The sequence below is a fragment of the Elgaria multicarinata genome, chromosome 16, assembly GCF_023053635.1.
Source record: "Elgaria multicarinata webbii isolate HBS135686 ecotype San Diego chromosome 16, rElgMul1.1.pri, whole genome shotgun sequence".
In the NCBI taxonomy this organism is placed as follows: domain Eukaryota; kingdom Metazoa; phylum Chordata; class Lepidosauria; order Squamata; family Anguidae; genus Elgaria; species Elgaria multicarinata.
Genome location: NC_086186.1, coordinates 17,766,574 through 17,910,216, shown reverse-complemented (window position 1 = coordinate 17,910,216; position 143,643 = coordinate 17,766,574). Strand labels below are relative to the sequence as shown.

At 45.1% G+C, this 143,643-nt stretch overlaps 4 protein-coding genes across 4 annotated transcripts; 2 read left to right on the top strand and 2 right to left on the bottom strand.

Annotated features, from left to right (window-relative positions):
* Nucleotides 1–5,785: 5,785 nt before the first annotated feature.
* On the top strand, nucleotides 5,786–16,359 carry CFAP161 (cilia and flagella associated protein 161). Its single transcript, XM_063142336.1, has 7 exons — nucleotides 5,786–5,883; nucleotides 6,313–6,402; nucleotides 7,273–7,511; nucleotides 8,542–8,626; nucleotides 11,235–11,393; nucleotides 13,751–13,824; nucleotides 16,102–16,359. The coding sequence occupies exons 1-7, from the start codon at nucleotides 5,794–5,796 to the stop codon at nucleotides 16,292–16,294; spliced, it is 930 nt and encodes a 309-aa protein (XP_062998406.1). The 5' UTR covers nucleotides 5,786–5,793; the 3' UTR covers nucleotides 16,295–16,359.
* A 27,213-nt stretch (nucleotides 16,360–43,572) lies between these two features.
* On the top strand, nucleotides 43,573–89,700 carry IL16 (interleukin 16). The gene is made up of 20 exons (XM_063142574.1): nucleotides 43,573–43,881; nucleotides 48,753–48,889; nucleotides 49,960–50,092; nucleotides 52,940–53,048; nucleotides 56,433–56,578; nucleotides 57,500–57,610; nucleotides 59,035–59,149; nucleotides 60,773–60,846; nucleotides 60,942–61,155; nucleotides 62,490–62,607; nucleotides 65,253–65,385; nucleotides 69,317–69,404; nucleotides 71,322–71,809; nucleotides 75,399–75,537; nucleotides 76,942–78,040; nucleotides 80,761–80,944; nucleotides 82,807–82,908; nucleotides 84,371–84,620; nucleotides 87,216–87,341; nucleotides 88,696–89,700. The coding sequence occupies exons 1-20, from the start codon at nucleotides 43,573–43,575 to the stop codon at nucleotides 88,890–88,892; spliced, it is 4,272 nt and encodes a 1,423-aa protein (XP_062998644.1). The 3' UTR covers nucleotides 88,893–89,700.
* Nucleotides 89,701–89,832: 132 nt separating this feature from the next.
* Nucleotides 89,833–103,812, bottom strand: STARD5 (StAR related lipid transfer domain containing 5). Its single transcript, XM_063142568.1, has 6 exons — nucleotides 103,683–103,812; nucleotides 100,593–100,642; nucleotides 99,569–99,701; nucleotides 95,945–96,062; nucleotides 92,917–93,010; nucleotides 89,833–91,760 (listed from the first exon to the last, which is right to left on the bottom strand). Exons 1-6 carry the CDS (start codon nucleotides 103,770–103,772, stop codon nucleotides 91,613–91,615), a joined length of 633 nt encoding a protein of 210 aa, XP_062998638.1. The 5' UTR covers nucleotides 103,773–103,812; the 3' UTR covers nucleotides 89,833–91,612.
* A 5,117-nt stretch (nucleotides 103,813–108,929) lies between these two features.
* On the bottom strand, nucleotides 108,930–139,250 carry TMC3 (transmembrane channel like 3). Its single transcript, XM_063142551.1, has 22 exons — nucleotides 139,168–139,250; nucleotides 136,700–136,843; nucleotides 134,019–134,094; nucleotides 130,650–130,731; nucleotides 129,615–129,721; nucleotides 128,269–128,367; nucleotides 127,536–127,678; nucleotides 125,788–125,935; nucleotides 123,465–123,508; nucleotides 122,905–123,052; nucleotides 121,732–121,841; nucleotides 120,823–120,901; nucleotides 120,234–120,458; nucleotides 119,721–119,849; nucleotides 116,951–117,018; nucleotides 115,631–115,759; nucleotides 114,529–114,639; nucleotides 112,864–112,989; nucleotides 111,532–111,610; nucleotides 111,279–111,321; nucleotides 110,440–110,749; nucleotides 108,930–109,788 (listed from the first exon to the last, which is right to left on the bottom strand). The coding sequence occupies exons 1-22, from the start codon at nucleotides 139,248–139,250 to the stop codon at nucleotides 108,930–108,932; spliced, it is 3,342 nt and encodes a 1,113-aa protein (XP_062998621.1).
* Between the last annotated feature and the right edge of the window lie 4,393 nt (nucleotides 139,251–143,643).

Genomic DNA, 143,643 nt, shown 5'->3' with positions numbered 1-143,643 from the left:
CATATTCCCCAGCAATTGGTGTACGCAGACATGATGATGATGATGATTTATTGCATTTAATCAATAATGCTATTGTTGATTTATTTCATTTAAATTGGGGCAGCCAGGGGTCCTACCCTAAAGAAGACAGTCCTCTATTTGAAGGCTTGTGAGAGGATGGTCCTCTGTTTGAAGGCATGCCCTTCCCAAGTCCATTTAAAGAACCAAAAAAAAAAGGGAAATGGGGCTTTGACGTTGTCCATTTACAGTTAGCACGTGCAGCACAAACTGAGCAGGCACACAGGGCACCTGGCTGCAGTCTTCCCCACTATGGTGAGATGGGTTGTATTTCCAGTTAAATTATAGTCATTATTACTAACTTTGCATCTATACCAGGTTGGGAGAGGCTGGCGCAAACTCTGTTGCACTACAAAGATGGGCAGAGCTGTACGGATTGTCCACGTGGGCCATAGAATCCAGTGGGGATTGGTGGCTCTGATGGCAGTCAGAACTCTAAAGGAGCTCTCCAAGGTGCTGGGCCCTAGAGCTCCTTTAGAGTTCTGACTGAAACCTGGAGTGGATTCACCTCCCCACTGATATTGGAGCCACCAGCCTCCACTGGTGAAATGTACCTATCCTGGCAGGACACTGGCTGGTCGATCACATTCTAGCAACACTTTAATTTGTGGGGTGACCTTTTCCAGGAGAAGAATGTCTCCTGCCCTGGATTTATTTATTTATTTTGGAAGGTTTTTGCTTTTGTTTATTTTTTGGTTTCCGCAGATCTTCTGGTTTCATTTTTTGCCTGCAAGCAATAGTCTGTCCTTCTGTTCTCCTCCCTCTGATCTGATCTATTTCTAGACAAATGTGACCTTGTGGGCTAAATGTGACAAGGAAATAGGCAATTGGGTAGCAGCCTCGGCTACAATTCGCTTCCTTTAACTCGGCTACAAGTTAAAGGTGTTCAAGTGCTAGTGTGCAGACATCTTCATTTCAGTTGGATTACACACACACACACACACACACACACACACACACAGAGGCATGGCTGGAGGAGTGAAAGACAACTGTGACATTACTGCCAAACAACAATTATTAATAAAGGTCTTACCTTAAACCCATGTCAACATGCAAAGCAAAATGGGTTCAAGAGAGCTTTTAAAGGGCAAAATTAAGATGGAGCTACTGCCAATCAGCCAGTGACATTGAGTGAGGGAAGCACAGAGGCAGGGTGGCCACATGTCCTGCTTTACAGAGGATATTTCTCTATTTGAAAGCATCCTCTATTTGAAGGTCTGGTTTAAAGATAAAGGACCATTAGAAGCAATAGCTGGGCCATGAAGCTGTCCATCATCAGTTAACACCTGGATGGCAGGCAGATCACCTGGTCGCTGTCATCCCACGTTCACTTGGGAGTAAATCCCATTGAAATCAATGGGACCTGCACATAGGATTGGCCTGTTAACTGGAAGCAATTTGCCTTTCAAGTACTTCAGTTACCAGCACACAGCAAACACTCTGTGATAAAACAGCTCTCCTAATTAAAATCTCAGGCTTAAGCTGCTGCTGTTGTTATCACCACCATCATCATAATCAACAATAAAAGCAACAACAACGATATTAATAGCAGAAAACAAGTTCAGATTCAAAGCACAACTTCTTTATGATACTGGTAGGTTTCATTAGATTATTCTAAATTGTCTAAACTCTATGTCACTTGTGTTGCCTCCAAAACCAAAATGTGACAGTTCCAATAGACTTAAGCAAAACTGAATGATTATTCATCCTTGTTATATAAGACAGAGCGCGGAGGTGTTTGTGACCCAGCTTAAAAGGAACATGGCACCATAAGCAAGAAGATGAATTGACCCAAGTATTCCACAAGATGGCGCTGCCGTATCAAAGTTCTGAGCCAAATGAACGAACCATTTTATGGGTCTTGAGTCTATGGCTTGGCAACGGATTGTCAAAACACGATTCCCTGTGAACTGTGGTACATACTTTCACTTAGATGGTATGGGTGTACCCCACTCTCTAAATGTTAGATGATTTAAAGTTTGCATAGAATCATAGAATAGCAGAGTTGGAAGGGGCCTACAAGGCCAACGAGTCCAACCCCCTGCTCAATGCAGGAATCCACCCTAAAGCATCCCTGACAGAGGGTTGTCCAGCTGCCTCTTGAATACCTCTAGTGTGGGAGAGCCCACAACCTCCCTAGGTAACTGATTCCATTGTCGTAGTGCTCTAACAGTCAGGAAGGTTTTCCTGCTGTCCAGCTGGAATCTGGCTTCCTTTAACTTGAGCCTGTTATTCTGTGTCCTGCACTCTGGGAGGATCGAGAAGAGATCCTGGCCCTCCTCTGTGTGACAACCTTTCAAGGACTTGAAGACTGCTATCATGTCTCCCCTGAATCTTCTCTTCTCCAGGCTAAACATGCCCAGTTCTTTCAGTCTCTCTTCATAGGGCTTTGTTTCTAGACCTCTGATCATTCTGGTTGCCCTCTTCTGAACACGCTCCAGCTTGTCTGCGTCCTTCTTGAATTGTGGAGCCCAGAACTGGACGCAATACTCTAGATGAGGCCTAACCAGGGCCGAATAGAGAGGAACCAGTACCTCACGTGATTTGGAAGCTATACTTCTATTAATGCAGCCCAAAATAACATTTGCCTTTCTTGCAGCCATATCACACTGTTGGCTCATATTCAGCTTGCGATCTATAACAATTCCAAGATCCTTCTCGTTTGTAGTATTGCTGAGCCAAGTATCCCCCATCTTGTAACTGTGCATTTGATTTCTGTTTCCTAAGTGTAGAACTTGGCATTTATCCCTATTAAATTTCATTCTGTTGTTTTCAGCCCAGCACTCCAGCCTATCAAGATCACTTTGAAGTTTGTTTCTGTCTTCCAGGGTATTAGCTATCCCACCCAATTTTGTGTCATCTGCAAATTTGATAAGCGTTCCCTGCACCTCCTCGTCCAAATCATTAATAAAAATGTTGAAGAGCACTGGGCCCAGGACTGAGCCCTGCGGCACCCCACTTGTTGCCTGTCCCCAGTTTGAGAACGTTCCATTGATAAGTACTCTTTGAGTCCGATTCTGTAGCCAACTGTGAATCCACCTAATAATTGTTGTGAAATCACAGCTTACCCACATGCCGGACTATCTCCCCTATGATCACCACATATACATGCAACTTGTACATGGCCACCCACCACAAACTGCTCCATGGTAGGAAAGATCGTGATGAGTTGTTATGTTGTGATATTGATTACTGTTATTTTATTTATGTATTTTGATGTATTTAATGTATTTTGATGTATTTTAAGCCTTCAGGATGGGATGTCAAAGAAATCCACAAGGGAATCAAATGAATTTGGATTTTTATCCATCTGGCCTGTGGATTCTGCAGCAGATAATTTTCTTTCCAAATCACACAGATTTTGTGGGCTTGCAGATTTCTTTTACTTTCTGGAATTTTGTGCAAATGTAGTCATAGGGAAAAAAATGGCCAAAAATGTGTATTCCCCCCTTGCTAAAGCTAAAGCATAAAAATGTGTATTTTAGGGTGGGTGGGTGCATTTGGGGGGGGGAATTCTGCATTTGTACAAAATTTCTGCAAATGTGAATTTACACAAATTTGGAAAAAATGGGAAAAATCCGATTCCACCAATGAGTGGATGACACAACAAAAGACTCCTGACAATCTGCAAAACACAAAATCCATATATTTTTATGAAATCCATACATCACTACCTCAGGCATAAATCTGTTGGTTATTGTATTGTTGTTTTTACAAATATTTTCTTGGGATGGATGAATCAGTCAAGATTGATTTTGCTTTGATTCTAATTTTTCCAAGGTTAAAGCTTTTCCTTTCCTGATTCCATATCAGATTGCATTTGGGGGGGGTGTACAAAAATTGTACGTCTCTCTCTCTCTCTCTCTCTCTCTCTCTGTGTACCCCTAGATGTACAAATTCCTCCATTGAATGAAGCATTTTTGTGTGCATTTTTTTTTTAAAAAAAGATACGTTGCATGTATACATTATTTTTAAAAAAATGTAAGCATTTTTGTCTGCAGTGTGTGTGTGTGTATGTGTACTGCATTGCAAAGTCTGGATATATACAGATTAGAGCAGCAAACTGTATTCTGGCTCGTGTTCAGATTCGAGAAGTGTAAATTTGGTAGGTTTGCATTGAAATTCAAGCCAAATTTCTCACTCATCCCTATTATATCCCAACTGGAATATTCAAATTCATTATGAATGGGTATGAGTAGTGTGAGTCCCAAAACTTGAGCTGTAGGGCCTGTTTTCAACAATCCCCTCCTTTTCTAGTTTTATTCCATTTACCATTTCAATTTCCCTGGCCCTTTTCTTCTGTGTGATGTCTCACCTTACATTGTAAGCCTGTGGAGGCTTGTCAGTTATTGCAATAGCGATGATGTCTGGTTCAAGAACGTTAGAAACAAGAGAAAACTTATATAGACATCTTCACACTGCATGGCCTCAACCTGGAGAGGTAATACCTGACATCACTCGTCTAGAGCAAATGCCATGGGTTTGAAAATTCCTTCCTCACCAGAATGCCAGATTGGCTTCAGAGATTGAAGAGGAGCTGAAGAGGACACAAGTGGAAACATCTTTCTTTATGATTATAAGGCTGCAGTCCTTTGCACACTTCCCTGAGAGAAAGCCCCATTGAACATTATGGGACTTACGTCTAAGAAAACATGCCTATAGTTGATCTATAGAGCTGTAATGGCATGGACCTAGGAGTGAATCCTATTTAACTTAATGGGTTTACTTATTTCTGAATATGCATGACTCCCATTACATGGGAATATTTCTGTTATGTTGATTAATGTAATAATTTTAAGTCAGACTTCCCAAGCTGATACCCTGCAGATATGTTGGACTACAAGTCCCATCATGCTAGCTGGGGCATTGAGGTGTTGTCGTCCAACACTTCTGCAGGACACCCAGGTTGGGAAAGCCTGGTTTAAATGATTAAGGGATCCAGAACAAACTTGTCTGAAGTTATGTTTGATGCTTTCAAAATAATTATCCCTCCCTCTCTCTCTCTCCCTCTCTCTCTCTAACGCATACAATATGTATTTATATCCAGTTTTCATCTCTCTCTCTCTCTCTCTCTCTCTCTCTCTCTCTCTCACACACACACACACACACACACACACACACACACCAAACTTGTCTGAAGTTATGTTTGATGCTGTCAAAATAATTATCCCTCCCTCTCTCTCTCTCCCTCTCTCTCTCTAACTCATACAATATGTATTTATATTCAGTTTTCATCTCTCTCTCTCTCTCTCTCTCTCTCTCTCTCTCTCTCTCACACACACACACACACACACACACACACACACACACACCAAACTTGTCTGAAGTTATGTTTGATGCTTTCAAAATAATTACCCCTCCCTCCCTCCCTCCCTCCCTCCCTCTCTCTCTCTCTCTCTCACACACACACACACACACACACTCTATGTATTTAAATCCAGTCTCTCTCTCTCTCTCTCTCTCTCTCTCTCTCTCTGTCTCTCTGACCTCCTCTCTGCCATATAGGTTAAAGAGATGCAAAAGAGCTCCCATCTCCTTTCTCATCCATTCCATTTCGTTCTGATTGGCTCATAGCCCTCCTCCTGCAGAGCCAATCCCAGGCATTCATGGTCCCCATAGCAACCTGTAAACCCAACACAGATCAGCTGCCTCGCTTGGAGCAGTTTGCTCTGCCTCTGCCAGGCTGATCCACTTTTGCCACTTCCTCTTCCAAGCCCAAATTCTGCACCAGCCAACATGTTCAACAAGAGGACAAGCACAAGCGGCAGGGATTACAGCCCCGGGGTGCTTATTGGCAACTGGAACGAAGACGTGTCTCTTGAAGAGGTAATTAAAAACCCTTCTTCCTCTAGCCCTTGTTTTATTTTATTTATTTTCTCTCTTGGATTTACTTAAACTGGGGTGTGTCTGTTTGTACATCTGTTGACAGTTTCCCCGATGAGAGAGCACCATAAAGGGTCAGAAATGCAATGGATCAATCAATCAGTTCTGGTTTCCCCCATTTTTCTTTTACTCTTGGCGGGGTGTGCCTATGGGGATTTCAAAAGATGTAAAGTGAACATATGTGTGTGTGCGTGTGATGGATCATAGCCACAGGACTCGCTTCTGGTCTATGGTGTTCAATATGCCATCTGCAGGGCTGGCCGTCGCATCCAGAATTCAAGCAGCAATAATATACAGGATGCCTATTAAATGCCTATTATTATTATTATTATTATTATTATTATTATTATTATTATTATTATTTTAAAATAGGATTGCCTGAAAGATTTTTTATACAGAAGAGAAAGAGGAGAGCTTCTAATCCAGAGGTCAAAAAAACTAAAAGAGACCCTTTACAAGAAGGTATCCAATTCTTATTCGTTATTTTATATGCTATGATGGCGCTTAAGGTGGGGTGCACAGGGTGCCCAGGCTGACCCCTAACCAAACACTGAACAGACCATGGCCTAATCTACACCAAGCAGGATATTACACTATGAAAGCAGTATAAAAGTGGTATATAAAGGGCAGAAACTATGCTACTGCTTTATTTATAGCAGTATTGATGTGCTCTGACACTGTTGGGGCCCGTTGACGCATACCATATACCGCTTTCATACCACTTTCATAGTGCTATATCCTGCTTGATGTAGCTCCTGCCTTTTATATACCACTTTCATACTGCTTTCATAGTGTAATATCCTGCTTGGTGTAGATTAGGCCCTAGTTGTACTTAGCTTTAAAAAGATGGCTGTATTATGTTTCTTCAGACTATGTCTCCTTACGGGCCTCATTGTAAATTATGAATGTTTTCATTACTGACTAGGGATGTCTGAGAATTCTGTTTCAGTTTGCAAATCTTGCCCTGCTTGCAACCATGAGCTGGAGCACATGGAAAACATGTGCTCGTCGCTGAGCTATGACCCTTCTCCAACTTGATGCAGCTTTTGCTAGCCCTGACAGGGGTTATATCTTGTAAGCTGTACTCATCTTATGTATGAAAATTCTGGCATCTCCCTTGTTGTTAACAGTTTGGCTTGATGGCCGAAATTATGTATTAGAAAGGAATCAATGGAATGGAACATTCAAAATGTGCTGTAATTCTTGCATTCCCAACCTGGTGGCATCCAGATATTGTTGGACTCCAAATCCCAGCAGCCCCAGCCAACAATATTTGGGAGGGCACCTGGGTGGGAAAGGATTCTTATCATCTTTCCTGTCTCTAAAAACCAGGAGCAGCTCTCCATTTCAAAAGATGGGTTTATCCACTTCGGAGACACCGTTCTGTTGGTGAGCCCAGACAACAACAAATCACCCATGGAGAATTTACCTGCTGTGTCCGGGAATCTGTCCCTGGCTGTTAATCCCGATGAAGCGTCTGTGCATACATCTGCTAAGCTGCCTGTCCCCTGTGGATTGAGCGCATTCAGAAGCGTGACCCCAATTGGTCGGAATGCATTTCGGATTTTAAGGTTGGAGACACTGGTTAAATCATTTAATACAGTAGGTCCCATGAAGTGTGCCTTTCCTTCTCTGTACTAATTTTTTAAAGAGGAAAAATAAAGTATTGTTTCCAATAAGACAGGCCAGGACAGCCTAATTTTAAAAGCCCTTTTATCTTTTCACACTTCAGGCAAGAGTGAACAGTCCGCTAGGGTGAGGAGGAAGAGGGGGGTGAGAGAGAGAGAGAGAGAGAGAGAGAGAGAGAGAGAGAGATCGACTGAGAAAAGGGTGTCAGAATGAGAGAGAGAGTGTGACAGTGAAAGGGGTGTAATATTTATTTATTTATTTATTTATTTATTTATTTATTTATTTATTTAGAATATTTATATACCACTCCCCATTGAAAAAATTTCGGAGCGGTGTATAAGATAAAATGAAAATAAAAACAGAATAAAAGAGTTAAAACAAAATTTAAAAGAAGCAAAAACAGAGATCAACTGAGAAAGAGGTATTAGAGAGAGAGAGAGAGGTGTTAGAAAGAGAGAGATCGACTGAGAAAGGGGTGTCAGAAAGAGAGAGAGAGAGAGAGTGAAAGGGGTGTGTGAGAGAGAGGTGTAAGAAAGAGAGAGATAGAGAGATCGACTGAGAAAGGGGTGTCAGAAAGAGAGGGAGAGAGACAGTGAAAGGGGTGTGTGTGTGAGAGAGGTGTCAGAAAGAGAGAGAGAGATCAACTGAGAAAGGGTTGTCAGAAAGAGAGTGTGTGTGTGTGACAGTGAAAGGGGTGTAAGAGAGGGAGAGAGAGGTGTCAGAAAGAGAGAGATTGACTGAGAAAGGGGTGGGGGTCTTGCCTTGGTGAACAGTAGGTCAATAGGTCTATGTGGAACCACCAGGAGCATGCTTTCAGATGACCTCAGTGACTGGGCAGGTTGATAGGGGATAAGGTGCTCTCTCATTTTTCAGATTGTAAGCTCCTTGGGGCAGTGTACACTGATGGTGCTATAAAAAGAAGGAATGGCTTGCCTTTTTAGTAACATGCTGACTTTTGTCTGTTTATTAAAGCACTGAAGGAGAAGCTATGGGAGAGCCCGTGAGGTTTGGGCAGAACTTTGGCCTTGGAACGACAGGAGGGTTTCCAGAACGAATGGTAAGTAAATATGCGTAACGGAGTAGCCCATATCATGTCGATTATTGCAATTCTAGGCTACTATAAACATACCTAGCATGGCAGTTAAGGATGGTGGGGAAATGGTACTGCATTTATTTATTTATTTATTTATTTATTTATTTATTTATTTATTTATTTATTTTGCAATGCAGTTCTTGGCTTCGAAATTGCCAAGATTTCGTTGCATACAAAAATGTGCACATTAGAGAATATGGCATGTAACTTACATAGATTGGGGACAAAGTGCTTACCAAATGTATATGTTAGGGGAAATTGCAATTGAAATCCACTCCTGAAGAAGCCCACCCTGGACCCGATGGTATTAGGCAACTACCGCCCAGTTGCTAACACTCCTTTTTTAGGGAAGGTACTTGAGAGAGTTGTGGCGGAGCAACTGCAGGCACTCTTGGAGGATACTGATTATTTAGATCCATTCCAGTCTGGGTTCCGATCTGGTTACGGGACTGAATCAGCCTTGGTCGCCCTGATGGATGACCTTTATCGAGAGAGGGACAGGAGGAATGCAACCCTGTTAATCCTGCTCGATCTCTCGGCGGCTTTTGATACCATCGACCATGGTATCCTCCTGGGTCGACTCTGTGGGATGGGCATCGGAGGCACTGTTTTACAGTGGTTCTGGTCCTACCTACGGGGTCATTTTCAGAGAGTAGCATTGGGTGACCAGTCCTCAGCCTCCTGGCAATTGAGCTATGGAGTGCCGCAGGGCACCATCTTGCCCCCAATGTTATTTAACATCTATATGAAGCTGTTGGGAGCGGTCATTAGGGGATTTGGAGCTAAATGCCATAAATACGCTGATGACACGCAGCTCTATCTCCCTGTGACAACTGAATCAGGTGAGGCTGTGCAAGTCCTGGACCAGTGCCTAGACTCAGTAATGGGCTGGATGAGGGCCAATAAACTGAGACTAAATCCTGGCAAGACGGAAGCCCTGTGGGTGAGTGGTTCCCGAGTCCGGGAGACAGGCTCATTGCCTGTTCTGGATGGGGTTGCTCTGCCTCTGAAAGAACAGGTTCGTAGTTTGGGGGTACTCTTAGACCCATTTCTATCGTTGGAGGCTCAAGTAGCCGCCATGGCTTGGAGTGCCTTTTACCATCTTCGGTTGGTTCGCCAACTACGGCCTCTCCTGGACAGCGATAGCTCGGCCATGGTGGTACAGGCATTGGTAACCTCAAGATTGGAATACTGCAACGCGCTCTATGTGGGGCTGCCCTTGAAGCTGCTCCGGAAGCTGGAGCTAGTGCAGAATGCTGCAGCTCGGCTGTTGTCTGGAGCTGCTCCTTTCCAGCATGGAACTCCTCTGCTGAGGGAACTGCACTGGCTGCCTATTTGCTACCGGGCCAGGTTGAAGGTTCTTGTACTTGTGTACAAAGCCCTAAACAACTTGGGACCAGGATACCTGAGAGAGCGCCTTCTCCCTTACCAACCTGCCCGGTCACTGAGGTCATCCAAGGGCCTGCTCCTGGTGGTTCCACCTAGATCCATCCTCCGATTGGAATCCACCAGAGGAAGAGCCTTCAGCGTGGTGGCACCCCTCCTGTGGAATTCCCTGCCTCTGGAGGTCAGACAGGCTCCAACCTTGTACTCCTTTCGGCGCCTCCTGAAAACATCTTTATTCCAAGAAGCCTTTCTTTAACATGCAGCCTTGGATTTCTGTGTTGTTGTTTTTTGCTTCTTTTTAAATTTTGTTTTAACTGTTTTATTCTGTTTTTATTTTCATTTTACCTTGTACACCGCTCCGAATTTTTTCCCCCCAATGAGGAGCGGTATATAAATATTCTAAATAAATAATAAATAAATAAATCGAATGTGAATTTTTGTGTGGGATTTAAAAACAAGAAAGAAAAAGTATTACAGACTGCTGCAGAAATGGGATGGGATGGATTTAATTGAATGAATGTGGAACAGACATGGGCTAGATATAGACTGATAGATCCATCATCCTTAATCACTAGAGTTATTGTTAATGGGCCACTCTTTATTTATTATATATTTATTATATTTATATCCTGCCTTTCTTGTGTCATGGAACTTAAGGCACCATACATTTTTTTTTCATTGTAAAACCGGTTGCACAAGTCTAATGGACATCCGCTTGCACAACAGAAAGATTCAGCTGAGCTCTACTAGCACTATTTGTCACCATTGGGTACTGTCCATGGTCACCTATCACCCCCACACACATGCCTTGTAAGACCATTAAATCCAGTATCTAAGCTTACTTAGCTGCACCACTGGCTACATATTACAATTTCATTTTGGCCTCAGAGTCTAACCCTTTGAACAATGTCAATTTGGAGAAGATCCAAAGGGGTTGGATTCCTAGGTCCGTTACTACATCTTCTCGAATTTCCCAAGAGATTACACAGAGTCCTTCATACCCAACAGTTCACTCCAGATCAGCAAACCGAAGGACACAACCGGTGATCATCTGGATCACAGTGTGTCGTAGATATCATGCCAGAACCCGGTCTTTCCCACTCATGTTGGTTGGGCTTTTGTCTTTCATCTCTGTCAATCTACAGTGTTCCAGACAAATCATTCCTTTATGCTTCTTTTCCCCCAGCTCTTTCTAGCGAGCGACCACAAAACGTTTGTGAATAAGGCGAAGAAATCCTCCCTCCAGTCTGTCTTCATGACAGATGAACTTTCCTACTTGGCTTCTTGGCAAGCTACCTTTCTGGACCCACAGTACCGCATGGAATACGAAGGTTTCCCAGTGCCTGTAAGACAATTCTATAGGGCATTATATGTGTATCCTTCCATTCTGACTATATTCTCTTATCTCCCCTGTATCACTCTTCTCTTTGCTGTATCTTCTCTTTACAAGTTCCTATTCTGTACATAGGAGTGGGGGAGAAATGCACTGAGTTCACACTTTAATTATTTAATTCAAACTTGCAAACCAAAACTCCTTTGAAATTGGGATTACTATGGTGTCCCCCCTTAAAAAAGTGTACCAAAGAATGTGCATATTAGAGGAAAGTGCACACAAAAATGTATATATGATGGAAAGTAATGTTACAAGGCATTTTATTAGGGAAATCGCTTGCAAAAATGTGTATGGATTTTCGCGTGGGTTTAAAAACAAAAGACGAATCTCATATGAACCGAGCATAAGTTTGGGAAAGTAAGAAACAGAGAAAATGAAATTCACTGACTCATTCATCCTGTTTCATCTGTGAAGACTTCTCTGTTTCAAGTAGGGATGTGCTCCGCTCCGATTAGGAGCGTAGAAGCAGTAGCGGATTGGCCTGCTCCGCCTTACCCAGAGGCGGAGTAGGAGCGGACCGCGGACCCCCTAGAAGCAAGGCGAAGAGAAGCGCCCATTTTTCGGAGCTCCGAGTTCAGGCGGAGCGCTCCGGTCGCCATCTTGAAAACATTTCGCCATAGGATTGCATTGCGGCAAATAATCGCGCATAACTACGTTGTTTTTGAAGCTATCATTCTGAAAATTCTTGTGCACAGAGAGTCGTGGATGGGGGTAATTTTGAGACCACTCTCACCTCTCTGCGTTGTCTGGGTCGCGTGCTATATTTTTGTGAAAATCGGGTCAACCGCGCGGCTCAAACGGCGTTTTCGGCTTTTCGCCCATAGGATTGCATTGAGGGAAAGAATCGGGGATAACTGGGGGGGGGTTTAAGCTATCATTCTGAAAATTCTTGTGCACAGAGAGTCGTGGATGGGGGTCATTTTGAGACCACTCTCACCTCTCTGCGTTGTCTGGGTCGCGTGCTATATTTTTGTGAAAATCGGGTCAACCGCGTGGCTCAAACGGCGTTTTCGGCTTTTCGCCCATAGGATTGCATTGAGGGAAAGAATCTGGGATAACTGGGGGGGGGGTTTAAGCTATCATTCTGAAAATTCTTGTGCACAGAGAGTCATGGATGGGGGTCATTTTGAGACCACTCTCAACTTTCTGCATCGTACGGGTCGCGGGCTAGACGTTTTTAAAAAATCGGCGGGAAAAATACCTTTTTCAAAGGGCTGAGGGGCAGAGTCAGCTCCCGGTCATGATGATCCCAAAGTTGGAGGAGGGCATAGGCAAAACAGGTAACTTGGGATTCTGGGAAACTTCTCTTTCTTAATCTGAACGGGCTTTTCCCCGTGTTTTTTAACACAGTAGCCCCACCAAATGCACAAACACAACCTGAAATCATATACTAAGCCAAGAATAAGAGATAGAAACACAGCACTGCTCCCCACCCTAACCTTGGTGAACAACTGAATAGATGTGGTGCAAGGGGATGAGCTCCCCTAGGGCATCTCATCGTGGACGTGCCCCCACTCTCTCCTGCACTGGAAGGCCATTAGAGCCTTCCAAAGAGAGTAAAATGGTGGAGCAATGCCTATCATGAGTTGAAGTGAATGGTCACTTTTCAGTGGTGGAGCAATGCCTGTTCTGAGTCGAAGTGAGCGTTTTACTTCTTCTCAGAGCTGTTGGTGGCTGTCAGTGTCTTGAACTGGCAGCTACTTCCCCCTCCCCCGGGCACGTCCCCCTATTGCTGGTAAAAGACAGATATAGCCTTTTTAAAAAAATTCTTCTTGCTGTTTATTGAGCAACACTGCTGCTTTTAATTCCACCCCTCCTTTGTTTATTGATTGATTTATTCCATTTTATATGCATTACTGGCTTATCCTTGGCTCACTTCCTTATGCCCCCAGAAATGCCAGCTGCATGCCTGCCTGCCTTCCCTCCCTCCTCCCCTGCCCACCTCGCAGGGATGTTGTGTGTGGGGTGCCCGATTTTCAAAAATTTGCCAAAAATCAGGGGATGATGGGATTGCTTTGAAACTTGGCGTGCGTGTGTATATCTCCATGAGGTGTCATGGTGCCAAACATGAGGTTTCTAACTTGAACAGAAAAAAAGTTGTATAATTTTTTAGCTTTCAATGCAAGCCTATGGGGGGGGGAACGGAGCTCCGGATCCGGATCCGGAGCTCCGGGCGGAGCGGAGCGGAAGTGGGCGGAGCGGGGGCGGGGCGGAGCGGCCCGATCCGGAAAATGGCGGATCTGCAAGTGAAGCGGAGCGGGGGGTCCGTGCACACCCCTAGTTTCAAGCATTCATTCTTTTTTTTCCAGTCAAACTCAAAGATCCTGATCATTCACAGTCATACAAATCAGGGGTTGGCCGTTCCCCGGAACTTTTGGATATGGTAAGTTAGAGCACTATGAGAATGGAACCCATGACCTAGGGAGGTTGTGGTCTCTCCCCCACTAGAGGCCTTAAAGAGGCAGCTGGACAACCATCTGTCAGGTATGCTTTAAGGTGGATTCCTGCGCTGAGCAGGGTGTTGGACTCAATGGCTTTATAGGCCCCTTCCAACTCTACTATTATGTGATTCTATGATTCTTAGTGACTACTGTAATGGTGGCATCTCTGCACCATGAACCTATATTGGCCTTAGACCAGTTTGAAGCATATGAAAGCCTTACACAAAGGACCCTGGGAAGTGTCATTTGATGAGACATTGGGAACTCCCAGTTAGAGATCTCTGCCCCATCCTTTCGCAGTCAATGGCAGTTCCCAGGTTTTCCAACAGAAAGGAAATGAGTTTTCAACCACTGTGGTGCTGAAAAGTAGGGGTGTGCACGGACCCCCCGCTCCACCCTGCCCATACTCCTCTCCTCTTCGCTGCGGAGCTCCGGCTCCGAATCGGAGCTCCGCAGTGGAAGGGAGTGGCACCAGGTAAGGCCAGGAGAGGAGGGCGGGGAGGTTACCGGGCCCTTCCACCGTGCGGCGACGGCGGCAGAGCCCAGTAAGGGACCAAGGGGGAGGGGGGCCTTACCTGCCTCTGTCCGCGGCCCGTCGGCTTCTTCAATTGAGCCCGCGGTTCAACCAGGAAGTCTGGGCCGCATCCAGACTTCCTGGTTGAACCGCGGGCTCAATTGAAGAAGCCGACGGACCGCGGATGGACACAGGTAAGGGAGAGGAGGGGGGGGTTACCGGGCCCTGCCGCTGTCGCCGCATGGGCGACAGCGACAGCGGCAGGGCCCGGTAAACCCCACTTACCTTTCCAGCGGAGCTCCGGATCGAGGCGAAGGATCCGCCTTCACCTTGATCCTCTTCGCCACGCTCCGCCGGCCCCCCAATCCTCTTCGCCTCCGCCTTAAGGGCAGGCGAAGCCCCCCGCTCTGCTCCTGCTTCTCCGGTCCGATTAGAAGCGGAGCACATCTCTACTGAAAAGTCCTCCCACATTTCTTTTGATTATTCTCATTTAACTGGATAGAAATCATTTGCCTTTGAAAAAATGTGCAAAGGAGAAGAACTAGAATTTTGGAGAAATTCTCACGGGTGGGGTTCGAGGATCTCACCCTACTTATGAGGCAGCCAACAAGTATGTGAGTGTCTTGTCATTCATTGCGCAATCATCTCTCTGGCAGCCAGCAGCCTCCCAAGTCCCTCTGCCAACTCCTTTCCATTTTCTACTGAGGCTCCCAAATCAGGGCTCATCTGCACCAAGTAGGATATTCCACTATGAAAACGGTATATAAATGGCAGGAGCCACACTATCTTATAGCAGTATTGAAGTGCACTGACAACTGTTGTGGCCCATGACACATCTTCACCAAGCAGTATATAACACTATGAAAGTAGTATATGGTATATGTCTTGGGCCCCAATTGCAGCCTCGTGTGGTGCAGAGAGGTAAAGCAGCAGTTTCTGCAGCTGAAACTCTCCCCATGGCCTGAGTTCGATCCCAGCAGAAGCTGGTTTCAGGCAGCCGGCTCAGGTCAACTCAGCCTTCCATCCTCCCGAGGTCTGTAAATGAGTACCCAGCTAGCTGGGGGAAAGGTAATAATGGCCGGGGAAGGCAACGGCAAACCACCCCGCTATAAGGCCTGCCAAGAAAAACGTCAGTGAAAGCTGGCGTCCCTCCAAGAGTCAGTAATGACTCAGTGCTTGCACAAGAGGTTCCTTCCCTTCCTTCCCTTGGGCCCCAAGAGTTGTCAGTGCACTTCAATACCACTATAAAGCAGTAGCGTGGCTCCTGCCTTTCATATACTGCTTTCATAGTGGAATATCCTGCTTGGTGTAGATGAGCCCTCAGTCTGCAGTGAATCAGGCTAGTTCTCAGATTTTATGCACTTTCCCCACAGGTTCTGAAGTTTCTGTTTAATTTGATCAAATTTGTACAGATCCAGCCATTTCCCCAAATTGCTCAGAAGTTTATGCAACTCACTCAGAAATTTGCACAAATTGCAGAACCTGCAAACGCGAATGCACAAAAAAGTTCCAGGAGTCTGGAGAAAAGCCTGCAGCTTGGCTGGCAGATGCAAAGGTAGTTGTACATGCCACGGATCTCTGCTGAGTCACAAAAGAACTGGGTTTCCCAGCGACAGAGATCCCTAAACACATGTAGTGATTCTCAGGCTGAGACTAAAGAAACGTACAATCGTCATTGAAGATTTTCTGGTGTTTTCTTTTAAAGGACATACTTTGGAAAGGAATACGAAGTCAACTGTCATACCTATCTCGATTCCCATAAAGCTGAAGAAGACAAGAATTATTGGGTAGTAGTCACTGGGAACCCAAGTGATGAGTTGACCACCATGTTTGATCGGCCTCCGCCTCCATCGGAGGAGACAAGGGTGCAAAACAGTGAACTCCACACAGAGACATAATTGCCCATGCTTTGAAAAGGAAACATGTTAAAAGTTCGCTTCCATTAGTGATCTTGTAGAAAAGAGAGAGAAAAAGACAGAACTGAATAGGTGAATGATAGTCCAAACACAGATTCTTCATTCAAGCTAAAGAAGAACGCAAGCATATTTCAAAAAGCGATGAAAATATAACGTTATTCTATTCTACTCTTTTAAAAAGAAGGAAAACGGAATACCGAATGCAATGTCAGTAAAACAAATCCGGATTCCTTTTTCTTTTTTTTAAGCACCTTGACCATCTCCATACTATTTTTTAGTCTGACCACTAGATGGCGGCAACTTTTTAAAATAAAGGTATGCATCAAGGTGAATGATATATTTCAGTTTAATGATCTTCAGGGCGGAACTACGTGTTAGACCAGTGAAGAGAAGTTTCCTTAACATGTGCCCGCCAGATAGCATGAATAAGTGGTGGTATTTATAGGGAAGAGTGGGAAGTAGAGAGTGTTTTTTTTACTCTTCCTGCATCTCTCCAGTTTTTCCTCATAGCCAGAAGGGGAGGGGAACTGTAAAATAAATAGATAAGTGGGGCATTAGCAGGGAACAACCAGTGGATTTTGAAGAACATTGTGCTCATATCCTGCTTGTGGGTTTCCCTTGGGTAGCATGTTGGCCACTTTGTGCACAGAATGGTGGACTAGATGGTCCCTTGGTCTGATCCAGCAGGGCTCTTCTGATGTTCTTAAGTTTATCTAGTCTGCAGCGGCATCCATTTCTCTGAACACTGCAAGCCCAACTCTTGCCTCTCCAGGCTGCTATCACATGGCTCCTATTCCGAGGGAGAGTGGCCTGCAGCAGAAAGCCCACTGTTACCTCTGATAGGAGATAACAGCAGGGAGAAGAAGCCTTCAGGGGGTGATGCTTGAGGAAGCGGTCTCAACCGAGGCCTTGTGGGCTGGCTGGATTATCCTGGCAGGCTAAATTTGGCCTGTGGGCTGGAGATTCCCCGTCTCTGGTTCAAAGTATGGTTAGTGAGAACAAGTCTGGATCAAACTGTGGTTTCAGATCCTAGGTTGTGCTGAAACTGCCTGTATTAGTTGTATTGTCTTTGCTTTTATTACGTATGTGGCCCTTAGAGCTTTGGTTATAGGGTGATTCATAAATTGATTGATTGATGAATGAACGAACGAACAAACTACAGCTTAAATAAGCCACAGTTTCCGAATTCCAGACATCACAGGGAAGTGTGGTTTGTTTAAAATAGGAAGCAAAAGCTTTCGATCTCTTGTTGTCCACAAATGATGAGATGGCAGAGCATGTGAGCTTGTCACGGATCATACATTCCATCCAAAAACCATGATCCCCCATTATGTTTGAACCGAGTCTTTATCTCCTCAGAATCTCAAATAGCCTTGTTTGACTGTGGAATGGAAACATCCTGTGTAACTCAAAAACATATGATTTGCACTTAAGAGGTTTGAAGATCGTGCAGTTTCAAAATCTGTAGCCACGTTTCGTGTGCTAGGGAGCACATTCCAATCGAGATCATGACTTTTCTCTCCATCAGCTTCCATCTCTGAGACCATCTAAGCCATTTGATCAATTCAAGGCTTTTACAATAAGTAATGCAGTGACAGGCAGGAACCTGGAAAGCATTCGCTTTCTAGCAACGCCGTTGAAAGATAATTTGTTTGCAGAAATTCCTGCCCTTCGTTTGCATATGTATTGATGGGGTTTGCCTTCTGACTTATGTCAAGCCATGCCAGCCCCACACAGGATACCAGACCATCCATATGTAGTGGATCCGGTCCTCAGCAATGCTGGCTGTCCAGTGAGTTCTGAACGAGAGGCAGAAGCCTGCTTCTCCTCTAATGAAACAGCACATTTTTGTGAACAAATATTACACTTGGCCACAACTGCTTAGAAAGCAATGTCTGAGGCACCAAGAAATATATTTTATTGTAATACAGCATGGGTGGGCAGCTCATTGGGGCCACCCCTTCCTCCATTTCTAGTAGTGTTGCCCAGCCTGGGTCCCTCCATCATTCCCAGTCCAACACATCCAGAGGCTGCCCAGTTGAAGAATACAACTTTATAGTACTACTAGCATGTTTCTGGTCAACTGGTAAAACTATGTTCTATCAGGTCATCAGTTCCAAGTTTGAGGATGCCCTTGGCACATCTCCTCCTGATTTTTGGCAGGTGTTAGGTGGTGTGGTCCCATCCCCCCTCTCATTTTTATTCTTGCCAGCCACAGTGGCAGGCCATGCCACGGAAGGGGACACGGAACAGCAACTGGGATGGCAGCAAACCTCTGACAAGGGCCAAGCCTTCTCCGTTGAAATTTTATTTACAAAATTTATCTATTAGGCTTGTGCTCCACTTTACTTCGGTTCGTAGAAGCAATAGCAGAGCAGCCTGATTCGCCTCTGCCAAAGGCGGAGACGGATCAGGTTGGGGGAGCTGCGGATTGAGATGAAGCGGATCTAGAACAAGCAAATCCTTCACCTTGATCCGGAGCTCCGGAAAAAAGGTAAGTGTGGAGGGAGGGGGGCTTACCTGGCACCGCCACCATCCATGCAGTGACAGCGGCAGAGCCAGGTAAGGGGGCAGGGGGCAGGGCATCTTACCTGCATCTGTTGCGGTCCAGCGGTGACGTCACCTGGGGCTGAGGCTCAAACAAGAAGAGCAGGCCGCAAGCGTGGCTTGCCCTTCCACTTTGAGCCTTGGCCTCAGGTGAAGCTGCCGCCGGAACACAATGGATGCAAGTAAGTGGTGTGGGGGAGGGGGGCCTTTCCTGGCCCCGCTGCCACCGCCACAGTCTGTGCAGTGACAGCGGCAGAGCCAGGTAAGGGGCAGGGGGGAGGGCGGCGTACCTGGCTCTGTCGCAGTCCGGCAGCAGCTTCAACTGAGGCTGGGGATTCAAACTGAGGCCTGGTCTTCCTGTTTGAGTCCTCAGCCTCAGTTGAAGCCACTGCTGGACCATGATGGAGGCAGGTAAGTTTTGAGGGGGTAGGGGGGCCTTACCTGCCACTGCTGCAGAGCTCTGATTCAGATCCAGAGCTCTGCAGCAGAGCGGAGCGGACCATAGGTGGATTGACGCAAGGCATAGTGGACCCGATCCAGAAGTTGAGGATCAGGATCCAGAGCGGATTGGGGGGGTGTCCGTACACAGCCCTATTATCTACCACTCCAGATCTGAAATCGGTTCTGCAGCACTGAACATAAGATGTAAAACAATAAAAGATACAAAGATTAAAACACCATTAAAATTATACTTTAAAAAATAGAATGCCAGTAAAAACTGTGGCTGTCAGTCAAGGAATGCTTCCTGCAGTAGAACTGTTTTCCAGAAGCGCTGGAAGCAGCACAGTGTTGACACCTGCCTGGCCTCCAGGAGCAGGGAGTTTGAAAGAAAGGAGGCCACCACACTGAAGGCTCTTCTCCTTGTGGTTTCCAATCAGGATATAGAACTATGTGGAGCCACCAGGAGCATATCTTCCAATGACCTAAGTGACCGGGCAGGTTGGTAAGGGAGAAGGTGCTCTCTCTCAGGTATCCTGGTGCTCCACAATGCTACAGAGTGACATTGGATTATGGACAATTGCAATAGTGGCCTCTCAGCAGTCATCAAAGGAGTGCTAGAGAAGTGGGCCCAGCAGGTAACAAGTATGGGAGCCGGAAAAGCCAGGCCAGTCAATCCAAGATTCTGTGTGGCTTCCCATGGATAGCTACTCTGAAGCACTGACTGGTTCTGACTGAAACCCCGAGCGGGTTCACTGCTTCAGTGACATCGGAGCCACCAGCCTCTACTGAGCGTATGGTTCATGGGGGTGCAGTAGGGTGACCATATGTCCGGTTTTGCCTGGACATGAACAGAAATGGGGGCCCCAAACCTGATCGGGGGGAAATCTCCATTTTCCTGGTTTTGTCCAGGCAAAACGGGCTGATGCATGCATTCTCCGACTTCTGGGAACACATGCAGCAGGCCTCCCAGAGCCGCACTAGGCTTCGGCTGGGCCGGTGCAATTGCTGGGGCCAGGGGCCAGTGCACTCATTCTTGGACTTCCGGGAATGCGTGCAGCAGCCCCCACCTCCACCCAGCACAGGAAAAGGGTGAAATCGGCCGGGGGTGGGGCAGAGGACATGTTCCATCCTCCAGCAACACCCCCCCAATCTAGCCCCCTTCTCCTGGGCTGGTGCAATTGCCAGCCGAGGAGGAGTAGGAGAAGAAGAAAGAAGAAGAAGAAGCAAGAAGGAGCAAGCAGCAGGAGGAGGAAAAGCAGCAAATAGGGGGTAAGACAGGTGTGTGTGTGTGTGTGTGTGTGTGTGTGAGAGAGAGAGAGAGAGAGAGAGAGAGAGAGAGAGAGAGAGAGAGAGAGAGAGAATGGGTGCATGGGGTGTTCAATTGAATAGATGTGTGCATGCGTATGTTTTGGAGTGGGTGATCCTGAATGTATTTGTATGTGTGTGTGTGTGCATGCGCACATGTGCTGACAGTGTGTGTGTATTGATGTCTGAATGGGATGCACAGTTGTTTGACTATGAATGGATGCATGTTTGCAGTGTGTGGGGGGGAGGGCTGTAGTTTTCTGTGAGTTGGGAGTATGATTTGGAGGTGATATTCCTATTAAATAATGCATTTTAGACCCATAGACCTTCCTCTCCAATTTGTTTATTATAATTGGCATGACATATATTTTGTAACAATGGCTGACAGTTGTTCATCCTTCTTAAAAAAACCTTTTAAAAAATTAACAGGGTTGCCATTATTATTATTTTTATTATCATCATCATCATCATCATCATCATCATAATCTATCTCTCTCTTTTCTTGTTTGTGTTTTTTCTTGATGAACATGATGGGCTTTGCCAAGTCATGCTGTCTTTTACTGATTCAGAAATTTCTTGACTATTGAACATGTTTTAGGTATGACTGCTTTCTGGGTGTTGGCATGCATGTATTTTGGTAGGCCTAATTTCTGAAGGGTTTCTGTAGAAAAAAAAATGATGTGATGCTGGTGAGTGATGTGACTAATGGAATAATTGTAACTCTCCCCTGTTGCCATAGTTCTTTAACTTCCATAGCCAGAGGTATATATTTTTCTCTCTTGTCCTCTTCCTTTTCTACAACATTTTTGTCATTAGGTATTGCTATGTCAATGAGGTAGGTGTGTTTTTCTTGGTTGTTTTTGACTGTTATGTGTGGTTAAAGTTGAAACAAGCTAAGAGGTGCTAGCCTTTAATCCATTTTGTTCAATGGCTAATGTTTGCAGGGGAATAGTAGTTTATACTCTTTATGAATGCTTGGTTGCTGGTTTGTCGTACTAGATTTTTCTGTACTTGTTAACTGCTTCATTTGTTCAGTGGTAGCAGTATGCTGAATGTGTGAGTATGGATATGAGAAAGGTGATGGGGAAAGAGTGTTAAATGTTAGGAAAGGTGAGACTATGGCCATCCAGTAAAGGACTTGCAGTCAGAAAAGATATTTGACGGAAGGGGAAACTGTATCACACAGAGTATAGCAAAAGCTTCAAAGTACAGCAAAAGCTACAAAAGTAGGAATGAGTGAAGTTTATTTCAGATACATTGAATGTCTCACTTGTTCTTTATTCCAGTGATTTTAACATTAAGATGTTATGTAGAACAGGTTTGTCTTGTGTGCTGTGAAATCAGACATGTGACCAAGGCCATGTTTGGGTGGGCACACCCCTTGGGGGGCGGCCATGTTCTCCTCCTTTTTGGTTTCTAAAATAAGGTCACCCTATGGTGCAGTAGGTAATGAACTCTGTTGCCCTCCCCATAAGCCGCCATTTTTCAGTTTGGCTCTGGTTGTTACATCTCCGCATTCTAGTTAAAAGCAAAACAAAACCCCAAATAGATCCCACAAGCCCTGCCCTGCTCAGAAAACCCTGAGCTTAAAAGAAAAAACAACAACAAAAAAAAAACTCACACACTTTGAGAATTGTGCACGTGAGGTTTTGGGAAGGGAAATAACACCTTGATGCATATGCTATTGCTCCATTTCCCTTTTTTCAAAAGAAATATGCCCCTCTCACATCCAACCCCAAGCCTGCCTTGAGTTTTGTGAGTTGAAAACACTCCCCCTCTCTTGCCGTCTGTGTTATTTTCCACGGGCCGTAGTAGGCGGCTGCGGCATTTCGTCTCCAGGTGTCACTGGAAGGGAAAGGCTCCAACGCAGACTTTGCATAAACACATTGAAAGAAAGATCACCCCCTCCCAACCCCCAACCCCACCCCAACAAAAGTCCGCTTTCTATGAAATGCAATTACAAGGCAACGGGGAAGGACTATTTGCACTTTATACCAGCGTCTTCATGAATGCGCTCAACCTCCCCCTGCAAGCAATTATTTTTTTTTCTGAACAAAGCATTCATTCATCCATCCATCCATCCATCACACACACACACACACACACACACACACACTCCTTCCCCTCCCCTCCCCTCCCCCAGGTCCAACTCCAGCAGGCAAAGTTGATTTATACTGAACATTAGCGCTCTTACACAACACTACTGTAAGCTGTTTAGTTTCAAGAACTGCACATTATATAAAGACACGAGTCAGACTGAAAGCTCTTTTTGTTCGTACCATGTGGGCAGCAACACATTTCATGGTGTGTGTGTTGGAGAGGGGAAGGTTGGGGGTTTCCTCACTCTTTTTTGCAATAAAACAAGGCCTATTATATAAACACGATAATACAGAACGATTGGGTGAATAAAGGGTACTTACAAAAGAAACTAACACCTGTGTGTGTGTGTGTGTGCATGTGTTGTTTATATCACACTTGTGAAATGATTTACACCCAACTTTTCTTTTCATGCACTGTGAAAACCACCAAAGCTCATGTTGCTGTGCAACCTCCAGAACATGGGTGTGCATTAGGGTGACCATATTTGGGAAACCAAAAAAGAGGACACCTAGTGTGTGTGTGGGGAGGCAGCTTTCTGAGTCCTGCAGAAAGTACGTTATTCCCCCGCCACCTTAAAGAACCCGATTGGAATGGAGGAGGGGAAAGGATTTCATTCTGCACCACCACCATCCACTCCAATTGGGGCCTTTTCTATAATGTCCATGGATGACCCACTTTCCCCTTTAAGACCTCAATTGGAGCTCGGGGTGGGGGAATGATGTGTCTCAAGAAAGCATGTCATTCCCTCCTGCCATGCTAATGGCAGCCTTAAAGGGGAAGGTGTGTCATTCCAGGACATTATTGAAAATGATAGAAAATCCCCCCTGATACCATGGAAAGAACAAAAACCAGGACAAATCCAGGGAAATCCTGACAGTTGGTCACCCTAGTGTGCATAGGCTGCTGCTGCTGCCTTCTCTCTCTCTCTCTCTCTCTCTCTCTCTCCCTCCCTCCCTAATGCACAACAGGATGCAATGGGCATGGAGGTACTGAAGTTAGAATAGAGGAGTTCTCAGTTGAAGCAACAAGTCAGGGAATGTGCAGGGGAAACCCATCCCCTCCCCCAATCAGAAAGGCACCTCGTTCCTACAAAATGCAGGCAAACCATGGCTGCACTGCCGACCCTTGGCTCTCGTTAATTTAAACATAAAGGGCTGTCACTTACGAGGGCCGTCACTTACGGGGGCATATCTCCTCTGAAGATCTGAAGGCCACGGTTCTCCATCTTGCAGGTAAGTGACTTATTTCCTGTTTGGCTTGGTTTTACAATCATTTCACCAGCACAGTCTGGGAAAGAAGAAAAAAAAATGTCCCGCTGTTCCATTTCAGAACAGCCTGCTTTTGATTTTGACCTCACCAAACGAAAACGGACAAACCAAAGTCTAAAGAGAGTGCGCGAAGGAACGAAAGTGTTGATTCCAGCGTGGTTGCGTTGGCCACAATAAATGCGTTGATCTTTACACCGCCACGGGGCTCTCGGTTGCTTTTTTCTATAGGAATCTAACACAACAACCCGTCTGGAGTTTGCTAAACTGTCTCCTTTCTGTGCGAACGAGTGTGCAAAGGGCTTTACAGACTAGATGGCAAGATTGCAGGTTCTTACAATCTGGCATCTGCCTGGACTGTTTTCAGTGGTTTGTAGACAGACCTCTTCTGCCTAAGCAATCTGGCTGAGATGGACCTCAAATGTTAAGCAGCTAGAGGGAATTGAAAATTGTGCATGCATTTCAATGCATTAACACATTAAAGTATAAGAATAGAGGGTTTCTCTCCTTGCCACCCTCAATCTAGGAGACCTAACAACCAATTTTCAAAAGTACCACTAGCCCTGTAGGGCAGGTGGAAGAGGGGCACATCATGAAACACACCACCCCATCCCCTGAACCCCTCATTTTAGCCAAAGTATGCTGTTTCCCTTGTAGCTAGGGCAGTGTACCACCTCGGGCTGAAACCCCGAATCCAAGTTGAGGCAGGCTGATTCAGCCTGTCTCAACCTGAATACAAGGCAGTACTGGGCTGGCTCGAGGCATCCCAAGGAGAAGCAGGTCAGTTCTGAAGGGCCTGGGATGCCTCAGGCTGATATAGGGTGGTGGTGGGCCTCTGTGCCTGCCTGCCTTGGAAAGCCAGCATGAGGCTGACTGTGTGTCCATAGAAAACAATCCCGGCCAAGTTAAACATATTTAAGTCCCATCAATTTCGATGGGAGAGCTAAACACATGTAACTTTACCATACTTTCCTTTGGCTAGGTCACACCTAACAACAGTAATAATGTGAGACACAGGAATACTGCCATGGCATCCATTGGGGCACGAAACTGATGCCAACCACCAATAACAAGGAGAACTGTGGGGTGTAAAGAGTTGGTGGATGAAATCTAGTGTAGGTAAGTGTGAGGTGATGCAAATTTAGAAGGATGCTGAACACATATATGCACTCACAGGCCCTCTGTCTAAGGGGGGCAGGGAAGTGAGTCGTAGACGTTACTGTGCACTGCTCTGCTCAGTGGAAACTTCTGCTCATCACACAGCACTGGTCAAAAAAAGTAAGAAAAGAAAGAAAAGAAAAACAAAATATTAGGACTGTATTAGAAACCAGACTGGGGAGAATAGGGCACGCCATAGGACCGCTAAATAGCTGCATAGTAAGCATTTAGTTTAAAGACATACATTCAAAGAAAAAGAAAAAAAATCAGAGATGGTGGTAAAAGTGAGACGTAAGGAAAGAACGAAGAAGAAAATACAGCCTTTATATTTCAGCTTTTGTGTGTTCAAAGTGCTTTATTGAGTTACTTTATCCTGTGAACGAAATCAGTATTATTCCAAATGGCTGAGAGGGACAGGGACATTTTTGAGGCCTGAGGCAGAGCAGCAAACTGGATACAATGAAATAAAATGCCCTGAGGGGGCAGATTCACTCTGCCTAATGGTAGGGCTGGCCCTGGATAGTGATGGGGGCTGAATCTGAGTGCTAATCTACCCCCTACGGCCCTTCTGCAATGGAGGAAGGATAATTGTGACGGTTCCCAGCTTCTGTGGTTGGCGCTCACGGGGCGCACACCACCAATGTTTCCCGCAAGTAAAGGAGAGACGTGGTGGGAGAATGTGTGCCCTGTGATGGCGGTTCCAAATATGTATTGGCAGAAGTGGGCAGGACTAGGCAGATGGGTACAGGGCATGGGATTTTCTTTTTAATAACTCCTGAGAGTTGGGCACCAGCGCAGACACATAGCAATACAAGGGGGGGATGGGTACTGTGCACAGAGATATATTTGTGATGCAACACACTGATGCCCGTGCATACTCCCCTGATGGCGGGGATGGCTGTTTGCTGAGACAGGAGCTCATGCTGAACAGCAACAGCTTCGCAAAGGGGGATGCACCAGCTGCGGACTTTGGAATTGTAGCGAGAGAGCCGGAAAAAAAGTGACAAAAGCTGTCAGTGATAGTCTTGAATAACTGAGTGGTGGATTCGAGATCACAGTACAATCAGCTGTGCATCATGTGTCCCAGTAGGGATAACATCGATATTATTCTAGAATAAATAGCTGGTGTAGACACGGCCTGAGAGAGAGTAGCATCAATGCAGGAAGTGCATCAAGAAGTACTTCAAAGAAGAGATGTTTCTAGCGGGGGGCGGGGGCTGGGGTGATAGTGACTGGTTAGTTGCTTCTCTCACTGCACCACTTGGGGGGTGGAGGACCATAGCTCTGTGGTAGAACCTCTGCTTTGCATGCAGAAGGTCCCGGGTTTGATCCTTGGCATCTCCAGGTAGAGCTGGACGAATTCCTGCTTGAAAGCCTGAAGAGACGCTGCCAGTCCATATTGACTAGAGATGTACTTTTTTTGTTTAATCCGTTCCGTCTGTGTTTTGTGGATTGTCAGGGGTTGATCGTCCCATCGTCTGCTCATTGACAGAATTGGATTTTTAACTTGATCAACATTTGCTGGAATGCACACCAGCGCATCAGCGCAAGTGCGCATTAGTGCTAAAGCCAACTTCAGCACTTGTGCAAGTGCATGGACATGCATTAGTTAATGCAAAATTAGCAAGAATGTGCATTAATGCATTTTGGAAGTGCACACTGCACTAAAGCATATGCATGCTAGTGCAGTAATGAGCATTTGTACTAATGCAAATTAGCACAACCCCTCCCCCGAAAATACCTGAAAAACTACTCCTCAAATCTGCATAATCTGCATAATCTGCAGGACTCAGAAAAAGCTGGGCTGCTGCAGAATCCAGAGGTTGGATTCACAGTAACCTGGGGCTCATCTACACCAAGCTGGATATTCCACTATGAAAGCAGTATGAAATCAGTATATAAAATGCAGTAACCACACTGCTGGTTTATAGTGGTATTGAAGAGCACTGACCACTGTTGGGGCCCATGGACACATGCCATATACCACTTTCATAGTGTTATATCCTGCTTGGTGTAGATGTGTCCTGGGCCCCAACAGTGGTCAGTGCACTTCCATACCGCTATAAAGCAGTGGTATGGCTCCTGCCTTTTATATACTGCTTTCATACCACTTTCATAATGAAATATCCTGCTTGGTGTAAATGAGCCCCTGGATCCATTTGAATCCGCTGTGGATTCCTTCGGCATCCCTAGTGTTGGTGATACTGGAGTAGATGGACCCATGCTCTGATTCAGTACAAGACAGTTTCCCACATTCCTTTGTGCCAATCCTGCTAGTTCTGTTAGGGTTGCCCATTGGAAGAGTTCCAAAATAAAGAACACATTGTTCCTTACAGCCCCGGTGATCGTTATTAGACGTTAAGTTAGAAGAAAACAATTTTGCATGGGTGGAGAGAAAATGAGGTGCAGCTTCCGTGGCTAAGGTTGAATTTCTCATGGCAAAGTGGCAAAGGACAGCTACGGATCTGGCGATCACAGCCACCAGTTTGTCGGAAAATTGCACATTCCAGGTGGAAATGTCGTCCTGCAGCTTGCAGTTGGACCACCTCCTTGGTAGATCGCCATCCACCTCCTTCGTTACTGCAATAGATACATTCTATAAATAGCTGGCAGCATTTGTCAGCCTTGCGTTGTTTAGTCTGAACCTAAGGGAAGAAAATGGGAAAGCCATCTGCACGGCAATGGCCTGAAGAGGGTGTGGTTGGAAGCCGAGTTGTTTTCTGTTAGAGAATCTGGACTGTTCTAACCAAGCCCTAAAGTATCTGGAGCTGGTCACATAGTCCTCTTGCTGTGCTGGGCTCTGAAAGCAAGACAGGAAAAAATGAGCCATTATTGAGTTTTATATAATGGGCAAAGTGTGCTTAGGAGCATTTTCTGCAGATGGCTAAAACTAGGGGAGAGGTTTAACTGTTTCCTAGGTGGAACCGTTTTATCCTGGAGGACATTTGGGCATGTGATATCATGCAGCCCTTGGGGGATTCCTTTCCAGAGGAGCCTCCTCAGCCAAGAACCACAGTGGAGCTGCCTTTGGCTGGGGGGCCTGGCGATGGATCAGGGGAACCTAGACCCTCTAGGGAGGTGGCCATCAATGTTCACCCCTCTTGGACTCAGGAACTTATGTTCTTGATTGCACATCCATGGTGTAGGGAGGGCTCCCATTTTGTCCTTCACTTCAGGCAGCAAAATGTCTTGGGTCAGCCCTGGCACACTCCTCTCCTTCCTCTCCACGTTATTCTCATAGCAACCTGGTCAGCTAGGTTAGGCTGAGAGTCAGTGACTGTCCTAAATTCTCCCAGTGAGCTTCATAGCTGAGTGGGGACTAGAACCCAGAACTCTTGAGTCCCAGTAGAACATTCTAACCAATACAGCACACTGGCTCTCTTTTAACCTTTGAGATGGATTTGGCCCATCGACTGCCTCATGGCTGAACTTGGAACAGTCAGAGCAGGAGAGCTGAAACAAAAAAACAAAAGAGGACACCCCTCTCCTACGATTTTAAAAAGAAAAAGATACCGAGAGACAGAGGCAGGGAAATGATGCCATATCTGGAATCTACTTCCTGAAGCAACTGGTTCAAATTATGTCATGCTTGAGCCAGCTCCAAAGTTCACAGAATGAAATTCTCAGTTTGCTCAATAATAGAACATGCGAAGTTGTTTGGCAAAATAAATTCAAGATGCTGAGAAAAAGGATGAGGATCACTGTATTGCTCTTCGAGACAGAAAGGCATGCCCTGGAATACAGAGAGCTTATTTACCCTGCTCTTCTGAGGACCGGACCAATGTGGTTGCCTCGCAGGTGGTCAAAGGCCACAAGAACAACATTGAGCCTTCTCATTGTGCCTGCTGTCCAAGTGCTAAGTGTTGATGGGCAACTTCAAAGCCTTTGCTCTCTTTTGTTATGTATTTTAAAATCTTTAAACCAATCTTGGACTGGACAGCCCTATGAATAGAGGACTGTTCTCTATATAGTAGGACACCTGGCCACCCTAACTTTTCACCCCTAGTAGCCTGTCAGGAGCTGCCCAGCTCTGTATAAAACTGCTCAATGTAGTCATACAGGAGGAAGTGAAATGTCTTCAGGCCCTGGACTGATTCCGCCCATCCAGGCTGGCCATTGGATCTCCCCAGACAGGAAGGAGTATAAGAGGACTTCCTGTTCCAGTTGAGACTTGCTTGAGCAACAAGGTCTTCCTGAGCTCTAGTGTGTTCTTGTATCTCTGGTTATTCTTCACTCCTGACTGCTGGCCTAGTCCTTGACCGTACCTCCACATGGTTTAATTATGCCATCAACTCACAGTAGCAAGAGGGTCACCAGTTGTGGTGGTCGCTCTTGCCAGCAGACTCTATGGTCGCCACCACATGACACGCTAACCTACCATGGATCACATTTTTGAGCAATCCACAGTGGGTTAGCATGTCATCTGATCAGGCCCTTACTCAATTTTGGTTTCTCTGTTTCTTTAAACTTAAGTTCAGTTGGTCTCAAACTTTGATATTTTCCCTCCATGTTATGCCTGGTTTGTTCTGAATTTTGAGTTTCTTTTTTAAAAGTTTGCAGACAGAAATTCTATGCATTTTTGTATGCTGCTTATTTTTCTTCAGATGAACACATTTTTGCAAGCAATTTTCCTGATATAATACATATTTTGAAACGATTTCCCAATATATATATGCATTTTTGGATGCACTTTCCCTCTAATTTACACATTTTCTTATGCATTTTTGACTGGAGAATTCCATTGCAATATTCAAAGGATAACTACGTTCCGGGTCACATATTGAGTCGAAAGTGTGAAATTAGGTAAATTCGCATTAAAATGTGAATACATTGTATGTGTTTTTATGCAAACCACTTGAAAATCCTGGGCTATCAAGTGGTACAGAAGTAGCTCAAATAATGAAATAAAACCAAATGATTTTCTTCCCCATTCCTATTGGCTTTTCTCATGTATTCTGGTTCTCCTCTCCTGGCTCACCAGAGAATTCTGCCCATGGCCCACCCTGGCTTAAATGTCAGATTTAGATAATTTCGGAATTCTCAAACTGTCTTATTATTCATCTTTGTAAAGCGGTCTGGGAGCTTTTTTTGCCTGAAGAGTAGGGTAGAAATGCTGGAAATAAATTAAATGGTCATGCCACATGAACAATGCAATTAATACATTGGGGTACCATGGGTTCAAAGCCCTTCTCTCACAGAGGAGTCTGCCCATTGCATCTCTGCATGATTTACTGCTCCAGCCTTACCTCCTTTTCAATAAGCCTCCCCTGCAGGCAGATAAATTCTGCCCCATCTCTGTCAGGTGTGATTGGAGCATTCAATCTCCCCTAATACAAAGATGTGGAAAAAAACCCTAGTGTTTTATACTTCTGCATGAGTCACTGTTCTCATCTGCTTCCAATTGGGAATCATGTTCAGAGCAGTGACTCATGCAGAAACACAGCAGCACACTTCACTGAAGGTGGGTAATTCTTACTCTCACACATTCTTTGTCGCTTTAGGAATACATATGCCTTCAATTTTAATACGGGGGGGGGGGGGGAATGTGCCCTGTCTATAAGAAGATTAGGAAACCCTGACATAATCAGGTTCAACACATTTAAACAGATTACACCATGGCTCTCTGTGTGTACGGCCTTGGGCAAGTCACAAATTCGTAACCTCAGTTTTGCATCTGTAAAATGGGATTAACCATGACCCGCTCTTATGGGGCAGTTGCGAAATCAATACCATATGAGATTGTAGATTATAATGTCCAATGTGCTCTGTGACAGACCAAACCTAGCACTGCGAGATGGGGTGGGGGGGTGGAGTGAAGGAAGAGCATTGGAGGTGGGGGGGATGGGGCATTTGTCACTCGCAGAAGCTTCCATCTGGAAGTACTCAGAAGGTAAGAGCCCTTGGTAGAGCAGGAGAAACTGAGTGAAAAGCACATGATTTAAACCAGCTGAATAAACTCTTAAGGCTGCTAAGGAGTGTGTTTGCGTGTGTGTGAGTCAGTGATACGGAGGAATACTCAACAACAAAACATACCAGTGGCTCCAAAACCTTTGCATCCTGTCCCACTAGGACCACGTTACTGTTGCTTGTCCCAATGAAACATCTTGGGAGTGTTTTGGCCAGCATGCACTACGTTTCTCCCTTCCAAATTTAGCCCCACTGTTCATCGCACGTCTCATTCACCAAAGAGCAATTTCCCCAATGCCTTTAACATAACCATCTATGAAAGGCGTTTTCACTCAGGATAAAACAAACAGTGTGTTGGATCTCTCTCTCTCTCTCTCTCTCTCTCTCTCTCTCTCTGTGCCTCCCCCTCCACCCCTTTGGAAAAAATAGTAATAAATGAATCATTTCATTTCAACCTTGGGCAAAGGGGTGTTAGATTTGAAGCGAACCATGCCATTACATAAACATCGGAGCAGCCAGCGAACCAATGAGTGGAAGGACACGGATGCTAGAAGATTATCTAAACAGTTGAACACATTTTCCATGTGTGCGTCGAAAAAAAGAAGCCACTTGGAATAGTTGGCGCTGCTCTTTTATTTTTATTTTTTCCTGCTTTAGAGTCAGAGTCGAGAGAAGTCCAAAGGAGCGACTCCGATTTTTCAATTTCTCTTTGCGGTACAGGAAACTGGTTAGCTAGCAGCAATCGTGGTGGCAGAGTCGGTGAAATAACATCTCCCTAACCCACGTCCGACTCCCCGGCAAGCCGGGTGGTGGATTGGAAGCTTAGCAAGCAGAACCATCTGGCCTAAACTAAAGAAGCACAGCAAAGATGTTTGCTGCAGAAGACAAAGTGCTCTACTGAGAAGAGATGCCGGGCGCTCAGGACTTACACTGAAGTACTCTGTGACTTTGGATTTACTGAGCATTTAATCTCCCAACCCCTCTTTCCTCCCCCCAAGAAGCAATAACTTTTCATCGGTGGAAAAATAAGTGTGCTGCATTTTTCACCTTAATCGAGCCACGGCGGTGAAATGCAAAGATGGTTTGGGCTTCTTGAAGATGGTAAGTGATTCTGTTGCCTATAGACATAGGTCTTCTGAATGTTGTAAAGGCTGAGATACTTGGTATGTTTGCTTGAGAATAAGGACCACAGAAATCAGTGGAGTTTAATTCTAGATGAATACATCTAGGGTGTGTTGTTGTAGGTTTTTTATTAATTTTTCAAACCCAGTCTTTGGTTATCCACAATGAAGAGATTTGATTCAAGGGGGTTATTGATCCACAAACCCAATAGGACAAATTCAGGATTTTAAATCTGGACTTGGGGAAGCAAGCGACAAACTATTCAGTAGAATAAGGGCATTCTTCAGGTTGTAGGATGCAGCCTCGGCATCAGTCATTCAGCTTTGAAACCTAGTTTCCGCTAGCACAACGTCATTTCCGCTAGTGGAACGATACAATTGGATACTGCTCCAAATGTAAAAGTAGTGGGTAATAATTTAAATGCAATTAAATATAAGACATTCCCTCATAGTGGGGATGAATGTGACCAGGTGACCCATGTTCCTGCTCAGATTATTATTATTATTATTATTATTATTATTATTATTACCATATTTCTTCGATTGTAAGATGCCATCGATTGTAAGACGCACACTAATTTCAGTACCACCAAGAGAGGAAAAAAAAACATCAAAGACACACCCGCAATTCTAAGACGAACCCCATTTTTAGAGATGTTTATATGGGAAAAAAGTGTGTCTTAGAATCAAAGAAATAGAGTATTATATTTAATTGTATCCCGCCTTTTGCCCAATACTGGGCCTCAAGGCGGCCTTACAAAATTCAAAACATATACATCTTAAAATCCTAGGAAAAGAAATGTAGTTTTTTTAAAAAAATATATACAATATTAAAACATTAAGCGTTTAAAATACATGACAATTTTACAAGTCCTTAACATAGATGGAGGACCAGATTATTCTCCAAAGGCCTGCCGGAACAAAGAAGTTTTTGCTTGCTTCCTAAAGCCCATCAAGGAGGTTGCCAGACTAGCTTCCCAAGGAAGAGAGTTCCAGAGCACCGGAGTAGCCACCGAGAAGGCCGTCTCCCATGTTCCCACCAAGTGCGCCTGTGGAGATGGTGGGACTGAAAGAAGGGCTTCTCCAGAAGATCTCAAAGCACGGGCAGGCTCATAAGGGAGAATAAAGTCTTTCAGATAACCTGGGCCTGAGCCATATAGGGATTTATAGGTCATAACCTGCACTGTTGTACAGGTGATGTTGATGGGCATCTTCCAGGCCCAGCAATTCCTTTGGATGCATCTATATCTTTCAACCAGACTTGGACTGGGCAGTTCTGCTTGTAGAGGATTAAATAGGGGGTTATCCACGGTAAAGTAGGACATGTGGGAACAACAAAGTAGAGGAGGTTTTAAAATGGTTTATGTCAGCGACAACTGTTGGAGCCCAGGACAGACTCCATATACACAGTTTTCAAAGTCTCCTATCCTGCTTGGTGTAAATCTGGCCCAGGTTGGCTGGTTGAAGGAGTTCTGGGATTTGCCGGTGGTGATGTGGCTTTGGGACTAGTTGAGCCGGCCTTGTCTGCTTGCTTCTGTACATCTGTAACGCCTCGTCCATCGGTATGCTTTTCAATGCAAAGATAATCGAGTTGCACACACCCAAGAACTTTGCTGAGCCAATAAAGAAGTGGATTCCCCAGTGACGGACATCCCTACTTTATGCTTTAATAATCACTAACACTGATTACAAAAGCTGGGATGTTGCACAGGTGGAGTGCAAGAGGGTTTTTGAACCATGCAGGTTACCTGGCTAAGAACCCAGCAGCCTACCCGTAAGAGCTTAGCAGCGATCATCTCTGGTAGCAAACCCTCGCATAAAAATGAGATTCCGTCAACAGCTTGCGTGGCGTTAAGGTTGTCAAAATGCTGGGGGATTGAGGAACGATGCATATTTGAATACCGGGGATCAAAATTCACCAGAGAGCAAAGGAGGAACATTTATATTAAGCAGCTCTGCCTCTGCTGAGCACACGGTACATCTGACAGAAACTTAAAGAATCCTTACAGCTAAATCCTTGCAGCTGAAATAACAGCAGCTCCTGAAGATGCTGTAAATTCTTCTGAGGTGGCCCCAGACGTCTTGAGGGGGAAAGGGGGGCAATAAGATTCTCCATTAAGTGCGAGGGGAAAACCAAAAAACCCCTTCCACATGACAGTACTAAGCTTCTGGAAAACCTGAAATTAGCTCAATTTAGGCCTTGCCACTTCCGTATAGGCCCCTCAATCAATGTCTTGGCTTCCAAACCAAGAAGTGGCATGGGAAACCACTGAGTGCTAATTCCTAATGTTGTATTTCTATGGGGAACTTTAGGCCTGGAACGAGAAGCCCAGAGCTATGATTCGGTATGTGAACACTCCGAATTGGACCCAGTCTGTGTTAGTTGCACCTTGAAATTGCTGGGACAATTTAGTCATGGATAGTTGGGTTCCCAGCAAAACGTAACCATGAAATGGGTAGGCACTCATTTGGGGCCCATGGGCTTTTGGCCACTGGAGAAACTGTCCCAAGCACCAATACAAAATGGCTGCCATGGGAGCATGGTTAGACACAAAGGACAAGTGACCTGCCCAAAAGGCTGTGTACATGGCAGAGGTAGGGTTTGAGCCCCAACACCACTAAACCACTCCTTTGAACCCAGCAGAAACACAAACACACACACACACACACACACACACTCACACGTATCCATATTGGTGTCTGTGTGTATGGGGAAAATGGTTTCTGTAGCTGCTACGGAGTGCCTACGGGGTCAAATTTACCTTACATTACTGCAAAATACTAAAAGGGCCAGATTTAGCTGCAAACAAGCTCAAATGGACCCTTCTTGTGCTCTGTAGTAGCTAGGGATGCCATTTCCCCCAAATTTGTCATGGTGGTGAGGGCTGTATGTTGCCTACTAATCATTTAAACAGAAATACAATCCATCTTACCAGGCTGTGAGCAGGTGAGCTCTGTGCCCACTGCTCAGTTTGGTCTCCAGGTACTGCTCACTGTTTGATGGGCAACGTGGATGTCCCTGCACTCCTTTCTTACAGTTCTTTATCTTTACGTCAGGCTTGGACTGTGCAGCCCTTCAAACATAGGACAGCTTTAAGTAGGGGACCAGTCCTCTAAAAAGTAGGTCACGCGGCAACAGAGAATACAGGACTAGATGGACCTTTGGTCTGTTCCAGCAAGGCAGTTCTTCAAGACATTCTTCCCTCCTCCTCTTCAACCCACCCACAGAGGCTGTCCGTCCCCAAATACACATTCACTTTGTCGAAGTGTAACATTCCTGTCATGGACTGCATATCTCAGCAAACAGTAAGCTTTCCAGAGAATTCTGCCCTTCATCCACTCTCTGACACAGGGCCAATCCCGTGCCATTCATGTGTCTTACTCATCCCGAGGCATGCCACATTTGGGTTGGTTTTGTTGAAAAGGCCAACCTATTGCACCTACACAGAAATCCAAACCCACAGATCCTTGCACATTGCCAAAGGATCTGGCTGGAGGAGGCCACGAGAGGCAAGGCACAAGCACCCTCGTGCACGCTCTCCTGGTACCAACAGCTGCTTCATAGTTAAAGCAATGGTATTCCCCGTAGTAACCTATGGCTGCGAGAGCTGGACCATAAGGAAAGCTGAGCGAAGGAAGATAGATGCTTTTGAACTGTGGTGTTGAAGGAAAATGCTGAGAGTGCCTTGGACTGCAAGAAGATCAAACCAGTCCATACTCCAGGAAATAAAGCCAGACTGCTCACTTGAGGGAATGGTAGTAAAGGCAAAACTGAAGTACTTTGGCCACATAATGAGAAGACAGGATACCCTGGAGAAGAGGCTGATGCTAGGGAAAGTGGAAGGCAAAAGGAAGAGGGGCCGACCAAGGGCAAGATGGATGGATGATATACTGGAGGTGACAGACTTGACCTTGGGGGAGCTAGGGGTGGCGACGGCCAACAGAAAGCTCTGGCGTGGGCTGGTCCATGAAGTCACGAAGAGTCGGAAACGACTGAATGAATAACAACAACAGAAATTCCTTTTGTGTGTTCATGTAAACAGTGTAGATCAAGACACATCTCCTCATCCACACACACCAAAAGAAGTACTCTCAGTTGCAGTGGGTCTTTGAGATCCCTGAAACATTCCAGATGGAGAGAGGATAATTGTTGATTGTTAAAATTGTGTGTGTGTGTGCGTGCTATTTATTATTATATTTATAGCCCACCTTTTTCACTTTCATGCAAGGAACCCAAAGCGGCTTACATGGTCCTCCTCCTCCTCTTCCTCCTCCTCCTCCTCTCCATTTTATCTTCACAACAACCCTGTGAGGTAGGTTAGGCTAAAAATTTGTGACTGGCCCAAAGTCACCCACTGAGCTTCGTGGCTGAGTGGGGGCTAGAACCCAGATCTCCTGAGTGCTAGTCCAACACTCTAACCACTGCACCATGCTTGTTCTAACCACAACACCATGCAGGTTGTATGTAAATGGTTTTAATGGGTCAGGGACAGCCCAAGACATTTTGCGGCCTGGGGTGAAAAACAAGATGGCACTCCTCCCAGTCCATGGACAAAACCCAACTGAACTGGCAGATTAATTTGTCTTCAGCACTCATGAGAACCCATCCTCCACTGCACCTGAAGACTTCAGGCTAACTTATGGCACACAGGTCTCTCCTTCAGCACCTTGCTGCCACCTCCCAGCATCTGCTGCTTGAGGCAACGGCTTCATTCTGTCTGATGATAGGGTTATGGCCTTTTCTACAGAAAGCTGTATCTGCTTTTGGTTTTGTCATAGACTTGGGATCTACGCACTATGTAGAGTGATTTCTATTGTGTGTTTCCACTACATAACCTCTAGGTGGCACCGTGGTATTGCAGAATAGTGCAAATTCACCAGTGTTTTCTTTTGCTTTCACAAACAATATTGCATATTCCCTGCTCTAAAAATATATATATCTGTCCACTAGAACTGGGCATGGACCCTCTTTTTGTGTGCATTGCATCTGCTGAAACTTTCCCTTCCCCACCAAAAATGGGCATTGCTTTCACCCATTATGGAGCAAGCTCAGAGAAGCAGACTTTCCCTAAGGTAGCAACTTCATGTAGGGGATACTGGGTGTCCTTAAAAGCTGCTCGGTGGGAGACTGACAGAAAAGACTCCTGGGGAACAATTCACAAGATGTTCTCCTGAGCAAGTTTCCTTGGAAATTAATGGGAGTTGCTCAAGAAATATAGTTGCTGCTTCACATTACAGTGTAGGGGCTAGCACCTTGGATAGTTCTAGTCCCGCTCTCTGGAGCAACAGAAAGCAATGGAAAGAATAAACACTGTACAAGTGAGAAATGAAGAAATCTGAACTGTGTCCAATTATTGGACCTGGCTCTTAAGATAGTGTGAAGTGGTATGGTAGAGGTATTGTTCACCTTGGGGGTGGATCCAGTTCTTTTGTCTTGCTGCCCCTTCTGATGAAGCAGGATGTGGTTGAGCACAGGCTGAATTATGACAATTTCAAATCTTGGCATCTCCAATTTAAAAAGAGCTCAGGTTGCCAGTGATGGGGAAAATCTCTGCTGGAAACCTGAGAGAGCCACTGTCAGTTTGGGTAGACACCACTGGATGGGATCGACTGGCAGTTTGACTCAGGCAGGATCTACACTACTGCTTTTTAACAGTTTATAACAGTTTTGATCATTGTTCGGGCTCAGGACACATTACATATACCTTTTTCAAACTGTTTTTGAACTGTTATATCCTGCTTAGTGTAGATCTGGCCTCAGTATAAGGCAGCCTCACATGTTCATAGTGTACTACACACCAAAGTCAATGACAACACCATAATCTCAGATTCAATACTCCGTGGATGGGAGGAGAAATCCCTCCAATCTATTTCCATAGTTTGCAGCTGCCCTACCATAAGAGATTATCATAGAATCATAGAATCATAGAATAGCAGAGTTGGAAGGGGCCTACAAGGCCATCTAGTCCAACCCCCTGCTCAATGCAGGAATCCACCCTAAAGCATCCCTGACAGATGGTTGTCCAGCTGCCTCTTGAAGGCCTCTAGTGTGGGAGAGCCCACAACCTCCCTTGGTAACTGATTCCACCGTCACACTGCTCTAACAGTCAGGAAGTTTTTCCTGATGTCCAGCCGGAATCTGGCTGGACATCAGGAATGTCCTGGCTGGACATCAGGAATGACAGGATTGGGCAACTTCCATGAGTCTGAGAACAGATTCCCCTCCCAGAACACCCAGGGTGTTCCCACTTCTCCCTACCATTACTGAACCTGCCATTGCTGGACTCTCAATTTTATTTATTTATAGACCCTTTAATATATTAAAATTCCCAAGTGGTTCACAATAAAATATAAAAAAGCACAATTAAAAACATGATAGCACCGGTGATATTAAAACAGGGAAGCAGCATGGGTCAGGCAAAGCCTCAGTGAACAGGTGTGTTTTCAAGAGACATTTAAAGCTAGCCACTGTTTCTGCCTAGGAGAATATTCCAAAGAATGGGAGCCACCCCTGAGAAGGCCTGCTTTTGTGGAGACATTCCATTAGCTGCAGAAATACCAATAAGGTCTCCTTAGAAGATGTCGTCAGAGGTCAACTGGTCAATAGGGGTCAACAGGAGTCAACTGGTCAGGGATCAACAGTTGTAGAAAGCCAGCGAGGTATCCTGGTCCCACGTGGTTTAGGGCTTTGTGTGTTGACAACAAGACCTTGAACATAGATCGGTAGCTAATAGGCCGTAGGTGCAGAGCTTTTAACACAGGTTTATATCTAGGTGCTCCATTGTGCATCTCAGCTGCTGAATTCTGCACCAGAAGAGTGGCATTGCAGCTGAATAAAAGCAGTGAATTTCCTTTAAAACAAGGAAACTCAGGAGCGCGTGCCTTGCTGGGAAAGAAAATTGCACTCCTGGGAGGCTTCTAGGAGCACATTTCTGCTTCCTAAGAAGGTACATTCCCCTCCATGCTTTCTTTTAAAAGGAACTCACACCTTTTCTTTTTGCTGTCACCGCTGCAAATTCAGTGTCAGCCACAGCAGGGGTGGGGACTGCCCAAAAATGGCCCACAAGGTGCATGGAACACATGGGCTGTGTGTTGTCCACCCCACTTTCTAACGAAGATGTAACAAAAAAAAAAAGTCACTTTCAGGAAACGGCATCTGTTGGGATGCCCCAAACACATGATTTCACTCCATTCGTTTGTGTCCATTTTTCTTCTCCTTAATGCCTCCTTTTGCAGTTAGAAAACAATAGCTGTGTCCCATAGTCCTGTACAAAATTACTGAAACAAAGTCATGTGACAGTCAGAGGGTGTGTTTCCAATTATTGCACTTCAGTCTTTCTGCCAGGCCCGCGAAGACAAACAGCCTTCTGAAGGAGTCTGATTTTTCTGCTTCTTTGTTGTAAGTCTCTTTTATCGTTTTATTTATTTTTTTAGAATGGTTATATATGCTCCCTCCCCCACCTTCCCAACAGTAATTCCTTATTCTCTTAGATGAAATGATAAGCAAGGGGAAAACTGACCGATAGATTGGCTTAAGATGCATCTGTTACTTTCTGTTTAATATATGAGAAAAGCTTCAAAACCCGGGCTGCCGTGGCTTGTGGGCTTCTCATTGGAGTCAGATGTGAGAGGATGCATTCTGTCGCTTGTTCCAATTGACATAAAACCACTCGTGTTCTTGAAAAGGATGGAGAGATCTTGCATTTCCTGTAGCTGCATTAAGAGCAGTACTTTCTACTTCAGCCTTGTAAACATGCCAAACACTTTGTGTATTTGTAAATGCTCTGTTTGGTACCCCAAGCGAAATGTAAACCAAATGGACGCTCTTCCTCCAGTGCACATTCGTTTACATACAAGAAGACAACAGGTTAGGGCAATTTAGCACAAAACAGAGGGAGGGAGGGGGTGAAGCAAGAAAACAGAGCAGCCGAACAGTTAACATTTGGTTTGGATTACAAAGAAACAAAATGCAAGGCAACTTTGTGTTTGGAGTGCCCAGGCGTACAGGAAAGAGAACAAACTTCTGCAAGGAGAACATGCATCGTCCATGCATATTTACTGTATTAACTAATGATTGCATTTGACTAATCAGACAGGCAACTGTCTTCAGAATAACTACATTTGCTAATCAGACACCGAGTGAAAGCTGAACTGGGCCATGAAACTTTTCTGCTGCTTGAATTGCTTTTTACTTTTGCGAATGGTTGATTATGATAGTGGATGTCATTTACAGATGGAGAGAGCCTCAGTTTCGCCTCCTCATTTATTTATTTATTTTTAAAATCTCGAATTCTTTTCATCATGAATGAGAAGAAATGGTAAATTCTCATCAAAACTGAAACACACACACTAAATTCTCACTTCAGTAGGTACAGCTAATGCCAGCATGGAGAAGACCATGTTGTAGCTGCCTGTTATGCAGCTGTTAAAGATGAGGAGCCTGTCAGAAAAAAAGAGTTGGCAACCCCACTTCAGTACGAACATGGGGCTCATCTACACTAAGCAGATATTCCACTATGAAAGTGGTACGAAAGCGGTATATAAAAGGCAGGAGCCACACGACTGCTTTATAGCAGTATTGAAGTGCACTGACAACTGTTGGGGGCCCCTGACACATACCATATTATTTATTTATTTTATTACATTTATATACCGCCCCATTGCCAAAGCTCTCTGGGCAGTTTACCATATACCGCTTTCTTACTGCTTTCATAGCGTTATAGCCTGCTTGGTGTAGATGTGTCAATGGGCCGACCAGTTATCAGTGCACTTTCATTACCACTATAAAGCAGTGGCGTAGATCCTGCAGTGCACTTCAATATCACTATAAAGCAGTAGTGTGGCTCCTGCCATTTGTATATCACTTTCATACTGCTTTCATAGTGGAATATCCTGCTTGGTGTAGATGAGCCCATGGTTGAATACCCAGGGATTCAAACCAAGGCTTTTAAGTGCTGATCATTCAAAGGACTATGACTGCATATAAAAATCTGCCCATTTTGGTTTGTCCCACATTTGATTTGTCATTAGTTTTAATCTCAAATTCTTCCTCTCCTGAATAAAAAGAAATTTGAGAATTTTGGTAAATTCTTACAAAAAATGGACTTAAATTTATTTATTTATTTATTTATTTATTTATTTATTTATTACATTTCTATACCGCCCAATAGCTGGAGCTCTCTGGGCAGTTCACAAAAATTAAAAACATTCAAAATATAAAACAACAGTATAAAACCATAATATAAAATACAATATAAAAGCTCAACCAGTGAGCTCAAATGAAATGCTCACCCATGCCTAATGTCCTTCCTTCACAATTACCCTGTCATCTAAAATCCAGACCCCCTTTGCCAGGACAGAAAATCCTTTTTCAGACCCTTTTCCAGAGGTCTACCACATTAAGCTCTATTAAGCCATATCCATAGGACAACAGCGAAGGCACTTATTAGGCCTTGCAAATCCATCATTTACTGGTGGCCTTCTTTGCCTCATGAATCTCCACACACACACACACATTCGTTTTCTCCACCCGTTCCTCTGTAGCATTGATCTGCATCGTATTCTTCCTTTCCTTGAATATGTTCCTTCCAGGAAGGTGAACATTTCTCAGAAGGCTTCTAATATCTTTCTTCACCTCTTGAGATTTTCTTCTTCTTCGAAGAGGGATAGATCATGCTTAAAAGAAGCAGTTGGATTCGGTTCAACGTCAGGTTAGTTTCTGTTGTAATTGCTTCTGTCACAGATGCGGTTGTAGATCAGATTTATGATCGGGGGAGTCCGTTTCCATTGATGGTGTGATCCCTTTTAGCTAAGGTAGATGAGCAGATTTTCAGTTACCTGGGATTCAGTGATGAGCCACATAGTACTTTTAGATGCATGAGGTCTGATTTGTATAATCTAGATGCCATTGCACTGAATTGGTTCCTCTGTGTTCTGTTGCAACATTTGAAGAACTGAAATACAGGAGGCGACCTCCAAGTCAAGATTGTGGGGCCAGTTGGCACGATTATCATAGGCTAAATAAGCCATGGTGTGTGCCAGGCACAATTTGCATAATGACCCATCCAGGCGCAACTTGTCATATCATCTGAACCTGTGTAGCATGGCTTGTTGAAGATGGAAACAACCCTCAATTAACCCATAGGCTGTTATTGGGTTATTTGAGGCCTCCCCCCCGAACAAGCCATGCCGCCCAGGTTTGGATAACATGACAAGCTGCAGGGAGGTGGATGATTACGCAAATCATGCCTGACATGTGCCATGGCTTAAACAAGGCACCATGGCTTGTTCAGCACCATGTACACGGATGGTGCTATATAAATAAATAAATAATAATAAATGATCATCCAGCGATAGTGATCAATTCGCAAGAAGCCGCATGCTGACTTGCTGCTGCTTAACTGACAACAATCCATGGTTTGAAGAAGAAAAAAACCTTGCTTGTTCTGATATGTGAACTGGGTCTCAGAGTAGATGAGATGGCCAAATAGCATGACGTGGTATAGGCCAATTTGCTAAGAATACCTCCAGTTTTAATTTAGGTGGGGAAGAAAGGGTACGCTGCCCCCGATATCAGACATTTGTAAAAATGACTTTGCAGCAATGACTTGACTGCATATTTATTCACAAAGGTTAGGAATAGGGGATTCTGAGGGTAGGTGGGTGGCATGTTATGTCAGCATCCCTGCTAATCAAAAAGCGCCTCTGCCAGATTCTGGGGAACCTTGTCTGCGCTTCGCCACTGCCTGGAATGCACTGGAACCCATGACTCCTCTTCACTTTGGCCCAAGACTTTGTCTTATCCTGTCATACAACCATGGATGGTTTCAGCTTGAGCAATTCCCCCCCCCCCAAGAGGCAAAAGAGACAGGGAGCTGTATGTGTCATTTTATCTTCTACCCAGCACACCTGTACAATCAGGTTTTTCTTTTGGGGGGGGCATGTATTCGTCACATTCACACATTATGTTTTTAGGTGTTCACTGGGGGTGGGGAAGTGTATAATATGACGGTAGCTGGAAGTGAAGGGGGCCGGCACAGAAGATGTGTTTTCGATTCTCCCATAGCGCTTGGAGACAGATAGAATGTGTATATAAAACAAGAAGTAAAGGAGATTTATGCCTAGCAAAATTCTGAAGAAGAAGAAAAGCATGCAGCCAAAGAGAATTAGCAAGTCATGAGGCATCACATTGCTATTTCTGAACTGAAAGCCTCTGTCTTAAATCACACGTTTTCAGTGGTGTGTTATTTCGGGGTGGAACAGGGAGAAACGACGAAGCTGCATGTTTACATTCTGCACTGATCCGCCCCCCCCCCCCGGTACCTCTCCTCCAAACAGGAGCTTCAGCAGCGATAACTGGGGGAACGTCGCTGCCACAGCCATGGCAAATTGACGGGGGGCCTGTAGGTCACCAGGGATGGAACGACAGAACAGCAGCAAGAGCCGGAAATCCAAGACTCTACGCTCCATTTCCCGGTCTCTCATCCTCTGCAATGGCAAGACCAGCGACGACAGGTCGAGCCCGGAGGAGAAGTACCTCAACCCCTTTGAGGGCCAGGCCAACTGGGGCCAAGAGGAAACGAGGCCCTGCCCTCGGCTTCCATTAGCAGGCACGTCGTTGAGCGGAGACGGGCTTCCCGACCCGGTTTTGATGCCCAGCATGGTGCAGCTGAGGGCTGCAGCCAGCGACAGCTGCAAGAATATGAAGAGGAAGTTCTTCGTCAAGGTAGGAGGCTCGCCGACCTTTGGCCGGCTCCAAGGTTTGGGTAAGGTTCTCCCCCACCCCACCCCCATTGATGCCTCCCCATCAAAGTTTCGGAGACATCGAATTAGTAGAGAGTGATGGCTCCTCTTTCAATGGGGTGGTGATTCCACTCTGGGTTTCAGTCAGAACCACCCAGGACTCTAAAGGAGCTATTCAAGGTGCTGAATCCGTTTTGGGGGATAGGGCTCAGCCCCTTGAATAGCTCCTTTGGAGTTCTGACTGAGACCCAGAGTGGACTCACAGCTCCACTGATCTAGGAGCTGCCAGCCTCCACTGCATCATCCCCGGCCAGTGTTTCTCCTGAGCCAGCAGGACTAGCGTGCCAAGGGTATTACACCCCTACTGTGTGGCTGGCTCATCCCATGTGCTCTTCATTCATCGGCACAGCAGGCTCCCCTTACCTGGAACGTGGAGAGAGAATTGCCGCACACACAAAGCTGTCATTATAGCACGCGCAGCAGGGGTGAGCTGGGATCTTGAAGGGACCGTAGCTCAGTGGCAGATTGCACGCTTTGCATGCGGGAAGTCGCAGGTTCGATCCCTGGCACTTCCCCCCCCCCAAAAAAAAACCTGGAGAGCTGCTGCCTGTCAGTGCTGACAATACTGGGCTAGATGAACCCACACTCTGGCTTCATTTAAGGCAGTTTCCTAGGTTCCTAAGGCATCTCTCAGAATGAAGATGTGGTTTAACAGCAGCTAGTTTTGAGGAAAATTTATTTATTTAATTTATTATTGCATTTCTATCCTGCCCTTTTTCCTCCAAGGAATCCAAGGCGGTGTACATAATCCTCCTGCTCTCTATTTTATCCTCACAACAACAGCCCTGTGAGGTAGGTTGGGCTGAGAGTCTGTGACTGGCCCAAAGTCACCCAGTGGGCTTCCATGGCCGAGTGGGGACTAGAACCCGGATCTCCCGACTCCCAGTCCAACACTCTAGCCACTACACCACACGGGCTCTGGTGCTTGGAGACAGGTCTCCAAGCAGAATTGTTGGGCAAATCTGGCAATCTCAATTGTGCTCCGGTTCTCCTTTTTCCCCCATGGCTAAATTTGTTCCATCCCAACTCCGCATCGGATTGTATTTTTTTTTAACGTGCATTTGTCTGCCTTGTGCGCACTTTTATTTATTTTTTTGAAATGCACACAGGTTTTGTGTGCATGCCACCCCCACCCTCGAACTGCACCACAAATGTTGGGAAGGCACAGATTTCGGTGCCAAACTGCATTTGTGTAGAGGTCTGGGGAGTGTACATTTGGTAATGCCAACTGAACAAATGTCTTGGCCATCCTCATTGGTCCATGCTAGGTTTTCCTCTATGCCAGGGGCACATCACCTCTTTCAGCCCGTGGGCCAAATTCCATTCTGGAGAAGCTCTCGAGGGCCACATTCCAGCAGTGGCTGGAGCTGATGGCAAAAGGGGTGTCTCTTACTGCCAGGATCTACATCTGGGGGAAGATTGCACATAAGCCACCAAATGATAGGTGGTCAGAGGAAGGGGTGTTGCCAGAGCAAAGGCTGTGCCATCTGGAGAATCCAAGAGAGGGCAGATTGGGACTCAGAAAGGCTGGAGCTAGATTTCAAGCCTGACGTTCTGCACCTCTGATCTATAGGCTCCGTTTAGAGCTGCCACTACCCCATATATAGAAGCCCAGCAGTGTGCTAGGAGCCATAGCTTGGAGAGAGGGGCAATTATTTTAAAAAGAGCTGGTCCAGCAGAGGCATCAATGCTCACCTGGCCCATAGTCACCTCCAGTCAAATCAGCTTTTCAGGCCTTCCACAGAGTTCATCAGCTCACATAGGCCATGGCTAGATGAGGGGGTAGTAGGGCGACGATCTCGTGATTTTATGATCACGAGATCATCACCCTGGTCTACATGCGGCGTGCGACATCGGGGCTGCCATTTTTGTTTTTAAAGGGAAATGAGCACAGGAGTGCTCGAACACAAGGTAAGTTTTTTTAAAAAAACACCTCCCCCTCCCCCCACCCCACCCTAATGGGTGGGTCCCGGCTCCTCGTGGTTACTCGTGAGGAGCTGGGACAAACCGTGACACCCACCCACACATTCCATGGTCTCGGGATCATCCCGAGACTGCGGAAAAATTGGGATTAAAGGGTAGGGTGAAATCCCGGGCCAAGGGAGGGAACATCCCTCCCTCTGCCCGGGATCCCCTGTGTGTCATGTGGATGCACAGGGATGATCCCAGGATGATCCGGGGATATAGGCCTGATCTAGCCATGGCCATAGTATGGCCAGGTCAGCAAATCCTATGTAAGGATAAGGGTATCTAAGGCCACTGACATCTGCCTTACAAACCCGGCAAAAAGTTTTGATCAGTGATGATAGAGAAACAGCTGTCTACTGACAACAGTTGTGGTGTAATGGCATTTAGAGTTGGATGTCAGGAGGCATACGAGAATTCATACTTCAGAACATTGAGATGTCACACTTCAGTTAAAAAACACACAAATAACCAAACATCAATGAAAGCCATCCTTCAAACACAAAACCAAAATAGCACAAAAGCACTGGGCAGAACAAATAATAAACAACATGTGTAAAAAAGCAGCAGGGAGCAAATTTCTTCATATCTGGGAGAGAAAGAACATGAGATTTAAAAAATGACAAATGTGGGAGAAACCCAAACGGACAGATTTATAATAAACCAACAACAGCCAATGGATTATTTGAGGGTTGTTTTCCCCCTCCAACAAGCTATGTAGTCTGGGTTCGGATGATACAACAAGCCAAAGCTGGGCTGATGCAATTGTGCCTGGGATGCACCATGGGTTAATCAAGCCACTGTGGCTTGTTTAGCCTACAATGTTCATGCCCACAGACTTGCCTTGTGGTCATCTACTGTATTTCAGTTGTGAAAACGTTGTGATAGAACGGAGAGGAACCAAATCAGCAGAATGGAGTCTAGTTTATACAAATCAGACCTCATGCATCCAAAATTACTCTACGACTCATCGCTGAGTCCCAGGCAACTGAAAAATCTGCTCATCCATCTTAGCTAAATGTTCACCTTCCTGGAAGGAACATATTCAAGGAAAGAAGAATACAATGCAGATCAATGCAGCAGAGTAAGGGATGGAAAAAGATCTATATGTGTGTGTGTGTCTTCATAAGACAAAGAAGGCCATAAGCCAATGATGGATTTGCTAGGCCTAATAAGTGTTTTTATGGTTGACTGGACAGCCTCAAGTGTTGTCCTATGAACATGGCTTAATAGAACTCAACATGGTGGACATCTTTACCTGTTGGGGGTGGGGCTGAAAAAGAATTTGCCTGGTCTGGCAGAGGGCATCTAGTCTTTAGAGGATGGGGAGATTGTGAAGGAAGGATATTAGGAACGGGTGGCCATTTTGTTTCGGTCCATTTTTAAAACCCTATCAAAATCCTCAAATTTCTTCTTATTTGGGAGGGAAAGAACTTGAGATTAGAAAACAAACATCAAAATGGAGAAATCAAAATGGACAGATTTGTCTTCAGAGGCAGAGAGCTTTGAGTTAGGGTGACCATATTTGGGAAACCAAAAAAGAGGACACCTAGTGTGTGTGTGGGGAAGCAGCTTTCTGAGTCCTGCAGAAAGTACGTCATTCCCCCGCCACCTTAAAGAACCCAATTGGAGTGGAGGAGGGGAAAGGATTTCATTCTGCACCACCACCATCCACTCCAATTGGGGCCTTTTCTATAATGTCCACGAATGACCCACTTTCCTCTTTAAGACCTCAATTGGAGCTCGGGGTGGGGGAATGATGTGCCTCAAGAAAGCATGTCACTCCCTCCTGCCATGCTAATGGCAGCCTTAAAGGGGAAGGTGTGTCATTCCAGGACATTATTGAAAATTATAGAAAATCCCCCCTGACACCATGGAAAGAACAAAAACCAGGACAAATCCGGGGAAACCCTGACAGTTGGTCACCCTATTTGAGTGCTTTGCTCATCAAAGTCTAGGTTTGATTTCAACCATGTTTCTTCCTCGGTTTTCTGACAGGCTTCTCACCTTTAGCAGTTGCACGGCAGTCAGGTTCATCATGGTCCTCTCCGTTCCAGGAATAGCCGTTGCTATTGAATTGGGCTGGTGCAGATGGGCGAGAATGTTGTTTCGGTTCAGTTATTAGAATTTATCAACTTGGGAGAAAAGAATGTGATTGATATATATATATATATATATATATATATATATATATATATTAAAACTGGAAGTAGGTAATGCAGACCCATCACATTCAGGTTGAAGGGAACACTTGTTGTGTCTTCGTCTAATACCAGAGAATTGTCAGATGGTTTGCTCAGTGAACTCCAAAGTCTTGAAAGATTCCAGCAAAGTATTTCGAACAAACAGTCTGCTGTTAAGTCCCATAAAGGAGGAACAGAAAGAAATGCATTCCAGTTTTCAGTCACTGCCACAGTTGTGTTTACTTCAAGCAACATCTGGAGCAAGCCATTTCACTTTAAAATGCCCCAGGAAGAAATAAATGGAAACCTTTTAGGTGAGAAGAATCTGCTAGCAATGAAGTGTGTAACATTGGGCCTACAACCATGTGTGCAAATTGCTTTTTCTGCAAATGCAGTAGACTTAGGGCAAGGTCCAAAACAATCATTAAAAAGCAAACTTTTCTTGCACCAAGGATTGGTGCCCATATACCCACACTAACTGCTGAGATGCAGACTCTGAGTACATCACTGGAGCATGAAAATCTCTTCTGAGTTGTACACTCATGGCTTGCACATCTACTTATAGGCAACCTGAATCTTACAGTTAACTATATTAGATGCATCAGTCCTTACCTTAAATATCTTTCCTTGTTGCCTTCCAAACCAGGATAGTTGCATCTGGAAGCTCTGCATTGCCACGGGGAATGATGGGCTGGGAATTCAAGTCTCCAGGACTCCCAACTGCTCTGCTTTTGGAAAAGAATACACAGTCAGCCATGTGATGGATGGAGGAGCTGCCCAGAGGTGGGTACCCTATAAGCTTGCTTTTAACAACCCATGGATATGCATGGATTTGGGTTATTTAGATTTAGTCTTCCGCCTAAGGAAAGGTGATTGGGATTCCCTGCCACAACCAGTCATGATGGTTGCCAATTGGGTGGTTTTAAAAGGGGATTTGACAAATTCATGGAGGATAAGGCCATCAATGGCTACTAGACACAATGGTTATATATTGCCTCCTGTATCAGTGTGCATCTATATACCAGTTGCTGGGAAACATGAATGGGAAGGTGTCTTACCTGTGGACTTCCCACAGGCAGCTGGTCGGCCACGGTGTGGACAGAATGCTGAGCTAGACAGGCATTTGATTCAACATGATTCTTATTATGTTCTTATGCTCCATCCAAACATCACCTGGGCTGATGAATGGGAGCGAACTGTTTGGGTGGGAAGGAATTGATCTCATTCCTGCAGTTTGCTTCTGAATGCAAATGTTACCTGAGCAGGAGGGGAAGCAATAGGTATAAGGAAACAGTTCCCATGCTTAAGAACATAAGAAGAGCCCTGCTAGATCAGACAGAGGGTCCATTTAATCCAGCACTCTGTTCACACATTGGCCAACCAGCTGTCGGCCCGGGACCAACAAAGCAGGACATGGTGCAACAGCACCCTCCTACCCATGTTCCCCAGCAACTGGTGCACATAGGCTTGCTGTTTGAAGAAGTACTATGCACTGTGTGAAGAAGTACTTCCTTTTATTTGTCCTGAATCTCACATGGGATGACCCCATTGGGTTCTAGTATTTTGAGAGAGGGAGAAAAATTGCCTCGCTATTCACATTCTCCATCCCATGCATAATTTTGTACACCTCTGTCATGTCTCCCCTCAGCCTCTTCTCCAAGCTAAACAATCCCAGTTGATGTAACCTTCCCACATAGGGGAGATGCTCCAGCCCCTTAATCATTTTAGTTGCCCTTTTCTCCACTATTTCCAGCTCTATAATACTGTGTGTGTGTTTTGGTGGGGTTACCAAAACTGTACACGTTCTTAAAAGTCGATCCATATCTTCCCTATTGCTGTCATTCTTTTTAAAGGGACGGTCGTTTGAGCCCCGGCGATGAACTTTTAACCGTAAATGGACAATCTCTTAAAGAGCTCTCCAGCAAACAGGCAGACGCTCTCATCCAGTCGGCAAAGGGCTTGGTAAATTTAGTAATTGCTAACAAGGTAAGGAGGAGGGTGGGGGACCTCCCTGTTGCTTGCAATGCTGTCTCCTGGTTTTGGGGTCTTTTGAGCAAGATGCACTCTATGGGTCTTCCACCTCCCCATCATTGTGCCCTGGCTAGGGATGCCAGAGAAATCCACAACAGTATCAAATGAATTCGGAATTCGATGAATCCATCCCATGGATTTCGCAGTAGACTGGCTTTTCCCAAGTCTCACAGATTCCACAGACTTGCGGACTGGGTTTTATCCTTCCCAGAATTTTATGCAAATTTAGGCATGGAAAAATACATAAAATTAAAAAAATGGCTGAAAATTTATTCATTTAAAGCATTTCTGGGCCGCCTTTCAGGGCGGAAGTCCTCACAAGGCAGCTTACAATATTAAAATATTAAAAGCAATAAAAACGTAATCACAATAAAATAGCAATTAAAAACAATAAAGCCATGGAGCAGACAGTGTCACCTGCTGGTTCTTCTTCTCTCCAGAGGAATAAGTGGGGGGCAGTGAGTGGCAATGCCAGGAGCAGCAGCAATAGGGTCAAAGAATTCTGATGCTTAGTGTTGGGTCCCCAATGTGCCTTTTGCAATGGCCCAACAATTCCGGCCAATGACACTGGCCCTGGTAGCATGCAAAGCTATTGATCTCTGAATCATGCACATTCATTCTGTGTGAGAAACATCATGGCTTGCCTCCCTTTCTTTTCCTGGTTGTGTTTTCTAATACCTGCATTGCAGACAGAAATTCAAGGGGTGAAACTTTCCTCACTACAGCATCGCCCCATGGGGAGAGGGAGCTTCACTTGTTGAATTTCTACCTGTTGTCCAACTGGTAAATGCCAAAGGAAAAAAAAAGAAGAGAGAAACTAGATGATGAAGAAGAAACCTTGCCAGCAGAGAAAGATGGCAACTCTACATTAAAGTTGTTGTTTCCAAGCTTTTGATAAAGAGGGAATGCCCAGGAGGACTCAGCCATCTTTTATTAACTTCACCAAGGCGCCACCTGCTGTGGGAGGAAGGAAATCGCAGCTTGATAACAAATCTTTGAGATACCTGTTCCATGTTTTCAGGGAAGATGCCCTCACTGGGTCTCATGCTCCTCATGGCCATTGCCGCCAACTGACAAGGAAAGAGTTGGTGAGCACACCAGGCACCATCAGTTTCTCCTTCATCTTGCTGCTGTCACCCATCACTTGGGTGATCAGTTTTCTATGAATCTGACCTACAGATCCTATAGTGGGGAGACTTTTTTCAAGTCATGCAGAGTCCTTGGATTTGCAGACCATTTTTTAAAAAAAACTTTTTGGGTGGGAGGGGATTTGTGCTAATTTTAATTAGCACAAGCAGAATGAAATTCTGCTGTAAAAATCCAGTTTTGTCAATGATCAGATTATTTATTTATTTATTTATTTATTTATTTAACACTTTTGTATCCCACCCTATATCGTTAGGATCTCAGGGTGGTGTACAGATAAAATTCTACAGTATAAAACAATAAATATACACAGCTAAAAACAAATTAAACCATGAATCAACTTAAAACCAGTATATTTAAAAGCAGTAAAAACAATTAAAATTAGGGGTGTGCACGGACCCCCCCACTCCGCTTCACTTTCAGATCCGCCATTTTCGGATCGGGCCGCTCCGCCCCGCCCCCACTCCGCCTGTACCCACTCCGCTCCGCTCGGTGCTCCGGATCTGGATCGGAGCTCCGTTCCCCCCCCATGGGGGGGTTACCGGGCCCTGCCGCCATCGCCGCCCATGTGGCGACGGCGGCAGAGCCCGGTAAGGGACCAAGGGAGAGGGGGACCTTACCTGCCTCTGTCCGTGGTCCGTCGCCGTCTTCAATTGAGCCCGCGGTTCCACCAGGAAGTCTGGGCCGCAAGCGGCCCAGACTTCCTGCTGGAACCACGGGCTCAATTGAAGACGCTGACAGACCACGGACGGAGGCAGGTAAGGGAGAGGAGGGCGGGGGGGGGGGGTACCGGGCCCTGCCGCCGTCGCCGTATGGGCGACAGTGGCAGGGCCCGGTAAACCCCACTTACCTTTCCAGCGGAGCTCCGGATCGAGGCGAAGGATCCGCCTTCACCTCAATCCTCTTCGCCACGCTCCGCCAGCCCCCCAATCCTCTTTGCCTCTGCCTTAAGGGCAGGCGAAGCCCCCCGCTCCGCTCCTGCTTCTACAGTCCGATTAGAAGCGGAGCACATCCCTAATTAAAATAGTTAAAACAATGTGCGAACTTGGTGAATTTAACCATTAAAGGCTTTGTGAAAAAGCCATGTTTTCACTTGGTGCCGGAATAAAATCAGTGTTGGTGTCAGTCAGGCCTCCAAGGGGAGGGCATTCCACAGTCAGGATGCCACCACAGAGAAAGCCCTCTCCCTTGTCCCACCGTAGCATATTTGTTCCGCTGTTGGGATGCAGGGAAGGGCTCCTCCAACAGATCTCAAGTCTCGGGAAGGCATATATAAGGAGAGGCGCTCCCTCAAGTATCAAGGTCCAAAGCTGTTTAGGATGATGGAACAAAAGACCCTTAATGATCTGCAGAACGTGTTTTTTTTTTTTTTTTTACTTTTTTGGTGGTGGTGGGATTTGCGCTGATGCTAATTAGCACCAGGAGATTGAAATTGTGGTTTTAAAAAATCCAGTTCTGTCAAAGAGTGGACGACAGACCAAAAGACACCTGACAATCTGTGAAACACAGATGGAATGGATTTAAAAACATCTGTGCATCCCTAGTACCAGTACATGCATGAAAGTTTGGAGGAAGCATTGACCCTTTCAAATTGTAACGGGTGTTGTTTAAGATGTCACAGGTTTCTTTCCATGCTCTCCTCCACTCCCACCCCAGGAATCTTCAGTTTGCTCCCGCAGAGAACACCCTGCGAAACAGGATGCACAGAACGGTTTCATCTTGCAGACAAAAGCCAAATGCCAGAGGACCCGCAGCAATTCAGCCAGTAAGTTTCGCGATGAAGGCGATTTCCGTATTTCGTACTGTAGCGGTTGAGTTAATTGTTTTAACTGCAGGTCATAAATGCACTAAACCCAAACATACACATAAAAATAATGCAACGAATATACATCACATATAAGAGCAACTGCAATTAATTACTAATGCAAAAAGTCCTAAAATTCTAAATGTCTAACCGCAGTTACGACTATATTATTATTATTATTATTATTATTATTATTATTATTATTATTATTTCCTGCCTTTTGCTCAATACTGGGCCTCAAGGCAGCCTTACAAAATTTAAAACATATACATATTAAACCTAGGAAAAGAAATGTACATTTTTAAATATAATATTAAAACATAAACTTTACAAGTCCTTAACATAGATGGAGGACCAGATTATTTTCCAAAGGCCTGCTGGAACAAAGAAGTTTTTGCCTGCTTCTGAAAGCCCATCAAGGAGGGAAGAGAGTTCCAAAGCACTGGAGCAGCCACCGAGAAGGCCCTCTCCCATGTTCCCACCAAGCGCACCTGTGAAGATGGTGGGACTGAAAGAAGGGCTTCTTCAGAAGATCTCAAAGCACGGGCAGGCTCATAAGGGAGAGTATGGTCATTCAGATAACCTGGACCTGAGCCATATAGGGAGACTATACTGGAGAGGAGATAATCCAAATACAAAAACTAATCCTAAATGACAATTTAGCGAAGTGTCTAACAAAGATTAGTAAATACAGTTCTCTTTCTAATTCTAAGAGTCAGCAAGGGAAACTTGGCCACTTGGTGGATCACATTGGGACGTGCATCTGCCAGCAAGTAGTAAAGATATTCCGCATCAGGACACGTGAATTTAGCAATGATTTGGCCCACTGTTTGACCTCTTGCTGCTTTGTAATGTGGGCAGGATAGGGCATAGATTGATGCCCTCCACCTGCCCCTGGCTACAGAGGCAGAGATGCTTCTCCAGGGGGACTTTGTGAAAACTGCCCTCAAGATCCGTCCAAGGCATGGTTTGAAAGCAGAGGTGTGTCAATGCCTTCCTTAGCAATGAATGTGTAAGGTTGAATAAGTACTGTGAAGTAAATTTGTATTTCTTAAATGTGGGGCACCACAGGGAAAACTTTGATCACTGAATCAAACCAGCGGATCAACTGGCATCCCACTTAAGGATCCAGCACAGATTTTGTGTGTCCACGTGTCCCAGGACTTAATGTCATCTTACAAGGGCAAGGACTACATTTGCAAAATATGAGAGAGCGTATTTGCCCACTGGTTCCCCTCCCAATAGTACCAGTAGCAGTATTTAACTAAATGATCTTCTGGAAGGCTGTCAAGTTTCATGAAATATTTGAACAATGTCAGATGGATTCTTACAGAAATTGAGGGCAGCCCTGCCTCTATCCTGTAAGGGAGAGCAGAATATTTTTTGCCACATTGGGTATGAGATGACTACAGATGGCAGCTAGGGATGGATACATTTCTCCATTGTGGTTTCCCCCAGTTTCTAATTTTTTCCAATCTTAAATTTGGTTTCTTTGGAACTTTGAGAATATTGAAAATTGTTTGTTTGGTTCACCTCAAACCTCAAAAAAAAGTTCACATGAAAATGTGTATGTATTTTAGTAGACATTTCTTCTAATGCATGCATTTTTGCAAACATGTTTGTCTAATGCACACATTTTTTGCAAGCAGTTTTCCAAATAGGATGCATTTTGAATGTTGTTTTCACTAATATACGCATTTTATGCCCCTAATTATGTGTACCTAATTTTGTTCTTTAGAACCAATGCATGAACTGAAACTCACTTATCTTGCGATTCACACTTCTCCAAATTTTGCAGTGGAGTTCGCCAATCAAAATATGCATACAAAAATGCATACAAAAAGGCTAGAGAACTCCACTGCAAAATTTGGAGAAGTGCGAATATTAATGTTGTTTTCATCAATATACACATTTATTTTGCGTGAACTTTCCTCAGAGGAAAGTTCACACAAAAAATGAGTATATTGATGAAAACAACATTAAAATTTGCATATTTTTTTTAAAAAAAGGGAAAATTCTTGGAAGAATGTATATATATGTCACACAAAAATGCATGTGTTAGGTGAAATGTGTACAAAAATGCATATAAACCTTCATGTAAACTTTAAAAAAATGTTCTTAAAGTTCAGGATGAACTGAACTTAAGACTGGAAAGTGAGAAATGGAGGCACTGAAATTGGCAGAGTCATCTATCCCTAGTGGCAACCTGCATTGGTGTTCTGGGAGCTGCCATTTAAATTTCCAGGGCTGGCCCTACCATTAGGCCCAGTGAGACAGCTGCCTCAGGCAATATATGCTGAGAGATGCAGAAAGGATAGAGCCACATGACCTGCTCTAAACACCTTAAACTCCCTGCTGCCTTCTGGTTCATTAGAATATTAACCCGTTTCCAGTATTGTAATAAGATTCAACTGCCAGTCTGGTTGGCTTTTGTTCGTGGAATCAGGGAGGGGGCGCTATTGGCCTTCGTCTCAGGAAGCAAAATATTTTGGTCTGGTCCTTTGAATTTCCCACAATGCCCTGGAGCAAAGCTTCAGCACTGGTATTCTGGGGAATTAAAATACTGGCCTGGCACCAGGATGTGGGATGTTATAGAGTGGGCCCAGGATAGGCACCAGTGGTAGGCCTTGCTAGGATGCTGGGGCCTCGGCAGCTGAAAAAAGATAGTGGGTGCTGAGGCTGAGGTTAACTTCAGGCCTATCAGAGACTCATGCAGCTGCAAGAGTCTCTGTATGTATATGTCAAACGCCTGGGAAGCCACAGCACATGGCTAGCAGGCTATATTCTGCTTCATATGGTTGCAAGTAGTGCATGCCTCCTTTGACAGCTCTGCATGACAGGTAGAAATGTGATAGGTGTAGCTCTTCCACACACCTCCATGCCAGGAAATTTACCTGTCCAATTTCTGTGTGGAGAAGAAAGCAGTAGCAGCAACAGCTAACAACACTACTTCTGTTTGAAAATGTGGATGTGGAAAGTGGTGTCCAGTAGTAGAGGTTCCCCCACCCCTCTATAGCTCATCCTTCCCCTGCCGGGTGCTCTCCAAATGCATTGACTACAAAACCCATCTTGGGAGTTGTAGTCCAGCATATCTGGAGGGCACCACGTTGCGGAAGGCTGTCCTAGGCCATAGCTAGACCTAAGGTTTATCCCAGGATTGTCCTGGGGTCAAACCTGTTCATCTAAGTGCCACACAGGGCATCCAGCGCTCAGGCAGGGACGAACCCGGGATGATCCTGGGATAAACCTTAGGTCTAGCGATGGCCCTAGTCTCTGTTTTTTCCTCTGCTGCTTACGATGAAAAAGTGTTTGTTTCCATGACTTCTACTTTTAATTTCTTCACAGGTGTGAGTCCATACTGGATAGGGGAAATCGACAGTCCCATGGCCAAAAAATCAGCCTCCCGATACAGGCAGTCCCATTCTCTTTACAGCAACAGGAAGTCCCTCTCTCAGCAGCTGGACAGTGCGGCCGGAAGAGCCCCCAACAATGTAAGAGGAAGAGGAAATGCGTCTGGCGGCAGAGCTCAGTGAGGCAGAGCTCAGCTGGTGCCCAGCTTTATGGCCAAATATTTCCCTCATTACTTCTTCAAATGAATGCTCAGAGCTGTGATGAGGCTGAACCTGAGCCACAAAGCATAACAGTAGCTCAGCATTGCAGGCAGTATGCCTCCTTATGGCAGTTGCAGGGGAACAGGGGTATGAGGGTGCTGTTGCATTTATGTCCTGCTTGTAGGCTTCTCCCAGGTTGTTGGTTGACCACTGTGGGAATAGATAAACCAGGGGGTCTTCACTCTTCTTAGACCTATAGGGTTCAGCACCTTAGATAGCTCCTTTAGAGTTCTGGCTGGTTCTGACTGAAACCCAGAATGGATTCACGGCCCTCTTGCAATCAGTGCCACCAGCCTCCACTGTACTCCCTATATAATGCACACACAGAGAGATGGATCAACACAGCTAGATGCACTTTTGGACTCTCCTTGGGAGTGTAGTTATGGGGACCGTGATGATAAGCCCTTGCACTTCAAAAATAATCACTACCCCACAGGTCGTAACATCGAGGGTCTAATGGTCTGCTGCTCCCAGACTGTGGAATGGCCTGCCAGAGGAGACTCGTCAACTTAACAGCATTAAGAAAGCTATTAAGACTGATCACTTCCGGCAGGCCTGTCCAGTGGGATTTTAGGATGTTTTAAAAATGTTTTTAGGATGTTTTAACAATGTATGTTATGTTTTAATTCAGTTTTATGTATTTTATATTTACTGTTGTTCCCCGCCTCGATCAAAACGGAGAGGCGGGTAATTAATAAATAATAATAATAATAATAATAATAATAATAATAATAATATCCATTCAAGTGGCATTGCAATAACCCTTCCTGCCTGTTGCTTCCCCCCCACTTTTAAATGCAGCGTCTTTCCCGGTCCTCTCGATCATTAAGTACGGCCCAGCTGATGCAGGCATCGTGCAGCTCGCAGGCCTCTGTTATCTCCAATATCGTCTTAATGAAAGGCCAAGGGAAGGTGAGAATCTTAGCTTGTCATGGATGGGTGCGTGCATTGCAGTTCCCAAACCAATTACAGAACCAGAGGGCCCGTTCAGACAATGTTCTCAGTCTTGGCTAGGCCACTAACCCTTTTGCAGCAAACGGTTAGTGGGCATACCGCAGTTATGTAGCCACCTTAGTTAGGAATGGTTCGCATGAGAAGCTGAGCCGTAATGTTTAGCTCAAAATGCCTGACCATCATGGCTTAACGTGTCGTCTGGAGAGTTATTCTTCAGGATTCATACGTCTCTGAATTTTGTAATGCAGTTCTCCAATCAAAAAATGTGTACGGGAATGGATATATTAAGAGAAAGTGTGCACAGACAGGCATGCATTAGTGAAAATAAAGTACACAAAAAATGGATTTTTTTTCGTGAATAGAGACATGAACTCCTGGGTGCAAAAAGCACAGAAGAAATGGGTAAAAAAATTGGAAAATATATTAAAAAATGTTCCTCTCCAGGATTTCTTTTGGGGAGATTGGGAATTCCCCACCCTGACTTTTCCCCCTCCAAGCCTTCACATCTCTAGGTGAGGAAAAATTGTTTTTTAAAAAGGAAATTAGGCAAAATGGGGTGATTTTTGCAGATTGTCAGCTGTCTTTTATTCCATCATGTTTTCTGATTTCCCAAATTTTCACTTGCACTTGCAAAACTGTGCAACTTCCTTTGTACATTTTCATGTTTTAGCCTACAGGGAAAACGTGCATTTTCAGCCATTGTTTCTTTTTTTAATTTTAATTTTAAGTCATTTTTTATGACTAAATTGGCATGAAATTTCAGATTTATTTATTTTTTAAACTGGGCTGCAATTCCACTGAATCCATGTGACTCAAAAAGCGCTGGTCCGCTGCGGAATCCAAACTCATTTCATTCCACTGTGGAGCGTGTTTCTTTCTCAAGTCCTTGAGGTTAATTTCTTGGTAAGGTGGAATTGAAACAGGTTACTCAATTGCTGCTTTTTGAAAAATAATAAATAAATAGTTTTGTTATTTTACTATATGCCACTTTGAGGATCTTGTGATGGGAACACCAGGTCAAAATTTAAATAAGGAATACTCACTGTATTTGAGGCAGTCTCATTATTTCTTGCATGGTTAATGCATTGCTAGGCAGGGACACGAATCTTTTTGCGAACTCTCAAATAATTGGTTTTAGCTCAAACTTTAATTGGTAGATTAATCAACTAAAGCTTGAGTTGATTAATTGGTGGGAATCAATTTTAATGGTTAAACACAGTTAAAAACACTATTTTTGAGCTAATTTGGTTCCCGTGTTTTTGTGTGGCACACATACTGAGATCTTTGTAATAGGCACTACAATTTTCATTCAATTGGTCAAGCAGATGAAAAAAGATGGCAGATGTTAATCAACTAAAATGTCTTCTCTGCTTTCTTGTTAGGGGCTGGGATTCAGCATTGTAGGAGGCCAAGATAGTATTTATGGTCCCATTGGCATATATGTGAAGACAATCTTTCCTGGAGGAGCAGCTGCTGCAGATGGAAGATTGCAAGAAGGTGAGAGAACTTTGTCTGTGTGTATATAAATTGAGCCAAGACAATTTAGCTTGGAAAAGAGAAGTTTAAAGGAAGACACGATTGTGGCCTTCAAATATCTGGAGTTGTTAGGGGTGGGCTGTCTACAATCCAGATGATGTCAGTGTGTGTGTGACCATGACCACTGATGTCATTGCCTTGCCTTTTCCCACTTTCTCTATGTTGAGAGAGGCATGGAGGAAGGGTTTTGGTTGGTACTGGAAGTGCCAGTGGCGCGAAGAGTAGATACTTCTTCCACCGTGGCCACCATCTGCATTCTTTAGATTTACACTTCTCTGAAGGTTGAGATGGGATTCTCATCTCAAAGTATGTACCTGTCCTGATTCTAAGCCCTCCCACTGAGATGTGGAATCCACATCTGCTGTGCAATCCACACACAAAAAAAGCTTTATTCAAGTAAATAGACACCTCTTCAGACCCGTGAATGCTAGGAGCTATCCTCTAAGCTTAACAAAGCAAGGCAGTTCTCTATCAACCAAATGGACAATTTCCCGATGTGCTTGACAAGCTTCTACTGGACCCCTCCTTCGAAGAGGATCTTCAAGTTGTAACCTCTGCCATGTGGCTAGTCTAACACATCGCCTCCCACGTCATCTCAGCTCTGCCCACTTGGCCCTGTGGGAGACTCTGGGAATTGTCAGTTCTGATGCTCCTGCCCACTCCAACAATGACAGAATTTCTGGGGTTGCAGGAGATGGGGGGAAGATGATCTTTGACCCTGGGCCTCCTGTTTGATAAGCTCCTGAGAAGATTCCTCCTTGACTCCAGGAGAGTCTTGGAGAATTTCCTCCCCTGCTTCCTGTCTTGGCTGGTCTCCTTCTTCAGCCTCCAAGTTTGATACATTTGCCACACCAAGGAGTCCAAACCTGATCCTGACAGTACCAAAATGTGTTTAAATGTGTATTTATAGATTAATTATTATTATTTATTATTATTTATTTATATAGCACCATCAATGTACATGGTGCTGTACAGAGTAAAACAGTAAATAGCAGGACCCTGCTGCATAGGCTTACAGTCTAATAAATCATAGTAAAGCAATAAGGAGGGGAAGAGAATGCAAACAGGCACTGGGTAGGGTAAACAGGCACAGGGTAGGGTAAAACTAACAGTATAGAGTCCAAACAACATCAGGTTTTAAAAGCTTTAGGAAAAAGAAAAGTTTTTAGTTGAGCTTTAAAAGCTGCGATTGAACTTGTGGATCTCAGATGTTCTGGAAGAGCGTTCCAGGCGTAAGGGGCAGCAGAAGAAAATGGACGAAGCCGAGCAAGGGAAGTAGAGACCCTTGGGCAGGTGAGAAACATGGCATCAGAGGAACGAAGAGCACGAGCGGGGCAATAGTGTGAGATGAGAGAGGAGAGATAGGAAGGAGCTAGACCGTGAAAAGCTTTGAAGGTCAACAGGAGAAGTTTATATTGGATTCTGAAGTGAATTGGAAGCCAATGAAGAGATTTCAGAAGTGGACTTCAAATACTGGAAAAGAACAAAATTTTGGAATTTTTGGTTTCTGCTGATGTTCGGAAAAATGGTGAACATGACAAATGCTCAGAATGCCTAAAAAGGCCTTTTCTTTTTATTTAACAGGGGATGAAATCCTGGAACTGAACAGCGAATCGATGCATGGACTCACACATTGTGAAGCGTTGCAGAAATTCAAGGTTACAGCCCTACACAATGTCTTTTTATGCCGGTGGCATACCCAACCAACAAGTAGGAACAATCACAGCTGATGCTCCTTCCTTGTTTCTAACAGGCCAAGAAAGGTCTTCTCACGCTCACGGTCCGAACGAGCCTCAGCACTCCGCATTTGGCAGCCAGCTATTTATCGTCTCATCTCTGCCGTTCGCTGAGCACAAGCATGTGTATAACCAAGGAGACCAGCTCCTTCGGCTCAGAAAGTGCCACTTTCCCCTTGAACGCCACCAACGCCAATGACAGGATCATTATGGAAGTTTCCTTAAATAAAGGTGAGAGTTTGGGATGGGTGGATCTGTCAACATTGGTTTCATTCAGTTTCGCATTTTTCTAACTTTTGTACTGGTTTGGCCCAACTCTCCAGAAACGCATGAATTTTAACTTTAAAATCCACTATGGATCGAGGACCTAATAACATTTTCAAATTTTTAAACGAGTGTTGTATAGATGCAACTTGAAGAGGATAAATATACAGATATTTGGTATGCTTTTCTTGAAACCTTTGTATAATTCTCCCCCCCCTTTTTTTTTACAGTTTATACGATGGAAATGATAATTCTCTCTCTATATATATATATAATCTATGGGTTTCTTTTTCCATTTTCACAATGTATTTTCTGTTTTGTTTGTTGATATTTACAATATATATTTTTTTTAAAAAAACCTTTAAAGTCCACATGAAAATTCGCGTATGCATTTTTTTGTTTGCACTTTTCCTAATATTTATATTTTTGTGTGCAAATCAGCAAAACCTGAGCTTGCTAAGGTTCTCTGAATTTTATCTCAAAGCTTGTTCTGACTCAAGTCCATATCAGTCTGTATTTTCGTTCATATTTTTTCAAACACAGGCATCTGTTGAGCACAATTTTGAAAAGTGCACCTTCTTCTGCCATTGATCAAATCATTTTTGTGTACATTCTTCAAAAGTATGCAATTTTTTCATGCAAGTTTTTTTTCAAATGTACGCATGCTGCCCAACACAATTTTTGGGGTCTGCTTATCACATTGCAAGTTCAGAATTTACTTATTTATTTATTTATTTATTGCATTTATATCCCACCCCTTTTCCTCCAAGGAACCAAAGGTGGCATACATAATCCTCCTCCATTTTTATCCTCGCAACAACAACCCTGTGAGGTAGGTTGGGCTAAGAGTCTGTGACTGGCGCCAAGTCACTTAGTAAGTTTCCATGGCCATGTGGGGACTAGAACCCAGATCTCCCGACTCCCAGTCCAACACTCTAGCCATGGGCAGCCGGCCCTGGCCTGTGGCAGCGATGTACAGAATTTGATGGCAGGTTATGTCCAAATCCCCGTTTCCTTCAGAAGGTGCAAACTGGATAAATCCTGATCAAAAACAAGCTGAAACAAATTTCTCATACATCCCTAGTGCCAACTCTGTTGTCTAGTTCCAGCATGAGATGGGATATTTGAAAGAGAAAATGTGTTTGCATGTGGGGAAAATCTGAGTATTTAGAAAGAAAAGGAAGGAAAGAACAATTTCTTTTTTTCAAATGTTGCCTTTAGTGACTTATGGGCTGACCATGTAACTGTTTTAATTTTAAATGACTCATTTTTTTTGTATCTTTCTAATATATTTTCCACAGAGGCTGGAGTGGGTTTAGGGATTGGATTATGCAGCATCCCTTATTTCCAGTGCATTTCAGGAATATTCATCCATGCCCTCTCTCCGGGTTCTGTGGCTCATATGGATGGAAGGCTCAGGTACGTCAAGAGTTCATGGCTTCAGCAGCATATTTTGCTCACCCTGCTTCCCTTGAATGGTGAGATGTTTCAGGCCTGTAGGGCCTGCAGATCCCAGACTCATCTGTCTGTCTTTCTCAATTTGACTCAAAACTGGGAACTTCAGAGAGGCCTGGGCTACAGCGTGCTTTGCTGGCAGTAGGAAGAGTAGGTGGTAGGAAGAGATCTACTATGATGCCTCTTCCCATTCAGAGCATCCCCCATCTCAAATGGCCCTGTATCAAGAAGCCATTGGCTATTAGTTCTCATGGCAACGTATCACCTGCATTTGCCTAACAAAAGGAAGTGCTAGGCTAGACCTGTCCGGCAGGTTTGCCCAATGTGAAACAGTCCGTTGGTCTATCTATCTATCTATCTATCTATCTATCTATCTATCTATCTAATGTGTGTGTGTGTGTTATATTCACATAGGCAAATTGCTGAAGGACTATAGCTAAAAATTAATAAATGGGGAAATCCAATACGGGAAAAGAGGCAATGGGGTGGATGAAATATGAAAGACAAATTCACAAGGACAGTATTCATAAGTGGTGCAATGAGGATCAATACCAGCTGTCTCTCAAGTGTGAGAGATTAGGACATATCTCTATTACTGTTAGGTTATGGGTAAGCACGGCACTGCTAAGACTTCCCACAGCTCGGAGAATTGGAGTGTAGCTGGCACTGCCATTAGCAATGGGAATGTGTTTTCTTGAAGAGGAACTGTGAGCGAGTGTGACTGAGCTAATCCTTGTACAACAGAGTGGGGTAATAATCTTACCCAAATTGCTCTTCACATTACAGGGTTTATGTAGACATAGACCTACAATGAAGTCCTCTGATGACATTGTTGGTATTGTCACCTCTGCAATGTCCCCAGATTTCTTACCAGTTACAATTGGCTGCAAAGAAAAACACACATGGGGCATAAAATATCCCAAGCAGCAGAGGCTGGTGGCTCCGATGTCAGTGGGGCAGTGAATCCACCCTGGGATTCAGTCAGAACTTGTCAGAAGTCTAAAGAAGCTATCCAAGGTTCAGTTCAGCATTTGGATCACTCCTTTAGAGTTCTGACTGGTTCTGACTGAAACCCAGAGCGGATTCACTGCCCCACTGATATCAGAGCCGCCAGCCTCTACTGATCCTGAGTATCTATTAATTTTACTACTGGAGTGACTCTATGTCCCCAAACAAAGGAATATCGTGCAATGTAAAAATGCCCATGTTTTTTTCCAAGGTAAAATGGAGAAAGTGGACATTAAGTACACTGGGTGTCCATAGTTTGGCACAAGCCATGGCGATTCATTTGGGGAAAATTTATGTCGCCAGAGACAGCTTTCTTATGGCGTTAGAAGATGGCCCCAAAACACATTTGTGTATATTTTGTAGGGTTGTTGGATGAGGGCTAAAATGGAAGGAGTAACAGCGCTAGAAAAAGGGAAGAATAGAATGGAAGCCAGCAATAAATAGAATAGAATAGAGGTCAGTGATGCCAGCAGGGATAAACAGATCTTGGAGTAGAAATGCCCCCAGCAACAAATGGGGTATTTCAAAACAGTAGCGAAAGACTGTCTAAAAACCTCATCCAAAAGAGTGACTTCACATAGACCCCCACAAAGCCAATGTTGTCATGCTCAAGCTATTGATATTTTTAAATAAATAAATAAATCATATGCACACTTTATCATTATATTATAGCATAATGTATTAGCCTTCTGTTGACAAATTCAAGGGTTAAGAGTAGCACAAATACAGACAAACTGTTGTTCAGATATTTTAATAAACGAGCTTGAGCTTTTGTGGGTTTCAACCCACAGTCAAGAGAAGTCCCTGATCAACACAATCAAATTTCTTTATCATCTCTTGTTCTGCAATCTCATGTTTCAAGCTGAGCTCCTGATTTCAATTTCTTTAAACTGCCAGCCTGAGGTCCTTGGTGGAATGTCCAGGGTGGTTGAAGTATTCACTTTGTAAAAATAATTAAAAAAAAATAACTGGTTGAATGCAAAGTGACAAGCTAAATTAGGCTGCTTGTGACAAGACAAGCTTACACAGCGTTGCTCTTTCTGCTTTCCATACTTAAGATGGAAATTTTTAAGTAAGTCCCCAAAATGAAAGGTCGGAGTTAGCAAGCAGGAAGGAAATTGTGGGTGCAGCATATCTGCTGAAGTCTTTGTGTTGCAGGTCTGTTTCCTGCTAAAGAACATCAGTAGAAAGTTTAGAGAAGTCACAGAAGTGTGAAAGCCAGAACAGGTGCATGAGAACTACATGGCCTCTCCACATGGCATATCTGGGTGATTTTAAAGGGGTGCAGGAGTGCTCCCTTAGTTGAGTCACCCCAAAAAAGGGGTTCAACAAAAGCCTCAACATTCTGCTGCTTAAAAAAAACGACACCTGTTTAGCTAATAACATGAAACCTGGCATCCATGATCTCTCCGACAAGGTCTACAGTTGTGCAGAATGTCAAAGTAATCCAATGAAAATGGCCACCAATTTAGCAAGGTCAAATATCCTGAAAATGGATAGATCTATACTCTTTACTCCATGCTGGGGCTCAACATATCATCTATTCCTTTCAAATTCTGGTGAAAACTACTGATGCACATTCCTGGCTTCCTTTTTTGAAGGTGTGGAGATGAAATCGTAGAAATCAATGAGGCGTCGGTTCACAATATGTCCCTTAATGAGGTCCACGCAGTTCTAAGCCACTGTAGTCCTGGCGCTGTGCAGATTATTATCAGCAGACATCCTGATCCACAGGTAAGATGGCAGATCTATGAAGCATCTACATTTTGATGATGCTCAAGTGTCAGGGCTGAGCGGGAAGTGTAGGGATCTGGCCCAGCAACTCTGCAGAGAGACACCCCCCCCCCCAAAAAAAAAGACATGGATGATTTGAAGTCAGAGGGACAGGAGGTGGAAGGATTTCCTGAAGCCCCTCTTCACCCATGGAAATGACAGAGCAGGAAGAGTTAGAAATATGAGATCCCAGGGTGAGACATCAGACTAGGCAAGAAGAGCAATGTCAACTCGTGAGGTGTTCCAAAAGGGTGACTGTGTAGGGAAGGTCCCTCTGGGAAAACCAATCTAAGGAAGAGTCTTAACCAGTCACCCAGGTTGTTGAAGAGACAGCCGGCACCAGTTTTCATTGCTGCGATCTAACATAGTGCATTAACCTACGGGAGTTGTTTCTAGCCTAAGTGGCCCTGTATTGTGCAAAGCTGCCTATAGACTTAGTCCTTTGCAGCTGTTTATGGATTCTGTATATAACCTGAGGCGATGCTGATCTAACTAGAGTTTGCATAATAAAAGCAACTGTTTTGCACTTCAGCTTCTTTGATTGATCACAAAAGAGTCTGGGCATTTGATAGGAGGCAGCTGTAAGAGGTGAACCAGGGAGTCCAAGCCAAAAATACACACCCAGAGCCAGGAAGACCTTGCTGATCAGGTAAAGCCCCAGGCCAAAGAAGGCTTTTGTAGCTTCTTTTATCTAGGAAGTCCCAATGGGCACCCAGGGCTTTTTTTTGCCCACGAAGGTAAATGGACCATTTAGGCCTGGAATGTTGCATGAACGGCCGCTTTAGGGCTGCCGCTTGCAAAAGATTTGATTTATGGAAAAACACGAGTTGCCATTTTTACACGAAGGGCAAGTCACCGAAGAGATGGATGGATGGATCCTGTAAGGACCAGGGGCATGCGCAACTCAGCGAGCGTGGTCCAGGAAGCCAGGCGCAGGAGAGTCCACCAGATTCCTGGACCCAGTTGGTTAATCACACCATCCCTCGTTTGGATTTCTATGAATCCGATTTGCAGATCCCACAGCGGACTGCCTTTTCCTGACTCATGTGTATCCGTGGTTTTTCACTTTTGGGGGGGGGATTTGCACTAATTTACGTCCGTGCTAATTCCCATTAGTGCTGAGTTACACTTGATCAAATATGCACAGGCACATTTGTGCAAGTAGAACAAAATTCCGGGGGTGGGGTGGGGATTCCCCATCCATGAATGAACAACGGAAGGAAAGATACCTAAAAATCCATGAAACACAGGTGGAGCGGTTTTCACACAATCCGTACACCCCTAATGACAGTCAATCCTATTTCTTTTGGTCATCAGAGTTAAGTGAGGCTGTGGAGGTGGTTCAGTGCCGTCTGGCCCCAGTAATGGGCTGGATGAGGGCTAATAACCTGAAGCTGGATCCTGACAAGATGAAGGCACTGTGGCTGATGGTTCCTCTGTCCCAGGATATTGGCATTCAATCTGTTCTTGACGGTGTTGCACTCCTTTGGCAGCTTGGAGGGGTGCACCTTGATACCTGGGAGACCACTTTCTCCCCTATTGACCTGCTCATTATTTTTATTTATTTTTTTATTTAAGGATTTTTATGCCGCCATTCAGCCAAAAAAGGCTCTCATGGCGGCTTACAAAAGTATTTCTTGACAGTCCCTGCCCACAGGCTTACAATCTAAAAGACATGACACAAAAGGAAAGGGGATTGGGAGGGAGGAGGAGGAGGGGGGAAAGGAAAGCAAACTCAGGCACTACAATCTTAGTTGGAAAGTTCAGCAGTGACAGGTGACAGCAGGAGGGAGGGGGCTCTCAGCTGGAGCTGGACCCAGGCACGGTGGAGAGGTGCCTGGCTGCTGCTTCCTCCCTCACTGGTGGCCTCTCCAGAGACAGTTGGTAGCAGGAGGGAGGGGGCTCTCAGCTGGAGCTGGACCCAGGCACGGTGGAGAGGTGCCTGGCTGCTGCTTCCTCCCTCACTGGTGGCCTCTGCAGTGTCAGTTGGTAGCAGGAGGGAGGGGGCTCTCAGCTGGAGCTGGACCCAGGCACGGTGGAGAGGTGCCTGGCTGCTGCTTCCTCCCTCACTGGTGGCCTCTCCAGAGACAGTTGGTAGCAGGAGGGAGGGGGCTCTCAGCTGGAGCTGGACCCAGGCACGGTGGAGAGGTGCCTGGCTGCTGCTTCCTCCCTCACTGGTGGCCTCTCCAGAGACAGTTGGTAGCAGGAGGGAGGGGGCTCTCAGCTGGAGCTGGACCCAGGCACGGTGGAGAGGTGCCTGGCCGCTGCCTCCTCCCTCACTGGTGGCCTCTCCAGAGACAGTTGGTAGCAGGAGGGAGGGGGCTCTCAGCTGGAGCTGGACCCAGGCACGGTGGAGAGGTGCCTGGCTGCTGCTTCCTCCCTCACTGGTGGCCTCTGCAGTGTCAGTTGGTAGCAGGAGGGAGGGGGCTCTCAGCTGGAGCTGGACCCAGGCACGGTGGAGAGGTGCCTGGCTGCTGCTTCCTCCCTCACTGGTGGCCTCTCCAGAGACAGTTGGTAGCAGGAGGGAGGGGGCTCTCAGCTGGAGCTGGACCCAGGCACAGTGGAGAGGTGCCTGGCTGCTGCTTCCTCCCTCACTGGTGGCCTCCCTATCTGGTGAAGCCCTCCTGGTGGTGCCAAATCCCTGTAGCATCTGGTCTGCAGTTGTTTGGAGCAGAGCATACATCACTAGGGATGTATGCCCATTGCTGGGAAATCCGTTTCTGATTTGGTTGGATGGAGTTCCGCACATAGAATAATAGAATCATAGAATGGCAGAGTTGGAAGGGGCCTACAAGGCCATCAAGTCCAACCCCCTGCTCAATGCAGGAATCCACCCTAAAGCATCCCTGACAGATGCTTGTCCAGCTGCCTCTTGAATGCCTCTAGTGTAGGAGAGCCCACAACCTCCCTAGGTAACTGATTCCATTGTCGTACTGCTCTAACAGTCAGGAAGGTTTTCCTGATGTCCAGCCGGAATCTGGCTTCCTTTAACTTGAGCCCGTTATTCTGTGTCCTGCACTCTGGGAGGATCGAGAAGAGATCCTGGTCCTCCTCTGTGTGACAACCTTTCAAGTACTTGAAGAGTGCTATCATGTCTCCCCTTAATCTTCTCTTCTCCAGGCTAAACGTACCCAGTTCTTTCAGTCTCTCTTCATAGGGCTTTGTTTCCAGACCCCTGATCATCCTGGTCGCCCTCCTCTGAACACGCTCCAGCTTGTCTGTGTCCTTCTTGAATTGTGGAGCCCAGAACTGGACACAATACTCTAGATGAGGCCTAACCAGGGCCGAATAGAGAGGAACCAGTACCTCACGTGATTTGGAAGCTATACTTCTATTAATGCAGCCATATCTTGTCATAACTTCATCTTGTCAGGCCCAAAATAGCATTGGCCTTTCTTGCAGCCATATCGCACTGTTGGCTCATATTCAGCTTGATTCACTTTGAATCTTCAGGCTGTTCCCTAAACTTCACAAATGTTTTAGGATTTTTTTTTTTAAAAAAAGAAAGAAAACAACAGAGAAAAAAGAATGGTTAAGGAGGGAAATATACGGAATGACTTTTGATTGGTAGCGCTAGGAGCTCTCCATGGGACAAATCTTGTGTGATGGCATGGGAGGCTGCAACCTTGATGAAGCTAAGCGGGTCTAGGCCTGGAAGGGTGAATACATGGGAATCCCATGTACATTGATTCCTGCATCGAGCAGGGGGTTGGACTCGATGGCCTTGTAGGCCCCTTCGAACTCTATGATTCTATGTGGAAGCATCCTCAGAATTTACTGCTCCAAGGAGTAAAGTTCCAAGGAGAACAGGCTACCTTGTGTGAAAAAGGGATTCGAGAAAGTTGCCAGATTTTGCCACTTTTCAAGCATGATAGGGTGAGCTGTTTTGCAGGTCTCTGAACAGCAGCTCAAGGAGGCCGTTTCACAAGCCGTGGAAAGCAACAAGTTCGAAAGAGAGCAATACCAGTGGAATACAGAAGGTAAGGTCATCTGTTTGGCATAGAAGTTAAGAATTTGGTGGAGCCCTGATGGATCAGGCCAAAGATATATGGCTAGGGTCCCCAACATGGTACCTGGGTGTGGCAATGGGTTCACAGACACTTTTCTTGGTACCCATCAGGCTCCCTGACTCTTATACGTTTTGCTTTTTGCATTCTTTTTTTTTTAATTAATCATGTTTTTAAACTGTGATGTTGACATCCTCCTACAAAGCAAAAGCTGCCCTTTCTTTGGGTTCAAAACAGTGTTTGTTTGCATTTTAGAGTTCAGCCCTCTGTCTTACAGTTAAGTTCTTGGACAATCAACTTTTCTTTTAGTCTCACCACTTTGCTTTCTGGGAAATGAGTGTTTTACAACCTGCCATGCCCACCATGGCAGCCATTTTCTGAATGGGCAACCCCCAACCCCAAAAGCAGCCATTTTGTGAGAACACCCACGACACTCTTGAAATCCCAAATGTGTCCATCAACCCCTGATGTACTGGTCCACCATTCCGTTTCCCACTGCAGCAGCCAGATGCCCTTGGGAAGCGCATGAGCAGGACCGAGTGCTGATAGGACAAAGAAGCAAGAAATGACTTAATTCCCCTTTTTAAAAAATATAAAATCCTACAGTTACCTGGATTTGTCTCCAGCCCTAAGTGAAATGCAAAGGTTCCTTGTGAGGTATGGAGAACAGAAGTTAAAGAGAAACATGGCAGTTTTTATATTAGCAAAGCTAGAGATTGTTTTTAGATGCTGTACTAGATAAAAAGTCAATAGAAGCCAACTTTGGTAGCATTACCTAGTGGTCGGAAGGAATTTCAGTTCAGGTAATTGGATTCTAGATTTCTTTGCCTGTGTCACTTGGGCTTTCCCTGAGGTGTGACCCAGTCAGGTATAGTCTGCAGTACACAGCAGAGTTTATTGCTAATTAGTAATTATCTATTATTGCATTGTCCTATTGCTGTGTTTTAGTGATGTATTTTAGTGGCACTGATATTGGATAAAATCCAACATAGGTCCTATTTAGAGTAGGACCCATGTTAGCCATGACTACATTAAGTAGTCTATTTTGGCTGAATGGTGGCATAAAAATGCTTAAATAAATAAATAAACTTCAGTTCTATTCATTACTCCTCTCAAATGCTCCTCTCTCATCTCACACTATTGCCCCGCTCGTGCTCTTCGCTCCTCTGATGCCATGTTTCTCACCTGCCCAAGGGTCTCTACTTCCCTTGCTCGGCTTTGTCCATTTTCTTCTGCTGTCCCTTATGCCTGGAACGCTCTTCCAGAACATTTGAGAACTACAAGTTCAACCACAGCTTTTAAAGCTCAGCTAAAAACTTTTCTTTTTCCTAAAGCTTTTAAAACTTGATTTTGTTCTGACTTTATACTGTTAGTTTTACCCTACCCAGTGCCTGTTTACCCTACCCTGTGCCTGTTTGCATTCTCTTCCCCTCCTTATTGTTTTATTATGATTTTATTAGAATGTAAGCCTTGCTATTTACTGTTTTACTCTGTACAGCACCATGTACATTGATGGTGCTATATAATTAAATAAATAAATAAATAAATAAATAAATAAATAATAATAATTACAATGGCTCTACCCTAAGTAGGACTTTAGTTGGATTTCACCCAATGCACGGGCACCATTCTGATAACTTAGTGGAAAGCGGTATATAAAACTGCATAACAATTAATAAATGAATAACCACAGCTTTGATTTAGCTCCCATCCATCTTTTACTGTGCAACATGTGCGTGTATGAGAGAAAGGCCATTTTGGTGCTTGAACAAAATGCTCCCTGCATTAGGCAAATGGAAGTCATTGAATAGATATTTCGATGCTGGACATAAGTGTTATTTCTGTCCTCGGTCCAAAACAAGCTTTTTTTTGGTTTCGTTTAAAATGCAGGCATTAAAAGTCTGGAAAGCAGCTGGCATAAGAGACCTCCGTGTGAGAAATATTCGGAGAAGATGGCTGCTCATTTCAACCACCGTTCCCAAAAGCTAATGATCCGTTCCAGCAGCGACAGCAGTTACATCCCTGGGTCGCCTTGTGGAAATGGCCTTGCCTACCAGCTGGCTGATCTCAAAGAAAAAGGACATAGTATTGATGTACCAATTACCAGACAGCCAACCTCATTGTTTTCTTCCTCCAGAACTAGCCTGGAGAAAGACTCCTCTTCCCCGCTGATGCTTAAAGAAGCTGCTCAGCTCTCCCCAAACCACACCAAAAGGTCCGCAGAGATCCTTGTTAGAAAACCCAGGTCGTCCAAACCCAAACCGCCACCCAGAAAGTACTTCAAACAAGATTGTGTCGACAGTGATCAGGTTAGCGGAGAAGTGAATGAGAGGCCCAAGCCGCCGGGGGAAGGAAGCCTGCCTCCTTCTAATGCTGAGGTAAGCTGTTTTCATTGTGAATGGAGGCCACAAAATTAGCAGCAGAGGCAGTGGTCAATTTGTGTAGGATCTCAGTAGTAAAAGGTGCATCTGTAAAAAGTAGGCATGGGTGAGAAATTGAGGTTGACCTTCCTGGAGCTATGCACAAACCAGAAGGCGGTGATACAGTAAAGTTCTCGAATTTTGCATGACAGTTCGCAAGTTTAAAAAATGCACCCAAACATGCACATAACAGGGAAGAAATGCTCACCAAAATGTGTATGTTAGGGAAAGGTGTGCTCAAAACTGCATTATATTACGGGGAACCATTTTTAAATTAAAAAGGGTGGCATATTTTGAAAAACGTATTCAAAACTGAGAGCATACAATTATTATTATTATTAGTGTGTGTGTGTGTGTGAGAGAGAGAGAGAGAGAGAGCGCACACCAAAATATGTACATTTCTTTTTGTGGGGATTTAAGAAACAAATTTGCAAACGGATGCAGAAACAGGACAGAACAAACATAATGTTGGGAATTTGAGAAACTGAGTATAAGGCAACTTTACAGAGTCATCCATCCCAAGCTAAAAGCTTCAGTTCTCAATTAGGCCCCTTTTCAGTGGGTGCAGGTGATGCCAGTGGATGGGAGGGATACAGCTTTGCATAAAATTTGCACATGGTAATTTATCGACAGAGAAGCCAATTTAGAAATCATCGCTATAATTCAAATAGAATTTAAGATCATTTATAGGCAGAGAAGCCAATTTAGAAATCATCGCTATAATTTAAATAGAATTTAAGTTCATTTATAGGCAGAGAAGCCAATTTAGAAATCATCGCTATAATTTAAATAGAATTTAAGATCATTTATAGGCAGAGAAGCCAATTTAGAAATCATCGCTATAATTTAAATAGAATTTAAGTTCATTTATAGACAGAGAAGCCAATTTAGAAATCATCGTTACAATTTAAATAGAATTTAAGATCATTTATAGGCAGAGAAGCCAATTTAGAAATCATCGTTACAATTTAAATAGATTTTAAGATCATTTATAGACAGAGAAGCCAATTTAGAAATCATTGTTACAATTTAAATAGAATTTAAGATCATTTATAGACGGAGAAGCCAATTTAGAAATCATTGCTATAATTCAAATAGAATTTAAGATCATTTATAGGCAGAGAAGCCAATTTAGAAATCATTGCTATAATTTAAATAGAATTTAAGATCATTTAGAGACGGAGAAGCCAATTTAGAAATCATCGCTATAATTTAAATAGAATTTAAGTTCATTTATAGGCAGAGAAGCCAATTTAGAAATCATCTAGTCCAGCGCTCTGTTCACACTGTGGCCAATCAGCTGTCCATGGGAAACGCAGAAGCAGGACAGGAGTACAATAGCACCTCCCCTCATGTTCCCCAGCACTTGGTGTGCATAGGTATACTGCCTCTGATACTGGAAGCAGCACATAGTCATGAGGACTAGTAGCCAGTGATGGCGTTCTCCTTCAGGAATTTGTCTAAGCCCCTTTTAAAGCCATCCAAATTGGTGGCCCTTGCTACATCTTGTGGTAGCAAATTGCATAGGTTTTTAAAAAATATTTATTTATTTATTTATTACATTTCTATACCGCCCAATAGCCGAAGCTCTCTGGGCAGTTCACAAAAATTAAAACCATAATAAAACAACCAACAGGTTAAAAGCACAATTACAAAATACAGTATAAAAAGCACAACCAGGATAAAACCACGCAACAAAATTGATATAAGATTAAAATACAGAGTGTTAAAATACTGAGAGAATAAAAAGGTCTTCAGCTGGCGACAAAAGCAGTACAACGCCAGGCGGACCTCTCTGGGGAGCTCATTCCACAACCGGGGTGCCACAGCGGAGAAAGCCCTCCTAGTTTAACTACGCGCTGTGTGAAGAACCATTTTCTTTGATCTGTCCTGAATCTCCCACCAATCAGCTTCATAGGATGACCCCGTTGGGTTCTAGTATTATGAGAGAGGGAGAAAAATGTTCCTCATCCAGCTCATGGAGCCTTCATGGATTCCTTGAGGGCATAGGGCTTGGCCTCCAACTCCCAACCCCTGGAGGAAATCCTGCTGATATCTCGGGACACCAATAGAAGACAACAGCAGGGAATGCAGGTGGTGGTGAGACTTGGCCAAATCTGGTCATACATAGCATGGAATGACATGTGGTGTGCAAAGACTTGTCTGTGCCGCATCTTTCCTGTTGCGTGGGCAAACTCTCCCAGATGAGTCAGTGGCTGGAGCCCTCCTTCAGCCACTCTCTCAGTTAGGATGGTTTTGCTCAATGGTTCCTTCCCCCATTAATTTGCATTTCTGCAAAACATGGGGTTCTTCAAGGCTGTTCATGCTTCCCCCTTGTCTGTTAATGGTGCCCATTTGATTACATTTGCATCCCCTCTCAGAGAAGAGGTTCGCTATTAGGAAATAGGATTTAAAGCAAAGCTGATTCAATCACCGCATTAAAAACAACATCAACTCAACCCTTAACTGGCCCATTTTAGTCCATCTGCACAAGCGTAGCAAGTTTAAAGATGGGTGTAGAACTGCATGTTTGCTGTGAAAAAGGAAGTAGGCCATACCCTTGGGTAGCATCAGCTTAGAGATGGAAAGTACCAGGAAGTACATGCAAAGCGTGAGCAAAGGAGCGGGGGGACATCAGTCCAGGGGGTTGCAGGAAAGTAGCAAGCTTTGCAATATGATCAAAACCTTAAGGGCCAAATATGGTATAAATTTTTATGGGTGGTTTTGGGTCTTCACTCTTCTACCCACTGCCATTTTCAAATATGCATTCAGAGATGTTCATCAATATTAGTTTTGACAGGGTGGGTGGAATGCTTAGATTAACCCAGAATAGATGTTACCCCTTGGATTCAGGGGCGAAATTCACACACATCTATGTGTGTCTTGCCCACCCCTGCCCTAAATGGTTTGGGTCCAGATAGATTGAAGGTCTGCCTTTACATACCCATACCAACGTGCCCAAACTGAGATCAACATTGAAGGCCCTGCTTGTGTGTTACTCTCGAAGCAATTAGTCTGGTGGGCATGAGAAGCAGGGCCTTATTAGGAGTAGCCCCCTGCATGGGGAACTCTGTTCCAATTGATGTCTGCCAAGCCTCACCATTTCAGGCTTCCAAGCGGGTCCTCAAATCTTAGCTGTTCACTATTATATGGTGTTATCTGATATTGTTAATTTTGATTTTATGATTACTTTATTATTGTTTTTATAATTGTCCTATTGTTTTTTGTGGTTGTAAATTCTGTATACCACATTGGAAGAGTATTCCTTAAAAGGTGACTTATACATCCTCTAAATCAACCAGTCAATCAGTCAATCAATCAATCAATCAATCAATCCAGGCTGAAGGTTGATGAATGTGGACCCTTGAAGGCAGGAGACTGGGTTGGCTACATCATTTGTCAGTCTTACTGATCAGCTCATCCTGTCTGTGAAAATGCTGCACCGCTATTCTGGATAGGGCAGGGCAGGGGACAGCTCGTGGGTGCACTGAATGCAGTTTTGTGCAACTGTGTTTTGTCACACTTGTGTTTCCTGTTTATTTCACAGGAAGCCGGAGACCTGCTGCGGCAGAGAAGCAAGGCAGTTGTAACTCACAGTGTTTTTGCAAACTCTTTAGCGCTGAGAGCTACGGAACAGTCAAGCGTGTGCTTAGATGCTGTGGATCAAGAAAGGAAAACCAGCAAAGGTACGTTTTGTTCTGTGCAATTGTCAGCAAGTGTCTACTGCAAAGCGCTTGCTGCAGCAGAAATGTTGGATTTTTTAAGGAGTGAAATGCCAGTTTCATGCCCTGAATCAGTGGCTGTTAAGTCATCACCAAGGCTACAGTTTGATGGACATTTATCCAGGAGTAAGTCTCATGGAACCCAATGGGGCTTACTTCTGAGAAGACATGCAGAGGATTGCACTGTAAGTCCCATTGGCATCAATGGAACAATTTCATTCAGATAGATTAATAATACAATAATACACATACACAAGAATAGGGGAAATGATACGTAATGGACTGGAATCCTTTTATTTAGCATATACAAGAACTGCAAAGATGATATATTTGTATGCGGATTTTATATATAACTTGTATCTTTGCCTTTGCTATATAAATTTGCTTGCTTTTATGTGATCTGGACCTGGTTAACTAGAAATAATTGATATTTGCCATCTGACACGGAGATCGCTTTAAATGGAATATAGCCTTATGTATTTGCATTTATTTCAGGAGATGTTTGCGTTGTGATTTAGTTTGTATAGTTTGTATTGTTTTTTTTAACCTTTCCTTATGTGTCTTGTCTTTGTGGAAAATAAATAAAAGTATTAATTTAAAAAAAAAAGAATAGGGGAAAGGACTTTGTACATTGCTACACTATGCTGCGTGCATAGTTACAGTCTGCGTGATTAGCACAACATTTAGCTTGGTAAACTATTACTAATTCTAGTATTCTATTGACTCTAACTTAAAAACTAACCAGAATAGAAGGTGGCATTTATATGATCATGGCTACCAGTTTATGCTATGCTAAATTTGGGGCATGGATCAACCTTTCCTCCTGCTATTAGGGTTCACTCTTACAATTCCTTTTATTACAATCAACAGACCAATAAAACATATAAAAACACATAATAAATATTTAAAATACATGAAATTAAAAAAGAGTATGATTGCATGAGCCTCCTTAAAGTTCTGTGCTAGAAGCAAAGGAAAGTCCTGCCACCATAACTGATCTGGTAAGGATCGCGTGATTAAGAAATTTAGCAACTTGTTCGGTGGTATGCTTATCTTGAGCCTGTAAAAGGACCGACATAAGGGTCACGGATGATCGTCCAGGTAATCGTTGCATGAAAGGATGGATAAGGGCTTTTCTTGCCTCCTGATAGAAGCTGCAGTTGAATAATATGTGGGAAATAGATTCCACCTCCTCGTTGTTACAGGGGCAGCATCTATCTGATAGTGGGACTTTCCCAAATCTGCCCTCCATTACCCTAGAAGGCATAGCATTCACTCATAGGCATAGAAGTCATAGTGCTGTACATGAGGAAAATTGATAAGTTGTTGATTGTATTTAAGTGTGCTAATCACATCTTCTTAATTCAGGGAAGTCTCTCTCATCATCTACTCAACGGCCTGCGCTCAGAAGACAAGCGAGGGTGGATTATAGCCTTGAGGCTACGACAGAAGACCCTTGGGTTAGGATTTCCGATTGCATAAAAAGCTTGTTTAATCCCAGCATGTCGGAAGATAGCTGCTCCTTAAGCTTGCACCCCGGCATTGATACAAATGAAGGCAATCAAACGTCTGGATGCTCGGAAGCAGCCCTGCAGAGATCAGATACGGAAGAGGCTGATTCCAAAGCACCCAGGTCGTCTGACGATGGTGACTTCGTGAAGAAAGGTCCCCCGGTAGCACCGAAACCTGCCTGGTTTCGCCAAAGCTTGAAAGGTCTAAAGAAAGGAAATACAGATGTAGCTCACAAAAACACCACTGACCACCGCCGGAGTGTTTCTGACAATGAACTGGGTTCCACTTCCAAGATCATTCGGGCCTCACCTCGAGGTTCATCAATAAAGCAACGGATCAGCTCTTTTGAAAGCTTGGGCACGCCTCAGTCCCCTGAAAATGGAAACCGAAAGCTTAGCCCAAAGCTGTCCATCCAAAAAGAAGTCTCACCCAGCAGGAGGGAGCCCAAATCTGCTGCAATTCATCTCGACCAAGAGTCAGGTGGTAATGTTGATGTTCAAGCTTCTGAAAGCACCCATCTTCTGCCTTTCCTTGATGCGAGTAATGTAGATTCGTCTTGTTCTTCAAGAGAGGAATGTTCCCCAAGTCCAAAGATGAGCCACAACACCCCGACTGAAGCTTCTTTGAGTTTGCTACCATCGCAAGGCCTAGAACCTGACTCCCAGGTCACCAAAGCACCAAGCAAAAGAGCTCGGAGCTTCCCTCTTAGCTCAGCCCAGTCTTGCGAGATGCTGCAAACCAGTGAAGAGAAATACAGCAACATCTATTCCATCAGCAACCACTTCTCGTCAGCTTTAATGAAATCGCTTTATTCCCTCCCTCAGTTCGCTCTGTGTCTTGGGAAAAACCCCGGGCGGTCACACAACGGGTCGCCAAAGCCCTGCAGAGAAGAAAATGGAACTGTTCTCCTGCACGCCAGTGAAGCTCATTCTCCAGACACCAGCTTTTCTCTTAAGTAAGGCCAATTTGGGAAATTTTAAATATAATAATAATAATAATAATAATAATAATAATAATAATAATTTATTACTTGCCTCTCCCTCTGGATTGAGGTGGGGAACATCATAGAATACAAAAAATTATAAAATACATAAAATTGATTAAAACAAATAAAAACTAATACATTATTAAAATAACAGCAAGCGAGACATCTTAAAACTCAATTTGGTAGGCCTGCCGGAAGAGATCTGTCTTTATGGCTTTCATAAATTCCGGAAGACTGTTAAGTTGACGACTCTCTCCCAGCAAGCCATTCCACAAACTGGGAGCAGCAGAAGAAAAGGTCCTCTGGGTAATAGTTGTCAGACTTGTTTTTGTTGGGTGGAGTAAATTCTTCCCAGTGGACCTGAGTGTGCGGGGCGGATTGTACGGGAGAAGGCGATCCCGCAGGTAACCTGGACCCAAACCATGTAGGGCTTTAAAGGTAATAACCAACACTTTCTACTTGGCCCAGAAACTAATTGGCAGCCAGTGTAGTGATTTTACAGCTGGTGTAATATGGTCATTCACCCCTAGATGTACCGGTGACCAACCTGGCTGTCATATTTTGCACTAGTTGAAGTTTCCGGACTAGGCACAAAGGTAGCCCTATGTAGAGCGCATTGCAGAAGTCGAGCCTCGAAGTTACCAGCGCGTGCACTACTGTCTTTAGGTCTTCCAACTCTAGGAAGGGGTGCAGCTGAATATATCAGCCGAATATAGTTTAAAACTGCAATAATTTGAAGAATGCACTGTATTTCCTAACTGTAAACAATTTCCTTGAACCCTTCCATTGTTTTACATCAGGGGTGCAGAACGTGGCACGTGGCTCTCCCAGGGTCTAAATCTGGCCCTCTGGGTTTACCCACATGGCCACGCCTCTTTAACTGGCCACACCCCCTTCTCCCAAAACCAAGGTTTGGCCGTTTCCTGTCTTGGGTGCAGTTTTCCCCCATTCCAAAAATGCCAAAATGCTGCTCCTATGGTTTTAGTTAGTGGCAGCCCAGAGGTTCATACTAAAATACACTGGCATTTTTGGCCCTGCACTTGTGGCCATTTTGCCTCCAGCCCCCATCACCAGAGGGATGCATCCCCTGAAAGCTCCTCTACAATGGAATTCAGCTATCAGGCTGAAAGAGGCAAACTGCTGAATAGCTCCACAAAGAGAACTTTTCTTTTGACGCTGAATTCTGTGTTGCAACCCAGAGTGGATTGTTGCATCACAAATGCCCATTCAAAGCAAAGCGCAAAAATTCCGACTCATCCCCTTGAAATTACAAAGCGGGGCGAAAGCCCTCTCTTTCATTTTGTCTGCTTTTAGTGCTCAACTTGTGTAGGAATCAAAACGTCACTGGGGAAGAAATGGATGGAAACACACACAGGGTAGGAATTGCAGAATCTGTGGGCAAATGTTCCATGGGTTTCTTACTAAGCAGAGACAAATCAAACAAAAGCCTCTTACTGTTGTCAGGGTGGGTCCTAGAGAGCCATGGGTTTGACCACTTTCCAAAACTTCCACCTGTTTTGGGGAATTTCCATGTCCCCTTTCATTATTATTATTATTATTATTATTATTATTATTATTATTATTATTATTTTATTTATATAGCACCATCAATGTACATGGTGCTGTACAGAGTAAAACAGTAAATAGCGAGACCCTGCCGCATAGGCTTACATTCTAATAAAACCATGATAAAACAATAAGGAGGGGAAGAGAAAGCAAACAGGCACAGGGTAGGGTAAACAGGCACTGGGTAGGGTAAACAGGCACAGGGTAGGGTAAACAGGCACTGGGTAGGGTAAACAGGCACAGGGTAGGGTAAACAGGCACAGGGTAGGGTAAACAGGCACAGGGTAAGGTAAAACTAACAGTATAAAGTCAGAACAAAATCAAGTTTTAAAAGCTTTAGGAAAAAGAAAAGTTTTTAGCTGAGCTTTAAAAGCTGCGGTTGAACTTGTAGTTCTCAAATGTTCTGGAAGAGCGTTCCAGGCATGCCCTCCCCAGCCTACTGCCCTCCAGATGCACCGGAGTACAACTCCCATCACTTGCCCCTTGGCCAGAGCTGACTGGGGATAATGGGAGTTATAGTCTCACACATTGGGAGGGTGTCCAGTTGGAGAAGGCTGCTTTAGAACCTTTCCTAGGCCATTCCAGAAATCTGGACCACCTTCTTGAATGGCCTTTAATGCAGGCTGAAGGAGCTACTATTGAACCCGAAAATCTAAACACCCCCACCGCCAAAAAGCAGCTGGGAGGTAGCATGTTTTATCCTGCTGATTTTCATGCCTGCACAGATCCCCTAGCAATTTTCTGTTGTTCAGGGAAATCAAGGCCAGCACCAGTACCTGGCATCCTTGGGCAGCTGCCGGGGCCTCAACGCCATGGGCCCCCTTCTTCCTCGCAGATGCCTGCCCTGTGGCCCCTTCTATATTGTTGTTGTTCTGGTGCGCTGAGCAGCTGGGTCTAGCTGCCATTTAAATTCCCCACAAAGCCCCTGAAATACCATAATTTTTGGACCCGGAGAAGAATGGAAATGGACTCTTCAAATAATAGTAAATAGGATCTGCAATAGCCCATTCCTTGAATACAGCCCCCTCCCCTCCAAATCCCATTCCCGCCAGCACACAGTTCCAAAATAGCCCGTTGACTCTGATGGCTCACCATTTCTCATTTCCTCTTCCTAAACTTCCCAGCCTCTCAGAACTGAGGGACTACAGCGCAAGTCGGTCAGATAATGAAAAAGAGGAAGGCAACCAGGAAGGCCCCTCACCTCAGGCTTTGGGTGCCTCAGGGCAGGCTGTCATCTCTCTGCTCACCCCTGAAGAGCTGGAGAAACTTATGGAGGAGGTGAAAACTTTAGATGAGGCAACACTAAAGGTAAGTCTCTTATCTTGGACACTGACAATTTCCCCAAGATCTTCTGCATTCATTGGTCTTCAGATGACGAGTCAAAATCAGTGCTGGGTCCATTGGGCCAGGGGCCTTGGGCAAAGTGTTTACAGTGGACTCCCTGAGTGGGCCATTCCCTCCTCAGCACTGTCCATTGGCTCGCCCTGAGCCCAAGCCACACTACTGCCCAGAACAAGTTTGCAACGTGAGTGGAGGGTGCTTTTCAGAGAGAGCAACTGAACCATCAGTAGAATCACAGAATGCAGGAATCCACCTTAAAGCATCCCTGACATGTCCATCTGCCTCTTGAAGGCCTCTAGTGTGGGAGAGCCCACCACCTCCCTAGGTCATGGGTTCCATTGTATTGCTGTAACAGTCAGGAAGTTTTTCTTAATGGCCAGCCGGAATCCGGCTTCCTGTAATTTGAGCCCATTATTCCGTGTCCTGCACTCTGGGAGGATCGAGACAAGATCCTGGCCCTCCTCTGTGTGACAACCTTTCAAGCATTTGAAGAGTGCTCTCATGTCTCCCCTCAGCCTTCTCTTCTCCAGGCTAAACATGTCCAGTGCTTTCAGTCTCTCCTCCTAAGGCTTTGTCGGGGATGTCAGAGAAATCCACAATGGAACCAAATGAGTGCAGGTTTTATGAATCTGACCTGTGGATTCTGCTGTGGACTGGATTTCCTCTTTGGGATGGATTTTGCAGACTTGCAGACCGTTTTCCTAACCTTCAGGAATTTTGCACAAATTTCATCCAAGAAAAATATAATTTTTTTAAAAAAAAAGAATATGGACAAAAATACACATTTCCACCATAAGCTAAAGTGTGGAAACACACATTTGGAGGGGGGAATTTGTACAGTTTGGGGGTTTTCTTTGTAAAAATTTGCAAAAATTCACATTTGCGCAAATTCGGATACCGAAAAATCCAGTTCTATCAATGGAGCAAAAGGAGCCTGACATTCTACAAAACAGAGATGAAACAGATTGTATACAATCTGTACATCCATAACCAGTGGCGGCTACAAGGAGGAAGAGGAGGAGAGGCAGGGGGCTGGCCGTGGACCCCTGCTAGGAGACGGGTTTCGGCAGGTGCCCTGACAATGCATCCCCCGGGTGCTGACAGGTGTGCTGCTTTGACTTTCTTTTTAAAAGAGGGAAAGAAACCTGGGAGATGGGGAAAAAGGAATCAGATGCCATAAAAGAGAGAGGGAAGGAGACCGGGTTCTTTTTATCTTTAGCAGCTCTGTAGAGAATGAGATTTTGGTTCTCTTCTTCACGGCTACTGCACCCGCTGAATAGTGCATGAAGAATTCAGTTCAAAAATGAATGAAATGAACTTTTCTTCCATCATTACCGCCAAGGATTCCCTATATTTTGCTGGCGAATATGGGTTGTGTCCATTGTCCAAGTCTGTTGAGACCCAGCCCATGACCATCACATTCTCCTGCATTTTATAGGATGTTGGGAGTTTTAGTCTAACACCTCTGCAGGGTGGCAAGTTGGGGAAGGCTGCAGCAGATCTGTATTGATAAATACCACGTGTTGCTAAGCTGAAACCCCCGTGAATCCTGCTTAACTGCCCATGTAATGGTACCTACTCCCAGGGTGTCCTATTGGCAATGGAGGACAGAGCAGCTGCTGCTTTAATAATTTCACAGAAGAGGGAACGTCAGTGAGTGAAGCTTGTCACATCACAGTACTGCAGTGGTAAGAAGAAAAGCTGTGCTTGCCTAAATTCCCCCCTCCTTTTAGCAACTAAAAGTAAGCAGGCCTGTCCTTCCCAATGCGTCTCTGTACTCTGCTGGCACATTGACCAGGATTCTCTCCTTTTCTCTCTCCAATGCACAGCAACTCAGCGACATCCATGTTACAATTCTGCACAAAGAAGAAGGCGCGGGTCTTGGCTTCAGCTTAGCCGGTGGAGTAGACCTAGAAAACAAAGTTATGACGGTGAGTATTTTTGTTCTGGTACACTGTCCATTTTAAACATAGGGTTGGCACACCTAGAGCTGCTTGCAACCCTCCGCCTAATTTCAAAAGCTAGTGATTTGTTCAGATGTCTGGCAAGAATCCCTCTCCTATGATACTAGATCCCAGTGGGGTCATCCCGTGAAGCTGATTGGTGGGAGATTCAGGACAGATCGAAGGAAGCACTTCTTCACACAGCGCACAGTGAAATTATGGAATTCACTACCAGAAGATGTGGTGATGGCCACCAATTTGGATGGCTTTAAAAGGGGGTTGGATAAATTCCTGGAGGAGAAGGCTATCAGTGGCTACTAGCCCTGATGGCTATGTGCTACCTCCTGCGTCCGAGGCAGTAAGCTTGTGTGCACCAGTTGCTGGGGGACATGGGTTGCACTCGTGTCCTGCTTGTGGGTCCTTGCTTGACAGCTGGTTGGCTCCTGTGGGAACAGAGTGCTGGAGTAGATGGACCCTTGGTCTGATCCAGCAGAGCTCTTACGTACTTAATGATCTGACCCTCTTTCGCAGCCTGCTGGTGGGGGTGGAAGAGGAGGAAGAGAGGAAGAAAAGGGGTCAGCAGAGAGGAGCAAAGGGGTGGCCCTGCACTGCCCACTGCCCTGACCACAACCCCCAATAGATTACCCTGCATCCCCCACCCACTTCACGGTATGCAAAGAATGTTGTGTACGACAAGCAGCCACCTGCAAGGATGCTGGGCCCCCAGAATGGACAAGGGACAGTTAGCAAACCTAACAGTATGATCTTATCGCCCGTATCAGCTGCATTGGGGCAAGGAATAGGAGAGATCAATTTAACAACACTTCGAAGCACACACCCCACGCCCTGGCATGCAAGCATACTGTCGCTCAGGTCGAAAGAAAAGGGGGGAGGAAGTGCCTGGCAGTACACAGGGTGCTACCTCTGGACATGCCCAGGAAAACGGGATCAGGGAAAAGTGTGTATGTGACAATATGCAACCAAGCGTTGCCCACCTGCTAGGGGAGGAGGGTTGAACTTTAAGCCACAGGCCCAATCTAGCCCACCTGAGGCCCCAGTTCAGCCATCCGAGGTTTCTCACCTGGCCATGTCTCTTTACCCGTCCACCATAGCCGGCCATTTCAGGTGGCACAACTTAAGGGGACAGACAAAGACAGGAAGTGGTGCCTTAGTGGTGTTGGATGGTCCTTTGCTTCAGGCTGCAAAATGTCTTGGGCCAACACTGGCAGGACCCTGTCCCTTCCCCCCCACCCCCAGAAGATTTGCTAACCTGGGTTAGGGCGTTTGTACTCCACAAAACCACTTTGCAAAGAGAGGGGTTTAAATCGCACTCCGCCACCTTCTCCAAAGGCGAATGCACGAGTCGAGGCACTTGGGAACGTGAAGTCACAAAACGCCTTTCTTTTTGGGGTGTGTGTGTGTGTGTGTGTGGACGGGCTTCCTCACACAGATCCATAGAGTTTTCCCCAGCGGGCTCGCATTCCAAGAAGGAACCATCCAGAAAGGAGACGAAGTCTTATCGATCAATGGGAAGTCTCTCAAAGGTGCGACCCACGCCGAAGCGCTGGAGATCCTGCGGAAAGCACGGCACCCCAGGCAGGCGGTCGTCGTCACAAGAAAACCCAAAGAGAGAGAAAACAGCCCGAATGTATCCGTCGACTCTTCTGCATCCATGGGAAGTGAAACTTCAACGGACTCTAGTGAGTACTATTTTTGATAACGGGTTAAGCAAGAGGTGCTCTTGGTATGTTGTGGGTTGTGGGACGAGGAACGACCAAGACTTGGAGCACAGGTGGCAGGGGGAATTTGGCAGTGGTGGGGTCAGTGCACCCATGGGGGGCACAGTTAAGGCCTGGGGCGGGGGGACTAGATTGATTGGCAGCAAGTTTCCAGGGTCTCGAACACAGGTCTTCCCCAGCCTTCCTGGGAGACGTCAAGCACTGAAGCTGGGGCATTCTGCATGCAACACACTGTTGAGTTATGGCTTTAGAAGCTGTTTAGTTATTGCACAGACTGAGTTTCTGGCATATAACCTTTTGTGTTAAGTCTCTGTCTGGGCCCTACAGAGACTTCTGCTGCCCCTTACGCCTGGAACGCTCTTCCAGAACATTTGAGAACTACAAGTTCAATCGCAGCTTTTAAAGCTCAACTAAAAACTTTTCTTTTTCCTAAAGCTTTTAAAACTTGATGTTGTGCAGACTTTATACTGTTAGTTTTACCCTACGCTGTGCCTGTTTGCATTCTCTTCCCCTCCTTATTGTTTTACTATGATTTTATTAGATTGTAAGCCTATGCGGCAGAGTCTTGCTATTTACTGTTTTACTCTGTACAGCACCATGTACATTGATGGTGCTATATAAATAATAATAATAATAATAATAATAATAATAATAATAACTAGCAGAGATTACAGCGGTTCTCAGCCAAGTCAGCAAAGACATGAATTAAGACAGAGATTTAGGTAGGTTAAAATAAACCTTTTTACTGGCAAATAAATATATAATTTAGTTATGGCAGTACAGATACAAATACTTACAAACGGTCAGTCAATACAGCTCACATCAAGTTGGGTAAGGGACATGGAAGTTATCATGAACATGAAAATACATTTACTTTTATAGACACCCTGTACAATGATGCAACTCCTTGCAACCCTTAATTGAAGACAATCAGTTAGACAATTATTCAATTATGACACTCAATGTCCAGGTGTAGAGTTGACCTTTAAGTTTCTGCTGAGTCTTCTGTTCCTCCAGATCCTCAGCAATTAACAAAGCAATGGAAAACATAACCAGGATCCATTCCAGGATCCAACACACACATGTGCTCCCACTGGACTATATATCATTAGTTCAGTATGGTTGGACCCATGGGCACATTTGGGAATTTGAGAAACCTCTGTGGGCTTCACAAAACAGAAATAAGAGAATAATCATAGTAATAAGAACAGTAAATCAAGCTAAAATACCAAAAGCTATTGAAAACAAATGAGTTCTCAAACGCGTTTTAAAATCTACAATGGAACTTGTGATCTTAGGCTACATATTACTCAGTAAAAACATTTGTTTCATGTCTGTTGGACACCACCTCTCTCGTGCAAGCACTGAGTCATTACTGACCCTTGGAGGGACGCCAGCTTTCACTGACGTTTTCTTGGCAGGCCTTATAGCGGGGTGGTTTGCCGTTGCCTTCCCCGGCCGTGATTACCTTTCCCCCAGCTAACTGGGTACTCATTTTACCAACCTCGGGAGGATGGAAGGCTGAGTCGACCCGAGCCGGCTGCCTGAAACCAGCTTCCACTGGTATCAAACTCAGGCCATGGGGAGAGTTTCAGCTGCAAAAACTGCTGCTTTGCCTTATTCAGCTAGTTGCTGGCAGTGCAACACAGTGAATGCTTCTTTTAAACATATGTTTTGGCCATGTCCAGTAGTTGCTTCATTTTGGGAGCAGATAAATTTTGTACTGGAAAAGTCTTTTTCACTGATGTACATACTCTTTTAAATTATTTTACCTGCTTCTTGGAAATTAACAAATGGTCAGCACAAATAGAATCTCTGTGTCTTTTAACTTTCAAAAGTGTGCAGGGCATACAATCCACCCCGCACACTCAGGTCCTCTGGGAAAAATTTACTCCAGCCAACAAAAACCAGCCTGACAACTATTACCCAGAAGACCTTTTCTTCTGCCACTCCCAGTTTGTGGAATGGCTTGCTGAGAGATATTCGTCAGCTTAACAGTCTTCCGGAATTTAAGAAAGCCATAAAGACTGATCTCTTCCAGCAAGCCTACCCATTGGAATTTTAAGATGCCTTTTTAATAATGTGCTGCTTTTAATAATGTATTAGTTTTAAATGTTTGAATTAGTTTTATGTATTTTATGGTGTTTTTATTTGTGTTGTACCCTGCCTCAATCCGGAGGGAGAGGCGGGGTAACAAATAAATTATTATTATTATTATTATTATTATTATTATTATTATTATTCACCTCCTATAGCTCCTTTAGAGTTCTGTCCAGTTCTGACTGAAACCCGGAATGCATTCATAGCCGTAACGAAGTTTGAGCCACCAGCTTCCATTGATGGGAGTTGTAGTCCAACACAGCCAGGTTAGACTAGATTGGTTACATTGACAGGCGTTGGCTGTCCATGATGTCATGCATAGGTCTTTCCCAGCTGTACCTGGATATACCAGGATTGTACCCAGGTCCTTCTGCTTCCAAACCCTGGAGCTGTACTCCGAAGCTACATTCCTTCCTGTAACCGATTCCCCTCCAACAATATTCCATTTTGTCACAGCATCTGAAGATCTGATCTTCACGGTGACGCTGGAGAAGACATCTGCAGGTTTAGGTTTCAGTTTGGAAGGAGGCAAAGGCTCCATCCGTGGAGATAAACCAATAACCATCAACAGGCTTTTTAAAGGTACGTTAACGGTAGGAAAGCAAGCAATAGAGTGCTCATCTTTTTTGAACTATTTGCAGGGATCATGTTGCTCCTCAGTTTGCATAGATAAGTTTCAGCCAGAGCTGAATTAAAAGCCCTTCGGCTCTACCAATCAGCAGGGAACACTTATTGAAAAATTAAACACTCCAATGAACTAGTACTGGTTCCCCTCTATTCAGCCCTGGTTAGGCCTCATCTATTATTATTATTATTATTTATTTATATAGCACCATCAATGTACATGGTGCTGTACAGAGTAAAACAGTAAATAGCAAGACCCTGCCGCATAGGCTTACAATCTAATAAAACCATGATAAAACAATAAGGAGGGGAAGAGAAAGCAAACAGGCACAGGGTAGGGTAAACAGGCACTGGGTTCTGGGCTTCACAATTCAAGAAGGATGCAGACAAGATGGAGGGGGTACAGAGGAGGACAACGAGGATGATCAGGGGTCTGGAAACAAAGCCTTAGGAGGAGAGACTGAAATAACGGGGCATGTTTATCCTAGAGAAGAGAAGATTGAGGGGAGACATGAGAGCACTCTTCAAATACTTAAAAGGTTGTCACACAGAGGAGGGCCAGGATCTCTTCTCGATCACCAGAATGCAGGACATGGAATAATGGGCTGAAGTTACAGGAAGCCAGATTCCACTTGGACATCAGGAAAAACTTCCTGACTGTTAGAGCAGTACGACAATGGATCCAGTTACCTAGGGAGGTTGTGGACTCTCCCATGCTAGAGGCCTTCAAGAGGCAGCTGGACAACCATCTCTCAGGTATGCTTTGAGGTGGATTCCTGCATTGAGCAGGGGGTTGGCCTTATAGGCTCCTTCCAACGCTACTATTCCATGATTCTACGAACTAATGGGGATGCTCTTTGAGAAAAGGGTGAGGTGGGGTCCCTCTGTGTACTTTCCAAGACCTGGAAAAGTTAAAGGGAGGGATAACATGCACAGTGGAACTCCCAGCACAGGAGAGAGAAAAGGATTTAGAACAGGAGTTATTGAGGGCTGTTGCTGTGTACATGGGGAAAAATAATAATTACAATTCTGAAATTTCTAAGCCAAAGAAAATGGAAGTTGGCAATGTTTAAGCCAGGAGTGTTGAATCTCAGGCCTGCAGGCCAAATCCAGCCTACTCAGTGTCCTAATCTCGCCCTCCAGTATTCCCTAGATTATCTCACCTCTTTTCCCTCACCCAGCTCTTGTTGTGCTCAAAGAGGTTCAACACGCCTGGTTTACCAGATGCTCACTTGGTATTTGATCACAAGAGTCGTGTTTTAAAACAGCTTTCCCCGTACCGTTAAAGCTAAACTCGCTTTGCTTCCATCAGGGGTGGCAACCGAACGCAGCCCTGCCGTTCAGCCTGGAGACGAATTATTGCAAGTGCACACCCATCTGATGCAAGGACTCTCCCGTTTTGAAGCTTGGAACATCATCAAGACATTACCCGATGGGCCTATTACTGCCATCCTCAAAAGAAAAAACTCAATCAGCAGAACAGGTGAATCTCTCCCTGCGGAGGAATAAGAATATGAATAATGAACAGACCCAGAACTGCTGCCCGTTTTTAACCAGGGCCAAAAAGGACTTCATTTATCCCCATAGAGCTGATAGAGCTGCCCATGGCCAGATGTTCTTTGCAAGCTAAGAGAAAGTCGACCGTGGCTCAGAGGTAGAGCACTTGCTTGGCCTTCAGCTCCAGGTAGGGCTGGAAAAAGTCCTGCCTGAAACTCCGGAGAGCTGATGCTGCCAGTCAGTGTTGTCAATATGGGGCTAGATGGACCAAGGATCTGACCAAGGCAGCTTCCTATGTTCCTATGACCCGAGTTGAGAAGAGAGGAGAGGAGGCGTACGTCAAATGCTCGCGGCTTGCTCATTGTCCCGGTTGCAAGAAGGCAGCTGATGCAACTGCATGCTCTTCAAAGCCAAGGAAATTCAGCAAGAGCAGGAACGTGTAAAGCAGCCAGATGGTGGGGGAAATGCTGCCATGAATCAATGAGGGCACGACTGCGTAACGAACGAACCAAGCATTCCCATCCACCACGGGACACTGAGACGTGGAATTAACTTCCAGACACACGGAAATCCCTGGATGGATTCGGAACAACACATGCAGCCGATGTGATGCCCTTTGACCCAAAGCGGCCTTTGTGGTCTCCCCTTGTGCTGCGGGAAGCGCACGGGCATTTCTATCGACATTGCCAGGTCGACGGGAATGCGCAGTGTGGATTGTTGTGCATCTCTGGATCCAGGCACACCTGATTCAACACCACCTTTCAACTCTGTCCCATGCTATCCAAATAAATTGTTGCTGTTTTAATTATTGGTCTTTACTTACAATTCTCTCTCTCTCTCCCCCCCCCCCCCCTTAAATAGCTTGTCTGGCCACCAGTGCATTAAGAGCCATGGTTGACTCTGTTTACCGATTTTCCAGCTACGATGCAAGCATATAATAGGTCGGCAACCATTTAAGAGCACCATCTTTTTATTGTTAAATTACAGGACACGAACTGCACATTAGCACCTCACAACAAACCTGTAAGGTAGCACAATGTTACTGCCAGAATCACACGGAGCAGCTGATGAATGGTACAGGTAGGGGATAGAATTATAGAGCTGGAATGCATGTTAGAGGTCATTTAGTCCAACCCTCCGCTCAATGCAGGATGAAAATGTTCAGCCAATGCTTAAGTATCTCCATTGAGGGAAGCCCACCAGCTGCCATGACCACGTGTTCCTAGACATGTGAAGTCTGGGGGTGAAAACTGGAAAACTTCAGAAGAAAAACATGTTTTGTTTTCTTCCTAGGACTCTCTAGGTTTTGTTTGTTTTTCTGAAAAACTGGAAAAAATCGAACCGCTTTGGATGATGAAATATTTTCTTTTAGAATTAAAGACAAAGTATTTATATATTGTTACCCAATCTTTACTCCACCCAAAGTGATTTCTAAAAGCTATGTAATAGGTATACTTTTATAGGCAGACTAGAGATGTAAAATGTCTGGAAATAATGAAGCCATGGCAGGGTGTGTGTGTGTGTTTTAATCCTCTCTGTAAGATTGGCAGAATAGTTATTTCTTTCAGTCCTTATTAAAATTGTTGATCTGAAGTTATATTCAGTTTCCCATCATGTGAGTAGAGCCAACACTGTGCATTCTTGATAGTTTGAGTGTTATTCTATAGAGTCCTGTGTAGAAGTCATTTAATGTAGTTCTAATTTATTCAGACATTAATTAGAAATCTAAGTGTGTTTACTTTTAAAAGTTTTAAAATATAATTATAATTTTATGAGCAAGCTAAATGATACATAAAATACCTTTAGGGATAGAAAGGCTGCTTTAGGTTCCTTAAGCTATTTTCCCCAACCTGGTGCCCTCCAGATGTTTTGGACAACAGTGTTCCTGACCATTACCCATGGGGCCTGAGGCTGATAGACTCTGAAGTCCAAAGTATCTGGTGGGCACCAGGTTGGAGAAGGCTGTCTTAAAGCAAAGAAGTGACTTTAGTTCTATAAAGAGTGTTGAAAGAAGAAGTACTGCTTTTTTTCAATTTCCCCCAAAATTTCAATTTTTCTCTCTAAAAAAATATGGGAAAAGACCTGTTCCCCCCCCGCATGGCTTCAATTTCTTTTATATCTCTACTTGTTCCACTGACAAACTGTTCTGTTAGGATTTCCCCCCTAATATTTCAGAGGTCACATGCTTGAATGTTTTTTTTTTCCCCAGTAGAAATCTCCCTGCACACAGAAGACTAGCATGTCAGGGAGAATAGCTGGAACTCCATGACATGCTAGCTTAACACAGGCAGGTAGATGGTGTGGGGCTTTGGGGCCAGGGTGCATTCGAGACGCAGCACTCTCCACCTATTGTCTGAATGGTATTGTTCAGTGAGAGCTGTGCTGCTTGCTGCTGCAGGTTTGATCAACAGGAATGAGGACAAATGTACGTGGATGAGGATTGATGATGAGATCTAGCAGCATGACTAAGGGCGCTCCCCAAGGCCTTATAGTCCTGCCCCCAGACCGAGGGAGCCTTTGTGAGCATTGTGAACCCCGTTGATTTCAAGACATGCGTTTGAAGTCTTCCTCATCGAAAATCGATGGTGTTTTCAAGTGTGTCATGCTCCGACCCCGTCCTGAACTGCATCCAGAACCCCTTTCTGCTCTTAAAAAGTGCAACTGCAGAATTATAAATACACACCCTGGCTAAGGTTGTTGCTGTTTTTCCACTTGAGAAGACAATATCTGGTTTAAGCTACTAGTTTTACCACCGCTTTGTTCAGGTTGGTGTAAAAACCGGTTATACTGCTTGGAAAGAAGGAGTCGACAACTGTCTGTGGGAGGTTGCCAGCTAGGTCGGTCTGAAAGAAGCTGAGGAGCTGAGTCTTGTGTGGGTCCCTGTAGGGGAAATAAACAAACAAACAAACCCAAAATAGGTCAACAGAAATCACCTTTGAGCCAGAGGCCCAGACTTGAGGGTGAGGGAGCATCCCCGGATAAATCTTCATACACTTCCTTTGGAGCCTGGTAGCTCCAGCGTCAGTGGGGAGGGGAATCCGCTCCGGGTTTCAGTCAGAACTTCCAAGGAACTATCCAAGGTGCTCCCAAGGAGCTACCCAACCTTGGATAGTTCCTTGAGAGTTCTGAGTGAAACCCGGAGTGGCTTCTCACACATATATCCTCAGGTGGGCAACCGTGAGAATATAAAAACAACTTTCCTGGATCAGACCCAAGGGCCATCTAGTCCAGAGTCCTACCTTCCTGAAGGCCACCCAGATGCCTTCAGAAACCAACAAGCAGGATGTAAAGGCAACAGCCCTTCCTTGCTGACTGGCCATAGTGCCTGTTTTTCAAAGCTACACTGCCTCTGAATAGGGATGTTCCATTTAAGCTCACTGTGGTTGACACTGAGAGATGTAACAAAATCATAGAATCATAGAATAGCAGAGTTGGAAGGGGCCTAGAAAGCCATCGAGTCCAACCCCCCGCTCAATGCAGAAATCCACCCTAAAGCATCCCTGACAGATGGTTGTCCAGCTGCTTCTTGAATGCCTCTAGTGTGGGAGAGCGTAACTCTGCACCACTTAAGAGGAATGTTGTTGTTCAGGATCCCAGCCAGCTGTGCCTTTCTCCAGGATCTTATAAACTGTTAGGGGTTCAAGGAGACCAATTCTCTCTCCCCACTCCCAGGTTTTCAGCCCACATCCCCTTCCCAGCTGACACCTTCAACGTCCCAAGACTTATGGAGGCCACTGAGAATGCTCCTTCCCCTGGTGCTATGCCTGTCCTCTGACCTTCCATAATTTGGTGGTTTCTCAAGATTTGTGCAGGTTTCCCCATCCTAAGAGGTTGCGATGCTGAGCTGTTGGCAGTAAGAAGCTAAACCAAGCTGGTATTTTGGCCCCACCCACTTTTGCCTTTGGCTCCGCCCACCAGTGGAACGCAGCCCCCGAGACCTTCTCTGAAGTGGTCATCGGCCCTCAGACGGAAAGCACTTCAACACCCTTGCTCTACGTACATGTTTGAGACTGCAAAACGTGTCTACACCTCTTACCCTGGGACAGGAATGCAAAAACAGCCACAGGGATAGTTACGTCCTCTCACGTAGCTTGGCTCAGGCGGGCAAAGGGGATGCTCCACGTTGGTCGCTGGGAGTAAAAAGAGACATGAGAAAAATGCACAGAAGAGGGGGGTTAGTGTTTGGGGGCAAGAAAGCCTCTGAAAACTGTGCCTACAAATCAGCACAAGGACTAGTCCTGCACACAGGCAGAGGCAATAACGGGATGAATGGAGAAGCAGGCTGCTCGACAGTGACGGGGTGGTAAGTGCAGGCACTCATCACGGCACTCCCCATAGCCACGCCCCCGAGGTGAGATAAAAAACGCAGGCGGCCGTGTGGATTTATTTATTTCTTGCATTTATATCCCGCCCTTTTCCCTCCAAGGAACCCAAGGCAGCAAACGTAATCTCCCTTTCCCTCTCCATTTTATCCTCACAACAACAGCCCTGTGAGGTAGGTTGGGCAGAGCATCTGTGGCTGGCCTCAAGTCATCCAGTGAGCGTCCATGGCCGAGTGGGGATTAGAACCCGGATCTCCCGACTCCCAGTCCAACACTCTAGCCACGGGCAGCCGGCCCTGGCCTGTGGCAGCAAAAACAACCAATGTACAGAATTTGATGGCAGATTATGTCCAATCCCCGTTTCCTTCAGAAGGTGCAAACTGGATAAATCCTGATCAAAACCAAACTGAAACAAATTTCTCATGGGTCCTGATTGCCCACTGAAGACCAAACCAGTCCCAAATACTTTGCATTGCTACAGGAATGGCTCGAAATAAAATGTTGTGAAAGTTGCAGCTGAGCTCAGAGAGAACAGGTGGGGTCTGGGGTAGGGTGGGGGCGCCATTTCCGTCAGTACCCTGCTAATCAGAAATGCCAGGCCCACATCCCTGTGAATCCAGGTTCACTACACCACAGTTTGTTAAGAACTGTACAGTAGAGGAATTCTGCCAGTGTGGTCTTCTCCAGTCACTGCAGCATTAGTAAGCCGGTGTTGAGGTAAAATGGCCTCCCAGGTGTTCAAGCTGACTGAGATCTGCAGGACTTTATAGGAAGGTAGATAAACAGGATTCCACAAAGTAGTGACTCTTCAATTCAGTTTATTGTAGCAGGATAAGAGACGTTAAGAGCCTCGTGTGGCGCAGAGCGGTAAAGCAGCAGTTTCTGCAGCTGAAACTCTCCCCATGGCCTGAGTTCGATCCCAGCGGAAGCTGGTTTCAGGCAGCCGGCTCGGGTCGACTCAGCCTTCCATCCTCCCGAGGTCGGTAAAATGAGTACCCAGCTAGCTGGGGGAAAGGTAATCACGGCCGGGGAAGGCAACGGCAAACCACCCCGCTATAAGGCCTGCCAAGAAAACGTCAGCAAAAGCTGGCGTCCCTCCAAGAGTCAGTAATGACTCAGTGCTTGCACGAGAGGTTCCTTTCCTTTCCTAAGAGACGTTATACTAAGTTTCTAGTCTCTAGCTAAGCATACTTAGACGATCCATTGATATCCTCTCGTCTTCTGCTGCGCAGTGACAAATGCTGTGTTTATTATCAAAGCCTACAAAGCAGATGACGCGGTATATTTGTTTTAGAGTATTTTGCAAGCAAGATGACACTAAGTCACGTCTCTATAAGGCCATGTTGCATTGCAATAAAACTTAACAGATGGCTGCAGCCTGCACCTGCAAGTTATTTGCCGCCAGAGATGATTTTTGTTACGTGACTCTCTGTTTCAATTTGACTCAACCCACTCTGTCTATTATTAGATAGAAAATCTACCATTGTTTGTCACTTTGTCAGCATGGTCTTACTGCTTTTTGTCCCTGCCATTAATTTCTCTTATTGCAGCAATTTTCCTTCTCAGGACATTCAGATCTCTAGCCTATTTTCAGCCTCCTACAAGGAAATTCACACACTCGCCTATTCTCAGTTGCACTCGTATTAAAATAAGAATATGTGCTTACAAGAAAAAGAACATGGTGTGGTGTAGTGGCTAAGGTGTCGGACTGGGAGTCGGGAGATCCGGGTTCTAGTCCCCACTCGGCTATGGAAACCCACTGGGTGACTTGGGGCCAGTCACAGACTCTCAGCCCAACCTACCTCACAGGGTTGTTGTAAGGATAAAATGGAGAGGAGGAGGATTATGTATGCCGCCTCGGGTTCCTTGGAGGAAAAAAGGTGGGATACAAATGTAATAAATAATAAACAAATAAATGGTGTTAAATGAAATATCAATGCATCTATACTGGCATAATACTAGCCATGCCAAAGAGAAAATGTCCATCAAGAAGAATTCGGTCTGAGCAGTGGGATGTTCAATTTCATATATTGATTTGACTTCATCAGTCAATGCCTTGGGTGCAGGATTCAAGAGTTACGTGTTTTTTAAAGTCACAATTGAAGTTTTCAGGCTGTCAGATTCTGTGCAATATATTAGAAATAGTACTTGTGCAAGTTTGCCACAGATGTGTCCACTGCACACCGACAATGTCTCCTATAGGCTGTTATATACATCAACACGTTAAAAAAAAGTCTGCTGCATCTCTTGCCACTCTCAGTCAGCTAGAATTTTTCACAAGGCTGATTCACACATGCGTGATTGTCACGTGATGCCAATGGTAGTAACATGCACCTCAGAAAGAGAATGTTCATATAGTCTCACATAAGAACATAAGAAGAGCCCTTCTGGATCAGACTGAGGGTCCATCTAGTCCAGCAATCCGTTCACACAGTGGCCAACCAGCTGTCAACCAGGGACTCATGAGCAGGACATGGTGCATCAGCATCCTCCCACCCATGTTCCCCAGCAACTAGTGTATTCAGGTTTACTACCTTTGATACTGGATGTAGCACATAGCCATCAGGACTAGTAGCCATTGATAGCCTTTCCCTCCAGGAATTTCTCCAACCCCTTTTTAAAGCCATCCAAATTGGGGGCCATCGTCACAACTTGCGGTAGTGAATTACACGTTCGCCGCCACCCCCCACCCCCCACACCTGTCCTGCAATCTGGTTCACATGTGGGATTTATCTATCTTACCTGCACTCGCTTTTGTCCCATCCTCATCCTGTTTAATCAGGACCACATCTACGAACTCTCTCTGCGAGATGATCTTCATGAAAGCGGACGGTGTGGTAGTTCTAGTTATACAGATGTTCTGCAAAGTGCAAATAAGGAACATGTTGTGAATTTAGGATCGGCTTGCACAATGAAGAGGAATGCAATTATCTTTAGTCAGGTGAACATTTTAAGCACATACTGTGCATGTAGCAAGATGCTAAAGCAGAGCACCAGAAAGGCAAATCACGCTAATCCCAAGAATCTTGTCCTAGTGCCCATAACATTGTACATTCCATGATGGGCCTGCCACTCTCAGCCAGTGGCAAAGTGTATTTTCTATATTTCTGTCCCTCCTGCAGCTCCAAGGAGTTCCTAGAGAGGCTTGCAAATCAACAAAAGCTACTCCCCACCCACCCCCAAAAACTAGGGGTGTGCACGGACCCCCCGCTCCGCTTCACTTGCAGATCCGCCATTTTCCGGATCGGGCCGCTCCGCCCCGCCCCCGCTCCGCCCACTTCCGCTCCGCTCCGCCCGGAGCTCCGGATGCGGAGCTCCGTTTCCCCCCCCCATAGGCTTGCATTGAAAGCTAAAAAATTATACAACTTTTTTTCTGTTCAAGTTAGAAACCTCATGTTTGGCACCATGACACCTCATGGGGATATACACACGCACGCCAAGTTTCAAAGCAATCCCATCATCCCCTGATTTTTGGGGAATTTTTGAAAATCGGGCACCCCACACACAACATCCCTGCGAGGTGGGCAGGGGAGGAGGGAGGGAAGGCAGGCAGGCATGCAGCTGGCATTTCTGGGGGCATAAGGAAGTGAGCCAAGGATAAGCCAGTAATGCATATAAAATGGAATAAATCAATAAATAAACAAAGGAGGGGTGGAATTAAAAGCAGCAGTGTTGCTCAATAAACAGCAAGAAGAATTTTTTTAAAAAGGCTATATCTGTCTTTTACCAGCAATAGGGGGACGTGCCCGGGGGAGGGGGAAGTAGCTGCCAGTTCAAGACAGCCACCAACAGCTCTGAGAAGAAGTAAAATGCTCACTTCGACTCAGAACAGGCATTGCTCCACCACTGAAAAGTGACCATTCACTTCAACTCATGATAGGCATTGCTCCACCGTTTTACTCTCTTTGGAAGGCTCTAATGGCCTTCCAGTACAGGAGAGAGTGGGGGCACGTCCACGATGAGATGCCCTAGGGGAGCTCATCCCCTTGCACCACATCTATTCAGTTGTTCACCAAGGTTAGGGTGGGGAGCAGTGCTGTGTTTCTATCTCTTATTCTTGGCTTAGTATATGATTTCAGGTTGTGTTTGTGCATTTGGTGGGGCTACTGTGTTAAAAAACACGGGGAAAAGCCCGTTCAGATGAAGAAAGAGAAGTTTCCCAGAATCCCAAGTTACCCGTTTTGCCTATGCCCTCCTCCAACTTTGGGATCATCATGACCGGGAGCTGACTCTGCCCCTCAGCCCTTTGAAAAAGGTATTTTTCCCGCCGATTTTTTAAAAACTTCTAGCGCGCGACCCGTACGATGCAGAAAGTTGAGAGTAGTCTCAAAATGACCCCCATCCACGACTCTCTGTGCACAAGAATTTTCAGAATGATAGCTTAAACCCCCCCCCAGTTATCCCCGATTCTTTCCCTCAATGCAATCCTATGGGCGAAAAGCCGAAAACGCCGTTTGAGCCGCGCGGTTGACCCGATTTTCACAAAAATATAGCACGCGACCCAGACAACGCAGAGAGGTGAGAGTGGTCTCAAAATGACCCCCATCCACGACTCTCTGAGCACAAGAATTTCTAGAACGATAGCTTCAAAAACAACCTAGTTATGCGCGATTATTTGCCGCAATGCAATCCTATGGCGAAATGTTTTCAAGATGGCGACCGGAGCGCTCCGCCTGAACTAGGAGCTCCGAAAAATGGCCGCTTCTCTTCGCCTTGCTTCTAGGGGGTCCGCGGTCCGCTCCTACTCCGCCTCTGGGTAAGGCGGAGCAGGCCAATCCGCTACTGCTTCTACGCTCCTAATCGGAGCGGATCACACCCCTACCAAAAACCCTTCCAAGCACCAAAGCCACAAATGTAATAATCAATTACAAAGCAGCAGATATAAAAAGCAATAGCAAATATTAAATACACAGCTGGGTAAGATTTAGACTAGAATTGTAAACATCTCTACTTAGAAGGAAGTCCCACTGAGATCAATGGCACTTGCTTCAAGGTAAGTGAGCATAGGCTCACAGCAACAATCTTGAATAGTAGGGATGTGCTCCGCTTCTAATCGGACTGGTGAATTAGAAGTGGAGCGGGGGGCTTCGCCTGCCCTTAAGGCGGAGGCGAAGGGGATTGGGGGGCCGGCGGAGCGTGGCGAAGAGGATTGAGGTGAAGGCAGATCGTTTGCCTCGATCCGGAGCTCTGCCGGAAAGGTAAGTAGGGTTTACCGGGCCCTGCCACTGTCGCCCATGCGGCGACAGCAGCAGGGCCCGGTAAACCCCCCTCCCTCCTCTCCCTTACCTGCGTCCGTCGGCATCTTCAATTGAGCCCGCGGTTCAACCAGGAAGTCTGGGCCGCAACCGCGGGCTCAATTGAAGACGCCGACGGACCTTGGACGGAGGCAGGTAAGGCCCCCCTCTCCCTTGGTCCCTTACCGGGCTCTGCCGCCGCCGTCGCCGCCGCATGGGCAGCAACGGCGGCAGGGCCCGGTAACCCCCCCTCCTCTCCTTTACCTGCCTCCATCCGCACTCCGTCGGCGTCTTCAATTGAGCCAGCGGTTCAACCAGGAAGTCTGGGCCGCTTGCGGTCTGAACCGCGGGCTCAATTGAAGACGCCGACGGACCGCGGACGGAGGCAGGTAAGGCCCCCCTCCCCCTTGGTCCCTTACCGGGCTCTGCCGCCGTCGCCGCACGGGCGGCGATGGCGGCAGGGCCCGGTAAACCTCCCGCCCTCCTCTCCCGGCCTTACCTGGCGCCACTCCCCTCTACTGCGGAGCTCCGATTCGGAGCCGGAGCTCCGCGGCGAAGAGGAGCAGAGTATGGGCGGAGTGGCGCGGAGCGGAGCGGGCCGATCCGATATTTTCGGATCGGCCCACGGGGCGGAGCGGGGGGTCCGTGCACACCCCTATTGAATAGTTGTAGGTACAGGCTGCTAGTGTCAGTGATGGCGGATAGTCTGCCAGCAACCATGGTTCTTGCACAATGCTAAAGGCTGCCAAACTGCCATGGGTAGAGGCTATTAATGGCAGTGATGGCAAATAGCCAGTCAGCAAACACAGTTCTTTCATGGTGCTAAGAAACGCCCAAACTGGCACAAGTAGAGGCTGTTAATCTTCGCAATGGCAGGTTGCCAGTCAGCAACCACGTTCCTTACATGGTGGTAATAAAGGTACACCCAACTGGCACATGTGCAGGCTGCTAATTTCAGTGAGAGCGGATAGCCAGTCAGCAACCACAGTTCTTGCTAGTCGATTCTAGCCAGTCAGCAACCCCATTTTCACAACTGCCTCCCAATAAAAACACAGGAATTTCATTTCCTCTCCCATCATCCTGCAGCAACCGTGATTGGTAGCGGCTGCTGACAATGCTTCATTAAACTTACTTCATTTATTGTTTCAATGACTACAACTTCTTTCACATTCTGATCCCATTTTTCTCTAAGTCCACCAGTCTCTGGTTTTATACATTTAAACACGTCTTCTGGTCTTGCAGGTATAATTCCTTCTGCTTTGTATCTTTTGGGGAATAATGAAGAAGAAAAGCAATTGAAGTCAAAACTCCTTTCCCCCCCTGTCCCATATTGCCATCCATCTCCAATCTCTGCTATAGATGCCACAGTCTTCTGCTACAGATGCCAGAACAGCAGGATTCTATTTAGAGCTGTATATTTTTCAATGCTTCTTTATGTTAAAAAAAGTAAATATATCCCAGGATGTAGCAAACCAATGCATTAGAGAAAACAAATATTAGCATATCTGTTTCCCTGATGTGCTAGCTTTCTACTCGCAGGACTTCTTTCGTTTCATTTTGATTTCAGAGCACTGAAAAATATCAAACTCCACCTATAGTCTGAAGGAGGTGAAGTGTGACAGATCCAAATCCCATCACCTTAGTTTGATACATCAAAATAGGCTTATCTACCCTCACTTCCAAGTGAACATACTTCAGGGCTTGAATAATTTGAGATCGGTGGTATTTCACAAGATCCATTCATAATTGTGCAAGGAGACAAATGAGTCTGCATCATAGTCTATCTTCATCTACTGGCATATCTCTCAATTTCCGATTTTCCTTGACTCTACAGAAAACCTGGATCTCATTGAAGATGTTCAAACCATCCCATGATTCTCATGAACTGAAATCTTGCGCTTATGTTCTAGGCATTTTTTCCTACTCCATCCCCCTTCATTAATGACATATTTTCCTTGAATGTTGAACTTACATCTTAGGGCCAAATGCCACGTTATGTTATTCACACACAGAAGAGCGTGTTTAAGCTGCCCACTTTTATTTGGAAGGAAAAGCAGCCATAAATGTGACAAAAATGATGGTGAAGACTCAACCTTATTCCCCAAGCAATTTGCCTACAAGACAAATATGCTCAATTTTTGTATAGTCTTACTTACAAGTTTCCAGGAAACTCAGTTGATGGTCTCCAAGAAATTGAAATTTCATTCTAGGGAAAATAAAAGATTTTTTTTAAAAAAAAATAAAAAAATTGTGAGTCCTTTCTAGATTTTAAAATCACCATCATCTAGATTTATGTATTACTTTGGATGGTTCCACGTACACATTATCTCAGCATTCCTCACAACAGCCCTGTAAGGTAGGTTAGAATTAATATCACCATATTGCAGCCAGGGAACAGGCCTCAGGCAGAGAGAGAGTGGCTTAAGACATTGTGGTGCAGTGATTATATTGTTGGAATTTTAGGGCAAGAATGCTAAAGACCAACTTTCCAGATGCAGAACTTTTAAAAACACAGAGTATTGTGGCACCTTAAAGACTGATGCATTTATTATAGCATAAGGAGCTTTAGTGGAATAGAGTCCGTCAGTCTTCAAGCTGCTACAAGAGACTTTGTTAATGCTGCTGCCACAGAGACCCTGTTCAGAAGACCCCTTAAAGCATGGCTTTAACCACAGTGGTTAAGCCAGAAAGCCAGGCTGTGTTCAGAAGACACCTTAAACCACGGCTTTAACCATGGTGAATAAAGCAAAAAGCCTTACTCGCTGTGGTTAAGGCCATGATTTAAGGTGTTTTCTGAACACGGCCTAGCTTTCTGGCTTAACCACCGTGGTTAAAGCCATGCTTTAAGGGGTCTTCTGAATGGGCCAACTGTAACACAGCTACCTCTCTAGACCTTGTTGCCTTTATTTTAAACAACAACAACACCTATCCTAAACCATCCTTGCCCACCTCGTGCCCTCCAAATGCGTTGGACTACAATTCCATCAACCCCAGCTAGCATGGACATTGTGAGTTCTAATCTAACACATCTGGAGGGCACCAGATTGGGGAAGTCTGCCCTAAATGGAACACCAACCAGAACTGGGAGATTCAAATTTGGAAACCGGGAAACGTTTGGAAGCAAATTCAAATTCGCACCCCACTCCCTTCAAGTTTTCATGCTGGTTGCAACGTCTTAGGAGAACGGGCAGCTAATTCATAGGCACATAGGGAGCTGGCTTCTACTGAGTCAGTCCCATGGTCCATTTAGCCCAGTATTGTCGACACTGACTGGCAGCAATGGTTACCCAGGGTTTCAGGCCGGCGTTTTTTCCAGGCCTGCCTGGAGACGTCATGGAACTTTAGCATGCAACGCAGTTGTTTTACCACTAAGCTATGGTCTTGCTGTAAAATTCATACCAACGTGTTAAAAACAAACAAATCAGTTTTGAAAAGAAAAAGAAAAGGAAAGGAATCAAATACAATAAGAAACGTTACTCTGGATATTGCAAAGTAAATCGTGGCACTGAAAATAAGGTCACGGAGTCCACATTACATGAGCTCTGCTTCCTTTGTGAAAGCCAAATTGCCTCCTCCCCATAGAGCCATGTCACACTGTAGCATGTCCTCAGATGCACCAATGACAGCAGGGGTACGCTGCGTTTTTGTCTCCTCCTCCTCCAGGCTAAGCAGTGAGCATTACGTTGCTTGCTGAGTCTTGTCAGGAGGGGATACACAAAAGCATCCCAGAGAAAGGAAACTAAAGGGTGAATGATTCACAGGGACACACAGGGACACCCCGGGTCACTTTCACCCCCACCCAAGGATGCTTCCTTTTGTTGACGTTTTACAAATTAAACATTGCTCAAGCTGCACATTGTAGCCTCCTGATTTCACCGTTTAAAATTCTCCACCCCACCAACACTCACGTTATATGGACTGTATATAAACATGAAACTCTCCATAATACTCCAGGGCATCTGATGAAAAGCTTATGCCAGGATACATTTGCTAATCTTTAAAGTGGCATAAAACTCTTGGTGGTTGTAATAGGCGAACTCAGCGACCCTCTGGAAATTGTTGACTCTGTTCCAGTTTCGGAAATAGTGCGCATTAGCAAAACTGCATATTGCCATTACTCTCCCCCCCCACACACTTTTCATTCCAGAATTTTTATCCACACAACAGATCTGGTTGCACTTTTAGGAACCTAAGAAACTGAGTCAGGCCTTTGTTCCATCTAGTTTCCGTATTGCCTAATATGTTCACCGGTAACCCTATCCAGAGTAGGGACTTTTCCCAGCCCTAATTGGAAATGCTGGGAATTGAACCTGCGACCTGCGGCTGCATGGCTGAGGTGCCTTTGCACCTCAGTAATCTCTGTGCCCACTCTGTGCCCATCAAAACAGAAGAGCTGCATCCCAAACACAGGGTGCAATCCTATGCATATTTAGAGTGGGGGGAGGCTCATAACTCCTAGCCATGTCTGGGGCATGCTGGTAGTTGTAGGTCTTTTATCAGTCTAAACATACATAGGATTGTGCCTCTAGTAGCATTTATTTTGGGGATAGTCCAGTGAGGGGAAAGGTAAAAGAAACAGCGCACTGGTACAGTTTGGTTGGTTGGTTTTCGTCTGTCTCCATGCACCATGCGTTTATATGCATGCATCCACGGGCGTGGGGGGCGGCTACAATTCTCAGCATTCCCCAGCCAGCATGGTAATTGACATACCCCCCCCCCCCAACTCTCAGAGCAATCTCCAACATCTGCCCAAGGGATAGCAAGGGTTTACCAGAAGCAGATCCCAGAAAATGCCTGGTAAACCACAGGCAAGGATCCATTCGTCTTGTTCGCTGCAAACTCAGCCACCAGATCCCAACTTCCAAAGGCTGCTCAGGTATCCATTCAGCAGGAAATGAGATTGGACAGTGATGGTGGCCATACCACTTCAGAGCGCAGGTGAGACGAACACCGGTTTGGATGGTCCCCCACATATATAAAAAGAAAAAGAAAAGAAATCCTCCTTGCAAGCAGACATGTAGCACAGCAGGGAGAGAGCTCGGAAACAGCACGTCTCTCCTAAGATATGCTATCTTTCGAAATCCAGGGAGATATTATTATTTTTAACGGGGAGGGGAGTTCAAAAACCCACCCCCGCACACACCTGCAGTCCGAAATGGTACAGCCACCTCCGGAATTTACCACCTCCTTCTGCCGAACGGAAGAAACCAAGTGGCCACACGCGGCCGGGGAGGAGGGAGGCTCACCGTGCGTTTGCAAGTGCGCCAGCCGCTGGGGTCCTTCCGATAGCTCTGCATGTGCTCAGCAGCGCTGTTGGCGGCTTCCTGGAAATCCATGGCGAGGGAGAATGCCACGGGCCGGGCGGGCTGGAGGAAGGAAGAGCAGCCGGGAGGGCCGGCCCCCAAAAGGGGCCGAGCTTTCGCTTGGAGGCGCTTCCGTGCGCGGCCATCGCGTCGCCGCCGCCGCCTCCAGCTTTTTCCAGGCAGCTCTGGTCGGGACTCGAGGCTTCCGTGTAAATGGAGGAAGAGCGTCCCGCCCAAGACCTCGCTCTGCCCCCACCTCGTCCATTTAAAGCGCTCAAGACAGCCTATGCGTCTCTCTCCCTTCCCCTATTTAATCCTCACAACAACCCCGCGAGGTAGGACAGGCGTCACGATAGCAACAGCTGAGGGTCGCTCCCCTCTTCTTGCCATAAGCAGTGCCAAGAAGAAGAAGAAAAGGGAACAGCTCAGCTGCTAAATATCTCCAGGGGCAATCATTTCAGGTTACAGTCCAGGGGTGTCCTTCTGGCAGTGGGTGAATAGTTTAGATTTCAAGCGGGTTATATTCAGTCCGCTGTTAGTTGGAGAGAGATGGAGCGAGATGGCGCAATTCCTGTCGCCTGATTTTGCAGGATCTGAAATAAGGTGTGTGTGTGTGTGTTTGTGTAAGATACACCACACATCCACCCGACCCTAGTTAAATGGCACATGCGGATTTCTCTGTGCTATCATGCCATTCTTGAAGGTACAGGAGCCACGCTCGAAAGAAAAGTGGCAACCACAGGAGTTGGGATGATTGATAATCATTTGTCTTATTGGCAGCTGTTGTTTCAGTTCTGGGAAGTTGTCTGTTGCTATCGCTTCTCTGTTGTGCCCTTTCCAAACAGGTGTGCGGAAGCTGGGAATTCAGTATGAAGAGAACGCACTCTGTACATGCTCAGGGACTGATTGCACAGGAGTAAGGGTAAAAAAAAGTATGTGCCAAAGTTTAATCATAGCACTCCAAATGGGTTTCTTTGGAGGGGGGTTATATTTATTCTCACTGATCCCTCTGGATAGGACTAATTAAGCCTCATCTGTCAATGGGTGTCCGAAACTGGAATTCTAAAAGCGTGAGGGAACTTTGCAATGGCGGTGTCCCAAATTATGGGAACATCCCGTGTTTCATGGAAGCAGGAAGAATACTGAGCATGCATCATGGACAGACAGTCTGGTGCTCGCCAGATGTTTCTGACTATGAGTCTCATTGTCCCCAACCATTGGCTGGGGCTGATGGGAGTTGTAGTCCAAAACATCTGGAAGGCTCCAGGCTGCTTATCCCTGCATTAGGTTCTGAAATAAAAGATGGGATGTGTACCTCCCATAACCTTTTGCAGTTCTGCTTTTTTTTAAAGTTGCATCACTGGTACAAGGTGTATGAGAAAGCTCTCATCATAATCGGCAAAGAATGTTTGACCTCTTAAAGTTGAAGAAATGGTTAGTGGCCTGGACTTTTATGGGACAGATGCTTTCTCACCTCCTTAAAATGGTATTCTCAGTTGGCAAATCCATAACAAATGGGCACAATCCTGTATGTGGGTAGAGAAATGGCCCAATTACTCCAAGGCAAGGAGAAATTCTAACATAGTTTCTCGAGGTTGGAGCTCAGTAGTCACAGTGGTAGGAGTAAAGTCCCTTTCTTTTTATCCCTACATTTTAATTTTGTTAAACTGTATTGGCAGCCTCGCCACTATTTTGCATTCAGAAACAGCACCCACGATTCCCACCCAGCTGCGTTGGACTACCACTCCTTGAGCAGGATTGAACGGGTACCTCCTGCCTGAAAAATGCATGCAACTGAGTTATGCAAGAGCGTGTGTGTGTCTGTATGTGTATGGATGGTACTACAGAGTGAAGCCACAAGGCCCAGCAAGGCAAGAGGCAGAGGTGTGTTGCATGAATGTCTGTGTCCATTTATCCACTTGAGTAGTGGCAAAAGGCCAATGATTGACACACACTGGCATATTTTCGATGTTTCAAAGGGAGGCCCTTCAAGCTTCTGGGCTGGAATACACACGTACATTTGTCACTATCCGATTTGGGCTCAATAGAGACTGGGAGTGGCTTTAGTCCATTACGGGAAGAAATTGACACTCTTCGGGTATTTACACCCAGGGTTCATGTTGCTTTGCCAGTCTGTCACTAGTTGGAATTTGGGTCGCACACACTCCAATGTCTAGGGGACATAGGATTCCTCCCTAAAATACCGATGAAAAAGTTTGCTGTTTTAATGAATCCCTTAGAAACAGGAATTGTGGGAAATGCAAGCAGAGCCTGGGGGGGGGGTGGTTCAGCCACGTGCAAACGGCTGCTAGTTAACCTTTTATTAAATGCCAGTGGTGAGCAGGGAAGGGCAGAGGGCCAGCAAGTGCAACACATACGCCCAGTCTCGACGTAGGACAGGCACAGGTAAGTAGGTTGTCAACTTGAAAACAGCCTAGTCTTCACACGCGTAGCAACTTCACTCCCTCTGAAGAATTGGTCTGGCCCATTTTGTACAGTCAGGTGGAACCCTATTGGCCTTCTTGCGTCAATGATCTCCTTACTGCCAAGTCTAAAGGCCATTATTCCGTTCTTATTCTCCTTGATCTAACTGCAGCCTTTGACACGGTTGATCATGATCTTCTCTTAGATTCCCTTCCTGACCTTGGATTTTGTGGCTCTGTCTATAACTGGTTTGCCTCCTATCTAGCGGGTCGCTCTTTCAGCGTGTTGGCTAATGGCAACTCGTCTTCCTCCTTTCCCCTTTCAGTAGGGGTTCCGCAAGGCTCGGTGCTTGGCCCGTTGTTGTTTTCCTTATACATGTTGCCCTTGGGCAAGCTTATTCAATCTCATGGCCTCCAATATCATCTGTACGCCGATGATACACAACTATATCTGTCATCTCCGGAACTTTCTCCTGATGTTCACGATCGTATCTCGGCATGTCTTTCAGATATCTCAGCTTGGCTGCTTCATCGTCGTTTGAAACTTAATATGGCAAAGACTGAATTGCTTGTTTTTCCTCCTAAACCTTCTCCTCATCTCTCATTCTCTCTTACTGTCAATGATGTTACACTTACTCCGGTCAAGGAAGCTCGTAGCCTTGGCTTTATATTTGACTCCTCGCTCTCCTTTATTCCTCATATTGAGGCAGTAGCTAAATCTTGTCGTTTTTTCCTGTATAATATTGCCAGGATTCGATCATTTTTGTCTGTCTCTTCTGCCAAGACACTTGTTCATGCACTGGTTATTTCTCGGTTGGACTACTGCAACCTTCTTCTCTCTGGCCTTCCTTCTTCTCACATCAGTCCGTAGGTTTCTGTTCACCACTCTGCTGCAAAGATCGTCTTCTTGGCTCGCCGCTCTGACCATGTTACTCCGCTTCTGAAATCTCTTCATTGGCTTCCAATTCACTTCAGAATCCAATATAAACTTCTCCTGTTAACCTTCAAAGCTTTTCACGGTCTAGCTCCTTCCTATCTCTCCTCTCTCATCTCACACTATTGCCCCGCTCGTGCTCTTTGCTCCTCTGATGCCATGTTTCTCACCTGCCCAAGGGTCTCTACTTCCCTTGCTCGGCTTCGTCCATTCTCTTCTGCTGCCCCTTACGCCTGGAACGCTCTTCCAGAACATTTGAGAACTACAAGTTCAATCGCAGCTTTTAAAGCTCAACTAAAAACTTTTCTTTTTCCTAAAGCTTTTAAAACTTGATGTTGTGCGGACTTTATACTGTTAGTTTTACCCTACCCTGTGCCTGCTTACCCTACCCTGTGCCTGTTTGCATTCTCTTCCCCTCATTGTTTTACTATGATTTTATTAGATTGTAAGCCTATGCGGCAGGGTCTTGCTATTTACTGTTTTACTCTGTACAGCACCATGTACATTGATGGTGCTATATAAATAAATAAATTATTAATAATAATAATAATAATATGACAACTGCTAACTTAGGACCTTCCGGCTGCTGGAGGTGCCTTAAGTGGAGCAGAGAGCAGGCTGGCAGCTCCCTGTTCTGGCAAGTTAGGAATGTTGGAAGTTGCCTTCAACTGAGCCAGACTTAGTCCATCTAGCACAGTATTGTCAACACTGACCGGCAGCAGTGTCTCTCCAGGGTTTCAGGTGGGATTCTTTTCCTTGCTTTGCCTGGAGAAGCCGTGGGTTGAACACGCCACGTATGTGCTCCATCACACGGAGCTGCTGCTACATATTGGGGGATCAGAATTAAGAAAAGGTGTGTCTTCCACGAGCCAGCCGGGAATCGAACCTAGATTTTTTTTGATAGGGAGAGATTTTTCTCCCCCTCTCAAAATACTAGAACCCGGGGTCATCCCATGAAACTGATTGGTGAGAGATCCAGGACGGAACGACTTCTTCACACAGCGCATAGTTAAATTATGGTACTCACTATCACAAGATGTAGTGATGGCCACCAACCTGGATGGCTTTAAAAGGGGGTTGGATAGATTCCTGGAGGCAAAGGTTATCAATGGCTACTAGCCCTGATGGTTGTGTGCTATCTCCAGTATTCAAGGCAGTAAGCCTGTGTGCTCCAGTTACTGGGGAACATGGGTGGGAGTGTGCTGTTGCACCATGTCCTGCTTGTCCTTCCCTGGATGATGGCTGGTTGGCCACTGTGCAAACAAAGTGCTGGACTAGATGGACCCTTGGTCTGATCCAGCAGGGCTCTGCTTATATTCTTATGATCCATTGTGCCGCTGTCCCTCAGACCACAGTGATGGTGAGAGGTGACATTTGCCAGAATCCAGTCATTTAAAAACACCACGTTGCCTAAGAGGATGGAATAAACTTCAGCTGAGATTTCCGTGTGCTTGTTTCAAAGGCCTTCAAATGCCCATCTCTAACATTACAGTATAAATTTACAGCAACAGGAGACAGCCAAGCGTGGTTGAATAGAGAGAATCTTGCTCTGTAGAGGGAATGTGATGCATTTACTTTACTTTGGCTTCTTTACTTTTGTGCAAAGATGGGGAAGGTGTGCCCTCCAGGTGTTGATGGAGTGCAACTCCAACCGTCCCTTACCATTGGCTATTCTGTCTGGGAGCTGAGGATTTCCAAATGTTCTGGCCTACATGTTGCTCATCCCTGGTTTAAATAGTACAAATTGAGGACTTCAAGTGTGCTCTGGTTAATAATTCTGGATGATATAGCCTCCGCCCCCCACCGCCCCTGCCCCCCCACCCCACCCCACCCCTAGACATTTGAGCATATCAGTTCATTAGCCTCAGCCATGTTTAAGTCAACACTTGTCTTGGATTTCTTCCTGGTTAGTTTCGCTCCAGATTTCAGGTACTTTTCTTTGCTATGAATGACCTGGATGTATTGGTCATTGCCACTGGTTGGCTGGTCACTGCTAGAGCCGACCGAAGGGGAGTCAGACTCAGTCGGGGATGGTTCAGGCTTGTGTTTGGATTTCGCCTTCACGTGGGGCTCCGGGTAAGGCTGCTCCAGTTCAATGTTCTTCACGTGAACCTTTCGGTGGGCATGTGGGGGCCTGTCGAAGGCTAGTCCAAAGCCGTCTTCCCAAGATTTGTAGTGCATTTTAGCCAGGGCCTTGCTGGTCAGAATTTGGCTGTCGGCACACTCCCCAATGTAGAAACGGGGGGCTGCTCGGAGATCAGAAAGCGACCGCGGGCGGTGTGATCGGCCAGCCATGCTTCTCCGGAACTCCTCTTCCTCCTCTTCGCTGAAATGAGGGGAATACGCCCGGTGCGGTGTCCGAACCAAGTACCTTCGGACGTTTCTCGGATACAGCTCGACTATCTCGCCCGTGTCGTCCATTCGGAAATTCCTTGGCAGCCGGGTGGTTGAGCGGAGGATTTTCTTGCGTGGTTCATGCTCGTTGACGATAAAGTACCGGGCGGTGTGAGCTCTGCGGCCCACAAAAGGAGGGGCACCGGTGGAGCTGTGAGCTTCTGGATTGATTTGCCGGAGGCTCTTCCTAAACAGAGGTTCTGAATGGACGTCTTCTACGCGCTTCTTGAACTTTGCAGGAGCGTAAGCCTTAGCTTTGCAGAGTTCACTGGCACTCCCATGGACAGCGCTTGGGTATCTAGAGAGAGAGAGAGAGAGAGAGAGAGAGAGAATGGCCAACAGGTTTAATCTACACCAGTTCACTTTCGAATGGGTCTTCTTCGATGAGATCACTGAGTGGTGCACAGTATGTTGGTTAGTGCTGTGGCAAAAATGTATCCTACATTCCCCACCCCTCACCCCAACTATTTTCATTCAATTTGATAGAAAAGAAAACGATTCTGAAAAGAAATTCAAAGACGAAGAAATTCTCATGGGTTGGGTTTGAGGTTCTTGTCCTTACTTTACTAATGAAGTAGCCAAGGAGTATGTGTTCTCTTTCATTGTATAATCATCTCTCCAGCAATCTGTAGCCTCCTTGGCTTCCTGCACTTCCGTTAAAGCCATGAGGTCATTCCTCCCAGAGGGCTTTTTCAGATCAGGAAGCACAGGCAGGCAGCCTGGGTGGCTGCAGCGCAATGGAGAGTCATGTGATTAGAGTTCTGGCTGGTTCTGACTGAAACCCAGAACGGATACATGGGCCATGTATCCATTCTGGGTTTCAGCCAACAGACTGCACCACTGCTCTCAACTAGGACGGTGCCTGTGAACATGCTACGTCATTGCACGAACAGCCGCTAGAAATGCTTCTTGCATACATCCATTTCAGAGCTCAAGGGGAAGGCCATACCTGTTGGGCGCAGGTTCAGTTCTCGGCTTCTGCACAGGGGGAAGAGAAGGCGTCGGAGTGGCAGGTATTGGAGCTACAGGTGTCGGAGCCGCTGGGGTAGCATTTGCTGGGTTTGGGCTGACCGCCTTCGCCACGTCCGGCTGTGGTACAGACTGAGAGATTGTCTGTATCCGGCTGCCTTTGGGAGACTCAAAATTCACCACGCTGCCATTCTTCCTTGGCGTTGAGGACCGGGCAGAAGACTCCTGGCTGACGATATCACATTCCTGCTCTGGCCGTTTGTCATGCCCTTCAATCGTTTGGATTCTGGCTGATCAGTAATGAAAAAGAAACAATGATATTCTGTCCTGTTATCAACTGGCACCGGGGTGTGTGTGTGTGTGTCTTTAAATGGTGTCCCAGGAAACCCTGTAGTAATTTGGGGTTCCTTGGGAAGATCAGTACACTTCTTGGAATAGCCACTTGACCAGCACTACACAGCCATGAGGGAGCATAGGAAACACCCTCTGCCCACTAGGGATGGGTGAGAAATTCATTGGGTTTGCGTTTTAATGGGAGATTACCCAAGTCGCACCACCCGGAACCGAAGTGACATGAGCCCAGTTTGCCACGGGAAATCTGGATGCTTCCGAGTTTGTGACGCAGGTCACAAAACAAAGTAAAAAGGGGGGGGAGGGTTGATGAGATGTGGTCTTTTGAAAAACGTGTAAGGAAAAATGTGTGCGTTTCTAAGATGTGCACATACATTAGTCAATGGGGGGAAGTGTACAAAAACGTGTCCATTTGAAAAGTCCACACAGTCAAGTAATGGCAAGTGTTTGGCCAGTGTTACTGCTCACCTGCAGCCATTTGGACCACTTTTTTCTTGTCTTCAGATCTCTCCTAGAATGCACACAAAACCAATTAACTAAAAGCCTGGTGTTAATTTATAGCTTCTATTATGAGAAGAAATACAAGCATGCCGAATGGAGACTGTGGGTGCAGGAGACGTCTTCCACTCCCTCCCCACTGTTCTCAGCCTTTAATTAAGGTGAGGCCTTTATGAGAAACCATTGAGAAGATGGTCAAGAAGCGCTTTCGCTCCGTACTTACATTCTGGATCTGCATCCTCAGTTGATTGTTAGTGAATTTTAACGATCTTGCAATGCTCTGCAGGTAATAAATTAGCATGCTGGAAGAGAGGAGCACAGGCCTGTCTTTGAATCGCATCACTCCAGGGTGCAGAAATTGAATTATTATAACTGCATTAATTAATTACACCATTTGGGACTAAAGTACATGACAGAGCCTTCTCCTGAACTGAACCTACTACTATGATCAAAAGCTGAGACCTTCTACTGAGTGCCACCTCCAAGTCAGGCTCAGAAGGTGGCAACTTGGAAGAGGACCACTCTCTCCCCATTGAGGCCCACCTAGTATCAACACTGCCATGTTTTGGGGACCATGTTAAGACTGTCCTGTACTCCCAGACATTTAGTGGCATATGATGGGGCATTTCTGTCAGCTGTATTAACACGTCTAGAATTTGATGGACATTGTTTTTAGCTGTTTACATTGTGTTAAATTTGGTATATTGGGCCCAAATCCATCCAAATGTATGGCCAAAATCCAGAGGAAATTAGTTACACTAAAATCCCATGGAAAACAATGGGACCAAAGAGAGATGCAACAAACTTGTCCTGTTGATATCAATGGGATTTCAGCATGATGAACTTCCTCTGGATTTAAGCCTATGAGTCATTATTTGCCCTCTCAAAAGACTTGGAAGTAGAGGCCCCAATCTATTCCATTCCTCTGTAAGCATGTGCTCTATTTACATACTGCAGCCTGAGTACAAAATATTGTGCATGAGATACAACTTTCAGCATTGCCGTGTCTCACTGCGGAAGTCAACGCTTCATGAAATACCCAATAGTTTGGCTCCAGATAGCTGCAATTCTATTATTTATTATGATTGGGTCAAAGATTTATTTATTTTTTCATGCAATTAATTTTACAAACTTGTAATGTGTTCCCCCACCAGTTAAGGTTGAAACCCTGCAATCACATAGCATTTTGATCAACATAGTAATTGCATGGTATAGCCCTCCTGGGACTGTGCCACTTAAAGAACAGGGCAGGGTGAGGAGGAAATACTTGATTGATTGAATCATTGACTACATTTCTATATCAGTCAACAGCTGAAGCTCCCTGGGCAGAAATGGATGCTCCTCCACATCAAAAGCTCTGAATATCCAGAAAAGTAGAATGTCAGGGAGATAGGTTCAAGCCTAGTGTTGACATGCTACTTATCTAGGTGCAGGGCAATTTTAAACATGGTGGGACATCCCGATTGTATGACTTGATCGTATGACCTGAACTGTTGAGAAGGCAGAGTCCGCAGTTCTGTTCACAGTGAAATTGACAAGTAATTTATGAACTTACAACAGAAGTAATAAAGCCGGGAGGACAACTACAGGACTGCTCACATAAGTCATCACCTTGTTGAACCAGACAGGAAAGTCAGCTTGAATAGTTTCAGACACAATGTCGTATATTTTTTCTTGCCCACTAGGATGGAGGAAAAACACACACACACAATTGTTCTCTCGGAAAATTCAAAGCATCTTAGAAATCCCAAAGCTGTTTTCTGATAACGGCCAGGTTCTTTGATGTGGCTGGAAATGGTGGGATGGCAGTGAGGCCTATGTTGACTTGGGAAGAAAGGACTGGAATGGTAAAAAGGGTTGGAGTCAAGTTTTCCCAGGTTTGTCTTCATGCATTTTATTAGGAATCACATGGATACCCCATGAGGTTTCCAAGAGTTATCTGAGATGACTTGAGAAATCTCTAATAAATTTCAAGGTAAATTGGAAGTTTCTTGCCCATTTCTAGTCTTCCAGAGCTCCTTTGCTAATCCTGTCCTGCAAGGAAGTCAGGGAACTAACCAACCAGGAAGTGTTCCATTTTCTATAGTTTCCCATTTTGTCTAAACTGAGAAACTGAGAACTGTGGCTCACAGCTTTGGAAGAAGCTAGGACATTAAACTATGGTTTGAAGTTTGTTTGATATCCTAGGTTGTTCCAAAGCAGTTAACCATAGTTTCCTGCTTCTGGTGAGAAGAAAAATATAGTTCAGGGATGGGAACATGTGGGCCTTGCCACCACCAAGTTTTCTTTTTTAAAAAATAGCTTTTTGTTTGTAGGTTTGGCCTTTTCATTAGGGCTGTGCATGAACCCCCCACCCCACCGATCCACTTCGGATCCCAATCTGCAACTTCCGGATCGGGTCTGCTCCATGCCGATCCGCCAGTGGTCCACTTTTCTTCGCTGTGGAGCTCCAGATCTGAATTGGAGTTCCACAGCAGCGCCAGGTAAGGCCACCCCTCCCCCCTCCCCCCTTACCTGCATCCGTCCGCAGTCTGGCGGCAGCTTCAACTGAGCCCGAGGACTCAAACAGGAAGAACAGGCTGCAACTGCGGCCTGGTCTTCTGGTTTGGGTCCTCGGGCTCAGTTGAAGCCGCCACCAGACCGCAGATGGACGCAGGTAAGACCCTGCCCCCCTGCCCCCTTGCCTGGCTCTGGTGCCGCCGCCACTTACCTGGTCCATCACGGCCTGTCGAGCCGTGGGCTCTAGTGAAGCCGGTGACGGGCTGCAATGGACCAGGTAAGACTCCCCCCTGCCCCCTTACCTGGCTGTGCCACCGTCGCCGCAAGGGCGTTGGTGGCGGCAGGGCCAGGTAAACCCCGCCTCGTGCACACGATTTACCTGATCCATCGCAGCCCGTCGCCAGCTTCACTAGAGCCCTTGGCTCAACCCGGAACTGTAGGCCCCGCTACCATGGAGCACCCAAAGGTTCAAAATTAGCTTTAAAGCAAGTTAATTTTGACCCTTTGGGCACTCCTGGTCAGCAGTTGCCTGGATCCCCCACCCCTCAATGTATCCCTGTGCTTGTGCCTTCATGTGTCAGTGCTGGCTCTCCCAGAAATAAATTCAGGAGACTGTTGGAAATCATACGTGTACTTATACTGCAAATCCAAGGCGCCTGGAATTTAACACCCCCACCCCCACACAGATATAAAATAAAACACATTGCCAGGATCAACTCACCTAAATGGGCCACAGTTTAGAGATGGCTTATAACGGGCAATAGCAAATATGGTTGGAAGCATGCACAAAAAGAGCATGAAGAGCAGCATGGCCAAGTAGAAGTTATTCGACCTAGAAAGTAAGGCAGTATTAGTACAGAGTTATCCTACCTAATATTGGGGTTCTAGGAACTTAACATACTAGTGATGTTCGAGCATCATAACATACTAGTAACAATTGAGCATCTTAACATACTAGTAACAATCGAGCATCTTAACATACTAGTAACATTCAAGGATCTTAACATACTAGTAACAGTCGAGCATCTTAACATACTAGTAACAGTCGAACATCTTAACATATTTCCTGCTACATAACATTGGAGCTCTAGTATCTTAACTTATTACAAAGGTAGGTAGTCTCAAGTTACGAAGGAAGATAATGTTTATTACAGAACCCCCCTAGATACAGCTGGAGTTTTTTTTAAAAAAAAACTCATTTGAAGTTTAGAGAGCTCTCATTTAGAGAGCTTCGGCTATTGGGCGGTATAAAAATGTAATAAATAAATAAATAAATTTATAGCATATTTCCCCCAATTCTTTTGCTACAGGGAAGCCTCCAATAGAAATGTTATCCTTTCCCCCCACCTCAGTTGTTTCCCCAGCTCTCTGTCCATCCTCACTGGCCAATTATCCCTCCTCTCTGCTCATCCTCACTGGGCGGTTTGTTACCTCTCCCTTCTGCCTAGCTGCCATCACTGCTCTATTGTTCTCTTTCCATCTGCCCTCACTGCCCAATTATCATCCCTGGCGACACTGCCCAGTTGCTAGTCCTGCTCTGCTGCCCCCCCTTTCCTTCAGCCAGCCCTCATCTGAACAGATACTCAGTATTTTCTTTTTTCTTTTCTTTTTTTAAAGCTATTGGCTTTTGTTTTCTTAGTTCCTTTCCACCTCTTTTCTATTCTACCCAGCCATCGGGGGTTATGTGGAAGCACCTTGGATAGCTCCTTTAAAGTCCTGACTGGATCTGGATAAAACCCAGAGCAGATTTATTGCCCCACTGACATCAGAGCCACCAGCCTCCACCATCACATATAATGCCACGTCATGTGCTATTTACTAACCTGGAAGCTCGGAAGACTTGCTGATGAGGCACGTTGCATGTTAAGACTGCCCAGCTGCGCAGGTACATCAGTCCTATCAGCTTGAGGACATTGAAGGCTGGCAGGCAAGGTGAAAAGAAGGCTCCCATCCTAGCAAAAGAAAAGAACCATAACTCACCCGGCAGTGCTTAACTGGAGAAAAGGAAGGCGCTGGGGTGGATGGTGGTCAAGCTTGCCTTCGCTTGATTCAGAATTAACCCAGTGAATTACAAGATTTCTTGGTCAGCAAATTGAAAACGTTCCCTGGTTTCCCATGAATTCCATCTCCAGGCTTCTAAAGCTGATGTACAGTCATTGTTGGTACCTTAGGCCTGTGGATTGTCATATTGACCCCCTGGGGATTGAAGTTCCAACACCAGCCCTGTGGTGTAGAGATGCCTGGAAATTCAGCCCACATACAAACACAAACACATCAACAAGTACACTTGGAAACAAGAGAGTTGTGACCATCATAGGGATGGGATGAGGATCAATGACAAAGGTACATGATGGCATTTTTCAAGTCCCTGAAGGGTTCTCACACAGAAGAGAGCCACAACCTGTTCTCTGTCATCCAGGACTGTAGGGTATGAAATATGGGGGGTATGTTACAAGAAGGCAGATTTCAGTTGAACTTCAGGAAAAACCTCCTAACAGAGCAGTCAGACAATGGGTCCAAATCCTCTATCACTGGACGTATTCAAGCAGGGACTGGACAGCCATCTGTCAGGGATGCTTTAAGCTGGATTCCTGCATTCAGCAGAGCGTTGGACTCAATGACCTAAATGGCTCCTTCCAACTCTGTGCTTCTATGAGTCTATCCCTGCCTCTGTACTTGAAAGAATGTCTCCAGATTGTGGATTGTGACATGCAGGTCTCTATTGGGCACAAACTACAGCTTCAGCAATTACTTCACTCTAAGTCTTTTGACCCAGTGGAGGAGAATTAAAGGAAGCCAGATTCCAGCTGGACATCAGGAAAAACTTCCTGACTGTTAGAGCAGTACGACAATGGAATCAGTTATCTAGGGAGGTTGGGGGCTCTCCCACACTAGAGGCATTCAAGAGGCAGCTGCACAACCATCTGTCAGGGATGCTTTAGGGTGGATTCCTGCATTGAGCAGGGGGTTGGACTCGATGACCTTGTAGGCCCCTTCCAACTCTGCTATTCTATGATTCTATAACCCTACCCCCAAATCCTTTCAGCACCCTGGACAGCACTGTGTTGGCCCTTCCTTAAGCTCCCAAGGCTGAGAAACCAATGCCTGGAATGAACTGAAACAACAACAACTACATTACTTACCAAATCATCCCTTGGTTGTAGACTAAATGCAGGACATTTTCTGCTATTTTGAATTCACCATATTCAGGCTGCAAAGCAAACAAAACATGGTGGCCTGGATGAGGTTGAGATGGGTGTTGTTGTTTGAGCAAAGATTAATCGATGGCAAGGGTCCCCAATGTGAGCACCCAGAAATCTTTTATTTATTTATTTCCCCATTTTTAATATATGGATTTGTATATACCCATAAACAATGAATACATATGAAATGCATAGAACCCTCTAGCACTTTAACAAAAGTGGACCAAATATCCAAATCAGTATCCATTTGAAGGTGGTGCCTATATGCCCACCCATTCAAATACTAAAAGCATTGTAAGGTCCTCCATCCATTGCATTGTTGGAGATGAGTGTTTATTCTTCCAGGGCTGTAACATCAGTCTGTTGACTGTCAAAAGGGCACAGAGAATGCATTCACTCTGTGCCATTTGTTAATTTCCACGAAGCAGGGAAAGTATTTAAAGGAGCATGTGAATATTAAAGACTATTCCAGTACAACATTTATCTGTGTAACAACCTCCTCCTCCAAAGAAGCAACTAATAGACTTGGCCATAACATTATCTTGAGAAGAAGCATTTGCCGTGTTGCATGGCCAGCAATTAGCTGCATTAGACAATCCCTTATTAAAGAGGTATTGTGGTGTCCAAAAGGCGTGAAACAAATGTCTTTACTGAGTAAGATGCAGCCTAAAGCCCATAGATGCAACAGGCAGGTGCTGAAGGAACAATCCACTGATAAGGCATTTGGGGTTAGGGGTGGGGCCCACAGCAGCGTCTCAAATTCCCAAATATGCCCACGGGTCCAAAAAGGTTGGTCTATGGTACTCTTGTACACAATATTGTAGAACAGCAGTTCTCAAACCTGTTTTTTGGAGGACTGCTCAAAAATTGCAGACTGCATGCACCAGCTTGCTGCCCACCAGTGGTGCTGGACTAGAACTGCAATTATCCCCAGCCAGCATGAATCAAAGCACATACATAACTCACGGCAGGTGCGGGAGGCTAGGTTGCCCCCCTATCTGTTGTCCTTCTACTGGTAGGCAACGATTTGGCTTGCTGAAGGGTGTTTGTTTATTTATTTATTTTAAATGGTGCTATTTATTTCTTATCTTATATTTTTAATTGCATTTCTTATTTTTAGCGTTTCTTATTTTTAGCGTTTCTTATTTTTAGCGTTTCTTATTTTTAGCGTTTATTTCTTGTGTTTCTTATTTCTTGGGTTTCTTATTTTTTTGTTTTTATGCTATGTTTTAATTCAGATTTGTTTTTTTAATCTGGATTTAATTGTTAGCTACCTTGAGCATAGGGATGTCAGAGAAATCCGCAATAGAACCCAATCGAGTTTGGATTTTAATCAATCCAACCCACAGATTCCACAGCGGTCCGGGTTTCCCCCCGCTGAGCAGAGTCCACAGACTCGAGAACCATTTTACAAACCTTTGGGAATTTTGTGCAAGTTTCATGGTAGAAAAATACGCAGGAAAAAAAGCCTATCCAAAAATGTACATTTTCCTCAAAGGATAAAACGTAAAAACATGCGTTTGGGGGGATTTGTGCATTTTAGCATGTACAAATGTGCACAAATTTGGAAACTGAAACAAAAATCCAATTCTGTCAACGGGCAGATAACAGAACGAAAGACACCTGACACTCTGTAATAGACAGACAAAACGGATTTTGCACAATCAGTACATCCCTACTTGACTGCCATTTTTATTAGTAGATAGGTGGGGTAGACATTTATTAATTAATCATTAGCTCTGCTCAAACTGTCCTTGTCCAACACACTAACCGCTCCTTTGTGTTGACTTTCTGTCAACTTGTTGAATTGTCCATCTTCCCATCTCCATTGTAAGCAGCTTATAGCATGAGGCTGGGATCCCTGATGCGATGACTTAACATCACATCACAGTTAACTAAAGCTACCATAACACTAGCTGAGATAAACAGATGTTATGACAGATTTGCAAGTTAAACTAACTGCACAGACCACCAAAAGGTACTGCTGTTACCAGGAACTTTCCCCAAGACAAAACAATGAGACAACCTAGAACCTCAAACAGCACTCTGTTTTGGTTGGAGTTACGGCTTATATAATCATTATTACACTTTCCGTTACATGAAGAAAGAGGAGAATACGACATAATGTGTGCCATTTTTGTTATTATTATTATTATTTATTTATTTATATAGCACCATCAATGTACATGGTGCTGTACAGAGTAAAACAGTAAATAGTAAGACCCTGCCGCATAGGCTTACATTCTAATAAAATCATAATAAAACAATAAGGAGGGAAAGAGAATGCAAACAGGCACAGGGTAGGGTAAACAGGCACTGGGTAGGGTAAAACTAACAGTATAAAGTCAGAACAAAATCAAGTTTTAAAAGCTTTAGGAAAAAGAAAAGTTTTTAGCTGAGCTTTAAAAGCTGCGGTTGAACTTGTAGTTCTCAAATGTTCTGGAAGAGCGTTCCAGGCGTAAGGGGCAGCAGAAGAAAATGGACGAAGCCGAGCAAGGGAAGTAGAGACCCTTGGGCAGGCGAGAAACATGGCATCAGAGGAGCGAAGAGCATGAGCGGGGCAATAGTGTGAGATGAGAGAGGAAAGATAGGAAGGAGAACCCACTCCATGTCCATGTGACACACGCCACTCTTTTATCCCTGCTTTCCCCCCTAACATTAAATACTTATACCCAGAAGCTTGCTTTCCAGATTAAACACATATACTCACAAACTTGCTTTCCAAATCCCAGCACCAACAGTCACTTAAATATCGGACGAAAAGCCCACGGAAGAAGTCGATCAACAGGATGCTGGCCACGGTGAAGAGCATGTCGATAATTGACAACTTCAGCATTTCCTGAGAAAGGAGAAAGATGCCACAAGATTGTATTCAAAAGCAAGGGGTGCCCAGTCAAACTGACCTCCTCTGTACATTCCAATGTTGCACTCCAGAAGAACCATCTCCATTCCATGACCAATATTTTAATTAGGCCCGACAGAAATATTCCATTACCAATATTTTAATTAGGCCCGTGCCTGTCCCATTCCTCACATCCCTCCCCCTTTTCTCTCCTATGTAAAATATTTAGAATCTAAATGTTGTTGTTGTTGGCATGGGGATGGGTGAGCATTTTTGTCTGGCTCAGTTTGGGATGAGAATTGACCGAAATGTCTTCACAAAAGGACTTCAGGGTTTTGTTTGTTTTTAATCAGACGTAACACATGGAAGGTTTGGACCTACTTGACCCACATAGGTCTCCCAACATTGAGCTGTCTTGTTGGTCCCCACCAGGTTGGCAGGCAGGGCATGGCTTTGTGTGCGATTCTCAACCGGAGGGATGGTACCATTCTTCATAATTCGCACGTTGGGAATAGTTGTTGAAAAGCTGTCTTCCAGAAAGGTTTTAGTAGCTAAGAAAGTGGTAGCATCTACTGCGTTGGTTCCATTTTTGTGAATGGCAGATTCCTGAAATACAAGTGTATTTAAAAGTTAAACTCGGGGAGTGGTCCTTAAAATAGCATGGTTGCGGAGTGTTTGGACCTTTAAAACCTCTAGCACTCACAAGCCCTCGTGGAAATCTACGGAGAAACATGAGCATGAAGCTGATGCTCAGGGAACCTGCCTGAAACCAAACATGGTTTGTTTGCCCATCCCTATGAGATGGTGTTTGAGAGCGGCAGGCTTTCAAAACCACCTTGTGGATGAGATGCTAATGGGGAGGCAGGGGTTCTAGATTCATAGTTCAGCTGCTACACTGCTAAAATCAACATGTTTCCCATTCATTTCGGACAATGCTTGGCCCCTAAGATGGCCAAGGCCCAGAACTTACAGCGATGCTCATGCTGTCCACTTTATCCAAAAGCGCGATAATCAAACTGTAGAGATTACCCAGGTACAGGACAAGAACTCTGAAAAAGAGCAAGGACAAGAAGCTACAATCAACTAACACCATTGCAGGACCCTCCACCTGTATCTGCCCTTGAACATAAGAACATCAGAAGAGCCCTGCTGGATCAGACCAAGGGTCCATCAAGTCCAGCACTCTGTTCACACAGTGGCCAACCAGCTGTTGACCAGGAACCCACCAACCCATGATGTACATAGGCATCCTCCCTCTGATACTGGCATAGAGCCATCAGGGCTAGTAGCCATTGATAGCCTTCTCCTCCAGGAATTTATCCAACCCCATTCTAAAGCTACCCAAATTGGTTTCCATCACTTCATCTTGTATTTGTGAATTCCTTGGTTCCATGCAATCCTGTGTCCTCTTCCATAGGAGACAGTCCTCATTTTGAAGGGTTGCCAGAGGACTGCCATTTCCATTTTGCCCTTGCTCTTGGGCTGTCAGCATAGGATGGCCATGTGTCCTCTATGTCCTCTATTTGATGGAGTCCATCCTTTGAAGGACTGCTCCAAATCCAGTTTAAAGATACAGAACCGCCGGATGGAAGAGCTGGGCCTTGAAGTTGCCCATCCAGAGCACCTGGACAGCAGACTCTCAAGGTATATAGAGGAACCCAGTCACAGTCTTCCACACCATGCATCGTATTTCTATTTAAACTATAAAAATAATGTCCAAGTGTCCACCTATGCTTATAAATTAGTATACACAAATTGTATGCAATTTGGGGTCTTCTTTTTGTCCTGCTTTTTGGTGGTGGACATCCTCAATTTTTTGCAGTTCACAGGTGGCCACCCTAGCAATCGGTCCAGCCTTTGTTCTACTGATTTTCCATACCTGGCAAGCTGAAAGCGCAGTGTGGTTCGGGGATGGTACATCTCCAAGGCAGCTACCAGTTCAAAGGCAGAAGGCGCAAGCATTGTGATGAGCGAGACGACAACACTGACCTGGAAAGGAGAATAGTACATGTGTTTTTTAGCTGGGATGCTTGAAAAACTAGGTGTCTGCTAATGCTGATACTTCTTTTCCCTGTCCCTCACCCTGCGTTTTTAAAAAAATATACCTACATGGATTTGTGTATGTCCATATCAATGATATTTTTTGCCAACTCTGATGTGTATTGACCTGATCCTCATGTCCCAGACTAATGGGTGGACAAGAGCTTAAGCTAGGCACCAGTTCTGGCACTTATCTGAATGGTTCTCAGCTCCTGGTTCGCCCCAGACTGCTATGCATAGCTGAGCTATGAGTGTCCGGAGTGTAACTCAGTAGGTCCTTCAAAAATCCATGGGCCCTAGGCATATTGGGATGTATATTTCACAGACTGGGGAGCACCACAGAGGAGGCTCTTTCTCTGGTAGCCATCCATCACACCATTGTGGGTAGTGGCATCCAGAGAAAAGATCTCCAAAGACGATCTTACCAGTTTTGCAGGAATAATGTCCATGCTGTGCACAGCCAAGCTACAGTTTAGGAGCAAACCAGAATATGCTGTTGTTGTTGTTGTTGTTGTTGTTGTTTACAAAGCTAGACCCTGCACTTAGGGTAGAGTAAAATAAAATAAAAGATCTAGTAGCTAGCTATGACTTTGTCTGAGATTTGGATCTAATCCAATAAAAGTTCATGACATGATTAAATAAATCAAAAAGGCCTGTGCTGATGTTCTCACAGAAACCGAACAGGTAGTCCTGTTTTTTAAAAAAGTTAATGATCAGGGCCGGCCCTACCCTTAGGCAAGGTAAAGTCATCACCTCAGGCAGCAGATGCTGAGAACTAGCAGCAGAGGAGAGAGATGGTTTCAACTGCCAGTCCAGTCGGCATTTTTACAAGGAATTGAAAAGTGGTGTTAACTTGTTTTTTGCTTCAGGCAGCTAAATATATTGGGCTCGCCATGTTTTCTCTTCTTCTTCTTCTTCTTCTTCTTCTTCTTCTTCTTCTTCTTCTTCTTCTTCTTCTTCGTATTAGTATATCTCAGAGGAGGATACTAAAACAATGTGAGGGTGCTCTCACCTCATTCTTTTCCCAGAGGGTCAGCTCCGTTTTTGTCTGCTCTAACTTCTGGGATCGATCCACCACGAAATAAATGATGTAAATGCTTCCGGCCAGAGAGAGGAGCACAAGGATGTTGGCAATGATCCTCAAGCTTATTGTCACTCCACTGAGTAAAAGAGTAGCACAGACAAAATATAACAACGGGTTCAAATTCTTTTATTTTATTTATGCATTATCACATTTATAGCCAACTTTTTCTCCCCACTCCCAAGAAGGCTTATATGGTCCCTCTCCTCCTCTCTATTTTATCCTCACAAAACAACCCTGTAAGGTAGGTTAGGTTGAGAGTCAGCGAATGCCTCAAAGTCACCCAGTGAACTTCATGGGCAAGTAGGGACTAGAACCCAGGTCTCCCAAGTCGCAATCCAACACTCTAAACACTACACCACACTAACTCTCTTTTATTTAAAAATAATCATTTGAAAAGACAGAGAAATACTTTTATTTTATTTTATTTTATTTTATTTTATTTTATTGCAACAGTACACCACACATTGGAAAATTATATGTATACATACAGATTCGTGCTTTTCTTCTTTTCCTGCTCTTCCAGTATTGCTTCCTTGAAAAAAACAGAGTAATAACAATGTGTCATGCAATCCTGTTCATAGCAACTCAAAAGAAAGTGTCATTGAGCCTGTTCAGACAACACGATAAGCCACGGTTATGCCACTAACCCTTTTGCAGCCAATGGTTAGTGAGCATGTTTAAACCGTGGTTATGTAGCCGCCATGGTTAGGAATGGTTCACATACTAAGCCATGGTTCACATGACACAATAAGCCATAAGGTTTAGCTCAAAATGCTTCACCACCATGGATTATTGTGTCATCTAAACAGGGTCACTGAGTTCAATGAAACTTATGTCCAGGTAGGTTTTAGTCCTTAGGGTGCATGCCCACACTCACTTACCTGGGAATAAGACCCAATGAAAGCAATGGGACTTTCTTCCAAGTAGACACATACAGGATTCTATTACTAGACATCCCTCTATAACAGGGATGCAGAACCTCTTTCACCCCAAGGGCCATGATGCTCTCGGGGCCCACATTCGAGTGGTAGGTGGGGGCTGAAGGAAAAAGCAACGGGGCCTAAAATACCAGCATACTGTAGCCAAAAGCTCTTACTGCCTGTCATTAAGCCATAGAAGAGGCATTTCAGCCTCTTAGCATGGGTGTTAGAGCTGTTAAGGTATTTCCATTACACCGGAAGCTGAGATTTGGTAGAATGCATTGCAATGCTCCACAATTCAAGAAGGACGCAGACAAGCTGGAGCGTGTTCAGAAGAGGGCAACGAGGATGATCAGAGGTCTAGAAACAAAGCCCTATGAAGAGAGACTGAAAGAACTGGGCATGTTTAGCCTGGAGAAGAGAAGATTGAGGGGAGACATGATAGCACTCTTCAAATACTTAAAAGGTTGTCACACAGAGGAGGGCCAGGATCTCTTCTTGATTCTCCCAGAGTGCAGGACATGGAATAACGGGCTCAAGTTAAAGGAAGCCAGATTCCGGCTGGACATCAGGAAAAACTTCCTGACTGTTAGAGCAGTGCGACAGTGGAATCAGCTACCTAGGGAGGTTGTGGGCTCTCCCACACTAGAGGCATTCAAGAGGCAGCTGGACAACCCTCTGTCAGGGATGCTTTAGGGTGGATTCCTGCATTGAGCAGGGGGTTGGACTCGATGGCCTTGTAGGCCCCTTCCAACTCTGCTATTCTATGATTCTATGATTCTATGATAATTGATTGAAGCTAGGAGCAGGTCATTATACTTCTCTCGCACAACTTGGAACATGACATTTGATTCATAATTGCATGCCAGATGTCCCCCAAAGAACCAGAGCAAGGCAAAGGTGAGGAAGTTGGATAGAAAGAGATACAACTCTGTCTTGAATTGAGGGAAAGGGGGTTTCCAGTGGCAGCCAGGAATGTAACCAGGGGCAGCCAGGAACATAATTGTATGTTGCAAACTGCATTCTAATTATATGCACCTTGCAGCAGTTGAAAAATTGACCTTGATTATCCACTGGTATCAGTCCTCAACTGAGTGGGGGGGAGAAGGGGATTTCCAGTGGCAGCCAGAAATATATCTATGTTTTGAGGGTGCAAGCTGAATTGACTAATACTTATTAAGTGTACAACCTTATGCATGTTTAGAAGGGGAAATGGCCTACAGCTCCCATCATGCCCCAGCCAGCCATGCTGGGAATTGTAGGACTCCCCCCCCCATCTAAACATGCATAGGATTGCATGCTAAGTGTACATCATTGCAGACAAAAAATAAAATGTGATCAGCCAATGTATATGGTTACATCATTCCTAAAGTTCTCTCATATGATTTCTTGAAGCTGTGTGCCAACTGTTGATAGTTTGATAGGGAAGGAAGGAGGAAGAGGTGTTAAAGGAAATACGGGGTGTAACTGCAATGCCCGCCAGTCAAAAATGGCTGTCCATAACATATTTGTCCCAAATGCAATATCAACAGGCCATGGATGTTGAACATCTTCAGCCAAGAGCTCAACTCAATGTTGGAGAAGTTCTCGGGTCATGTTCCAGTGGTGGGTGGAGCCAGATGCAAAAGAGGCAGGCCAAAATGACCAGCATATTTGGACTTAAAGCTCTTGCTGCCCATCACAAAACCTTGGGAGAAGCATTTCAATCTTTATGAACGGGGAGGAAAATGGACAAACGTTAGGAAACCAAATGATGGGCTGTTGGGGGAAAGCAGTGTAGCCATTTGGCTGGCTGTAGACTTCTGGGGGCCTAATTTGGCCCACGGGCCTGATGTTCCACACCCCTGTTACAGACAGACATTTCTTTAGGCTAAAGCAATGAGTGGCTTACCCTGATGCTGTTCACGATGGCAGCCGATTTGCTCTCCGCAGCTTCTGGATTCCCAATGAGATAATCCCAAGCACAGAACACGCGCCAACAAAATGTATAATTTTCATCAGAGGCGCTTGCCAGGCTCATTCTTGAATTTTTGGCCATCCTAAAACACAACAAAAGGTTCACCATTCATGCTTCCCTCTCATAAGAACGTAAGAAGACCCCTGCAGGATTAAGACCAAGAGTCCACCTAAACCAGCACTCTCTTCACATCTTCACACAATGGCCAACCAGCTGTTGACCGAAAACTACAAGCAGGGCATGAGTGCAGCACCATTCTCCCACCCATGTTCCCCAGCAACTGTTGCACATACACCTCTGAGGCAGCATATCATCATCAGGACCAACAGCCATTGATAGCCTTCTCCTCCATGAATGTGTTCAATTCTCTTTTGAAGCCATCCAAAGTGGTGGCCATCACTACATCTTGTGGGAGCAGATTCCATAGGCTAACTGCACCGTGTGAAGTAGTCCTTCCTTTTACTTCTCCTGAAGCTCTCACTACAAAAAGCAGGCCCTCATGCTCCCTCTCACGTACCTTGGCCCCAATCCACTTCCGACACTATCAGACCCACACTGGCTATTCCTTAAAGACAAATCAGCTTTGCGAGAACAAAATTGCCATCAGCAATCTTCTACCCCACCTAGGCTATGGTGAAATACTACATAACCCTTCCCCAGCCAGGTGCCCTAAAGATATTTTAGACTCCAACTCCAATCAGCATGGCCAATGCTCAGGGATAATGGGAGTTGTAGTCTGAAATATCTGGAAGGCAGTGCTACACTAAAGAGTGTAATCCTATGCATGTCTCCTCAGAAATAAGATCCACTGAGTTCAGCATTAAGTGTGTATATAGGGCCACAACTACACAAAGCAGGATATGGTTTGAAAATGGTAGGTGGAGTGTGTCCTGGGCCCCAACAGTTGTCACTACTGTTATAAACTGTTTTAAAGCAGTAATGTAGATCCTCCCTAGGATTGCAGCCTAAAAAGTACTCCTGACAAATCACTATATTTGCCTATAAATCACTATATTTGCCAATACCTGATGGAACGCCTCTCCTGACATGAACCTAACTGTACACTGCGTTCAACTTCTAAGATCCTCTTCCGAGTGCCTACTCCAAGGGAAGCTCGGAGGATGGCAACAAGGGAGAGGGCCTTTTCGGTGGTGGCCCCCTGACTGTGGAATGATCTCCCCGATGAGGCTCGCCTGGCGCCAACGCTGCTATCCTTCCGGCGCCAGGTCAAGACTTTTGTCTTCTCCCAGGCATTTAACAGCATTTAACAATGCTAAGTTTGTTTTTAACAGACCCAGAACTGTTGTTTTTAAATGAATACTGTTGTTTTTATACTGTCGTTTTTATGTTTCTGATGATTTTTAAATGTTGTATACTTTTTTTAATGTTTATTGTTTTTAACTTTTGTAAACCGCCCAGAGAGCTTTGGCTATGGGGCGGTATATAAATAAATAAATAAATAAATACTGTTAGTGATGCTGTTCCTAAATATTTATTTAGCATCGTTAATTTTACAGGTGCTGCTCAATTAAAACACAAAACGTCTAACTTACTACACTTCCTTTTTTATTCAGTTCCATTCCTAGCCAGCTCACTGACCCCCAAATGAAGACATGTAATCAAGGGGGAAAACCAGCCCATTCCAATTTGGGTGACTGTAGAAAAAAGAAAAGCTGCATTACTTCTTTAAGAGGATGATGAAACTGTAAGCGAAGACTGCCATTCCGACAAGGAAGTATGCAAGGGGCAGCCGGTATCCTGCCGTCCCAATCTTCCTGGCCTGGCCATAGTAACCATAGAATAAAACAGAGTACTGGAGGTAACCCTACAGAAAGAGCAGCAGAAATGGTCAACAGAACGGATCAAGAAGTGTGGTCCTTCCAGTACCCCCACTGAAAGACCAGCTCCATCCATCCCTTCTTCAACTGTTTCCAGCTGGCCATTATAAAAGCTACCATTTAGCTTTAAGTATCAAGGCCTCTGTTTGCTTTCCCCCCTCTTCCCTTCCCCCTTTTGTGTCAGGTCTTTGAAGATTATAAGTCTGTTTTTATTGATTGTATGTAAGCAGTTCCAGGAGCCTTTTTTAGGCTGAGGAGCAAGGTAAAAGCGTTTTAATTACATCAATCAATCAATCAATCAATCAACCAAACTAATTAGATTGTAAGCCTATGCGGCAGGGTCTTGCTATTTACTGTGTAATCTGTACAGCACCATGTACATTGATGGTGCTATATAAATAATAATAATAATAATAATAATAATAATAATAATAATAATACATGACAGAAACACTAACATCTGGTAGGGTTTTTGCACATGGTTAGTCATTCATGCTTTCAGTCTATCAACTGAAACAATCAAGCAATGTGTTTTGTTTTCCAAATCATTAATATAATGAATAATTTTTCGCCTTGCCCCCAAAGACCAGATAGTATCCAAGTCCTGTGCGGAGCCCAGTTGATCCTTTGGGATCTTCTTGCTGGGGGTACTTCCAAAGGGTTCACCAGCCAGGATCTGCAACAAAGGAGAAAAGATGTAGAAAAAGCTCTCTCTCTCTCTCTGGACTAGGGCATTACTAATAGAGAGGTGGCATAGTATAATTGTTAGAACAGCCTTCCTGAACTCTGTGACCACCAGATGTTTTAGACTTCAATTCCCATCTGCCCTAGTCGGTGTGGCCCATGGTCAGGAATTCTGGCAGTTGTCTTCCACAATATCTAGAAAGCTTTGGATTGGAGGGGGCTGGATTAGAGTGTCAGGCTAGGACCAGAGAGACCCAGCTTCAAATCCCCACGCAGCCGTGAACTCACTGGGTATCCTCAGGGCAGTCACTATCTCTCAGGCTAACCTGCCTCGTAGGGTTGTTGAGATGATGAAATGTATTGGGGTGGAGAGAGAAATGTGTACACCACCTTGACCTCCTTTGAGGAAAGGCAGATACCAATGTAGTAAAGAGACAAACTTGATGTAACGCTTGACACAGGGATCATGGCCCATTGCCTTCCCCCTCTTTTTCTCTTTCTGCCTCACAAAATTTATACAGAGAAAACCCAATACTGATGTTACTGCAATGCACATAGGGCTAGCTTTGCACCTAATCTGGAAACTTCAACTAGTTCAAAATATGGCATCCAGGTTGGTTACTGGTACACCTAGGGGTGACCATATTACCCCAGCTTTAAAATCACTTCACTGGCTGCCAATTAGTTCCTGGGTGAAGTATAAAGTATTGCTTATTACCTTGAAAGCCCTACATGGTTTGGGTCCAAGTTACCTGTGGAATCACCTTCCCCCATACAATCTGCCCCACACACTCAGGTGCTCTGGGAAGAATTTACTCCAGTCAGCAAAAACTAGGCTGACAACCGTCCGTTACGCAGAGAACCTTTTCTTCTGCTACCCCCAGACTGTGGAATGGCCTGCTGAAGGAGACTCATCAACTTAACAGTCTTCCCAAATTTAAGAAATCCATAACGCCTGATCATTCCAGCAGTTCAATTTTAAAATGCCTTTTAATAATATATTAGTTTTATATGTTTTTAATCAGTCTTATGTAAGGAGAGGTGGGTAAGAAATAAATATACTGTATTGTCTATATATTATAAATATATAGATTATATATTTATATATAATATATTATAATATATTATAAATAATAATATATTATTATTATTATAAGTAGTAGTACTATTACTGCATAAAGTGTGCTTTTTCATTTTGGAAATGCCATTGAACACATTCTTCTACACAACATTGCTTACCTCTGGTAAAACCACAAATGCTCCCGTCATGATCGTGAGGACAATATTGATTCCAAATAGCCATCTCAAAAAAATAAAGTAAGAGGCGACTCCAGAGCCAAAGTGACCTTAAGCCGCAAAAGAAAAAGAAAAATGTCCCATTGGAGTAAATGTCAGAAGTTGTTTCACTCAGCTACAGGACATCATTTGTAGACTCCAGCCTGTAATCAGTGTTAGGCTGCAATGCTCTACCCATTTACCTGGGTGTAGTAAGCCCCATCGAACTCGTTGGTCCATACGTCTGAGTAGATACGTTTAATCTTGTACTGTTAGCTAAGCTGTTGGCAAAGGCAAGTTTCGATTCATGGCGTGTGAGTTTCGGAGTTTGGTTATTTATTTTTGGGTTGGGTGCATGACTGTAGCAGGGAATGGAAGAGAAAAATACCAGGAAGTGTACCAGGAAGTGGTTAATAACAACATGGTGGCCCCAAAGTCAATGAAGTGGTGAATCAGAATCAGTCAGGACTCTTTGGGCTCATCTACACCAAGCAGGACATTCCACTATGAAAGCGGTATATAAAAGGCAGGAGCCACAATACTGCTTTTTAGCAGTACTGAAGTGCACTGACCTCTGTTGGGGCCCACTGAGACATACTATATACCACTCTCATAATGCTATATGCTGCTTGGTGTGGCTCCTACCTTTTATATACCGCTTTCATAGTGGAATATCCTGCTTGGTGTAGATGAACCCTAAAGGACCTATCCAATTTACACCACCCCAGAATGATGGCTTATTTGTTTTCTTTAACTGAGGCCTTAGCTAGACTAAGGTTTATCCTGGGATCATCCCGGGGTCATCCCTGTTCATGTAAATGACATACAGGATATCCCAGGAGCAGACAGGGACAACCGGGGGATAAACCTTAGGTCTAGCTAAGGCCTCAGTCACAGAATGGGATAAAAGCTTGTCGTTTTAAAAACTACAGAACATCCCATGTTCCCAGCAACTTGCTATTAGAAGTACATTTTAGTTCTCTAGAGGTACATACTTACTTTCTATTTTCTTGATTCTCATTTCCCAAGGAATAAAGATGACCATAAAGTTATATGCAAGTCGAACAAATTTTCGCCACAGCTAGGAAAGAACACACACATTTGGGTTGTTTTTCATCCCCAAAATGTACTTTCTTCTACATGAAACCAAGAAAAGGAATCATTCTCTGCTCTTATCTGTCTCCTTTTGCTTGAATTCTGAATAACATCACTGAGAATCTGTTTTTGCTTCTCGAATTCAGCATTATAAATGTGCTTATTCTTTTTTTAAAAATCCACATTATTTTTGCATGTGGAGGTTTTGTTTGGCATTTTCTTGATGTAATATATTATAGAAGTTATAACAGCTTTAACATATGTCCATATAAAGCAAGATATATCTGTTTCACTTGAAGACACAAATGGACAGGTGTCTGTAAAATGACAACATATACGCCACAGAGATAGTTCAGTATGTAGATGATTGCAGAGCTGGGACTCATTCCACTGAGCTTCATAAAGCTAAATGTTATGTGAGTGGACTTCTGCTTGATCAATGCATTTTTGGGAAACCACTTAGGGGATATATTTTAAATATGGTGATATATAGAATCATAGAATTGTAGAGTTGGAAGGGGCCTATAAGGCCATCAAGTCCAACCCCCTGCTCAATGCAGGAATCCACCCTAAAGCATACCTGACAGATAGTTGTCCAGCTGCCTCTTGAATGCTTGTCGTGTGGGAGAGCCCACAACCTCCCTAGGTAACTGGTTCCAGTGTCGTACTGCTCTAACAGTCAGGAAGTTTTTCCTGATGTCCATCCGGAATCTGGCTTCCTGTCACTTGAGCCCATTATTCCGTGTCCTGCACTCTGGGATGATCCAGAAGAGATCCTGGCCTTCCTCTGTGTGACAACCTTTTAAGTATTTGAAGAGTGCTGTCATGTCTCCCCTCAGCTTTCTCTTCTCCAGGCTAAACATGTCCAGTGCTTTCAGTCTCTCCTCATACGGCTTTGTTGGGGATGTCAGAGAAATCCACAATGGAACCAAATGAGTGCAGGTTTTTATGAATCTATTAAATCAATCAATCAATGGAACGTTCCCTTCCTGTCCTTATCCCTGCAGTCCCCTATATACACCTCCCCCCAAATCTGACCTGGAGGGTCCTCCAACCCTCAAGAGCAGATATTTGGGCATGGGAAGAGGGTGGATTTATTCTACTGATCGATGCCATTGTCTGGGGAGAAAGTCACCGTTGGATACAATCCACACAGTCCATTTCTTTCAAGCCACGTTGCCATTAATACATGGATAATCAATCCAGTGGCCAAAGCTAATTAATTTTATGGTGCTTCTGAGGCTTCATTGCTGCAAATTGGAAGTATTTTAATTAAACAAAGAATTAGCAGATGGCACAGGCTTCGTCAGGGCTTCTGGTTTGATCGTCAAACCAAGCTCACGGGGCCGAGAACGGTTTGCAACGCATGTGTCATCATAGACGGGATTGAGTTACACATAGCTGTCAAACTTTAGAACGCGCCACAGCAATGCAAAATAAAAAAATAGCAGAGCAATGCTACAATACTCCCAATGAGCTGAATGAAATTACAGTCCCTTCCCCGCTTGCCGGAAATTGAATATTTTATGTAAACATGTCATCTTTTTATTGCCATCTAGTATCTTTTGTTAAATGTTTGTTCGGTGACGGTCGGACGACTAAAAACAAATAAACAAATGCGATCTCATGTACTATAATGTGCGGCTGGGAACATTTTCCCAGCTGAATTTCTGCCTGGCACAAACACTGTTATTTATTTGTTATTATTTATCTGCCCAATAACAAATGGATTGGACTCAGTGGCCTTATAGGCCCCTTCCAACTCTACTATTCTCTGATTCTATGAAATAAAGCCTTGGCAAGAAAAAAAAACCCATCTTGGCAATAAGGCTGGTGTCAAAGGTAGGCATGGATGGGCACCTGCCGGGGCTCACACTGGAAAGAACCACCTGGAGCTCCTACTCTTCACCATAGGAACATAGGAAGCTGCCTTATACTGAGGCAGGCCATGAGTACATCTAGCCCAGTTTTGTCCACACTGATTTGCAGAAGTTGTCCAGGTTCTCCAAGTCTACCTGGAGATGCCGGGAATCAAGCCTGGGACCTCCTGCAGGAAAAGCATGTGTTCTACCCCTTTGAGCTGTGGCCCATCCTATGGCAACCTGGTTGTTCATCTGCTTCTCACCCTGGCCTGGACAGTGGTTGTGGTGAGAAGGAGGATCACTAGATGCCAAGGCCTACTTGCTCACTGGCTCTCTGCCTGTTAAGCAAGCAAGTGGGAGCAATGAAAAGAAAGATGAGGAGGAGCAACAGCAGAAAACTGTGGTGGTGAGAGGACAAATTGAGGGAGGGGGACATGGAGAGCATCTTGTCTAAGGGGCTCCTAAGACATTGTGAGAGCAGTGGGTGGCAACCTACCAGTTGCTGTCTCCTTCTTCATTTAGAGGAAGAGAAGGCTATCAATGGCTACCAGCCCTGATGGTTATGTGCTACCTCCAGTATCTGAGGCAGTAAGCCTGTGTGCACTAGTAGCTGGGGAACATGGTGGAAGGGTGCTGGTTTGGGGCCAGGTTATTTGAAGGAACGTCTCCTCGCATATAGAATCATAGATTATCAGAGTTGGAAGGGGCCTACAAGGCCATCGAGTCCAACCCCCTGCTCAGTGCAGGAATCCACCCTAAATGTACCTGCCTGGACCTTAAGATCATCCACAGGGGTCCTTCTCCGTGAGCCCCTGCCAAAGGAAGTGAGGCAGGTGGCTACTAGGAGGAGGGCCTTCTCTGCTGTGGCACCCCGGCTGTGGAACGAGCTCCCCAGAGAGGTTCGCCTGGCACCTACGCTGTATTCTTTCTGTCGCCAGCTGAAGACCTGTTTATTTTCTCAGTATTTTAACACCTAATTTAACTTAAATTTAAACTTTGCTGTTTTAATTCCATATTTTAATCTATATCAATTTCTGCTGTGTGGTTTTATCCTGGTTGCACTTTTTTATATTGTATTTTGTATTTGTGTTTTTGGATTGTTGGTTGTTTTACTATGCTCTTCGTGGTTTTAATTTTTGTGAACCGCCCAGAGAGCTTCGGCTATTGGGCAGTATAAAAATGTAATAAATAAATAAATGTCCTGCTTTGTTGGTCCCTGGTTGACAGCTGGTTGGCCTCTGTGTGAACAGAGTGCTGGACTAGATGGACCCTCGGTCTGATCCAGCAGGGCTCTTCTGATGTTCTTATGACAACAGTGATATACTGAAAATAGCTCCTGCTGTGAATAGAAATTCTTGGATCGTTTCCATGAAAAGGGAGCTCTGGAGCTCTTAATGAGAAGCAGACCAACCTCTGCTCCAGCTGCCTGGTAGCCTCTGGTCCGCGTCAGACGACCTTCATATTTCAACACAATCTCTTTAGCTTGTCTGCCAAGGAAGAGGAAAGCTTGGTTTCGGGTGACCCAAATCTCATTACAGCCTGCCATTCCCCCCCACCCTCTCATAATTGACATCCAACAGATTTGCCAAGTAGCCGGAATTACTGCTGCAAAATGCAATCTGCCCTGCGGCAGCCTGGCTCTTCCTTTCGTGACTTCAAGCAAATGGGAGTTGTGCGTCAATTCAAAACTCCCTTCACGTTTCCCCTGAAGTGAGACGTGTGGAATCCAAAAAATTAAGAGGCGATCGTTATAAAAAGCGGCTGCTCTGCAAGGATACAACTGCACCTTCTCAGTCATTCACAATGGTCTGCGGAATGAAGCTGCCCTCTGGGGACATCTGAACGGGGCCGGCCCTACTCTTAGGCAGCTCAGGCGGCAAATGCTGGGGGTGGCAATGAGTTGTTGAGGACAGAGCTGTGTGGACTAGGTAGGCTACCTTGTGCCCCCTAAGCTATCGTGCTTCCCTCAGGAGGAGGATGTGCCGTCGCCAGTGCCAAAATAAGATTCAACTCCTTATCCAATCAGCTTCTGTACGTGGAGTGCTATGTGCCATCTTCCCCGTTTCCCCGGGAAGCAAGATGTCTTGACATCTCCAGGTAAAGCCTGGAAACGCCCTGCTGCAGGTCCGTGTAGACCTGTCTTCCCCAACCGTGCACCCTCCAGATGTTTATGGACTTCACCTTCCAGCATTCCTGACCACTGAGCCATGCTGGCTGGGGTTTATGGGAGTTGAAGTCCAAAACATCTAGAGGGCACCAGGTTTGGGGAAGCTGATGGAGACAATACTGAGCAAGATGGATCAACTGTCCTACCTGGTATAAGGCAGCCTACTCCAACCAGGTGGTCTCCTGGTGTTTTGGACTTCAACTCCCACCATCCCCAGTCATCATGGCCATTGGGGAAGGCTGGTATAAAGGAACCAATTGTGCAATGACACAGATGAGACCAGAGTGCAGCTCATGGCTCAAGCATGCAGGAATGTTTGAGCCTCTTCCAACATTCTGGGGTACACAAAGCTGCTATATACTCAGCCAGCTCATTGGTCCATCGAGCTCAGTATTATTTTCTGTGATTGGAAGCAGCTGCCCACAATCTCTACCAGTGGTCTTTTCAATCGATGATGCTACGTAAGATCATTTGAACCACAGAAGCCTTGGACTGAACTGGGGATGCCTTGGATTGAATTGAGGACATTTTGTATGGAAAGCATACAGGCTGTAGTCGCCAGCCTAAATCTTTGGGGTGGGGGGGGGAGGGAGAGGGAGAGTTCATCTGCTTTGCAGGCCCTTTAAAGACAAAATTTCAAACTCTTTTTAATTATTTGTTTGTAAAAAAAAATGTGGAGGGGCAGAGAAAATTTAGAGTGGGCAGCCCCACCCTCATGCCTGGCTATGAGCTTGAAGGCATGTACCCAACACTATGTTATGACCCTCCGCAAAAGGGTAAACATTAGGGATGTGCTCCGCTTCTAATCGGACCGGTGAATTAGAAGCGGAGCAGGGGGCTTCGCCTGCCCTTAAGGCGGAGGTGAAGAGGATTGGGGGGCTGGTGGAGTGTGGCGAAGAGGATCGAGGTGAAGGCAGATCCTTCGCCTCGATCCGGAGCTCCGCCGGAAAGGTAAGTGGGGTTTACCGGGCCCTGCCGCTGTCGCTGTCGCCCATGCGGCAACAGCGGCAGGGCCCGGTAACCCCCCTCCTCTCCCTTACCTGCATCCATCTGCGGTCCATCGGCTTCTTCAATTGAGCCTGCGGTTCAACCAGGAAGTCTAGGCCGCACTTCCTGGTTGAACCGTGGGCTCAATTGAAGAAGCCGACGGACTGCGGACGGAGGCAGGTAAGGCCCCCCTCCCCCTTGGTCCCTTACCGGGCTCTGCCGCCATCGCCACACGGGCGGCGACGGCGGCAGGGCCCGGTAACTCCCCCCACCCTCCTCTCCCAGCCTTACATGGCGCCACTCCCCTCCACTGCGGAGCTCCGATTTGGAGCCGGAGCTCCGCAGCGAAGAGGAGCGGAGTATGGGCGGCGCGGAGTGGAGCGGGCCGTCCGTGCACACCCCTAGTAAACATCTTTGTGCACTGCACAGTTTGGAGTGACAAAAACCTTTCCAGCTTACCGCTGTTTTACAGATGCTATCTGTAAAACATTGCTATAAAGGATAGGAAATGGGCCTCTTGGGTAATGATGCTTTCATAATGGCCTCTCCTGTAGATCTTAAAATCTGGGCAAAGTTCATAGCAAGACAGTTGGTCTCTTAGACAGCCAGGTCTCCAAAGTGTTTAGGGTTTTAAGGGCACAATCATATGCATGTTGAGACAGAAAAAGTCCTTACAACTCCTGGCATCCCCCAGTCAGCTAGGCATAGGATTGCATCTTAAACCCCTTGGATTGAGCTGGAAAGCAATTGGCAGTCAGCGCAGGTGTAATATGGTCCCCCTACCCCTAAGAGATTTCCGCCAAGGGCATGTGGTCCTCAGCATCAATGTGGTTTCCCTCCTCTGAACTACTGCTTATTCCTAGTCAGGCTTCTCAGCTTTCTTTCTTGGGAAGCGTAAGCTTCAGAAACTATGGATGGCCGTGGAGAATGTCCGTTACCTTAACGCCCGGAGTTTCTGCCTCATGGGCCACGGTCTGCAACGGATGTTGGCCATGATCTCCTTCTGGAACTGGATGTTCTGGAAGATCTGCTCTGGGTCATTGCTATCAACCTTGTCTTCCCCATTATCTTCATCGGAATTGCTAAAGGCATTGCCCAGTTGAGGACAAAAAGAGAGTGAGTGATCCAGAAAGAGAGTGAGCGATCATCAGGACTGTTTCCCTCCCCGCCTCCCCCTCCAGCCAAAATCAATATGTTGCACCTCTGAAGATAAATCCTGAAAATCCCTATATATGTATGTATGTATGTGTGTGTGTGTGTGTTTTGATATCTCCTTTCTCTTACTGGCCCTGTCCCTGTGCTTTCCATGATAGACTGACACACAGGCAGTAAGACTGCAATCCTATATACACACACTAACTTGTGAGTAAATTCCATTGAACTCAATTAAACAGGTGATCTCTTTTTTCTCTCTTACAGTGCAATCCTATGCACATCTACTGGGAAAAAAAGTTCCAATGAACTCAGAGGGACTTACTTCCACGTAGACATTTCCAAGAGGACATTTCTACATTCCGGGTGATGGGGACTCTCATACATTCATTTGTCCTGAGTCAGGCTGCTTGTAAAAAGGCAGAGTAGTTGGAACAGTTTAAAAAGAAAAAAGCAGCGACCTTTCCTGTCCAATTTATCACTGTTTCGTCTGGAAAACAGAGAGAATAGACCCTCATGGAAACACAGGGATGGATCTAAACCACCTACGTATTCAAACCGACCCCCAAGGAGGGTTATTTATTTAGAAAAATGTGTATCTTGCTTTTCTTTATAACAGTAAACTCAAAGCGACTAGGGTTTCTTCTTTTTCTTCTTCTTTTTATTTGACAAATCTCTATACCCCACCTACATCACCAAGGATCTCAGGAAGGTGTTAGAGCAACAAAAATAGGATAACCTTGGCGTGTATTCTCAAGTAGGTATGCATAGGACTGCAGCCTTAGTTTTGAAACAGTTGTTTATTTATTTCATTTATATCACACCTTTTTTCCTCCAAGGAACCCAAGGTGGTGCACATAATCCTCCTCCTTTCCATTTTATTCTCACAACAACAACCCTGTGAGGTAGGTTGGGCTGAGAGTCTGTGACTGGCCCAAAGTCACCCAGTGGGTTTCCATGGCCGAGTGGGGACCAGAACCTGGATCTCCCGACTCCCAGTCCAACACTCTAGCCACTACACCACACTGGCTCTCCAATGCAATGTCATGAGTCTCTGTCACTGATGGAAGCATGTTGTTAAATATATGCATGAAATTTATAATCATTGCTAATATAACACTATTTTCAGATGCACATTATACTTTAAAAAAAAATCAGGCAGGATCTAAGAAACATGAATCACATGGACAATGGAATTGTGTTTATATTCATCTTTGTAATGGTGTTTCTGAGTGAATGTGTGTAAGATTGAACAGATCATAGTTTCCTATGTTAATAAAATAAGTTGCCATTTATCGATATATTTATTGATATAAATATATAGATACAAAGATATAGATACATTCTGCACTGAATTGCTTGCCCTTTTGCTGACATGAATGCAATAAAACTGGGATCTTTCAGAAGTAGACATTCACTGCATTGGATTTTAACTAAAGCACTGGAGAAAAATCATTGAAAAGATCACACCCAAAGAAGTCCTGTTTAAAACACAGGTTCATAATTTCAGTGTGTCATGAAAGACCAGCCACTAGAATTAAGCACTTTATTAAGATGATGGTTTTTATTTTAATCTTCATAATTTCAACATTTTAACATTCAGGGTTTCTTTCTTTCTTTTTAGCTGCCTGGGATTTCTGAGTGATGGAAAAATGGGACATAAATGTCTAACGTTAAACAAATTCAAGGAAGAAGAAGAAGGAGAAGAAGAGGAGGAGGAGGAGGAGGAGGAGGAAGAAGTAGTAGTAGTAGTAGTAGTTTTTTAGGATGTTTTTAACAACGTATATTATGTTTTAATTGAGTATTATATATTTTATCATTTATTGTTGTTCCTCGCCTTGATCAAAATGGAGAGGCAGGCAAGAAATAAATTGATGATGATGATGATGATGATGATGATGATGAAGAAGAAGAAGAAGAAGAAGAAGAAATGTATGTGTGAGAGAGGGAGAGAGAAAGAGAGAAATGAGAGAACGACAGTGAGAGGAAGGAAGGAAAGAAAGAAAGCTAACCCTTGGGTGATCAGATGCAAACAAGGACAGACGGAGCTCCTGTACCTGTTGTGCAGAAGAGGGAACTTTGCCAGATGAAGCTTGTCATTCAAGGATGAGAAAAGTGGCACCTGACAAAATTCCCCCTTTTTACTCAAGTCCGAACCCTTACAGATGCCCTGCTATCTTCCTTTGCATCTGACTCCCCCTAAATGTTTCCATCCGATCTGTAGGGCAGAACAAAGCCGTAAGAAATCTCTCACCTGTGGGGGGGCTCCGGGAAGGTGTACATGCTGGCATGGCGCTTCACAGTCTTCGCCCTTTTGCATGCTCTTGCGTTTTTCATTGCAGAAGATCCACCACCACCAGATGACATCTTCAGAGTTCCTGGGGCAGTTTTAAAATGGAAAGTGTTTTGCTTTTCTTCCCTTTTTTAAAGGCAGCCGCAGCCCTGTCCCAGAAAAAAGCACTCGGTTCCCAGGTGTCTCAAAGACAGAACCAGAAGCTGAACTGATCCTGGAGTGGACTCTCTTATTTCTCTCTTTGCCTGCATCTGGCGCTCCTAACTCTGGGAAAGACCAGAAAGCTGCTAACACACACATAGTCTTAAAGGCACAGTCCACTAGATGCTGGGGAATCTGATCTCCTCCTCTTGCACATGTGTCCAGGGTGAAAAGAGGAATCAGTTGTTGCAAGGAGAGATGCTGGTCCGGTCTCCTGCTGCAAAGAACAGCAACTGTCGTAGCACCATAAAGACACAGATGTTTATCGAGGCATGAGCTCTTCTGCAAAATAAAAGCCAACCTCAGCAGTTGCACTCAAAGGGAAAGAAGCTCAAATCATGCAAGCTGCCTGGCGACAAGAAACTAACCATCCTGATTTGAGAATGGGCCTGTTCAGACAACACACTCTCACCCTTTGGCAGCAAATGGTTAGTGAGCGTGTGTAAACCGTGGTTATGTAGCCACCATGGTTAAGAATGGTTCAGACGACATGCTAAACCGTGGTTTGGGTGACACGCTAAGCCATAATGTTTAGCTCAAAATGCTTAACCACAGTGTCTTAGTGTATTGCCCGAACAAGGTCAATGATTGCGACTGATGCTTTAAAAAGTGAATGTTGCAGCACTATATTAGGGTGACCAACTGTCAGGATTTCTCCGGATTTGTCCTGGTTTTTGTTCTTTCCATGGTGTCAGGGGGGATTTTCTATAATTTTCAATAATGTCCTGGAATGACACACCTTCCCCTTTAAGGCTGCCATTAGCATGGCAGGAGGGAGTGACATGCTTTCTTGAGGCACATCATTCCCCCACCCCGAGCTCCAATTGAGGTCTTAAAGGGGAAAGTGGGTCATTTGTGGACATTATAGAAAAGGCCCCCATTGGAGTGGATGGTGGTGGTGCAGAATGAAATCCTTTCCCCTCCTCCACTCCAATTGGGTTCTTTAAGGTGGCGGGGGAATAACGTACTTTCTGCAGGACTCAGAAAGCTGCTTCCCCCCACACACACTAGGTGTCCTCTTTTTTGGTTTCCCAAATATGGTCACCCTAACTATATGTTACAGAGTTATGTGAATGGGATTTTTAAACAGTTTGCCATTTGCTTTTTTTTATTTGTGACAATTATATCCTGCCTTTTGCCCAAGGATCCCAAGGTCCATACATGGCCCTCCTCCTCTCTATTTAATCCTCACAACAACCCTGTGAGGTAGGTCAGGCTGAGAGTCAGTGACTGGCCCAAAGCCACCCAGGGGGCATCATGGTCGAGTGGATATTAGAACCCAGCTCTCCTTGAGTCCCAGGCCAACACTGAGCCAGGGGTAGACATCATCATCATGAGGCCCATGGGCACCAATGCACCCCTGGATAGCTTTCTTGGCACCTGCCAAGGTGCCCTACCCCTCCCACTTTTCAAAACAACAACAACAACACATTTACTTACCAGTTCACAGCTGGAATTGCTGTGAACTGGGTTTCAATTGGTGCTGAAAACTGTGGGTTTAAATTTATTTATTTATTATTTTATTTATTACATTTTTATACCGCCCAATAGCCGAAGCTCTCTGGGCGGTTCACAAAAATTAAAACCATCATAAAACAACCAACAAGTTAAAAATACAAATACAAAATACAATATAAAAAGCACAACCAGGATAAAACCAGGCAGCAAAATTGATATAAGGTTAAAATACAGAGTTAAAACAGTATAATTTAAATTTAAGTTAAAATTAAGTGTTAAAATACTGAGTGAATAAAAAGGTCTTCAGCTGGCGACGAAAGGAGTCCAGTGTAGGCACCAGGCGGACCTCTCTGGGGAGCTCGTTCCACAACCGGGGTGCCACAGCGGAGAAGGCCCTCCTCCTAGTAGCCACCTGCCTCACTTCCTTTGGCAGGGGCTCACGGAGAAGGACTCCTGCGGATGATCTTAAGGTCCGGGTAGGTACATATGGGAGGAGGCGTTCCTTCAGATAACCTGGCCCCAAACCGTTTAGGGCTTTAAATGTCAATACCAGCACTTTGAATCGGACCCGGACCTGGACTGGCAGCCAATGAAGCTGGAAAAGGACTGGCGTAATGTGATCTCTTAAAGGAATTGCTAAGTAGATTGGGAGTCGGACTCCACCTCTGTCTTGAACTCAGTCTTTCGAGCAGGTGACTTGTCCTTTGCCACACCTCCCATGGCAGCCATGGGTTGGTGGTGCCCAGGGCAGTTTCTCAAATCGCCAAATGTGCCCACAGCCCCCAAAGGTTGCTTACCCTTGCTCTAATCACTACACCACACTGGACGTCACACCCAGCACTGGCTCTTATTGGTGGTTTGGGAGAACACTGAGACAAGGGCTGGTGTCAAGGGCCAGCATCATCACACTCCTGGCAAGTCCCACGCACCTGTAGAGGCCCCCAGTGCTGATGATTGATTGATTGCATTTCTATACCGCCCAATAGCAGAAGCTCTCTGGGCGGTTTACAAAATTAAGACAATTCAAGTATAAAACAACAGTATAAAGCCATAATATAAAATACAATATAAAAGCGCAACCAAGATAAAAACAGCAGCAATGCAAAAATACAAATTTAAAATACAAATTTAAAACAGCCATGTTTTAGGTCAATGGGCAGTGGTAGAGTAGCCACTTTCACATTGCCAAAAAAAGAGGAAACACATTTGCCCAAAGGAGGACAAAGGAAGACTCTGGGCCTGTTCAGAAGACACCTTAAACCCGGGTGGTCAAGGATTTTGGTTAAGCAGCAGGGTTTAAGGTGTCTTGTGCGATGCGTTTTGCTAAACCCTGCTCACTCACTAACCACAGTCGGACCGTTTGTAGCAGGGTTAAAGTGTTGTGCATGACAGCTCGGCTTGTGGTTAGTGCTAACCCCAGAGAACCCACAGTTTCGCTAAGCACAGAGCCTGAAGTGTCGTCTGAACAGGCCCACTGCTGTGCATAATTTTTTCATGTGCTAATTTATAAGTAGAGATGCAAATTTAGAAATAGCGACTCTCCTTTCGCACCTTGCACACCTCCTTTAGAGTTCTGACTGCTTCTGACAAACACAGAGCGGATCCACACCCACCCACTGGCTTCGGAGTCACCTGCCTCCGCTGCTGCCCACCGCTTGGGTTGCAAAACCGATTTAACACACTTATGAGATTTTGTTGGTTTCCGGAACAAGGATCCTCCTCTCCGCAATGGCTCTGTGCATTATCCGATGTGAGGCTTCAGCGGCATAAATCAGGATCCCGCTGCCTTTCTTGGCATTTTGTTCGCCTCCCCTGGCAAGACGGAACATTAGGTCCTCTCTGCTAGATTTGTTGCTGAGTGCAGCTTGATCTTGTTCCCACTCCCAGCTAATCTATTGTGTCATTGTGAGCTGAGAAATGTCCCCTTCACAGCCGCAATTGATCCTATACGCATTTAGGCAACCCAAAGGCTTTAACAGCTTCATGGTTTAACTACCATCCTGATGTTACTCAGCCTGTCCTGTCATTCCTTGATAACCAAGTGCCATCTTTTAAAGAGCACTCTCTTTCGAGACTGAGAACCATCAGCTGCTTAGAAGCTTTTTAAATACCTATTTATGTGCAGCATGATTTATTTAAATAAAAAAGGTGGAGGGGAGAAGGCTGGGCCAGGAGTGTGACATGGGGCAGGGGAGGCTTTAACGTTTTGCTCCTGCCGTGATCAGGCTAGGGGTGTCCGTCACTAGGAAATCCAGCCCTTCTAGGGCTCGCCAGACATCCAGGGCACCCTGACACCCTGAAACATGCAAGCTGAAACATGTTTGTGTTTTTTTCCTGAAATCTGGGAGCATTTTCTGTACTTTTTTTAAAAAAATATTTGTGGGACTAGACATTTGCACAATTTGCATAATTTGCACACATTTCAGCCACAATTTGTGCAAATGTCTATTTCCTGGCTGATTAGCTGCAGACTGAGTTGGGCTAATTAGTGGATGATGAGACAAAATCTGTGGCCCCTGAGGCAATGAAAGCTAGGGTGACCATATGAAAAGGAGGACAGGGCTCCTGTATCTTTAACAGTTGCATAGCAAAGGGAATTTCAGCAGGTGCCATTTGAACCTGGTGAAATTCCCTCTTCATCACAACAGTTAAAGCTGCAGGAGCTATACTAGAGTGACCAGATTTAAAAGAGGGCAGGGCACCTGCAGCTTTAACTGTTGTGATGAAGAGGGAATTTCACCAGGTTCTCCATATATACAAATGACACCTGCTGAAATT

Coding starts and splice junctions, on each gene's coding strand:
- CFAP161 (XM_063142336.1), top strand. CDS start 5,794: ATGTTCAACAAGAGGACAAGCACAAGCGGCAGGGATTACAGCCCCGGG. Junction 5,884..6,312: donor AAGACGTGTCTCTTGAAGAG/GTAATTAAAAAC, acceptor ATTTTAAAATAG/GATTGCCTGAAAGATTTTTT. Junction 13,825..16,101: donor CCCCGGAACTTTTGGATATG/GTAAGTTAGAGC, acceptor TTTCTTTTAAAG/GACATACTTTGGAAAGGAAT.
- IL16 (XM_063142574.1), top strand. CDS start 43,573: ATGGAACGACAGAACAGCAGCAAGAGCCGGAAATCCAAGACTCTACGC. Junction 50,093..52,939: donor ATTTAGTAATTGCTAACAAG/GTAAGGAGGAGG, acceptor CTCCCACCCCAG/GAATCTTCAGTTTGCTCCCG. Junction 69,405..71,321: donor ATACCAGTGGAATACAGAAG/GTAAGGTCATCT, acceptor TTTAAAATGCAG/GCATTAAAAGTCTGGAAAGC.
- STARD5 (XM_063142568.1), bottom strand. CDS start 103,772: ATGGATTTCCAGGAAGCCGCCAACAGCGCTGCTGAGCACATGCAGAGC. Junction 99,702..100,592: donor ACTGAGTTTCCTGGAAACTT/GTAAGTAAGACT, acceptor ATTCCCCAAAAG/ATACAAAGCAGAAGGAATTA. Junction 93,011..95,944: donor TGGGACAAAAGCGAGTGCAG/GTAAGATAGATA, acceptor TTTTACTCCCAG/CGACCAACGTGGAGCATCCC.
- TMC3 (XM_063142551.1), bottom strand. CDS start 139,250: ATGAAAAACGCAAGAGCATGCAAAAGGGCGAAGACTGTGAAGCGCCAT. Junction 112,990..114,528: donor CTAAACTGTGGCCCATTTAG/GTGAGTTGATCC, acceptor CCTCCATCCTAG/TGGGCAAGAAAAAATATACG. Junction 109,789..110,439: donor ACTGAACCTGCGCCCAACAG/GTATGGCCTTCC, acceptor CTCTCTCTCTAG/ATACCCAAGCGCTGTCCATG.